The 120,982-nt window shown below is 44.6% G+C and overlaps 1 protein-coding gene across 2 annotated transcripts; it reads right to left on the bottom strand.

Annotated features, from left to right (window-relative positions):
- Nucleotides 1–4,210: 4,210 nt before the first annotated feature.
- LOC143808008 (alkaline phosphatase-like) lies at nucleotides 4,211–120,297 on the bottom strand. Of its 2 annotated transcripts, XM_077290201.1 has the most exons (12): nucleotides 120,146–120,267; nucleotides 119,545–119,609; nucleotides 99,675–99,791; nucleotides 82,453–82,568; nucleotides 74,399–74,573; nucleotides 73,874–74,046; nucleotides 73,537–73,671; nucleotides 51,868–51,937; nucleotides 51,464–51,598; nucleotides 31,802–31,993; nucleotides 4,826–4,942; nucleotides 4,211–4,704 (listed from the first exon to the last, which is right to left on the bottom strand). In XM_077290201.1, the coding sequence occupies exons 2-12, from the start codon at nucleotides 119,564–119,566 to the stop codon at nucleotides 4,448–4,450; spliced, it is 1,509 nt and encodes a 502-aa protein (XP_077146316.1). In that variant the 5' UTR covers nucleotides 119,567–119,609; nucleotides 120,146–120,267; the 3' UTR covers nucleotides 4,211–4,447. The 2 variants fall into 2 exon arrangements, with proteins under 2 accessions (XP_077146316.1, XP_077146315.1); XM_077290200.1 differs by lacking the exon at nucleotides 119,545–119,609 and having other exon boundaries at nucleotides 120,146–120,297.
- Between the last annotated feature and the right edge of the window lie 685 nt (nucleotides 120,298–120,982).

The following is a 120,982-nucleotide window of genomic DNA, read 5'->3' as shown; positions in this document are numbered from 1 at the left end:
AGATGTGTGTATTTGCAGCGCCCCCACGGTCGCAGGGCCGAGGGGTACCCGGTACCGGGCCTCTGAGTCTCTGCTCTGGGGGTTGTCACGGTGGCTAGACCCGGTCCGTGACCCTGCTGAGGGGCGTACAATGAAGGTGGAGGTATGGGATGTCGTTATGGTGCGGTGAAGTGCCGGTCGCGGTAAATAAGGAGGACACCAGGTTGCAGTCTCTTTACCTCTTTACTGAAGGCTTCAGGATCCTCAGTCCGGAATACGGTTAACCGGGCTGCGCAAGTCGGGCCGGTCCGATGGCACCTCCAGAGTTCCCTTTGCAGGTGGAAATCTGTGCCTACCTTCTAGCGCTTGTGTGTTGCGGTCCTCCCCTGCTGTGCTTACGGCATAGTCCCCACAACTGTTGTGTCTGTTTCTTGTGTTCCCTCACAACTGGATTCTGATGTTCTTCTTCGTCCCCCAGATGATATGGCTAGGACGCACCCGTATGATGGGTAGGCTCGGAGCTCTTCCTGGACCCTAGTGTCGCCCTTCTCCTAGTGTGCCCCCCATGTCTTCATAGGTGATTGGTGTGAGACAGCCCGCCTATAGCTGACTGTCCTGCCGTAAGTTTGAAGTATTGCTTGGAGCCTGATACTTCCTCGGCGTTCCGGCCACCGGCTACGCGCCTCAGTAGGATGTTGCCTCGATCTTACAGCACGACTCCCACTGATATTTCTCCTTGTTGCGTTGATCTCGTTTCTCACTCAGCACAATATACCTCTCTTCTTGTCCTTTCTTAGGGTACCGCCGCGATCAGGTGCAGGCGCGGTCCCGTAACGTTCTCTCTGTTCGCTAGGCCTCTGTCAGGATCCCACCCCTGACAGGGACCCCTCTGAATCTTCCCCTACAACACCCTCTGCCACAAGGTGTTGCCTGGTTCCAACCCAGTCAGCTTTCTCGTCTAACTTCCTATCCAACCCCCAGTTTTACCAGACTGTGAGGAGTGGCCTAATGCATAGTGCCCTTAGCTCCCCCTGGAGGCCAGACTGTGAAATGTATTGGTGTCTGTGATACCTGGTCAGATGAACTCCTTCAGTGCCATCAGACGTACCATAGCCCCCCTTAGTGGCGGAGCAACAGTACTGCAACGACCAGGACTCTGGGGCGCTGCATATTTTTATGGAAGAAAACCCCTTTGAAAAGCTAATGAAAACTATGATAGAAGTACCCATCCACAACAATTTATGCATTAAAAGTGCCTTTATAATTCTGATAAACCTGGGTATATAGGATGCATTTTCATTGAAAGGTTGTCTCAGATTTGCTATCTTCAGAAGCACATCTATCCCGGTTCCTGGCTTCCTGCTTTACAGGGGAGTGACACACTCCTGAAAACAAACAGTTCTGCCCAAGAGCATGGCCACGCCGCCGCACCGCTGGTTCGAACTGAGAGTTCTCCAAGTCTGTTAATAGACTTGTTGACCTTTTACTTTATATTGATAGTATAGCTAGCATGGTGTGTGTTTCAAAGAAATAACATGATCTACACAAACAAAATAGAGCTCCCCACATTTGGCTTGTTAAGTCAAAGATGTAGCACACCAAGCCATTCATTTTGATCTTACCCATATTGAAAATGTAACACCTCTTTAGAGAGCTTTTATCTCTAGGCATAATAATATCACAAAGATTTCAAGTGCAAGCCATGGTATGTGTTTATATAGCAAAAAAAATTAAATGCAATTACAACAGCAGTTTTCATGCATTTTTGTAGTATGCCATGTCTTAGGTGTGTATATGCGGTGCTTCAAAGCATTAGCTGCATTTATCAATTGACTTTAGGCATTTTGAGGCTGTTAAATTGAATTACATTTATTTTCAGAATTTTTGCAGCTGTGTTTTACCATGTCCTTCAGTATGCTTTTTAAGATGGAAACCGGGTCACATTTGTATTTTTGCAGCCTGTTACAAGTGGAGCTGTCATTTGGCGATGTCCAGGTAATGGATGTTTAGGATATACTGAGCATGCTTGAAGAAGTGGACGTTCCCCCAAAATGTAGCATCATAGGTATCATAAGTTCACCATACAGCTCCTCAGCACAGCAGAGGAACTGTACCTCTATGTTTGGATGATAGTCAAGTCACTTTCTAGACATTGGAACGCTTCAAGTGAAGATGGTGAAAGATGTTGAACTGTCATGTTTGTAGGGGTGAGCAAAGTTGAAATATTTAATACATTTTTTTAAAGAGCCAAGATTTTGAATGAATGTGCTAACTATGAAAAAAGATCCCAGAGCACAAACTGTGAAAGGTAACTGGTCAGATAGCCAACGACCATATGTGCCTACAGTGGGAGCATGAACATCACAATTGGACCATGGAGCTGTTGAAGAAGGTGCCTGGTCAAATGTATACTATTTTCTTTCAGATCATATGGATTGATGGGTACATGTGTATTGCTTACATGGGAAAAAGATGACACCTAGATACAATGCAAAGAAATAGGTGAAAATACTTTAATAAACAGCACCAAGTAATGTGCCATGCTACACTGCATAATTTATTTAGAAATCATCAGACAAACATAAACAGTTCATGCTGATAAACTGACCCCCAAATTCCCGTAATTTTAAACTTACTGCTCACTATAGAATGTGCTGTTAAACAGGTCCAGTTAAAAATGCTGCAGTCACATCTGGACAACAATTCTGTAGCAGTGTAAGGAGGTGGCGGGAAACTTCAGTTGCCTCCTCTCTCCTATACACTGAGTCCATGTGGCACCCTAATGGTTCTCTCAAGTTTTATGTGTAATGTTTTATGTGTAATGTACTGTGAATGTTATGTGACTACATATGTACATAATTAGTTCAGGGATAGTAGGAGTTAAGTAAGGGGGTCGGTCCACCAGGCTTACAGGAGAAGGATTTCCTGTCCTTGCAGCAGATCCCGGGCAGGCTTGCCCGTGGCAGGACGTGTTTCACTGCCAACAGCAGATGGTACCCCGGTCCAGGGGGGACTTTAGCTGCCAAAGTCTGCCGGACAGTGTGGACGGGACCTGGTTCTGTGGGAGTGACTGCAGATGGACTGTTGGTTCCCAAAATCCGGATGGGAGCCACTGACGCTGTATGCCCCTTGAAGACACAGGGAAAGCACAGGAAACATTATTCTATTTTCCTCATGTCACCTCATGTTCATTAAAAGTTTATAACGTTTGGACAGAATCATGACCTGTGGTGTATCTGAGGACATGTTTCCAGCATGGAGAGCAATCCTGTGATAGAGGTAACTGACTGTGCTGCAGGACCAGAACTTTATCTGTCTTTCTATGTGCATGGGGCTGGGGTTCTCACTGACTGTGCCTTAGTGGACTTGCCTATGACTACCACCCCGTGCCACCTTGTTACAACAGGAAGTACTCAAGTAAGGAAACAGGAAATAGCAGAAAGGATGTGGTGGGATTGAAAGGGGCGATTTAAATGTATGTGGTCACATACCAACTATACTCTTCTCCACTTTGCAATGTTTTAGCAGAGGAGAGTCTAGTTAGCATGTGGCACTAGTATGCATATGGTCACGTGACTGCCCATCCCTGGGGAACATAGGGGAGTCGACAGTGTATGAATTGCACACTGTCACGATTCGACAGTCTGCAGACTATTCTTCTTAGACCAAACAACCCATCCATGTAAGCCTCTTGAGAGAGAGAAGAAAACCACTGCCAGTCATCTCTAGCAAAAGCAACAAATAAACACTGTGCCAACTGTTTATGTATTTTATCCCACTTAAAATTGGTACTGATCGATTCACAATACCCGGTCCAGCAGCCACGTTAGTGATCTAAGAACCACCTTATACCCAATGGCATCACGGTTCCTTTTTTGAGTAGCCAGCCTGGCGGGACATCATAAAGCAGCATGATGTACATGTAAAGTCACTCCAGACTGGCTAAGCAGAAGAAGAACCATAAATGCCACCAGATGAGAGGCAGTTTTTAGGCCTTCCACCCAGTGGCCACAGAATACTTATGTGGCTGATGGAACTGGTCCTATGAACTGATTCTCACCAACTCTAATCATACTATATCACATCAAGCACTAGACTATAACATGAAATCATATAAATAGAAAAGCCATACATTTGCCAAAAATTGTTTTATGTATAAAAAAATCTTACACTACAATTATAAAGTGAATAACTACAAGTGCCTTCAAGTTGCAAGAACAATGACAGGAGATCAAGCTGAGATTCTTACTTTTATTACCACTATAATCATTAACATTGTTACTTAGTGCACAGTGACTCTCCAGCAGCCTTTAAAAATAAATCATGCCTATGTAATATGGTATGAAAAAATAGAGGAGCTAAAATATTACAAAGTATCAAGAAATATATTAATCTCTTTAAACACAAACAACCCTTTAAGAATAATTAGTATATAGTTATATTTAGACATGGGCCACTAGGCCTCTTGTCACCAGATTAGACCAGCCCATACAGAGGTCCATACCAGCATGATAGATGAGGAGATGAGGAAACCTGAATTTAATGGAGGACAGTCTGTATAGGGTTCTAAGCAGGCTGCGTAGGCCATAACATGGGCAATGTAATTCTGCTCATGAATCCCATGGAAGAGATGAGCGAGGGGTCCTTTAGCCATGATGGCCACATCCTCTCCTCCATGTGTCTCTGATGGAATCTGGACAGCAGACTGCTGAATGTAATTTCCTTCTGTGAGATTCAATAGAAAATATGATCAGAGTATGCAGATATTATCCATTGTCAATAAAAACATTGTAAAGCTAAATCACTAAATGATTTATTGATATGTATATCATATTTGTGCCCTTACCAATGTCAATAGTGGTAATATTCTCTCTTACGCCATCAACAACTTTGTAACCAGGACCATTGCCATATAGAAGACTGGTAAATGGCATGCCATCCAAAGCCAAATTTGGTGCTTTCCCTAGAAATGTAAAATAAAGTTTGGACTAAGTCTATGTAGATACAGGTGATAAAAAATATATGCATGCATCAATTGCTTATTAATTCCCTCTCGCACAACACATTTTTTACAGTAATTGAAAGTAGTAGTACACATCCCATTAATGGACAGTGGTTCCTAAAGTTATCATGGCCCCAGGTTGCAATATTTTCAACTTACAATGGCTTTTTCTGGTCAATTATAACTCATGTTCACCTTACTTAAAATATGATTGACAGTGACAATCTGTGACTTGTGATTGGCTGAAAAGACCAAAACAATCAAGTATGTGCATTCTATTGAGAAAATGCCTATGAATCATTAGATCACAACACAGAGGACAATAAAGACAAATAGCAGGTGTGGTACTACTTAAAGGGAACCTGTCACCCCCCTCAGGCGTTTGTAACTAAAAGAGCCACCTTGTGCAGCAGTAATGCTGCATTCTGACAAGGTGGCTCTTTAGTTACAAACGCCTGTACATGCTGAAATAGACACTTATAAAAAAGTGCCCCTACATACCCTGAATCAGTCCCGGAGGTGGGACTTTGCTTTCTAATCAGACGCCGCACAGCCTTCACTCCGGGCCTGTGCGCGCCGGGCGCCACCTCCTCTTGCTGTATTATCATCCCCGGCGCCTGCGCTGTAAGGTTTTTTCTGGGCATGCGCAGTTGCGCTGCCCTTCGTACTTACAGCGCAGGCGCCTGGACGATAATGAAGGAAGAGGAGGCGGCCTTAGTTTGTTTTCTGTTGGTTTCTGCAGCCTTCTCTATGTTTTCTATTAGGAGGTGACCCGTTTTTATACCCAGTCCTTAGTTCTTTTAGGGAACCCCTCCCCTTATCTATAGGTCTTTGCTTGAGATTATCCTAAGATCGTCGGTGGGTCTATTTGCAAGGAATGGGTTGCCCACTCCATCGTAGGGTTTCAGCCTAGTCATAGTGCAGGGTCAGTTTTCCCCCTTCTACCTTAGTCCTGTGTTGCAGATCCGTAACAGTTTGTCCAGCAGAAAGAAGTACTTAATGACAGCCAATACGTTTTTTAACTGACCTGAAATATAAGAGAATAGCCTCCCCATACAGGTGACAGTCCAGCAACTGTCGGCTGTATACTATAGCTGGCAACTTGCTGCATCCACCACGATCAGTGTTGTCACCATCCAAATTTCTTTAACCCCTTATATGCTGCTGTCAATAGTGACTACATTATTATATATGGTTAACAGAGTATGGGGGCTTCCTTTTTATCCAAATTGGTGCCCTCAGATCATGATTGTGTGGTCCTGATGTTTGCCATGGCAATTCATGACCAAATAGTGGCCTAAGAGTCTGATTGCTGTAGTAATCTGTTCAGAAGTTAGAGACATTTAGGTGGTAAAAATACACGTTTTCATTTCTTTCATACCACTTTCCATTAATTCCTGTAAAAAAACCTGAAGGGTTAATAAACTACCTGACTGCAGTTTTCAATATGCCAGGGGGTTCTGTTTTAAAATGGTATCACGTTTGGGGGTTTCCCAACATATGGGACCCCTAAAGTCACTTTAAGTATGGATAAATCCCTAAAAAATAAATTTTGTAAATTTCCTCGAAAAAATGAAAAATTGCTGCTACATTTTTAAACCTCCTAAAATGCTAAACAAGTAAAATAACATTTTACAAATGGTCCTGATGTAAAGCCGACATGTGGGAAATGTTATTTATTAATGGTTTGCTGTGGTATGACCATCTGGAGTAAAGGGATAATCATTCAAATTTAGAAAATTGCAAATTTTTTAACATTTTTCTCAAATTTTTGATATTCTATAGAAATAAACAAAAACATTTTGACCTAAATTTACCATTACCATAAAGTATAATGTGTCATGAAAAAACAATCTCAAAATCACTGGGATTTGTTGAAGCGTTGCAGAGTTATTACTACATAAAGTGACACTGGTCAGATTTCAAAAATTTGGCTCCGTCACTAAGGGGTTAAAAAAAACCTCCCGGATTTCTGCAATATGAACAGCGTTCAAGATCTTGCTCGGTGTCTGCAAACGTTAACGTTGGAAGTTGCCAGCTTACAACAGCACGTGAGTAATTGCTCTGGAATCCACTCTGAAGAACCTAAGGTGGGTTTGCCTGAATGTTTTTCTGGTAAGCGGCAGGAATTTTTTTCGCTTAAAAATGCATGTTTTACTTTATTTTCGGCTTAGACCCAGGTCTTCAGGGGCTGAATTACAGCGTGTGGGGATTATTATGTCGTTATTGCAAGGTGAGCCCCAAGTTTGGGCATTTTCATTGCATCCGGATGACCCTTGTTTGATGTCAGTAGAAGCATTTTTTTGCTATGGGGGTATTATATGATGATCCTGATCGGGTCACTACAACCGAGGCAGAACTCAGGCGACTGAAACAGGGTTCTGGCGACGCTGAGAGATATTGTACCCAGTTCAAACGATGAGTGCTGGATCATTCCAGCTGACCTCTGCAGACCAAGAGTCAGTTTTTAGCAGGTTTGAATGACAGGGTTAAAGATTTGCTCATTGCATATCCTGCACCTGCTACACTTGAGGCTGCTATGCAATTAGCTATCCGGGTGGATAGAAGATTGAGAGGTAGACAGAATGAGGAGAAGGTTTCTATTTTGCTGGAGAGCCCCGTTGACTGTTGGGAGCCGATGCAACTTGGGGTGATGTCCTCTCGTTCCCAGGAAAGGCAGAGAAGATTCTCTGAGGGGCTATGCCTTTATTGTGTTAAGGCTGACCATTTTATTAAGCAATGTGAAGGACGCATAAACAAGGAAAAGAAAAAAACTAAAAGGTCAGAATAACCCTCCCTTTCGCATTGCATTTTTACGGTCGGCAGAAGTTTCTTTTTCTGGTAGTTCTACGTGTCGTGGTCATTTGATTGATTTTCAAGTGATGGTGGACTGTGGTTCTTCACTTAATTTGATTGATCAACAATTTCTAGACAAGTATAAGATTGATTCTGTACCTTTATCAAGCCCTTTTCAAGTAGTAGCGATTGATAACACTCCTCTAGAGCATGGGTGCGTTTCTCGAAGGTCACTGGGTTTCCACTCACTGTGAATATGGAACACCAGGAATCTTTAGATTTGTTTGTACTTGATAAATTGCCTTTTCCAGTTGTCCTGGGGCTACCCTGGTTAAAAATGCACAATCCTGTACTGGACTAGTCGTCAAGTACGATATGGTCCTGGAATAAGGAGTGTTATGGGAAATGTTGCGATGTACACATTGCTGCTGTTATGAAAAATGAGCTACCTGAAGCCATTCAGGAATTCTGGAAAGTATTTTCTGAGGTGGAGTTAAAAGCTCTACCACCTCATAGAGATTACGATTGCACTATTGAGTTCGTCCCAGGTGCTACTCTCTCTAAGAGTCGTTTATGTAAACTGACGATTACCGATAGGGAGGCCTTAAAGGAACACCTACAGACTAGCCTTGCTGCAGGTCATATAAGACCCTCTAAATCCCCTGTGACTGAGGGGTTCTTTTTCGTAAAAAAAAAAGATGGGGGGTCTTAGGCCGTGTCTGGATTTCAGGGAGATTAAGAAGGTCACTGTGCGCAGTCCTTACCCCTTGCTGCTAATTCCGGATTTGTTTAACCAATTAGTTGGAGCCAAGTGGTTCTCTAAGATTGATCTCCGTGGGGCATATAATTTGCTGTGGGTTAAAGAAGGCGATGAATGGAAGACATCTTTTAATACCACGGAAGGTAATTTTGAGTCAAATAAATCCAAGATGGAGGGTATATTGCTCAAAGACACCACCATGCTCCAAAACAAAATGGAATGGAGCACGTGGAGGAGAAATGGGTACCAATAACCTGGACCAGGACACTCCAAGCGATTAATTATAACAGGAGAAAAAACAGAGTAAATGAGAGAGAGAGAGAGAGAGAGAGCCGGGTAGCACAGACCACAACTGGTGTGGAACCAACTAAACGCCTGCCGTATAACGTAAAGTGCATAGTGCAACCATGTATAGGTATATTTCCCTGGGGTATGCTACTAAAGTAGTATATGCGCTCACATGAGCCCTGTACACAGGCTCAGAGATAACGTATGCATCGTAAACAGCCACCAGGTTCTTACCCCAATGCAGGCGTCGGATAAGGGTCCACACCGTCGCCCCAACGCGCGTTTCGCGTCGGCTTCTTCGGGGGGCGGTGCTGCTAGATGTACACAGGCTATATTTATAGGTCCCCCATCAGTGGTAAATGCCTCCATTTGTGGCGGCGCATGTGAGCCGCTCGTCCGGCCAGGTGATGCATCGCAAAAAAGCGCCCAAGATGGCGATGCGGTTCACAGTGACGTCATGGTTGCATAGTGCAACCATGTATATACCTATACATGGTTGCACTATGCACTTTACGTTATACGGCAGGCGTTTAGTTGGTTCCACACCAGTTGTGGTCTGTGCTACCCGGCTCTCTTTAGCTGAATGAATCTGTAAAACTACTTGTGTATATAAATTATTGGGACTAATTCTCTGTGACTTATTGATTTAATAAATATATCATTTAAGTGATTGTTGGACATTTACTCTGTTTTTTCTCCTGTTATAATTAAGGTCATTTTGAGTGTCTAGTTATGCCTTTCGGCCTTACAAATGCTTTGGCTTTCTTTCAAAATTTCATTAACGACATCCTGAGGCTGTTGATCGGCAGGAGTGTGATTGTTTATTTGGATGATATTTTGACCTATTCGCCCGATCTGGAGTCGCATTTGCTGAGAGTCCGTGAGGTTCTGCAGATTCTGAGAAAACACACTCTTTGCTAAACTGGAGAAATGCGAATTTGCGGTAAAGAAAATTAGTTTTCTGGGGGTACTTTGTTTCCAGTGATGGTTTTGAGATGGACCCGGTGAAGGTTCAGGCGGTATTGGAGTGGCCTATACCTGAATGCTTAAAATCGATTCAGAGATTTTTGGGGTTTGCTAATTATTATAGAAAATTCATAAAGAATTTTTCTGTTAACGCAAAACCCCTTACTGATCTTACTAAGAAGGGTTCCAATACTGTCCAATAGTCCCCTGAGGCTGTTAAGGCTTTTGAGCATCTCATTTTTGGAAGGCGCTAGACATTCTATACAAGTCTTTACTGATCATAAGAACCTGATCTACCTGGATGCTGCTAAACGCTTGAATGCCCGTCAAGCTAGGTGGGCACAGTTTTTTGCATTTCTCTGTGACATATATCCCTGGGACAAAAAATTTTAAAGCTGATGCTTTGTCTTGAAGTTTCTCCCTAGCGGTTAATACTGAAAAGGAAGAATCTATTTTGCAGAGAGGGGTGGTGGAGGCAGCATTAGGTTCTGAGTTGGAAAATAGCATTCTTAAAGCCCAGGATGCGGCACCAACTAACACTCCGTATGGGAAATTATTTGTGCTTAAAGCCCTGAGGAGTGCTATGTTTACGGAATGTCATGAGTCTTGTTTGGCGGGTCACCCAGGGATTGCCGAAACAAGAAAGTCGATCAGTCGGAGTTTCTGGTGGCCGGGGTGGCTAAGAGAAATTGTTAAGTGGGTATGTCAGTGTACCGTGTGCGCCAGGTCTAAGGCTTCTCATGCTCCGGCGCCACGGTTGCTTTGCCCGTTAGAGGTTCCTAGTAATCCATGGACGCTTCTTACAATGGATTTTATCACCGACCTGCCGGTCTCTGAGGGTTTTTCTGTCATCTAGGTTGTAGAGGACCAGTTTAGTAAGATGTGTCATCTGGTCCCATTCAATAAATTACCCTGCGCTAAGACACTTGCCAGGGCATTTGTGAAACAGAATGTCAGACTCCATGGTGTTCCCACGGACATTGTCTCCGATAGGGGTCCACAGTTTGTGGCTCGCTTTTGGCGTACCTTTTGTGACAGACTTAAGGTTCATTTGTCATTTTCGTCGGGCTATCATCCGCAGTCCAATGGACAGACCAAGAGGAAGAACCAGGACATTGAGCAGTTTGAGATGTTCTGTAGCGGACAATCAGGAGATTGTTGTGAATTTGGATTCTGGGCTCCCCCGGTGGCTACTGGTGGAATTGAACTGGTGTTTTCATCTTCTCTGTTCACCTGTTCCCATCAAGATGTGGGAGTCGCTATATAACCTTGCTGCTCTGTTAGTTGCTTGCCGGTCAACAATGTTATCAGAAGCCTCTCTGTGCTTGTTCCTGCTCCTAGACAACTACTAGATAAGTTGGACTCTTGTCCATGTTTGTTTTTGCATTTTTGTTCCAGTTCACAGCTGTAGTTTCGTTACTGTGTCTGGAAAGCTCTTGTGAACAGGAATTGCCACTCTGGTGTTATGAGTTAATGCCAGAGTTTTAAAGTAATTCCTGGATGGTGTTTTGATAGGGTTTTCAGCTGACCATGAAAGTGTCCTTTCTGTCTTCTGCTATGTAGTAAGTGGACCTCAAATTTGCTAAACCTATTTTCATACTACGTTTGTTATTTCATCTTAATTCACCGCCAATACTTGTGGGGGGCCTCTGTCTCCTTTCGGGGTATTTCTCTAGAGGTGAGCTAGGACTAATATTTTCCTCTGCTAGTATTATTTAGTCCTCCGGCTGGTGCTGGGCATCTAGAATCAACGTAGGCATGCTACCCGGCCACTGCTAGTTGTGCGTTAGGTTTAGTTCATGGTCAGCTCAGTTCCCATCTTCCAAGAGCTAGTTCCTATATATGCTGATGCTATGTTCTCTTGCCATTGAGAACATGACAGTTTGACCGGCCCACAAAGTGTTAATTGTTTGGGCTGAAGCAGGAGAAAAAGAAGTGTTTAAGGGAATTTTTTTTTTTTTTTTTCCCCTCAGAGTTTTGCTGCCTAGCCCTTAATTGCTGTCTAGCTGCTTCTTACCTCCTCTTAACCCTTGAATGGCTCTGTGTCCACCTGTTTGTAATGGATCTTCAGAGTGTAACTGCAGGTTTGAATAATCTCGCCACGAAGGTACAAAATTTGCAAGACTTTGTTTATCATGCACCTGTATCTGAGCCGAGAATTCCTTGGCCGGAATTTTTCTCGGGGAATAGATCTGGGTTTCAGAATTTTCGAAATAATTGCAAATTATTTTTGTCCCTGAAATTTCGCTCTGCCGGAGACCCTGCACAGCAGGTCAGGATTGTGATTTCCTTGCTCCGGGGCGACCCTCAAGACTGGGCTTTTTCATTGACACCAGGGGATCCTGCGTTGCTCAATGTGGATGCGTTTTTTCTGGCCTTGGGGTTGCTTTATGACGAACCTCATTTGGAGCTTCAGGCAGAAAAAACTTTGATGTCCCTATCTCAGGGGCAAGATGAAGCGGAAATTTACTGTCAAAGATTCCGTAAATGGTCTGTGCTTACTCAGTGGAATGAGTGCGCCCTGGCGGCGACTTTCAGAGAGGGTCTCTCTGATGCCATTAAGGATGTTATGGTGGGGTTCCCTGTGCCTGCGGGTCTGAATGAGTCCATGACAATGGCTATTCAGATCGATAGGCGTTTGCGGGAGCGCAAACCAGTGCACCATCTGGCGGTGTCCACTGAGAAGTCGCCAGAGAGTATGCAGTGTGATAGAATTCTGTCCCGAAGCGAGCGGCAGAATTTTAGACGGAAAAATGGGTTGTGTTTCTATTGTGGTGATTCTACTCATGTTATATCAGCATGCTCTAAGCGCACTAAAAAGCTTGATAAATCTGTTTCCATTTGCACCTTACCGTCTAAGTTTATTCTATCTGTGACCTTGATTTGCTCTTTGTCATCTATTACCACGGACGCCTATGTCGACTCTGGCGCCGCTTTGAGTCTTATGGATTGGTCCTTTGCCAAACGCTGTGGGTATGATTTAGAGCCTTTGGAGACTCTTATTCCTCTGAAGGGGATTGACTCCACCCCATTGGCTAATAATAAACCACAATACTGGACACAAGTAACTATGCGTATTAATCCGGATCACCAGGAGATTGTTCGCTTTCTGGTGCTGTATAATCTACATGATGATTTGGTGCTAGGATTGCCTTGGCTGCAATCTCACAACCCAGTCCTCGACTGGAGAGCTATGTCTGTGTTGAGCTGGGGATGTAAGGGGGCTCATGGGGATGTACCTGTGGTTTCCATTTCATCATCTATTCCCTCTGAAATTCCTGAGTTCCTGTCTGACTATCGTGACGTCTTTGAAGAATCCAAGCTTGGTTCATTACCTCCGCACCGAGAGTGCGATTGTGCCATAGATTTAATCCCGGGTAGTAAATACCCAAAGGGCCGTTTATTTAATCTGTCTGTGCCTGAACATGCTGCTATGCGAGAATATATAAAGGAGTCCTTGGAAAAGGGACATATTCGTCCATCGTCATCTCCCTTAGGAGCCGTTTTTTTCTTTGTGTCAAAAAAAGACGGCTCTTTGAGACCATGTATCGATTATCGGCTTTTGAATAAAATCACTGTAAAATATCAATACCCATTGCCGTTGCTGACTGATTTGTTTGCTCGCATAAAGGGGACCAAGTGGTTCTCTAAGATTGACCTTCGTGGGGCGTATAATTTGGTGCGAATCAGGCAGGGGGATGAGTGGAAAACCGCATTTAATACGCCCGAGGGCCACTTTGAGTATTTAGTGATGCCTTTTGGTCTTTCAAATGCTCCGTCAGTTTTCCAGTCCTTTATGCATGATATTTTTCGCGATTATTTGGATAAATTTATGATTGTGTATCTGGATGATATTCTGATTTTTTCGGATGACTGGGACTCTCATGTCCAGCAAGTCAGGAGGGTTTTCCAGGTTTTGCGGTCTAATTCTTTGTGTGTGAAGGGTTCTAAGTGTGTTTTTGGGGTACAGAGGATTTCCTTTTTGGGATATATTTTTTCTCCCTCTTCCATTGAAATGGATCCTGTCAAGGTTCAAGCTATTTGTGATTGGACGCAGCCCTCTTCTCTTAAGAGTCTTCAGAAATTTTTGGGCTTTGCTAACTTTTATCGTCGATTTATTGCTGGTTTTTCGGATATTGCTAAGCCATTGACCGATTTGACTAAGAAGGGTGCTGATGTTGCTGATTGGTCCCCTGACGCTGTGGAGGCCTTTCGGGAGCTTAAGCGCCGTTTTTCCTCTGCCCCTGTGTTGCGTCAGCCTGATGTTGCTCTACCTTTTCAGGTTGAGGTCGACGCTTCTGAGATCGGAGCTGGGGCAGTGTTGTCGCAGAAAAGTTCTGACTGCTCCGTGATGAGGCCTTGTGCCTTCTTTTCCCGTAAATTTTCGCCCGCTGAGCGGAATTATGATGTTGGGAATCGGGAGCTTTTGGCCATGAAGTGGGCTTTTGAGGAGTGGCGCCATTGGCTTGAGGGGGCCAGACATCAGGTGGTGGTATTGACTGACCACAAAAACTTGATTTATCTTGAGACCGCCAGGCGCCTGAATCCTAGACAGGCGCGCTGGTCATTATTTTTCTCTCGGTTTAATTTTGTGGTGTCATACCTACCGGGTTCTAAGAATGTTAAGGCGGATGCCCTTTCTAGGAGTTTTGAGCCTGACTCGCCTGGTAACTCTGAGCCCACAGGTATCCTTAAGGATGGAGTGGTATTGTCAGCCGTTTCTCCAGACCTGCGGCGGGCCTTGCAGGAGTTTCAGGCGGATAGACCGGATCGTTGCCCACCTGATAAACTGTTTGTTCCTGATGATTGGACCAGTAGAGTCATCTCTGAGGTTCATTCTTCTGCGTTGGCAGGTCATCCTGGCATTTTTGGTACCAGGGATTTGGTGGCAAGGTCCTTCTGGTGGCCTTCCCTGTCACGAGATGTGCGAGGCTTTGTGCAGTCTTGTGACGTTTGTGCTCGGGCCAAGCCTTGTTGCTCTCGGGCTAGTGGATTATTGTTGCCCTTGCCCATTCCTAAGAGGCCTTGGACGCACATCTCGATGGATTTTATTTCAGATCTGCCTGTTTCTCAGAAGATGTCTGTCATCTGGGTGGTGTGTGACCGTTTCTCTAAGATGGTCCATTTGGTTCCTCTGCCCAAGTTGCCTTCTTCTTCCGAGTTGGTTCCTCTGTTTTTTCAAAATGTTGTTCGTTTGCATGGTATTCCTGAGAATATCATTTCTGACAGAGGGACCCAATTCGTGTCTAGATTTTGGCGGGCATTCTGTGCTAGGATGGGCATAGATTTATCTTTTTCGTCCGCTTTCCATCCTCAGACGAATGGCCAGACCGAGCGGACTAATCAGACCCTGGAGACATATCTGAGGTGTTTTGTGTCTGCTGACCAGGATGATTGGGTTGCTTTTTTGCCATTGGCAGAGTTCGCTCTCAATAATCGGGCCAGCTCTGCCACTTTGGTGTCCCCGTTTTTCTGTAATTCGGGGTTTCATCCTCGATTTTCCTCTGGTCAGGTGGAATCTTCGGATTGTCCTGGAGTGGATGCTGTGGTGGAGAGATTGCATCAGATCTGGGGGCAGGTGGTGGACAATTTGAGGTTGTCCCAGGAGAAGACTCAGCTTTTTGCCAACCGCCACCGTCGTGTTGGTCCTCGGCTTTGTGTTGGGGATTTGGTGTGGTTGTCTTCTCGTTTTGTCCCTATGAGGGTCTCTTCTCCTAAGTTTAAGCCTCGGTTCATCGGCCCGTATAAGATATTGGAGATTCTTAACCCTGTTTCCTTCCGTTTGGACCTCCCTGCATCCTTCTCTATTCATAACGTTTTTCATCGGTCATTGTTGCGCAGGTATGAGGTACCGGTTGTGCCTTCCGTTGAGCCTCCTGCTCCGGTGTTGGTTGAGGGTGAGTTGGAGTACGTTGTGGAGAAAATCTTAGACTCTCGTGTTTCCAGACGGAGACTCCAGTATCTGGTCAAGTGGAAGGGATACGGCCAGGAGGATAATTCTTGGGTGAATGCATCTGATGTTCATGCCTCTGATCTGGTTCGTGCCTTTCATAGGGCCCATCCTGATCGCCCTGGTGGTTCTGGTGAGGGTTCGGTGCCCCCTCCTTGAGGGGGGGGTACTGTTGTGAATTTGGATTCTGGGCTCCCCCGGTGGCTACTGGTGGAATTGAACTGGTGTTTTCATCTTCTCTGTTCACCTGTTCCCATCAAGATGTGGGAGTCGCTATATAACCTTGCTGCTCTGTTAGTTGCTTGCCGGTCAACAATGTTATCAGAAGCCTCTCTGTGCTTGTTCCTGCTCCTAGACAACTACTAGATAAGTTGGACTCTTGTCCATGTTTGTTTTTGCATTTTTGTTCCAGTTCACAGCTGTAGTTTCGTTACTGTGTCTGGAAAGCTCTTGTGAACAGGAATTGCCACTCTGGTGTTATGAGTTAATGCCAGAGTTTTAAAGTAATTCCTGGATGGTGTTTTGATAGGGTTTTCAGCTGACCATGAAAGTGTCCTTTCTGTCTTCTGCTATGTAGTAAGTGGACCTCAAATTTGCTAAACCTATTTTCATACTACGTTTGTTATTTCATCTTAATTCACCGCCAATACTTGTGGGGGGCCTCTGTCTCCTTTCGGGGTATTTCTCTAGAGGTGAGCTAGGACTAATATTTTCCTCTGCTAGTATTATTTAGTCCTCCGGCTGGTGCTGGGCATCTAGAATCAACGTAGGCATGCTACCCGGCCACTGCTAGTTGTGCGTTAGGTTTAGTTCATGGTCAGCTCAGTTCCCATCTTCCAAGAGCTAGTTCCTATATATGCTGATGCTATGTTCTCTTGCCATTGAGAACATGACAGGAGATGTGGTCAGAATATCTACCATTAGCTGAGTTTGCACTCAATAATCATATGTCTTCTTCGGCTGGGTGTTCTCCTCTCTTTTGTTGTACTAGGAAGAATCCATCTTTCGGTCCTTTTTCTAGGATTGGGGCGGCGGTGCCTGAGGAGGAAAGTTTTTCTGGAAATTTGGAAAGGGTTTGGACCAGTGTGCGCTATAATCTTAAACAGGCTAATAGGAGGTCTAAGAAATATTTTGACAAGAGAAGAAGGGAGGCGAGGATTGTTGTTGGGGACATGGTTTGGTTGTCCTCTAGAAATCTGCGTTTGAAGATCCCTTCTAAAAAGTTGGGGCTGAAGTTTGTAGGACCTTTCAAAGTGGTTCACATTGTCAACTCGGTAGCGGTGAGATTAGACATTCCTTCGTCCTGGAAAATTAATTCAGTTTTTCATATATCTTTGCTGAAGAAGGTTGACACACCAGATAAGGTGGCTATGCCATCTGCTCCTCCAATTGATGAGGACTGCGAGTTTGAGATTTCACGCATTCTTGATTCCAGGTGGCATAGAGGAGTGTTACAGTATCTTGTATCCTGGAAGGGTTTCGGTCCCGAGGACAACTCCTGGGTGAAAGCTGTGGACATCTCAGCCTCAAGGTAAATTAAGGCTTTTCACAGGAGATTTCCGAATAAGGCCCAGCCTAGAGGATCCGGGGGATCCTCGTTAAATGTTAGAATCTGTTTAGTTTGTGACTATCTGCCATTTTCTTGTGGAGTTCTGGTTGCCGGTGTTTTTCCTCTGGTGCTGGTTTTGTCTTGGGTCAGGTGTTTGTATCACTCTTTATTAACCAGCACCTGCCTCCCAGTCCTTGCTGGACAACAGTGTTAATCTGCTTGAGCTCTAGCTTGGTGCTTTGCTTTGTGTTCTGTGTGTGTTATTTGTGCAGTGCTGGCACCTCTGGTTCTGCTAGCTGTTATGACCCCAATGGCAGAGGGTCTCAGGAATCAATACCAAGTCTGCAAACACAAAAAACCAGCTCATAGGGCAGTGGTAACTGGGCTGACCATATATATCTAATCCTAGCACCACAAATAGAAGTAGCCGGGGAACGTGCCTACGTTGGTTCTAGACGTCTCGCGCCAGCCGGAGAACTAACTAACCCTAGAAGGGAAAAGAAAGACCTTTCTTGCCTCCAGAGAAAAGACCCCAAAAGTTGGATACAAGCCCCCAACAAATAATAACGGTGAGGTAAGAGGAAAAGACAAACATAAGAATGAGCTAGGTATTTAGCAAAGAGAGGCCCACTAGCTAATAGCAGAATATAGTAAGATGACTTATATGGTCAGCAAAAACCCTATTAAAATATCCACGCTGGATATTCAAGAACCCCCGAACCGTCTAACGGCCGGGGGGAGAACACCAGCCCCCTAGAGCTTCCAGCAAGGTCAGAAATCACATTTAGTACAAGCTGGACAAAAATAGTAGCAAAGCAAGTAACTCAAAAAACAAAGAAGCAAGACTTAGCTTAATTTTGCAAGAGCCAGGACCAGCAGACAGGAGCAACAGAAGGATCTGATTACAACGATGCCAGGCACTGGACTAAGGATCCAGGAAGTTAATATAGCGACACCCCTGGACTAACGACCCAGGTGAGTGCCAAACAGAAAAAAGACAATCCCAGAGTCATACCACTAGTGACCACAAGAGGGAGCCAAAAAGTCTAATTCACAACAGCTAGCCTTAGTTTCTGTTTTCTATTGGTTTCTGCAGCCTTCTCTGTGTTTTCTATTAGGAGGTGACCCGTTTTTGTACCCAGTCTCTAGTTCTTTTAGGAAACCCCTTCCCCTTTTCCTTTGGTTCTTTGCTTGAAATTAACCTAGGATCGTCGGTGGGCCTGAATGGGTCGCCCACTCCATCGTAGTGTTTCAGCCTAGTCATAGTGCAGGGTCAGTTTTCCCCCTTCTACCTTAGTCCTGTGTTGCAGATCCGTAACAATGAGTTGTGTTTGTCAGTTGTATAATTTTGGGGTACATGTAACTTACTAACAAACTTTTATTAATTCTGTATCGGAAGGAAAATAAGCAAATCAGCAATTCTGACCTTCTTTTGCGTTTTAAATTTTACACTATTCGCTAAGCTGCACGAATAAACTGTAAACTATATTATGTGTGTTAGCACTATTATGGCAATTCCAAATTTCAATAGATTATTTTTTGTTACTTTCGTACAACTGATACACTCTAAAAGAATAATTTGGTGACATTTTTTTTTACCATTTTTTACATGGTAATTAGAACATAAAAATTGAAATTTAATATTTTGTTTACTTTTTTAAACACCATTCACTGTTACGTTTACAGTAATTGTCATGTTATATTCATTTTTTGGGTCTCTGCGATTACAACAATACATGTTAACCCCTTAAGGACTGAGCCATTTTGTAGGTTAATGACCCAGGCATATTTTTTAAATCTGACCAATGTAATTTCATGAGGTAATAACTCTGGAATGCGTCAAGCGTTTTTGTTTGTTTTTGCAGTATGTTCATATATTCATTATGTAAACTAGGGGGGCAGGTCACTGAGGAATCAGTGACCTGTTAGCAGGCTGCATTATGAATACCTAATCAGAGCACAACATGAAGGCCCGCCTCAAAGCACGAGCAAATCATTAGCTCAAAACTGAAGATAAAGATTAAACAACAATCACAAAACAGATTTCATCAACCAAGGTATAATTTTAATCAGTATAACGGTGCCGACCTGACACTTTGTGTAGGTTACTGTGCAAAATCCTGCTGGCAGGTTCCCTTTAAGCAAACAACAGGGCTAGGAAGAGAAGGAGCACCGTTTGACTTTTTAACTTAAAAATGGCTTAAATCGAGAGAAGACGCCATATCACGTTTGGAGAGCCCCTGATGTGCCCAAATAGTGGAAACCTCCCACAAGTGACCCTATGAATGTATCTAGATGTGTGGTAAGCACCTTGAACCCTCAGGTGCTTGACAGAAGTTTATAACGTAGAACCATGAAAATTTAAAAAAATTGCATCTTTCCCACAAAAATATTTCACCCTAATTTTTTATTTCACAGGGGTAATATGAAAAAGGGCCCCCAAAATGTGTTGTGCAATTTCTCTTGAGTACGCCGATACCACATACAGTGGGGCAAAAAAGTATTTAGTCAGTCAGCAATAGTGCAAGTTCCACCACTTAAAAAGATGAGAGGCATCTGTAATTTACATCATAGGTAGACCTCAACTATGGGAGACAAACTGAGAAAAAAAAATCCAGAAAATCACATTGTCTGTTTTTTTATCATTGTATTTGCATTTTATGGTGGAAAATAAGTATTTGGTCAGAAACAAACAATCAAGATTTCTGGCTCTCACAGACCTGTAACTTCTTCTTTAAGAGTCTCCTCTTTCCTCCACTCATTACCTATAGTAATGGCACCTGTTTAAACTTGTTATCAGTATAAAAAGACACCTGTGCACACCCTCAAACAGTCTGACTCCAAACTCAACTATGGTGAAGACCAAAGAGCTGTCAAAGGACACCAGAAACAAAATTGTAGCCCTGCACCAGGCTGGGAAGACTGAATCTGCAATAGCCAACCAGCTTGCAGTGAAGAAATCAACAGTGGGAGTAATAATTAGAAAATGGAAGACATACAAGACCACTGATAATCTCCCTCGATCTGGGGCTCCACGCAAAATCCCACCCCGTGGGGTCAGAATGATCACAAGAACGGTGAGCAAAAATCCCAGAACCACGCGGGGGGACCTAGTGAATGAACTGCAGAGAGCTGGGACCAATGTAACAAGGCCTACCATAAGTAACACACTACGCCACCAGGGACTCAGATCCTGCAGTGCCAGCCGTGTCCCACTGCTTAAGCCAGTACATGTCCGGGCCCGTCTGAAGTTTGCTAGAGAGCATTTGGATTATCCAGAGGAGTTTTGGGAGAATGTCCTATGGTCTGATGAAACCAAACTGGAACTGTTTGGTAGAAACACAACTTGTCGTTTTTGGAGGAAAAAGAATACTGAGTTGCATCCATCAAACACCATACCTACTGTAAAGCATAGTGGTGGAAACATCATGCTTTGGGGCTGTTTCTCTGCAAAGGGGCCAGGACGACTGATCCGGGTACATGAAAGAATGAATGGGGCCATGTATCGTGAGATTTTGACTGCAAACCTCCTTCCATCAGCAAGGGCATTGAAGATGAAACGTGGCTGGGTCTTTCAAAATGACAATGATCCAAAGCACACCGCCAGGGCAACGAAGGAGTGGCTTCGTAAGAAGCATTTCAAGGTCCTGGAGTGGCCTAGCCAGTCTCCAGATCTCAACCCTATAGAAAACCTTTGGAGGGAGTTGAAAGTCCGTGTTGCCAAGCGAAAAGCCAAAAACATCACTGCTCTAGAGGAGATCTGCATGGAGGAATGGGCCAACATACCAACAACAGTGTGTGGCAACCTTGTGAAGACTTAGGGTACCGTCACACAGTACCATTTTAATCTCTACGATGGCACGATCCGTGACGTCGCAGCGATCGTATGATTATCGCTCCAGCGTCGTAGACTGCGGTCACACGTTGCAATCATGGCGCTGGAGCGATGCCGAAGTCCCCGGTAACCAGGGTAAACATCGGGTAACTAAGCGCAGGGCCGCGCTTAGTAACCCGATGTTTACCGTGGTTACCAGCGTAAACGTAAAAAAACCAAACAGTACATACTTACATTCCGGTGTCTGTCCCCGGCGTTCTGCTTCTCTCCACTGTGTAAGCGCCATAGCCGGAAAGCACAGCGGTGACGTCAGACGTCACCGCTGTGCTCGCTTTCCGGCTGGCAGACGCTCACACAGTGCAGAGAAGCTGAGACGCCGGGGACAGACACCGGAATGTAAGTATGTACTGTTTGGTTTTTTTACGTTTACACTGGTAACCACGGTAAACATCGGGCGCCACATTAACACTACATGTGTTTATTTATACCATTGGGTGGTGAAGATAGAATAATTCAATTTTTACCGCTAAAATGTTGATTTAGCAAAATTTTTTAATTTTTATATGGTCTAATAGGAAAATATTGACATCTCAGTTTATTGTGTAATTTCTCCTGATTGTGCCAATACCTTACATGTAATCGGGAACTACTTTTCATTTAAAGTACAAAGCTAAGAAGGGAAGGAGCGCCATATTACAGTGCAGATTTTAATGTTAGATTGCGGGTGCTGTGACCCACTGGGGGAGCCCCTGATGTGCAGGGCAGAGCAGCAGAATCCCTTATAAGTGACCCCAGTTTACAAACTACACCTCTCAGTGAATTCATCAAGGGGTGCAGTGAGCATGTTAACACCACATGTGCTTCGCAGAAATTTATACCATTGGGTGGTGAAGATAGAATAATTCAATTTTTACCGCTAAAATGTTGATTTAGCAAAAATTTTTCATTTTTATATGGTCTAATAGGAAAATATTGAGAAAGAGAACTGTGCGCACCACTATATGAGGTGCTAGGGTAGGCTCCAACACCATTATCAATAATAAGAAGAAACCCGGCACTCAACTTTGAAGTGATCAATCTGGTAATTTAATATGATTCACTGTAGTAGTCAAAAAGTAGTAGTCAAAAAAACGTTTCGGTCTTACATCAGACCTTCTTCAGTTACTACAAAAATAACACAAATGATATTCAAAGAAAGTATATACAACAAAATTACAAAATTCAAAGTCCCATAATAGAGGCAAAGAACATAAGATGAATGCCAAAACCACAGTAGCTTCTAACATAAACTTAACATAAACATAAACATTAACATAACATAAACCACAGTGCCTCCATCTGCCTCATTATAGGAAATCTTCCGTCGAGGGTTCCATCTGAATTATGTATTTCATAAATTTACACAGAAACCCGGAATAACCACCGAGCGCAGAACGCAGAATAAATGTAAGCCATGCCTTAGTGCAATCTTTGAGGGTAGAATGGACAAATCAACAGCAGGTGAAAAATTGGTTTTATTTGTTTTTTACATCATTCCTCGTGCGGTATAAGTGATTAGATTACTTTATTCTTCGGGTCAGTGTGATTACTGCGATACCAGTTTTTTTGTGTTTGGCTGTTGTCACACACTAAAACACTAAAAGATGCTTTTGCCATATTTTGAGAGCTATCATTTTTCCAGATTTCTGCCAACAAACAAAGTCATGTGACAGCTTGTTTTTCGTGGGATGAGTTGACGTTTTTTATTGGTCCCTTTTTTGGGTATATAACATGTTTTTATCGTTTTCTATTACGATTTTAGGGAAGCAGAATAAACAAGTAAACAAGTAGTAATGTCATTTAAGGGCGGGTTCACATTTGCATCTGTGCACGCAGCAAACGATCCGCATCGATCCGCATGTGTCATGCATACATATCTTTAACATTGTATATGCAGGGACGTTTTTCATGCGTATGCATGCATCATTTCGCGGTGTCCGGCGAACGCAACATGTTGCATTTTTAAGGCTTCAAATATGCATGCGGATAATTGCGGATTATTGCGCCTGCAAAACACATTACTGTCTATGGGAACGCATTGGTACGCAAGAAAATGATGTCACCACCTCCACCATGCGCATAAAAACCGCAAACACATGCCAAATCACTTTTAAACGCATGCACATGCAGCGTTTCTGTTTGCGTCATACGCAAGATGATGCGCAGCCGTAAGCATGCTTTTGTACATGCAGATGATACGCTGCGCACAGAAACGCTAATGTGAACCTAGCCTTACACGTGGTAAAATCGATAAGGCAGCTTTATTCTTTTTGTCAATATGATTATAGCGGTACCCCATTTATGTCATTTTTTTTATGTTTTGGGGCTTTTACGCAATAAAATCTTTTATTAAAAAAATAACTTTTGCATCCCTTTTTTCTGAAAGCTATAACTTTTTCATTTTTCTGCTGATGAAGCTGTATGGATGTTTGTTTTTTTGCAGGACAAGATGATGTTTTCAGCGATACCATTTTATTTACATTGGTCCAGTCCAGTTTTATTTCACTTTTTACCAGCGGTATGATGAAAAACCATAGTTTGTAATTTTTTTTCTTTTTTCAGGGTTTTCACTGAAGGGGATTACTAGAGTTCTATAGATCGTTCCAGAAGAGGCGATACCAAGTATGTGTACTTTTTTGTTTATTTTTCTTTTGACATAAAAATGTGTATTTATTGGTGTAATATATATCTTTTTATTATTTTGTAATTTTTTTAATATTTTTTACAATTTTTTTTAACCTTTTTTACTTAGTCCCTCTGTGAGACTTTCAATTTTTTCACTTTGATCTCAGGTATAATGCATTGCAATGCACCATTATACCTGTAGAGAAAGCTTTCCATAGCATGGTGACCTGGGGGTCACGATGGCAATGATATGGCACCCGCGATGACGGCACGAATCTCTCACTTCGTGTTTTTGCACGTATTGACAGTTTAATGTCACGACGTACACAGCAAGTCATGGTGAGGGAACTGACACCCACTCATGAACTGTTATGTCTGTCATTGGTCGTAAAGGGTTTAAAATAGTTTTGTTATGCTTTGCTACCTTTGCACAAGAAATTATCTAAAAAACAACATGTTTGTATCACCATATTCTAACACTCATAACTTTATTTTTTTCAGTACATGTAGCTACTTTTTGTACCATTTTTGGCTATATGCAATTTTTCACTGTTTACTCCTTATTCTTGGAGGTATGCACGAACCAAAAACATTGAGGTACCATTGACATGTTATCTTTATTTTTCAAGTTAATATTATTATGAAGATATCGATTTTATACCTTTAATCTTTTTTCACAAGAAAAAAATTTTTTAATCGCACTTTTTTGATCATCATATTCTAAGAGCCCTAACTTTTTCTTTTTCTGTCTGCAGAACTGTATGAGGGCTTGTTTTTTTGTTCAGTGGACTGTTGTTTTATTGATACCATTTTGGAATTTGAATCACTTTTACTTGTTTTTTTTAGTTAAGATTATCCAAAACTACAATTATGGCATGGTTTGTCATATTATTTGTTAATGGCATCCTCGTACAGGATGAGAAAAAAAATTGTTTTATAGAATTATTTATTGTGAATGTAGTAATAACAAACATTTTTTTTTTTTTTTTTGAGGGGCACTTGTTTTTGCAAATTGGGGTAGATCAGCTCACTTGGCTGCACATAGTTAGACATACAGTACAGACCAAACGTTTGGACACAACTATGCTCAGCACGCCCCTGTACCAGATTGGATGGCCAGGCTGTCAATCAAAGTACAGACAGCTTCAGCACACCCCTATACCAGTTTGGCTGAGACTCCAGTGGGATCTAATAGACTGAGGAATATTACAGATATGGTGGCCATTTTTAGGACTCTGGATTCCATCGCAATTCATTGGCATCCAGCAATCGCTCTGCAGGGGTACCTATCGGCTGATGAGATCGATTTCCCTCTATCAAAATCCTCCTATCCTGTTGACAGTGGCATGTGAGAGGCTAATGTGCTGGGATCAGAGCTAGCTACAGATACAGAACACAAGCAGTGGCTCAGCTTCCAGTTCTTGTTGCAGATGGCATGCGCACACCTCCTCTGCCCATGCTATACCTGAGATGTAACTATACATTGTGGGAAATCACCTGCAATCTGGAGTGAAATTTCTGGAAATAGCTTAAGAAAAATAATAATTTCATCCTTCTTCTCTGCTAAATTTCAAAAACTTAATATGGATAAAACAGAACTCATCATCTTTCTCCCATCTCACTCAATCCCCCAACGGACCTATCCATTAAAGTAAATGGCTGCCCACTCTCCCCAGTCCCAGAAGATCACTGCCTCGGGGTTATCCTTGACACTGATCTCTCTTTCAAACCACATATACAAGCCCTTGCCACTCAAAAATAATTCACGGATCCATACATTCCTCAACCAAGAATCTGCAAAAACCCTAGGTCCATGCCTTCATCACCTCCCGCCTTGACTACTGCAACCTCCTGCTCTGTGGCCTCCCCTTTAGCACTCTCGCACCCCTCCAATCTACCCTACTCTGCTGCCAGACTAATCCACCTGCCCCCCTGCTATTCCCCGGCCTCTTCCCTCTGTCAATCCCTGCACTGGCTCCCCATTACCAAAAGACTCAAGTTCAAAACCCTAACCATGACATACAAAGCCATCCACAGCCTGTCTCCACCATACATCTGTGACCTCGTCTCCCAGTACTTACCTGCACGCAACCTCCGATCCTCACAAGATCTCCTTCTCTACTCCCCTCTTATTTCCTCTTCCCACAATTGTATACAAGATTTCTCTGTCCCCCATGATGGCACCACGGAGAAAGGGGATCCGCCCACCAAGGACAGGAAACCTACAGATAAAAAGGCGGTACCTCTCTCCCGCATCAGTTTGGTTTCCTGTCCTTGACGGGACCTGCAGCAGATCTTACCTCAGATCGTCGTTGGATTCCGGGGCCAGTCAGACCGGCTCAGGCAGCGGGGGTTCCCTGCCTCGGCTAGGCTGGGCCACCCGAAGCGCCACCATTGGGATCAGTAGGTCTCTAGGGTGAGCGGGAGACCGCAGCAGCAGCGCTGCGGCTCCTAGAGGAATCCTCACTTTGTGGGGATTCCAGATGGCACGCCCGCACGAAATCCACTGTGAGGGGTCCCTCCATAGGTGGAGCACAGCGTGACAATGCGCGCTCGAACGGCGCATCAGGAAACACCAGCGGCGTGTTGCCGGACTTCCTGATTGGAATGCGCATGCGCGGGTGCCGCAATGCCTTCTGGTTGGACAGGGCATTCTGGGCGGCGCAGGGCTTGCTGGGACAACGCGGGGCATGCTGGGATTCGCGCATGCGCACAGCTAAGCGTCAGGGAGCGCGCGAAAATCGGCACGCAGAATATTTAAATGGGGCCTGACTCCCTGGCTAGTTGCTCTAATGGAGTACAGCCAGCATTCCCCAGCAGCTATGAGTGACCCCGAATTACAGGGCTCACCAGCGCAGCAACCGCAGGCACCGCAGCAGCAGCAGCAGAAACGCCGGCAGCAGGGGCAAGGGGCCTCTCATGTTCAGCGGCGTGGAGCCGGAGCGCGGTCTGGATCTCAGCACAGCAAAAATTCTAGTGCTGCATCCGGATCAAAGGAGCACCATACAGTTGATACGGACCATCCACAGCCGGTACTGAGGGTACACCAGGTGGTGAGTGATCTCCGTGAATGCTTCGGCTAATAGAGCCTACCTTTCTCTTGCTTGTTTTAGGGAAGTAAGAGCGCAGGGAAGTCCAAACACAGGATCTGCGCACTTTGTAAAGAAGATTTACCTGCCTCATGGGAAAAAAGATTATGTAAATCCTGTATGGAAGAGACTCTCTGTGAAGGGCTTCCAGGGTTCGCCACTGAACTCAAAACACTAATTAAAACTCAGGTGGAAGATACCTTTAAGTCTCTCCAGGAGGGAAAAAAACGTAAAAAAATTATACAAAAAACCCCTATATCTGACTCTAGTGACTCGGATAGCGGGGAAATTAGTTCAAATTCCTCAGATTCTTCATCATCCTCTTCATCATCCTCTTCTCAGGGAGGTCGTAGTTGCTTCCCATTAGAAGAAACAGACTCCCTAATTAAAGCAGTCAGAAGTACCATGGGTCTTGCTGATTCCCACACTAAAAAATCAGTCCAAGATATCATGTTCGGTGGACTGGAGCAGAAAAAAAGAAGGGTGTTTCCCCTTAATGATAAAATACAAGCCTTAATAAACAAAGAGTGGAAAAAACCTTTAAGAAAGGCCCTGCTTACACCCAAAAGGAAATACCCTTTTGAAGACCCTGCATGCTCCTTTTGGGAAAAAGCACCCAAATTAGACGTAGCAATCGCTAAAGCGTCAAAAAAGTTTGCCCTACCATTTGAAGACATGGGGGTCTTAAAGGATCCCATGGATAAAAAAGCGGATGCTTTCCTAAAAAGCTCCTGGGAAGCAGCAGGAGGGGGCCTAAAACCAGCGGTGGCCGCAGCTTGCACTTCCCGCTCCCTTATGGTGTGGCTTGACCAGCTTGAATCCCAGCTCAAGGATAAAACATCCAGAGACAGTATACTAAACACCCTACCAGTAATGAAAGGGGCAGCCGCTTTTCTGGCCGATGCGTCAGCAGACTCCATCAGGCTTTCGGCCAGATCAGCGGTGTTCTCCAATGCAGCCAGAAGAGCCCTCTGGCTCAAATGTTGGCCCGGAGACCTCCAAACAAAGACAAAACTTTGTAATATTCCTTGTGAGGGAGAATTTCTTTTCGGCTCTACTCTGGATGATATTTTGGAAAAGGCAGGGGACAAAAAGAAGTCCTTTCCCGTCCTGCAATACCCATCTTACAAACGTCCTTTTCGGAGTAAACAATTCTTCCGTAGGAAGCCCCCTAGGCCACAGGACAGATGGGAAGACAAAAAGAATAAGAATAAAGGGTTTATTTTCAACAAAAGCCCCACCGATACCAAAAAACCCTCACAATGAACTTTTGCCCCAGGTGGGAGGAAGATTGTCCCTCTTCCGCTCAGCCTGGGAAAAGATAACCAGCAGTGCCTGGATTCTGGACTTGGTACAATAGGGACTGAAATTCAAATTTCTTACGTTCCCTCAGCCGTCCTTCCTGGTGACATCTCAGAGAGCTTCTCCGCAGGAGCGGATAACTCTGGAACAGGAAGTCACAACATTATTGAACAAAGGGGTTCTTCGGGAGGTCCCCCTCCAGGAAAAAGGGAGAGGGTTCTACTCTCCGATTTTTCTCAGGAAAAAGCCAGACGGGTCTTTCAGGGCAATCATCAATTTAAAAAACTTAAACAAACACCTGATTGTGGAACCTTTCAAAATGGAAACAATAAAGACGGCAGTCAAAATGTTGTTTCCGCATTGTTTCATGGTAGTACTCGACTTAAAGGACGCATACTACCACGTCCCCATTCACAAAGACTTCCAAAAATTCCTCAGGGTGGCAATCGAAATAGGAGGGATGGTAAAGCATTATCAGTTTACAGCCCTAACATTCGGTCTCGCAATAGCCCCAAGGGTATTTACCAAATTGATAGCGGAAGTCATGGCAGACCTGAGAAAACAAAACACCCTAATCGTCCCATATCTGGACGATTTCCTGATAATAGGCAACTCTCCCCAACATTGCAAAAACCAACTAGAGTTAGTTATGGACTCTTTAGAAAGCTTGGGGTGGCTCCTGAATCTGAAGAAGTCCAGACTAATACCGAATCAGATTCAGGAGTACCTGGGAACCACGCTGGATTCCATCTCCCAGGAATGCCGCCTACCCCAAGAAAAGATCCAAAAGATGATAGGGTTAGTGTCCAGGGCAAGAGATCTCCCCTCTATATCGCTCCGAGAAGCAATGTCTCTCCTGGGGTTTATGACAGCCTGCATTTGTGCCGTCCAATGGGCCCAGTCACATACAAGGGAACTGCAATGGCAGATATTAGCGGAAGAAATTTCCCTGAAGGGAAATTTAGAAAGTCAGTTCACCTTCTCGTCAAACACAATTCTCGCTCTAGATTGGTGGACAAAAGACAGCAATTTGGGCCGCGGTTTACCATGGGTGATCCCAGTGTCAAAGGTGGTAACCACAGACGCAAGTCCCATCGGCTGGGGGGCTCACCTACACGATCTAGTGGTTCAGGGGACATGGTCAGACGTCGTAAAAGAAGTATCCTCCAACATGAGGGAATTACTGGCAGTAAAATTCGCTCTTACAGAATTCCAAAAACCCCTTCACTCACATCATGTAAGATTGTTTTCAGACAACAGGGTGGTAGTGGCCTACATAAACCATCAGGGGGGAACACACTCTCAACCACTGATGGAAGTGACACATTCAATCTTACAGATGGCCGAGAAAAATTTGGCATCCTTGACGGCCCTTCACATAAAAGGGGTGGACAATTTCAAGGCAGATTACCTGAGTCGGGTCTGCCTAAAACAGGGGGAATGGGAACTGAACCAGTCCATATTCAATCGGATAACGGAGATGTGGGGATCTCCGACAATAGATCTCTTCGCAAACAACCTAAATCGGAAGGTGACCACCTTTTGTTCCATAAACCCAGCAGGGAACCCGGTGGCGTTGGATGCTTTCATGATTCCTTGGAAGCACAAACTGGCTTATGCATTTCCCCCTATCACACTGATACCAGCGGTTCTGAGGAAAATAAGGGAGGACAGCGCCCGGGTGATATTGATTGCCCCTTTCTGGCCGAAGAGAACTTGGTTTTCCTGGGCCAGAAGGATGTCCATAACAGACCCTTGGATACTCCCAGACCTGCCCAATCTCCTATTCCAGGGTCCAGTATCACACCCGCAGGTAGCGAGGTTACACATGACTGCTTGGAATATGAGAGGGGGTTACTGATAGAGAAAGGCTTTTCTCAAGGTCTAGTGTCAACCCTCTTAAAAAGTAGAAAATTAACAACTACTAAGCAGTATGGTAAAATCTGGAAAAAATTCCTCTCTTCCTCAGGGGCTAAAGTCTCCGAAGGAATCCCTCTCAAATCGGTGTTAGAATTTCTGCAAAATGGGCTGGAAAAAGGCCTAGCCACTAATACACTGAAGGCTCATATTGCCGCACTTGGGGCACTGTTTAATTACAATCTAGCAAAGAATCGATGGGTTTCCAGATTCGTTAAGGCGGCAGAAAGATCTAGGCCTCTACCCTCACGTAGAGCCCCACAGTGGGATTTAAATCTAGTTCTCACAGCCCTTACCAAAGCCCCCTTTGAGCCCTTAAAAGAACTTCCCTTAAAGATTCTATCCTTTAAAACCTCCCTTTTGGTAGCCCTCACTTCAGCCCGAAGAATTAGCGACATACAAGCCTTGTCAGCCGGGCCACCCTGCACACTAATATTGGAGGACAGGGTGGTATTAAAAACTGATCCAGCATACTTACCAAAAGTGGCCTCCCGGTTCCATAGGTCCCAAGAGATCTCTCTTCCCTCCTTTTGTCCTAACCCTAAGAACGAGGGGGAAAAATCACTACACACATTGGATGTTAGAAGGTGTCTCATCCATTACCTGGAGGCTACTAGGGAGTGTAGAGAGGAAGGATCTCTTTTTGTGTGTTTTCAGGGCCCTCGGAAAGGCAAAAAGGCCTCCAAGGGTACATTGGCAAGATGGATCAGAGATGCCATCAACCTCGCGTATACCTCAAGCGGGATGCCAGCTCCAGGGGAAGTTAAAGCTCATTCAACTAGGGCGATGGCGGCCTCCTGGGCAGAGAGAGCCGGAGCAACAATAGACCAGATATGTAGAGCTGCTACTTGGTCTTCACCCTCGACTTTCTTTAAGCACTATCAGTTGGACTTAACTTCTTCTTCAGACCTTACTTTTGGTAGAAGGGTTCTGGAAGCGGTAGTCCCTCCCTAATGTACAGTCTCTGCAATTCTCTCCGTGGTGCCGTCATGGGGGACAGAGAAAATAGTAGTTACTCACCGATAACGGTGTTTCTCTGAGCCCATGACGGCACCCGTACATTCCCTCCCTCACGCGTGGGTGTGCACACTTTTATTATGTTTAGTTATGTATATAAGCAATAAACACGCGGTATCTTTATTAAGGTTTAGTAATGTTGAAACATTTGTAATCATTAACCTGATGTTCACTTTATGCTCTGTAAACAAACTGATGCGGGAGAGAGGTACCGCCTTTTTATCTGTAGGTTTCCTGTCCTTGGTGGGCGGATCCCCTCTCTCCGTGGTGCCGTCATGGGCTCAGAGAAACACCGTTATCGGTGAGTAACTACTATTTTCTCCCGCGCATCCCCCCTACTCTGGAACTCTCCACCACAACATATTAGACTCTCGCCTACCATCGAAACCTTCAAAAAGAACCTGAAGACCCACCTCTTCCGACAAGCCTACAATCTGCAGTAACCACTGCTTGACCAAGCCACTGCATGACTAGCTCTACCCTCGCCCATTATATCCTCACCCAACCCTTGTTGATTGTGAGCCCTCACGGGCAGGATCCTCTCTCCTCCTGTACCATTGTGACTTGTATTGTACTGTACTTGTTTTTATTATGTATACCCCTCCTTACATGTAAAGCGACATGGAATAAATGGCGCTATAATAATAAATAATAATAACAATAATTACAGTGTAAGAAGGCTCTTACCCAAAATACTGTCACCACGATTTGTATATCCTCCAAAAGTAAAGACATGAGAGTGATCAGCAGTCACAACGGTCAGAGTTTCAGATTCTGATGTTAACTTCCTAGCAACCTGGATAGCCTTGTCAAACTCAACAGCCTCAGTCAATGAATTTCGTGCATTAGAATCATGGTGGCCATGGTCAATTCTACCACGTAAACAAATAAATAAAACGTTACCTTAAAAATGTCTGGTTTGTAAACATATCTTTTATTTAAGGAATAAAGATTATTACATAAGACTTCTAACAGCAAATGCTTGTTTTGAGGTTAAGTAAAATCTCAAATCTCAAATTTGAGCATTAACTCTGCTTTCTTTCTCTCTGTACGCCATCTATTAATCCAAAGGAAAGTTTTAAGTAGATCTTAGTATGATATTCAACCCCAAGATTTTAAATGATTATTTTCAAAATTACAAAATGGTCTTCTGATTATGGAAATACTATATATATACTGCCCAAAAATAAAGGGAACACTAAAATCCCACATCCTAGATATCACTGAATTAAATATTCCAGTTGTAAATCTTTATTCATTACATAGTGGAATGTGTTGAGAAAAATGAAATCTGAAAATTATCAACGTAAATCACAACTAATATCCCACGGAGGTCTGGAGTTGTAACGATGCTCAAAATCAAAGTGGAAAATGAAGTTACAGGCTGATCCAACTTCAGTGGAAATGATGCTCAGCAGTGTGAGTGGCCTCCATGTGCCTCTATGACCTCCCTACAATGCCTGGGCATGCTCTTGATGAGGCGGCGGATGAGGCATCTCCTCCCAGACCTGGACTAAAGCATCCGCCAACTCCTGGACAGTCTGTGGTGCAACGTGACATTGGTGGATGGTGTGAGACATGATGTCCCAGATGTGTTCAATCGGATTCTGGTCTGGGTAATGGGCAGGCCAGTCCATAGCTTCAATGCCTTCATCTTGCAGGAACTGCTGACACACTCCAGTCACATGAGGTCTGGCATGTCCTGCATTAGGAGGAACCCAGGGCCATCTGCACCAGCATATGGTCTCACAAGGGGTCTGAGGATCTCATCTCGGCACCTAATGGCAGTCAGGCTACCTCTGGCGAGCACATGGAGGGCTGTGCGGTCCTCCAAAGAAATGCCACCCCACACCATTACTGACCCACTGCCAAACCGGTCATGCTGAAGGATGCTGCAGGCAGCAGATCGCTCTCCACGGTGTCTCCAGACTCTGTCATGTCTGTCACATGTGCTCAGTGTGAACCTGCTTTCATGTGTGAAGAGCACATGGTTCCAGTGGCGAATTTGCCAATCCTGGGGTTCTGTGGCAAATGCCAAGCACTCTGCATGGTGTTGGGCTGTGAGCACAACCTCCATCTGTGGACGACCATCCTCATGGACTCGGTTTATAACCGCTTGTGCAGACACATGCACATTTGTGGCCTGCTGAAGGTCATTTTGCAGAGCTCTGGCAGTGCAGTGATCCTCCTGTTCCTCCTTGCACAAAGGCAGGGGTGGCGGTCCTGCTGCTGGGTTGCGACCCTCCTAGGGCCCCTCCATGCCTCCTGGTGTACTGGCCTGTCTCCTGGTAGCACCTCCAGCCTCTGGACACTACGCTGACAGACACAGCAAACTTTCTTGCCACAGCTCGCATTGGTGTGCCATCCTGGATGAGCTGCACTACCTTAGGCACTTGTGTGGGTTGTAGAGTCTGTCTCATGCTACCACGAGTGTGAAAGTACAACCAACATTCAAAAGTGACCAAAACATCAGCCAGAAAGCATTGGTACTGAGATGTGGTCTGTGGTCCCCACCTGCAGAACCACTCCATTATTGAGTGTGTCTTGATAATTGCCAATAATTTCCATCTTTTGTCTATTCCATTTGCACAACAGCATGTGAAATTGATTGTCAAACAGTGTTGCTTCCTTAAGGTACCGTCACACTCAGCGACGCTGCAGCTATATAGACAACGAGCCGATCGCTGCAGCGTCGCTGTTTAGGTGGCTGGGGAGCTGTCACACAGACAGCTCTCTCCAGCGACCAACGATCAGGGGAACGACTTCGGCATCGTTGAAACTGTCTTCAACGATGCCGAAGTCCCCCTGCAGCACCCGGGTAACCAGGGTAAATATCGGGTTACTAAGCGCAGGGCCGCGCTTAGTAACCCGATATTTACCCTGGTTACCATTGTAAAAGTAAAAAAAACCCACTACATACTCACCTTCTGATGTCTGTCACGTCCCCCGGCGTCCTCAGGGTTACGCGCTGCTGCTCAGAGCTTCCTGCACTGAATGTGTCAGCGCCGGCAGTAGCAGAGCACAGCGGTGACATCACCGCTGTGCTCTGCTTTACTGCTGGCGCTGACACATTCAGTGCAGGGAAGCTCTCGGCAGCAGCGTGTAACCCTGTGGACGCCGGGGGACGTGACAGACATCAGAAGGTGAGTATGTAGTGTTTTTTTTTTACTTTTACAATGGTAACCAGGGTAAATATCGGGTTACTAAGCGTGGCCCTGCACTTAGTAACCCAATGTTTACCCTGGTTACAAGTGAACACATCGCTGTATCGGCGTCACACACGCCGATACAGCGATGACAGCGGGTGATCAAGCGACGAAATAAAGTTCTGGACTTCTAGCTCCGACCAGCGATATCACAGCGGGATCCAGATCGCTGCTTCGTGTCAAACACAACGAGATCGCTATCCAGGACGCTGCAACGTCACGGATCATCATCGTTCTCGCTGCAAAGTCGCTTAGTGTGAAGGTACCTTAAGTGGACAGTTTGATTTCACAGAGGTCTGATTTACTTGGAGTTATATTCTGTTGTTTAAGTGTTCCCTTTACTTTTTTGAGCAGTGTATATTTATTAACTTGTGTCAATATTAGCTGTCAATACTTTTTAAATCTGCTCCATTTTGCACATACTTCCTCAATAATGATACACATCGAGGCTCTATTATCCCCCAGGCTACTGGATCCATCCTGATGTAGTTCCATTGCGCTTGGTCGAGCGTGTGCAGTGCAGTCTTTCTATGATTTTACAAACTTACAAACTTCAGTTGGCTTCCAGAACAGCTCAGCTGCTCCTACACCAGGGATTTTTGGCACATTATTTGGCTCTGTTCTACCTTCAAATTGGAGCTTGAAACATTGTGGATGTAAAGCAGAGCTGACCATTGCACAGCATCACTGTACTGGAAGCAGACTAACAAATCAAAGATTTCTGCAAACGACACTCAATTGATATAAATGGCAGAAAATAAAATCACCATTAGAACTGCTGCCATACTCTAACCCTCTGCCATATGTGCTGCCATTTGAGCTGCATTTGCAGTTTTACAACACTGATCTTAAAGGGAACCTGTCAAACAGTTTTTCCCATATAAAGTACACCCTCATATACAGCATTCTAGCATAACATAAAAAATAGCTTTTACTATACTTACATATGGCATGGTCCGGTCTGATGGGCGTTTAACCTCTTGGACACCTCCTCTCTTCTTACGATCGCCGTCCTCCTTCCCTGGTTCATGTGGAAAATGCATCCTATGTCATCCTACATTATCCCCATGGTGTCCTCCATTGTGCTCCTGCCCAGGCATACTTCTATCTGCCCTGCGGAGGGAATTTAATACTTGATATGCTCTTGGCACGGCAAAGAGAAGTACGCCTGGGCAGGAGCGCAATGGAGGACAATGTGTGGATGACATACAACGCATTATCCATAGCAAGAAGGAGGACGGTGATCTCAAAGTAGAGAGCAGGCGCCAGATAAAAACCCATGACGCCCATGGGATTGAACCGCACTGAGTATAATAAAAGCTTTTTTTGTGTGTTATTCAGAGCGAATTGGGCACATGTATACACTATTCTAGTATGCCGTAACTGCCGTTGGGTGCTGGCCCAACTTTGTATAGGAAAAACCTGAAGGCAGGTTCCCTTTAACAGTAGACATTAAGCACAGCTCAACTGTGTTACAGTTAGCTCTTCTGTGCTTAAACATTTTTTCATATATAGTATTGACCAAATCTTTGGACATACCTGTTCATATAATGCATTTTCTTGCTCTTACTGGAATGCACACTGTACATTCATACAGAAAACAGACAAACCATAAAAAGGAGACGAATGGAAATAAACAGTAAAGATTTGAAGCATGAGTGAAACAAACCAGAATGTGAGTTAAACCTTAGATTCCTAAACGTTGTCTCATTTTACTCTGATGACAGTTTTACATGCCCTTGGCATTTTATATAGCAGCCAGGGACGCTGCTACCATGAGGCGAATTGATCTCTTTGCTTCAGGCGGCAGAAGAGAGGGGGCGGCAGATTCTGTTACTGGATTTGCGCTGCTAGGTTTTTTTTTTTGTTTTTTTTAAACTCCGGGGTCAAGTGCCCGCCCCCCCTCCTCCCTCCTGCCCCCCTCCTCCCTCCTGCCCCCCTCCCTGAAGACGTAATACTCACCTTCCTCCAGCGGTGGCTGCAACTGTGTCTCTGTCTTGTCTCAGCGCCGGCAGTGCGTCCTGTCTTCAGCGGTCACATGGTACCGTCATTAAGGTCATGAATATGCGCATATTCATCACCTTAATGAACACTACCATGTGACTGCTGAAGACAGGAAGGAAGACGCTGCAGAGATGCCGGGAAGTTCTGCGCCGCCCGGTGAGAGGTGAGTATGACAGGGAAAAAGTATGGGGGAGCCACGGACGCAGGGGAGAAGGATGGGGGAGCCATGAAAGCAGGGGAGAAGAATGGGGGAGCCATGAATGCAGGGGAGAAGAATGGGGGAGCCATGAACGCAGGGGAGAAGAATGGGGGAGCCATGAACGCAGGGGAGAAGGATGGGGAGCCATGAACGCAGGGGAGAAGGATGGGGAGCCATGAACGCAGGGGAGAAGGATGGGGAGCCAAGAACGCAGGGGAGAAGAATGGGGGAGCCATGAACGCAGGGTAGAAGGATGGGGAGCCATGAACGCAGGGGAGAAGGATGGGGAGCCATGAACGCAGGGGAGAAGGATTGGGGAGCCATGAATGCAGGGGAGAAGAATGGGGGAGCCATGAACGCAGGGGAGAAGGATGGGGAGCCATGAACGCAGGGGAGAAGGATGGGGGAGCCATGAACGCAGGGGAGAAGAATGGGGGAGCCATGAATGCAGGGGAGAAGGATGGGGAGCCAAGAACCCAGGGGAGAAGGATGGGGGAGCCACGCACGCAGGGGAGAAGGATGGGGGAGCCACGCACACAGGGGAGAAGGATGGGGGAGCCACGCATGCAGGGGAGAAGGATGGGGGAGCCACGCACGCAGGGGAGAAGGATGGGGGAGCCACGCACGCAGGGGAGAAGGATGGGGGAGCCACGCATGCAGGGGAGGAGGATGGGGGAGCCACGCACGCAGGGTGGGAGGATGGGGGAGCCACGCACACAGGGTGGGAGGATGGAGTATAAATATGGAGTATAAATACTAGGCCCTATAGGGGGGACACAGTGTGTATAGAAAGGAGAGGTCAGTGTATAGAGCATGTACCATAAGAGGGACAGTGTGGGGGTCATATTTTGTGCAGACAATATAGTGAGGGGCAATTTTTCATTCAGGAGCATTATAATGACACTTGTATCTTTAAGGGCGTCATGTGGAGACTTTCTGCAAAAGAGCGGAGAAGATGGAAGTCTGCAGAGACGGCTGTGGATGAGAAAACGCATCATGGGGTCTGGATGAGATGAAGAAATGGAGAACGGCTCTAGAGACGACGTCATCTATAAGGTACCTGGATGTAAATGTTATTTGTGATACTGACTAACTCTCATGTTTTTATTTGTTAGGAGCATTAAAGGGGATGTCCAGGTTTGTAATGAGTCTGCAGTCATTCTTTGTGACTGCAGACTTCTGAGTTCTCACAGTGCGCCCTGCAAGCTGTCAGGATTCTTTCGTGCCGGCGATTTACATACATGCAGTCACGTGCTGACTAGACATGTGTGGCCCCACTCTATGAAAATGAACTGAGTGAGGCTGGGCACGTCTAGTCGGAATGTGGTCAGAAGTATACAAATCGCATGCTTGTGCTGACATGACCATCCAGCGGCCAGGGAGAATCCTAAAAGTGTGCAGTGCATGAGTTGTGAGAATTCAGAAGCTGCGATGTCAGGATTCAGCTCTGCAGGTACCAGTAGTCGTCACATGGACACTTCACTCACATGCGATTTTCATACTCATGGTCCTGTGACAACAAGCTTCTCTTCCGCTTCTCTCAGTTTTTCACTGAACATTGAGAGCATTAGGGAGAGGAGCTCGTGGGTACATGACTGAGTGTGCAAATCGCATATGTCCTTGGTGGAGGGGGGGTGGGAGGGGGCCAAAATGAATTCTTGCCCCTGGTGCCAGAAACCCTAGATACACCTCTGCTGGTATGCTACTGTGAGCGGCGATTACCGGGTTCGGTGGAGGGAGGTGTGTGCACAGGCAGTGAGGCAGGGACTGTGTGTGTGTGGGGGGAGGGGCACCATTTTTTCTTTCGCCTCAGGCAGCATAGAGGCTAGGTTCACCCCTGATAGCAGCTTTACCAAGATGTTACCTAGAATGACTTTCAATGAACAGTTTGCCTAGTCAAGAGTTCATTCCAGGGATCACCTACACTTTGAAAGTAATTGTGACTATCAGGTATGTTTTGCAGAGTCAGTGTTGGCACACAGTTGCACTGCAGTGCTGAGCCCTATTCCACAACTGTTCTAAGCTAGAATATGACAATAACTACTTAACTAAGTAAAGAGAATCAACAGTCCATAATTATTTTAAAACGTGAAGGTCAGTCCAGAAAATTTCTAGAGCCTTGAAGATATCATAAAGTGCACTCATGAAAACCATTAATCCCTATAATGAAATTGGCTTTCATGAGGACCGCCACAGGAAATGAAGACCAAGAATTACCTCTCCTGCAGAAGATATGTTCACCAGACATCACAAATTTACAGCACCTAAGATAACAGCCCTCATATAGGTTGCATAGACATCAAGTAGCAGACATATCTAAACATCAGGTGTCCAAAGAAAACTGTGAGAAATGGCATTTATGGTTGAATTGCTGCAAAGAAGCCCATAATGAGGACTGCAAACAAGTAGAAGATTCATGTTTGGGCCAAGCAACATAAGAACTGGACATTAAATCTGCGGAAGTATGTAATGTTGTCTGATAATTCAATTTGTTATATTTGGTACAAACTGCCATGTTATTGTAAGATCCATAAAGGTTGAGTGGATGGTTTCTACATGTGTGGTGCCAACTGTGAAGCATGGAGGGTGAGGTGTGATGTTGTGGGATGTTTCACTTGCAAAGCATGGCTAACATAGCATTCTGCTACAATATGTGATCACATATGCTTTATGCATAGTGGGACTATCATTTGTGTTACAATAGAACAATGACTCAAAACACATCTCTAAAGGTACCGTCACACTCAGCGACGCTGCAGCGATATAGACAACGAGCCGATCGCTGGAGCGTCGCTGTTTAGGTCGCTGTAGAGATGTCAAACACAGCAGCTCCAGAACGATGCAGGAGCGATCCTGTGACGTCACACAGGTCGTTAGCTCCATGTAAATCATTGCTGGCATCGTTGCTTTTGCTGTCAAACATGACGATTCACGCCGATCTAACGACCAAATAAAGTTCTGAACTTTCAGCTACGACCAACGATATCGCAGCGGGATCCGGATCGCTGCTGCGTGTCAAACACAACGAGATCGCTATCCAGGACGCTGCAACGTCACAGATCGTTGTCGTTCTCGTTGTTAAGTCGCTCAGTGTGAAGGTACCTTAAGTTACGTAAGAGCTATGTGACCATGAAGAAGAGAAATAAAGTGCGGCATCAGATTACTTCAATCCAATTAAAATGGCTATGGATGAGTTGGACCACAGAGTAAATCAACAAACTTAGAATCACTGGGAACTCCTCCACGATTATTGGAAATTCATTCCAGGTGACCACTTGATGAAGCTGCTTGAGAGAATGCCAAGGGTGCGAAAAGCTGTCATCAGAGTAAATGTATTATTATTTATTTTAATCACTTATATAGTGCCATTAATTACACAGGGCTTCACACACATTTGTGGCTCTGTCCCCAATGGGGCTCACAATCTAAATTCCCTATCAGTATGTCTTTGGAATGTAAGAGGAAACCGGAGTACCCGGAGAAAACCCTCGCAAACATGGGGAGAACATACAAACTTCTTGCAGATGTTGTCTTTGGTGGGATTGACCCCAGTGCTACAGTGCTAACCACTGTGCTGCCTCTAAATGGGGGCTACTTTAACCCCTTTCTGACATCCGACATACTATCCCATCCATGTAGGCAGGGCCCATATGAGCATGGACGGGATAGTACTTCGAAGTCAATCGGCCACGCACATGTGAGAATCAGCTGACACCCAGCACTAAGTGCCAGGAGCGGTCACGGACTGCTCCAGGCACTTTAACCTCCGGAACATTGCGATCAAACAAGATCGCAGCGTTCCCGTGGCATAGAGAAGCATGGCGCAGGAAGGGGGCTGCCTGTGTGCTTCCCTCAGACCCTCAGAACAACACGATGTGATCGTGTTGTTCTGAGGTTCTCCCTGCCTGCAGACCTCCGGATCCAAGATGGCTATGGGGTCCTTCCGGGTCCTGCAGGGAGGTGGCTTCTGAGTGCTTGCTGAGAGCAGGACCTGAGAAGCCTCCTTCACTGCCTGTCAGATCGCTGATCTGACACAGTGCTGTGCAAAGTGTCAGATCAACGATCTGACTTTATACAGTGATGTTCCACCCTGGGACAATGTAAAAAAGTAAAAAGAAAATATTATACTGCGTAAGAATATTTTTTTTAAAATTCCTAAATAAAGAAAAAAAATTAAAAATATTGTTCCAATAAATACATTTCTTTATGTAAATTTAGAAAAAACAATAAAAGTACACATATGTAGCATCGCCGCGTCCGTAACGACCTGACCAATAAAACTGCTCTCTAGTTAACCCCTTCAGTTAACACCGTAAAAAAAATAAATAGAAATGAGGCAAAAAGCAATGCTTTATCATCATACTGCAGAACAAAAGTGGAATAACACGCGATCAAAAAGACGGATATAAATAAACATGGTACCGCTGAAAATGTCATCTTGTCCCGCAAAAAACAAGTTGCGATGCAGCATCATCAGCGAAAAAATAAAAAAATTATAGTTCTCAGAATAAAGCGATGCAAAAACAATTATTTTTTTATATAAAATAGTTTTTATTGTGTAAAAGCGCCAAAACATTAAAATATGATATAAATGAGGTATCGCTGTCATCATACTGACCCAAAGAATAAAACTGCTTTATCAATTTTACCATATGCGGAGCGGTATAAATGCCCCACCCAAAAGAAATTCATGAATTGCTGGTTTTTGTTCATTCTTCCTCCCAAAAATTGCAATAAAAAGCGATTAAAAAATGTCATGTGACTGAAAATGATACCAATAAAAACATCAACTCTTCCCGCAAAAAACAAGACCTCACATGACTCTATGGGCCAAAATATGGAAAAATTATAGCTCTCAAAATGTGGTGATGCAAAAACTATATTTTGCAGTAAAAAGCGTCTTTTAGCATGTGACAGCTGCCAAACATAAAAACCAAATATAAAAACCAGCTATAAATAGTAAATTAAACCCCTCTTTATCATCCCCTTAGTTAGGGACAAATAATAAAATTTAAAAAAGGTATTTATTTCCATTTTCCCGTTAGGGTTAGGGCTAAAGTTAGGGTTATAGTTGGGTCTAAAGTTAGGGTTAGGCTTGGGGCTAAAGTTACAGTTAGGGTTAAAGATAGGGTTAGGGTTGGGGCTAAAGTCAGGGTTAAAGTTAGAGTTGGGGCTAAAGCTAGGGTTAGGATTACGTTTACGGTTGGGATTAGGGTTAGGGTTGGGATTAGGGTTAGGGCTGTGACAGGGTTAGGGGTGTGGTTAGGGTTATGGTTAGGGTGGGGGCTAGGGTTAGGGGTGTGTTGGGGTTATGGTTGTGTTGGACTTAGGGTTGTGGTTAGGGTTGTGATTAGGGTTAGGGGTGTGTTCGGGTTAGGGGTGTGGTTAGGGTTATGGTTAGAGTTGGGGTTAGGGGTGTGTTGGGGTTAGGGTTGGAGTTAGAATTGGAGGGTTTCCACTGTTTAGGCACATCACTGGCTCTCCAAATGCGACATGGCGTCCGATCTCAATTCCAACCAATTCTGTCTTGAAAAAGTCAAACGGTACTCCTTCTCTTCCGAGCTCTGCCATGCGTCCAAACAGTGGTTTACCCCCAGATATGGGGTATCAGCATACTCAGGACAAATTGGACAACTTTTGCAGTCCAATTTCTCCTGTTACTCTTGTGAAAATAAAAATTTGAGGGCTAAAAAATCATTTTTGTGGGAATAAAATGACTTTTTATTTTCACAGCTCTGTGTTATAAACTTTAGTGAAACACTTGGGGGTTTAAAGTTCTCACAACACATCTAGATAAGTCCCTTGGGGGTCTAGTTTCCAATATGAGGTCACTTGTGGGGGGTTTCTACTGTTTAGGTACATCAGGGGCTCTGCAAACGCAATGTGACGTCGGCAGACTATTCCATCTAAGTTTGCATTCCAAAACGGCGTTCCTTCCCTTCCGAGCTATGCCATGCACCCAAATGGTGGTTCCCCCCGCATATGGGGTATCAGCATACTCAGGGCAAATTGCACTGGAACTTTTGGAGTCCAATTTCTCCCGATACCCTTGTGGAAAAAAAATGATTTTTTATTTTCACAGCTCTACATTATCTACTTCTGTGAAACAATAGGGGGTTCAAAGTGCTCACCACACAAGTTCCTCTAGTGGTCTAGTTTCCAAAATGGGGTCACTTGTGGGGGGTTTCCACTGTTTAGGCATATCAGGGGTTCTCCAAACGCGACATGGCATCTGATCTCAATTCCAGCCAATTCTGCGTTAAAAAGTCAAACGGTGCTCCTTCCCTTCCGAACTCTGCCATGTGCCCAAACAGTGGTTTACTCCCACATATGGGGTATCAGAATTCTCAGAACAAATTGCACAACAACTTTTTGTCACGGGAAGACTAGGTGGGCAAGAGCAAATAAACCGGGCCCCTGCAATTTCCCTCAGACTAGGGAAATCCTGACTGACCCTCTACCTACAGTTTACACTGATGGTGTGCATGTCTAGGCCTCAAACCTCACCCTGTCTCCTGTTTCAACCCTAGGCTGAAACCGCAACCCGCCACCCAGTGAAACGATTATACACCAATACCCACAGTTAGCACAGACAAGGATAACGGAAAAAATATACACCACGCCGCAGTCACTCAGGAATACAGAATAAGTGCACAGGGCAAAATAAATACAAATATAGGAAGGAGTAAATAAGACAAAGGGAAATACACCACCAGCAACGATACTCCAACTACTAGCTCACCACTCTAGACCGAGATAACAATGCACAAGACAGAAGCTATAATCGGCGACGCCCAATGTTCAGGAGAACTATTTAAAGGCAGTGGGCATGGCCCAGCTTCCAATCCAAGCACCAAGTAAATTAACCCTGGACCAGCTAGATAAAATCTAGCCGACGCCAATGAGCAAATAGTGGTCAAAAGCGGAATTACCGCTGTCTGTCGAACGACCTGGTCTGAACAGCGTCCGACATGACAGTACCCTGCCTTCTACGAGGGACCCCAGGGCCCTCACGGCTTATAGGACCCGGCTTGTCCGGATGGCGGCGGTGAAAAAACCTGACCAGCCGATCCACATGAATGTCCGAGGCTGGTACCCAGGACCTCTCCTCAGGCCCATAACCACGCCAGTGTACCAAGTACTGTAAAGTGCGGCGCACTACACGAGAGTCAACCACCTTGGAGACTTCAAATTCCAAATTACCATCCACCAAGACTGGAGGTGGCATAGGCGCCGCGTCCACGGAACCCACCACCTCCTTCAAAAGAGACCTGTGGAACACGTTGTGTATCTTATACACCGTAGGAAGCTCCAATCGGTACGCTACTGGGTTAATGACGGCGGTGACCCTAAATGGACCAATAAACCGTGGACCCAATTTAAGGGATGGTATTTTGAGTCTTATGTTTTTTGTGGATAACCACACCCAGTCATCCACACTCAGGTCCGGACCTGGCACACGCCTACTGTCAGCCACACGTTTGTACCTAGCACCCACATTCAACAGGCGCTGTTTAACTCTCCTCCAGACTGATGATAATTGTGCTCCTAACTGGTCTTCCTCCAGGACGCCGGAAGAGCCCCCCTGACTCAAAGTACAAAATTGAGGATGAAGTCCGTAAACAAAAAAAACGGAGACTCCCCAGACGACTCCTGGCGGTGATTATTGATGGCAAACTCAGCCAAAGGAAGAAACTTTGACCACTCCTCTTGGTTATCCGAAACAAAGCAGCATAAGTACTGTTCCAAATTTTGGTTCATACGCTCGGTCTGACCATTAGACTGAGGGTGAAACGCCGAAGAATGAGACAACTTGATCCCCAGCCGTGAACAAAATGTTTTCCAAAATTTTGCCACAAACTGAGACCCCCTATCAGAAACGATGTCAGACGGAACCCCATGAAGTCTGACCACCTCCTGCACAAATACCTGAGCCAGAGTCTTAGTGTTAGGCAATGAAGGCAAAGACACAAAGTGCGACATTTTTGAGAACCGATCAACAATCACCAAGATGACCGTGTTCCCAGCTGAGGAGGGCAAGTCAGTGATAAAATCCATGGAGATTTCCGACCATGGCTTACTAGGTACCTCGAGAGGAAGTAGTGTGCCAACAGGACGGGAGCGAGGCGTCTTAGTCCTGGCGCACGTGGTGCAAGCTGACACGTATGAGACCACGTCCTGTCGGATCTTGGGCCACCAAAACCGACGTGACACCAACTCCAAGGTACCCCTCACACCTGGATGGCCAGCCAGGACAGCATCATGATGCTCCGCCAAAACCTTTAAGCGGAGATGAAGTGGTACAAACGTTTTGTTGACGGGAAGCTCAGATGGTACCTCCTCCTGGGCCTTGGCAAACTCAGCCTCAACCTCGGTAGTGAGAGCCGAAACCACAACACCCTTTTGGAGGATGGGTACTGGATCTTCCCGAGGCTCTCCCCCCGGAAAACACCTGGACAAAGCATCCGCCTTAGTGTTTTTAGAACCAGGTCTGTAAGTGACAACAAAGTTGAACAGCGTGAAAAACAATGCCCAGCGAGCCTGCCTGGGAGGCTGACGCTTGGCAGACTCCAAATAAAGCAAATTCTTATGGTCGGTAATAACAGTAACCTGATGAACCGACCCCTCCAAGAAGTGTCGCCATTCCTCAAAGGCCAATTTGATTGCCAACAACTCTCTGTTGCCGATATCGTAGTTACGTTCGGCGGGTGACAGTTTCTTGGAAAAATAGGCGCATGGACGCAAACCGCTCAAGGATGAGCCTTGTGACAACACCGCCCCCACACCAACCTCAGACACATCCACTTCTACAACAAAAGGTTTCGATACATCTGGCTGCACAAGAATGGGAGCCGAAACAAACCTGTTTTTAAGAGATTCAAATGCGCACACAGCAGCCTCAGGCCAAACGGAGAAATTGGTACCCTTTTTAGTCATTCATGTCAGTTAGCGGTTTAGCAATGATAGAAAAATCCTTGATAAACTTCCCATAGTAGTTAGAAAACCCAAGGAACCGCTGAAGTGCTTTTAGGTTATCAGGCCGTTCCCAATGCAACACCGCTTGCACCTTAGCGGCGTCCATTTTAAACCCTGAAGCAGACACAATATAGCCCAAGAAAGGCAACTCCTGTACCGAAAATACACATTTCTCCAGTTTCGCATATAGCTTATTCTCTCTGAGAAGCTGTAACACCTGCCTGACATGATCTAAATGAGTATCACGGTTGCAAGAATATATGAGGATGTCATCTAGGTACACAATAACGAATTTCCCCTAAACATGCGAGAACACATCATTTATGAAATGTTGAAACACTGCAGGTGCGTTAGTCAACCCAAATGGCATCACCAAATTTTCAAAATGACCCTCAGGGGTATTAAAAGCCGTCTTCCACTCATCACCTTGACGGACTCTTATGAGGTTGTACGCCCCCCTGAGGTCAAGCTTGGTAAACCACTTAGTACCTGCCACCTGGTTGAACAAATCCGGTATCAGTGGCATAGGATATGGATCACGAACCGTAATCTGGTTCAACTCCCTGAAATCCAAACACAGACGTAATCCGCCATCTTTCTTCTTCACGAAGAAGAACCCTGCTGCCACAGGCGAGGATGAAGGCCTGATGTGCCCTTTGCTCAAACTTTCAGCAATGTAATCCTTTAACGCTTGTCTCTCCGGACCGGAGATGTTAAACATCCTTGCTTTAGGCAATTTGGCCCCTGGTTTAAACCTGATAGTACAGTCATAGGGACGATGTGGCGGCAACTCTGAACAACCCTTCTCAGAGAACACATCCACAAAATCCAGAAGTGACTCCGGAACGCTTGAAGTCACAGCAGACACACATGTGGCCAGGCAATTCTCCTGGCAGAACTCGCTCCACTGAACTATGTCCTGAGTTTTCCAGTCAATTACCGGGTTGTGCATAGACAACCATGGAAAACCCAAAACCACCTGAGCAGGAAGATTCCTGAGCACCTTACATGTAACCTGCTCGGAATGTAAAACCCCAATGTGGAGTTTCACCTCAGCCACAAATTCAGTAATCTCCCCCTGTGAGAGAGGAGCAGCATTGATGGTGACCACGCGGATAGGATGAGGCAGTTTTTCAATCCTAAAACCTGCTGTGCGCGCAAACTCCTCATCAATGAGATTTGTGGCTGAACCACTATCCACAAAAACAGTAATTGGCAGCTCACTGCCAGCGATAATAACCTTAGCAGGGAGCATGCATTGAGAAACCACCATGGAGGATATACATAAGCTCAGATTGGTCTCCTCCACACCCTCTGTGCTTAGAAGTTTTCCGCCGTTGCGTTTTTCTTAGACAGCATAGGACAGATGTTAATAAAATGACCAGTTTTACCACAGTAAAAACAGGCTCCCTGCTTCCTGAGCTCAGGGGCTCGACGCTTCACATGTGACACCCCTGTGATTTGCATAGACTCCGTGGGCTCACCTGCAGCAACCTCACGTGAACCTAAACCCTCTCCCATAGGCGATGTCTCATGCTCCCCCTGACGCAAACGGCGATCAATGCGGACAACGAGACTCATAGCGGAGTCTAGAGAAGTAGGAGTCTCGTACATCAGAAGGGCTTTTTTAACCCTTCCAGAAACCCCATGAATAAACTGACTCCGCAGCGCTGGATCATTCCACTGTGTATCGATCGCCCAGCGACGAAATTCAGAACAGTAATCCTCTGCAACTCGCTCCCCCTGGCGAATAGTGTGTATCTTAGATTCTGCTAGAGCCATTCTGTCAGGCTCATCGTAAATATTTCCAAGAAAGGAAAAAAAACTCTCCACAGAGTCAAATGCAGCAGAATCAGATGGCAAAGAAAACGCCCATGCTTGGGGATCCCCGCTTAACAATGACAACACCAGGCCCACACGCTGAGCCTCATTACCCGAGGAGATCGGGCGCATACGGAAATATGGTTTGCAAGCTTCACGAAAAGAAACAAATTTACTGCGTTCCCCAGCAAATTTTTCAGGCAAAGGAAACTTAGACTCAGCAACTCTACCTGTTGCTCCAGCTTGCACATTAGATACTGCTAGTCCTTGTTGCTGCACTGCCCCCCTCAACTCAGTGACCTGTAGGGACAGCGCCTCCAACTGGCGGGTTATGGAAGTCATGGGATCCATGACAAAACTACAAAAAAAAAAGGAAACCCCCTTTTTTTTTTTCTTTTTTTTTAAAGGCCGATTATAATGTCACAGGAAGACTAGGTGGGTAAGAGCAAATAACCCGGGCCCCTGCAATTTCCCTCAGACTAGGGAAATCCTGACTGACCATCTACCTAGAGTTTACACTGTTGGTGTGCATGTCTAGGCCTCGAACCTCACGATGTCTCCTGTTTCAACCCTAGGCTGAAACCACCGCCCGCCACCCAGTGAAACGATTATACACCAATACCCACAGTTAGCACAGACAAGGATAACGGAAAAAATATACACCACGCCGCAGTCACTCAGGAATACACAATAAGTGCACAGGGCAAAATAAATACAAATATAGGATGGAGTAAATAAGACAAAGGGAAATACACCACCAGCAATGATACTCCAACTACTAGCTCACCACTCCAGACCGAGATAACAACGCACAAGACAGAAGCTATAATCGGCGACGCCCAATGTTCAGGAGAACTATTTAAAGGCAGTGGGCATGGCCCAGCTTCCAATCCGAGCACCAGGTAAATTAACCCCGGACCAGCTAGATAAAATCTAGCCGACGCCAATGAGCAAATAGTGGTCAAAAGCGGAATTACCACTGTCTGTCGAACGACCTGGTCTGAACAGCATCCGACGTGACACTTTTGCAGTCCAATTTCTCCTGTTACTTTTGGGAAAATTTAAAATTGGGGGTGAATTTTTGTGAAAAAAAATATGATTTTTTATTTTTATAGCTCTACATTATATACTTCCGTGAAGCACTTGGGTGTTCAAAGAGCTCACCACACATCAAGATAAGTTCCTTAGGGGTCTTCTTTCCAATATGGTGTCACTTGTGGGGGGGTTTCCACTGTTTAGGCACATCAGGAGCTCTCCAAATGCGATATGGCATCTGATCTCAATTCCAGCCAATTTTGCATTGAAAAGTCAAACAACGCTCCTTCCCTTCCGAGCTCTGCCATGCGCCCAAACAGTGGTTTACCCCCACATATGAGGTATCAGCGTACTGAGGAAAATTTGCACAACAACTTTTGGGGTTAAATTTCTCCTGTTACTCTTGGGAAAATAAAAAATTTGGGGCGAAAAGATCATTTTTGTGAAGAAAATATGATTTTTTATTTTTACGTCTCTACATTGTAAACATCTTTGAAGCACTTGGGGGTTCAAAGTCCTCACCACACATCTAGATAAGTTCCTTAGGAGGTATCATCATGCTCAGGACAAATTTCACAACAAATTTTGGTGTCCAATTTCTCCTGTTACCCTTGTAAAATAAAACTAATTGGATCTGAATCAATTTTTTGTGAAAAAAAGTTAAATGTTCTTTTTTTTAAAAAAACATTCCATAAATTCTTGTGAAGCACCTGAAGGGTTAATAAACATCCTGAATGCGGTTTTGAGCACCTTGAGTGGCGTAGTTTTTAGAATGGTGTCACTTTTGGGTATTTTTTATCATATAGACCCCTCAAAGTGACTTGAAATGTGATGTGGTCCTTAAAAAAAATGGTGTTGTAAGAATGAGAAATCGTTGACAAACTGTTAACTCTTATAACTCCCTAAAAAAAAAAAATTTTGATCCAAAATTGTGCTGATGTAAAGTAGACATGTAGGAAATGTTACTTGTTAAGTATTTTGTGTGACATATCTGTGTGATTTAAGGGCATGAAAACTCAAAGTTGGAAAATTGCAAAATTTTCTAAATTTTTGCAAAATTTACATTTTTTTCACAACTAAACACTAGTAATATCAAAGAAATGTTACTACTATCATGAAGTACAATATGTCACGAGAAAACATTGTCAGAATCACCGGGATCCGTTGAAGCGTTCCAAAGTTATAACCTTATAAAGGGACAGTGGTCACAATTGTAAAAATTGGCCTGGTCATTAACATGCAAACCACCCTTGGGGGTAAAGGGGTTAAGGAATCTAAAGTTTAAATTAAATCTGTCAGCAGATTTTGCTATGTAATATGACAGCAGCATGATGTAGGGACAGAGAACCTTATCCCAGCAATGTATCAGTTAATTTACTGAATGCAGCAGTTGTGATATAATCACAGTTTTATCTGCTGCAGAGTCAGCAGAGTTCAGAAAATTGAGCCCTGCATAACTCCACCCACACCACTGATTAGCTTCTTTCTGTGTACATCATATAGTGACAGATAACTGCTAATTAATGTTGGGGGCGTGGTTTGATTACAAAGCATGTGACACATATTCCTTTAGTGATAATCTCCTGCTGATAAAACATTGATTGTATTGAAACATTACAACACAGCATAGCAAGTGACACAATTGCGGAATCAGAATCTCTGTTCCTACATCATGGTGCTCTCAGATTACACAGGAAAACCCTCATGACATATTCCCTTTAACATATTATATTTTGGTTTGTTTCACATGTACTTCCTTATTCCTTGTTTCCATGTGTGTTCTTTCATGGTTTTACTACTTTCAGTCTGAATCTGTAATGTGCAATTTCGAATAAGAAAAAGAAAAACCATTGCATGAACAGGAGCATTCCAACTTTTGACTAATACCTTAAAAGTTGGCTACTTTTACAAAATTAAATCTAAGATAAAAACAAAATGAGCAAATTCCCTGTAGTAACTAATAAATAAACAGTAATAATACAGGTAAATACTAAGTTAACATTATTTTGATCAAAGAGCATAAAAGCCATCCCGCCATGACAAGGTGTACCCAATCGTACTGTCATGGTTTGCCTAGCTTGTGTGAAAAGGTAGATCTAGGGTTAATCTTGATGGCCTTGCTCTGGCATTCTGAGAGGCTTCTTATAGCCTCATTGCGGGTCCGCTCCTTGTCGCTTATACTCTGACCCTTGGCTGAGTGTGTCTGACCTTCTTGCGCCTGTGCCAGTGCTTTGTGCCTGTGCTCCATTTCGTCTATCTGGTTCTGATTTGGCTGTGTCCCTGTTGTGAGTTTTGCCTGCCCCTTTTGTACTACGCTGACCTTTCTGTGTATGACCTCTTGGCTACGTCCTGTCTACCCTCTGCCTGCTTTACTTGTACTGCGCTGCCCTCTCTGTGTGTGAACCCTTGGCTACGTTCTGACTATCCGTTCTGTCTTTGCCCCTTGTCGACTTTGTACCATGGTTATCCTTCTAGGAGTTTTGCTTCTCCTCCTAGCTCTCCAGAGTTAGGCTACGCCCCCAGAAGTCATGTGCTTCAGGTCCTGTTGTCCATATGTCAACAGACTTCAAAATACTTTGAACAAACAGGGTTGTGTCTCCCCCTTTTTTGAGCTGGGCATTTTGTTCATAGAGCTTTCCATGAGTAGGTGCCTGAACAGTCGGGCCTGGATCCTGCCCTGCCCATATCTATTTTGAGGTCTGCTGACACAGAGAGATTTAATAGAAGAGATAGGACCATCCCATTTGGGTACACCTTGTTGTGGTGGCTCTTAAGGTTTTTTGATCAAAATAGTGTTAACTAAGTACCATTTGTTATTTGCATGTACTATTGATTTTATTACTACAGGGTATTTGCTCATTTTGTTTTAGTGTCAGATTTTGTTTGCTAAATGGCGAAAGTGTGAACATGCACTTACACACTGCACTCATACCAACACATGTACTGGCTCATTTCTCTGATGTTACTTTTACAAAATAAATAGGTTTAGAGGTATATTTATTTTACAATTTGTATTTATTTGAAAAGTGTTAAAAATGCTCTGAAACCCCCAAATCTGTTACTCATGTCATCCAATATTTGAAATGCTGCAAAGTAGAATATACTTATCTTCCACAAATAGGAAAAACCCTTTTGGATTCTTGCTTAGAATCTTAATGGCCTTCTCTGTCATTTCTGCAAGGGTTGGGTCCATGGTTTCGTCTCGGTTTAACTCATACTTCATGTCTTTTGGTTCAAAAAGACCTAAACAGTTAAAACAAACACGATAATAAATACGTTTGTAATGATCAGTTGGTATCTCAATTTCAAGTAATGAGAGAATGCTATCATTTTTTGCTTGAAATCTGAATAAGATAAAGACTGAAACTAAAAATGAACTTGGCATGTAAAGAAGGCTGTAAATTCACATAGACAAGGATGCTAGGATAGCTGTTATATACCGATTAATACTATATACCATAGATATTACAGAGTCCCACTTAAATATTATAGTTGTTAAAAAAGAGCCTTACCCATAAGATAATCAGTGTCACTTTCAATAACAGCTTCAAACTGCTCTTTGTTCCAGACATATTTGGAACCCTGAAAAAAGAAAACAAGAAATACATGCATTTCAAAATGATTGGAAAACGTATTAAATACAGGATGATTCCCATGCTACTTTACCTGGAAAAATTGCTGTAACTTCTAAAAGAGACAATCTATTGTACTGAAATTTGGACTGTGCATACTTTGGTTCATGAGAAATGAGAGCGCAAAGAATCTCGGCAACAGCGACATGAAACATCCTGGTGCCGAGTGGTCGAGCCGACCTGTCGCCCTACCGTTGGTCTCCACTACGAGATTCCCTTGTTGGACGCCTTTCTATGCTTCGGTATTTTATGTGCTTGCATTTTACTCCTGCCGAATTCCTTCTTCATTTGTTAGCAATGTACAGATATAGTTTTGGAGGAGCGTGTTTCTTTGTGAAAACTTATTGGAAAGCGGAGTCCTTAAACAGGTACCAAAGTGAGTTTCTAAAGAAATTTGGAGGTCGAAATTCGTCATCCAAACCGTATATTCTCTCATTGGAGAATAAGCTAGAACGCAAAGGAACATTACTGGATAGGCATGATGGGGGATGTTTCTTTTGGAGCCATTTTAAAGTTCTGGTGTACAGTAACAAGAAATTAATATTATAGGCATTTCGTGAGAACATACAGCAATAAATTCAGGCTATGACCCCAGACATCTTGTAGAATACATTTAACAATATGGAACGGCGTGTGCAGGAGAGCTTGGATGCAAATGGTGGACATTTTCAACACCTGCTTTAAAACATCAATTTCTCATGAACCAAAGTACATGCCATCCAGATTTCAGTACAATAGATCATCTCTTTTAGAAGTTATGGCAATTTTTCCAGGAAAATTAGTGAGTGAATCACCCTGTATAATTCAGGAAAAAGGCCAGCACTGGTGTAAGATAAAACTCCTAGGCTTTATTTAGGACATATTGTAAGATACGAGGTACGAGAAGAATTTTTTCATACGAGAAAAATCTCCAATGAAATACTAATTGTTAAAAACTGACAAACTGACCAAGCACTGATGAAAATCTGACCCAAAACACTGATGAAACTGAGAAAAATCACAGATGTCTTACTAAAATCGCAAACATTCAATGGACTTTGTAATACAGACTACCAAATATATTTTTAGTTCGCCATATTTTATGACCTATAATATTTTTGCTTTATCATTGATGATGTTTTTTTTTATCTAGAACTTTTTATTCTACTTTTAAGAGGAAGGTTGAGCAAAAACAGCTATTTTGACAAAATTTTTCTTTTTTTCTTCATAAGCTGCATCATAATTTTAGAGTGCAGGTTGTTAAAAAAAAAAAAAAAAGGTAGCAAATTCAATGTTGTACAGTATAGTCTCTTTTGTAAATTATTTTGTATTGTAATAAAAGCACATAATCTAAGGGGTTTGTGACTCAGATTAAATCACAAACGTTGTGACTGGAATTAGCTTCAATCCCAGCAGTTTAATTGCTTAGGTGAAGTTACAAGTAGAGTAACTTAGGCTACGCTCACATTAGCGTTGTGCGACGCAGCGTCGGGCGCCGCTGCGTCGCCGCATGCGTCATGCACCCCTATATTTAACATGGGGGCGCATGGACATGCGTCGCACTTGTGTTTTGTGACGCATGCGTCCCTGCGGCGCACGCATCCGGGCGCACAGGACGCAGCAAGTTGCATTTTTGGTGCGTCCAAAATCAAGCAAAAAAAGGACGCATGCATCACAAAACGCTGCGTTGTGCATGCGTTCACATTTGCGTTGTGCGTTGCGTCGCCGACACTGCGGCGCACAACGCAAATGTGAACGTAGCCTTAGAAGGCTGAGAGGATGCTTTGTGAAGATTTATTCATCATGCAGCTGAAGATCAGGGTGAACAGCATGCTTTAATCAAGTAACTGTACAGAGAATGCTAATGCGTTACACGACAATTACACTTTTACTAAAAGGGGTTGCCTGCTGTATCTTAATCAAGTATGTTCTCCAATTCTTAAAATGGCATTTGATGGATGAGCATGTGATCAGACTCGTGTATCAGCCTCTTCCAATTGAAAAACATTGTTCGTGGGAAAGCTGTCTAATGGACAGGTCTGGTCACATGCTCAGGGCGACCATCAGGGCATTACTGCCCTTACTGGTGTATGGGGCCCGATGAGCAGAAGTACAGAGGGGGGTCTGGACTGGGCCCTCCTCTGCTCACCGGGCCCCAGGGGCAGGAGGATCCTGCCGGTGCAGTAACTAAACATGCATCCTTGAATGCACGCTCAGTTAAAATCTATTGCCATGCAGACCCACACGGCAATAGTTAAAAGCTGCCAGCCAATCACAGGCTGACAGCTGACGTCAGTGTACACGTCACCGGCGTGTGAAGTCACTGTCAGGCACTGGTGAGTCCGTGCTTCAAATAGATAGAGGAGACGATGCTGGACCATGGCAAGGTAAGGAGAAAGTGTAATATGGGTGCAGATTAGGCAGGATCATGGGACACATGAGGTAGCAGGGAGACAGATAGGGCAGGATGGAGACAGATGGGGCAGGATGGAGACAGATGAAACAGAATCATGGGGCAGGATGGAGACACATGGAGCAGGATCATGAGGCAGAATGGAGATGATGGAGACACATGGGGCAGGATCATGAGACAGATGGGGCTAGATAATGAGACAGATGAGGCAGAATCATGGGACACATGGAGCAGGATGAACAAAGATGAGGCAGGATCATGAGGCAGGATCCTGTGTCACATAAGGTAGGATGGAGAAAGATGAGGAAGGATCATGGGACAGATGGGGCAGGATAATGGGACAGAAGGAGCAGGATCATTGGACACATGGGGCAGGATCATGGAACACATGAGGCAGGATAAAGAAAGATGAGGCAGGATCATGAGACAGATGAGGCAAGATCATGTGTCACATGAGGTAAGAAGGAGAAAGATGAGGCAGGATCATGGGACAGATGAGGCAGGATCATGGGATACATAATGCAGGATGGAGACAGAAGGGGCAGGATGAAGAGATCACATGGGGCAGGATGGGGAGATCATATGGGGCAAGATGGGAACTCATATCGGGTAGAATGGGACACCATATGGGGCAGAATGGACACACATGAGGGCAGGATGGGAGAACATATGGTTGGAGCCAGGAATGAAACACAAGGGGGCCATGATGGGGGATATTATTACTGTAGGGGCTAATTAAGGGATAATACTGCAGTGATGTATTTTAATTTTGAGGATATGGTTTTCAATGGGGGGTGTTTGTACTGTGCAGGGCGGCACTATGTTGCCTTGTATTCTTCATCTGGTGTAGTGTAGAAGTTTGGAAAAAATTAAGTAATGTGCTCTGCAAGCATTGCTCTAGATAACTGTGTCATTTTCTGCTGAGATAAGACCTGGTTGATAGAAGTGATGGCATTCTGCACTGGATGAAGACAAAAAGCCAAGATGAAAGACTTCAACAACAGATGTCACTGTTGAGTCAGTGTATTACCTGTACACTTGCACTATGCACTGTGTATTATATACAGAGCTCTTTTGTACAATGTCACCTGTGATTACTGTATTACCTGTACACTGACACGATATACAGAGCTCCTGTGTATAATGTCACTGGTGATCAATGTATTTCCTGCACACTGACACTGTATAATACGTATAGAGCTCCTGTGTATAATGGCACTTATGGTAATATTAGTATTGTCTTTTTTTTCTTAATGATCAGTATTGTAGTATTCAGTCACTATGTGGTCGTAATATGTGTTTTGGTCAAGGTCTGGCATTTCTTGTTCCATGTATGTGGTATTATTTGTTCACGGTGGTGGTATATGTGGTCTGGTCTTGGTCTGGCAGTATTTGTCCCTTGTATGTGGCATTATTGGACACTATGTGGTCCGGCCACGGTGTAGTAGTATTTGTTCCTTGTCTGTGGTATTATTCGATCATTATATGGTGGTAATATACAGGTCCTTCTCAAAAAATTAGCATATAGTGTTAAATTTCATTATTTACCATAATGTAATGATTACAATTAAACTTTCATATACTATAGATTCATTATCCACCAACTGAAATTTGTCAGGTCTTTTATTGTTTTAATACTGATGATTTTGGCATACAACTCCTGATAACCCAAAAAACCTGTCTCAATAAATTAGCATATTTCACCCGACCAATCAAATAAAAGTGTTTTTTAATACCAAACAAAAAAACCATCAAATAATAATGTTCAGTTATGCACTCAATACTTGGTCGGGAATCCTTTGGCAGAAATGACTGCTTCAATGCGGCGTGGCATGGAGGCAATCAGCCTGTGACACTGCTGAGATGTTATGGAGGCCCAGGATGCTTCAATAGCGGCCTTAAGCTCATCCAGAGTGTTGGGTCTTGCGTCTCTCAACTTTCTCTTCACAATATTCCACAGATTCTCTATGGGGTTCAGGTCAGGAGAGTTGGCAGGCCAATTGAGCACAGTAATACCATGGTCAGTAAACCATTTACCAGTGGTTTTGGCACTGTAAGCAGGTGCCAGGTCGTGCTGAAAAATGAAATCTTCATCTCCATAAAGCATTTCAGCTGATGGAAGCATGAAGTGCTCCAAAATCTCCTGATAGCTAGCTGCATTGACCCTGCCCTTGATGAAACACAGTGGACCAACATCAGCAGCTGACATGGAACCCCACACCATCACTGACTGTGGGTACTTGACACTGGACTTCAGGCATTTTGGCATTTCCTTCTCCCCAGTCTTCCTCCAGACTCTGGCACCTTGATTTCCGAATGACATGCAAAATTTGCTTTCATCAGAAAAAAGTACTTGGGACCACTTAGCAACAGTCCAGTGCTGCTTCTCTGTAGCCCAGGTCAGGCGCTTCTGCCGCTGTTTATGGTTCAAAAGTGGCTTTACCTGGGGAATGCGGCACCTGTAGCCCATTTCCTGCACACGCCTGTGCACGGTGGCTCTGGATGTTTCCACACCAGACTCAGTCCACTGCTTCCTCAGGTTCCGGTCACCTCTTCTCGTTGTACAGCGTTTTCTGCCACATTGTTTCCTTCCAACAGACTTACCATTGAGGTGCCTTGATACAGCACTCTGGGAACAGCCTATTTGTTGAGAAATTTCTTTCTGGGTCTTACCCTCTTGCTTGAGGGTGTCAATGATGGCCTTCTTGACATCTGTCAGGTCGCTAGTCTTACCCATGATGGGGGTTTTGAGTAATGAACCAGGCAGGGAGTTTTTAAAAGCCTCCGGTATCTTTTGCATGTGTTTAGAGTTAATTAGTTGATTCAGAAGATTAGGGTAATAGGTCATTTAGAGAACCTTTTCTTGATATGCTAATTTATTGAGACAGGTTTTTTGGGTTATCAGGAGTTGTATGCCAAAATCATCAGTATTAAAACAATAAAAGACCTGACAAATTTCAGTTGGTGGATAATGAATCTATAGTATATGAAAGTTTAATTGTAATCATTACATTATGGTAAATAATGAAATTTAACACTATATGCTAATTTTTTGAGAAGGACCTGTATGATCCAACCATGGTGTGATGGTATTTGTCCCTTATATGTGGTATTAGTGGTTATTTTAAAAATTAATAAATAAATAAAAATATACCTAAAAAGAGTTTTGGCCATTTGTCCCTGCTTCTCACATGGTCTCGGCGCCCGCAGCTCTTCCTGTGTTCAGCAGTCACGTGGCACCACTTATTAAAGTAATAAATATGGATGCGACTCCGCTCCCATAGGGGTGGAGCACATATTCATTACTTTAATGAGCGGTACCACGTGATCGCTGAACACAGGAACAAGGTGGCGGCATGCACCGGAGACCATCGGAGAAACAGGGACCGAGCCAGGAGAGCGAGTGTGATGGGGGAGGGTGAGCCATGCAATATTCACCTGTCCCTGTTCCACTGCCGGGCTGTGTCTTCAGCGTCCTCTGGCTGTGACATTCAGGTCAAAGGGTGCGATGACGTGGTTAGTGCGCACCCTCTGCCTGAACAGTCACTGCAGAGACCCGGAAGACACAGCGGCGTGCGGCAGTGGAACGGGGACAGGTGAATATCGCAAGTGCCGGGGCCTGAGCCAGCGGCGACTCCGGCACCTGGCCCCCATAGCGCGCCAGTGTCCCCACCTGCTCAGGACATCAGCACCTCTCCCCCAGCAACGAGAGGTGAGTATGTCATTTTTTTATTTTTAATCGCAGCAGCAGCATATGGGGCATGTTATTCTATGGAGCATCTTATGGGGCCATCAAACTTTATGGGGCATATTATTCTATGGAGCATCTTATGGGGCCATCAACCTTTATGAGGCATATTATTCTATGGAGCATCTTATGGGGCCATCAACCTTTATGGAGCAGTATATGCGGCATATTATTCTATGGAGCATCTTATAGGGCCATAAACCTTTATGGGGCATATTATTCTATGGAGCATCTTATGGGGCCATCAACCTTTATGGAGCAGCATATGTGGCATATTATTCTTTGGAGCATCTTATGGGGCCATCAACCTTTATGGGGCATATTATTCTATGGAGCATCTTATGGGGCCATCAACCTTTATGGAGCAGCATATGCTGCATATTATTCTATGGAGCATCTTATGGGGCCATAAACCTTTTATAGGGCATATTATTCTATGGAGCATCTTATGGGGCCATCAACCTTTATGGAGCAGCATATGCAGCTTATTATTCTATGGAGCATCTTTTGGGCCCATCATTAGCCTTCGTGCAGCATTCTATGGGGCATATTTTTGTATGGAGCATCTTATGGGGCCCATCATGAACTTTATGGATCATTATAGGGGGCGTATTTTGCATGGAGCATCATATGGGGCCCATTATGAACTGCATGGAGCATTATATGAGTCTCATGATTCAATATGGATATTCCAAAACACTTAACCTACTGATGTCTCAATTAATTTTACTTTTAGTGGTATCTATTTTTATTTTTGACATTTACCGGTAGCTGCTGCATTTTCCACCCTAGGCTTATACTCGAGTCAATAAGTTTTCCCAGTTTTTTGTTGCAAAATTAGGGGTGTCGGCTTATACTCGGGTCGGCTTATACTCGAGTATATACGGTATTTTTTCTAATATTTCATTAAACATTCTTTGTTCATTCATCAAGTGTCTTGAAATTACATTTATGGAAGCATATTTATAGGGACAAACTTTGATTATACAGTACAATCATTGGTTTATTCGGGCATATTGTTTTTCCCTGATATGGGGGGTTATTCTTTTTGCAGTGGACATATCCCTCCCTCCTCATGCACTATTTTTTATTTGTATACATTGGTTGTATTCTAATATGTCCTTGTCTTGTGTCAGTTTTACTTAGTTTCAATTTAATAAAAATACATTTATACAGATTGATTTTGTCCTTGTTTGATACCATTTATTTGGGAATTTCTGTGTTTTTTCTTGATATTTTTTGGACTCATTATTTTTAGTGTTTTCTTCTGTTTTTGTAGGATCTATTCTATATGTGCAGTGGTATGTATCATAATCTTTATGAAATCGGGAAAACACTTTTGCATGTAAGGCAGCTTTGAGATATTAGCTCCTCAAAACCCTTTTTTCTCAGTCGCCCATGACAGCACTACCAGAGAGAGGGGATCCTGTTGTGAATTTGGATTCTGGGCTCCCCCGGTGGCTACTGGTGGAATTGAACTGGTGTTTTCATCTTCTCTGTTCACCTGTTCCCATCAAGATGTGGGAGTCGCTATATAACCTTGCTGCTCTGTTAGTTGCTTGCCGGTCAACAATGTTATCAGAAGCCTCTCTGTGCTTGTTCCTGCTCCTAGACAACTACTAGATAAGTTGGACTCTTGTCCATGTTTGTTTTTGCATTTTTGTTCCAGTTCACAGCTGTAGTTTCGTTACTGTGTCTGGAAAGCTCTTGTGAACAGGAATTGCCACTCTGGTGTTATGAGTTAATGCCAGAGTTTTAAAGTAATTTCTGGATGGTGTTTTGATAGGGTTTTCAGCTGACCATGAAAGTGTCCTTTCTGTCTTCTGCTATGTAGTAAGTGGACCTCAAATTTGCTAAACCTATTTTCATACTACGTTTGTTATTTCATCTTAATTCACCGCCAATACATGTGGGGGGCCTCTGTCTCCTTTCGGGGTATTTCTCTAGAGGTGAGCTAGGACTAATATTTTCCTCAGCTAGCATTATTTAGTCCTCCGGCTGGTGCTGGGCATCTAGAATCAACGTAGGCATGCTACCCGGCCACTGCTAGTTGTGCGTTAGGTTTAGTTCATGGTCAGCTCAGTTCCCATCTTCCAAGAGCTAGTTCCTATATATGCTGATGCTATGTTCTCTTGCCATTGAGAACATGACAGTTTGACCGGCCCACTAAAGGGTTAAAATCCTTGGCTGAGAAAGGAGAGAAATAAGAAGTCTGCTGAAAATTTTTTTTTTTTTTTTTTCTCCTTCTAATCTTTGAATGGCTCTGTGTCCACCTGTTTGTAATGGATCTTCAGAGTGTAACTGCAGGTTTGAATAATCTCGCCACGAAGGTAAAAAATTTGCAAGACTTTGTTTGTCATGCACCTGTATCTGAGCCGAGAATTCCTTTGCCGGAATTTTTCTCGGGGAATAGATCTGGGTTTCAGAATTTTCGAAATAATTGCAAATTATTTTTGTCCCTGAAATTTCGCTCTGCCGGAGACCCTGCACAGCAGGTCAGGATTGTGATTTCCTTGCTCCGGGGCGACCCTCAAGACTGGGCTTTTTCATTGACACCAGGGGATCCTGCGTTGCTCAATGTGGATGCGTTTTTTCTGGCCTTGGGGTTGCTTTATGACGAACCTCATTTGGAGCTTCAGGCAGAAAAAACTTTGATGTCCCTATCTCAGGGGCAAGATGAAGCGGAAATTTACTGTCAAAGATTCCATAAATGGTCTGTGCTTACTCAGTGGAATGAGTGCGCCCTGGCGGCGACTTTCAGAGAGGGTCTCTCTGATGCCATTAAGGATGTTATGGTGGGGTTCCCTGTGCCTGCGGGTCTGAATGAGTCCATGACAATGGCTATTCAGATCGATAGGCGTTTGCGGGAGCGCAAACCAGTGCACCATCTGGCGGTGTCCACTGAGAAGTCGCCAGAGAGTATGCAGTGTGATAGAATTCTGTCCCGAAGCGAGCGGCAGAATTTTAGACGGAAAAATGGGTTGTGTTTCTATTGTGGTGATTCTACTCATGTTATATCAGCATGCTCTAAGCGCACTAAAAAGCTTGATAAATCTGTTTCCATTTGCACCTTACCGTCTAAGTTTATTCTATCTGTGACCCTGATTTGCTCTTTGTCATCTATTACCACGGACGCCTATGTCGACTCTGGCGCCGCTTTGAGTCTTATGGATTGGTCCTTTGCCAAACGCTGTGGGTATGATTTAGAGCCTTTGGAGACTCTTATTCCTCTGAAGGGGATTGACTCCACCCCATTGGCTAATAATAAACCACAATACTGGACACAAGTAACTATGCGTATTAATCCGGATCACCAGGAGATTATTCGCTTTCTGGTGCTGTATAATCTACATGATGATTTGGTGCTAGGATTGCCTTGGCTGCAATCTCACAACCCAGTCCTCGACTGGAGAGCTATGTCTGTGTTGAGCTGGGGATGTAAGGGGGCTCATGGGGATGTACCTGTGGTTTCCATTTCATCATCTATTCCCTCTGAAATTCCTGAGTTCCTGTCTGACTATCGTGACGTCTTTGAAGAATCCAAGCTTGGTTCGTTACCTCCGCACCGAGAGTGCGATTGTGCCATAGATTTAATCCCGGGTAGTAAATACCCAAAGGGTCGTTTATTTAATCTGTCTGTGCCTGAACATGCTGCTATGCGAGAATATATAAAGGAGTCCTTGGAAAAGGGACATATTCGTCCATCGTCATCTCCCTTAGGAGCCGGTTTTTTCTTTGTGTCAAAAAAAGACGGCTCTTTGAGACCATGTATCGATTATCGGCTTTTGAATAAAATCACTGTAAAATATCAATACCCATTGCCGTTGCTGACTGATTTGTTTGCTCGCATAAAGGGGGCCAAGTGGTTCTCTAAGATTGACCTTCGTGGGGCGTATAATTTGGTGCGAATCAGGCAGGGGGATGAGTGGAAAACCGCATTTAATACGCCCGAGGGCCACTTTGAGTATTTAGTGATGCCTTTTGGTCTTTCAAATGCTCCGTCAGTTTTCCAATCCTTTATGCATGATATTTTTCGCGATTATTTGGATAAATTTATGATTGTGTATCTGGATGATATTCTGATTTTTTCGGATGACTGGGACTCTCATGTCCAGCAAGTCAGGAGGGTTTTCCAGGTTTTGCGGTCTAATTCTTTGTGTGTGAAGGGTTCTAAGTGTGTTTTTGGGGTACAGAGGATTTCCTTTTTGGGATATATTTTTTCTCCCTCTTCCATTGAAATGGATCCTGTCAAGGTTCAAGCTATTTGTGATTGGACGCAGCCCTCTTCTCTTAAGAGTCTTCAGAAATTTTTGGGCTTTGCTAACTTTTATCGTCGATTTATTGCTGGTTTTTCGGATATTGCTAAGCCATTGACCGATTTGACTAAGAAGGGTGCTGATGTTGCTGATTGGTCCCCTGACGCTGTGGAGGCCTTTCGGGAGCTTAAGCGCCGTTTTTCCTCTGCCCCTGTGTTGCGTCAGCCTGATGTTGCTCTACCTTTTCAGGTTGAGGTCGACGCTTCTGAGATCGGAGCTGGGGCAGTGTTGTCGCAGAAAAGTTCTGACTGCTCCGTGATGAGGCCTTGTGCCTTCTTTTCCCGTAAATTTTCGCCCGCTGAGCGGAATTATGATGTTGGGAATCGGGAGCTTTTGGCCATGAAGTGGGCTTTTGAGGAGTGGCGCCATTGGCTTGAGGGGGCCAGACATCAGGTGGTGGTATTGACTGACCACAAAAATTTGATTTATCTTGAGACCGCCAGGCGCCTGAATCCTAGACAGGCGCGCTGGTCATTATTTTTCTCTCGGTTTAATTTTGTGGTGTCATACCTACCGGGTTCTAAGAATGTTAAGGCGGATGCCCTTTCTAGGAGTTTTGAGCCTGACTCGCCTGGTAACTCTGAGCCCACAGGTATCCTTAAGGATGGAGTGGTATTGTCAGCCGTTTCTCCAGACCTGCGGCGGGCCTTGCAGGAGTTTAAGGCGGATAGACCGGATCGTTGCCCACCTGATAAACTGTTTGTTCCTGATGATTGGACCAGTAGAGTCATCTCTGAGGTTCATTCTTCTGTGTTGGCAGGTCATCCTGGCATTTTTGGTACCAGGGATTTGGTGGCAAGGTCCTTCTGGTGGCCTTCCCTGTCACGAGATGTGCGAGGCTTTGTGCAGTCTTGTGACGTTTGTGCTCGGGCCAAGCCTTGTTGCTCTCGGGCTAGTGGATTATTGTTGCCCTTGCCTATTCCTAAGAGGCCTTGGACGCACATCTCGATGGATTTTATTTCAGATCTGCCTGTTTCTCAGAAGATGTCTGTCATCTGGGTGGTGTGTGACCGTTTCTCTAAGATGGTCCATTTGGTTCCTCTGCCCAAGTTGCCTTCTTCTTCCGAGTTGGTTCCTCTGTTTTTTCAAAATGTTGTTCGTTTGCATGGTATTCCTGAGAATATCATTTCTGACAGAGGGACCCAATTCGTGTCTAGATTTTGGCGGGCATTCTGTGCTAGGATGGGCATAGATTTATCTTTTTCGTCCGCTTTCCATCCTCAGACGAATGGCCAGACCGAGCGGACTAATCAGACCCTGGAGACATATCTGAGGTGTTTTGTGTCTGCTGACCAGGATGATTGGGTTGCTTTTTTGCCATTGGCAGAGTTCGCTCTCAATAATCGGGCCAGCTCTGCCACTTTGGTGTCCCCGTTTTTCTGTAATTCGGGGTTTCATCCTCGATTTTCCTCTGGTCAGGTGGAATCTTCGGATTGTCCTGGAGTGGATGCTGTGGTGGAGAGATTGCATCGGATCTGGGGGCAGGTGGTGGACAATTTGAGGTTGTCCCAGGAGAAGACTCAGCTTTTTGCCAACCGCCACCGTCGTGTTGGTCCTCGGCTTTGTGTTGGGGATTTGGTGTGGTTGTCTTCTCGTTTTGTCCCTATGAGGGTCTCTTCTCCTAAGTTTAAGCCTCGGTTCATCGGCCCGTATAAGATATTGGAGATTCTTAACCCTGTTTCCTTCCGTTTGGACCTCCCTGCATCCTTTTCTATTCATAACGTTTTTCATCGGTCATTATTGCGCAGGTATGAGGTACCGGTTGTGCCTTCCGTTGAGCCTCCTGCTCCGGTGTTGGTTGAGGGTGAGTTGGAGTACGTTGTGGAGAAAATCTTAGACTCTCGTGTTTCCAGACGGAAACTCCAGTATCTGGTCAAGTGGAAGGGATACGGCCAGGAGGATAATTCTTGGGTGAATGCATCTGATGTTCATGCCTCTGATCTGGTTCGTGCCTTTCATAGGGCCCATCCTGATCGCCCTGGTGGTTCTGGTGAGGGTTCGGTGCCCCCTCCTTGAGGGGGGGGTACTGTTGTGAATTTGGATTCTGGGCTCCCCCGGTGGCTACTGGTGGAATTGAACTGGTGTTTTCATCTTCTCTGTTCACCTGTTCCCATCAAGATGTGGGAGTCGCTATATAACCTTGCTGCTCTGTTAGTTGCTTGCCGGTCAACAATGTTATCAGAAGCCTCTCTGTGCTTGTTCCTGCTCCTAGACAACTACTAGATAAGTTGGACTCTTGTCCATGTTTGTTTTTGCATTTTTGTTCCAGTTCACAGCTGTAGTTTCGTTACTGTGTCTGGAAAGCTCTTGTGAACAGGAATTGCCACTCTGGTGTTATGAGTTAATGCCAGAGTTTTAAAGTAATTTCTGGATGGTGTTTTGATAGGGTTTTCAGCTGACCATGAAAGTGTCCTTTCTGTCTTCTGCTATGTAGTAAGTGGACCTCAAATTTGCTAAACCTATTTTCATACTACGTTTGTTATTTCATCTTAATTCACCGCCAATACATGTGGGGGGCCTCTGTCTCCTTTCGGGGTATTTCTCTAGAGGTGAGCTAGGACTAATATTTTCCTCTGCTAGCATTATTTAGTCCTCCGGCTGGTGCTGGGCATCTAGAATCAACGTAGGCATGCTACCCGGCCACTGCTAGTTGTGCGTTAGGTTTAGTTCATGGTCAGCTCAGTTCCCATCTTCCAAGAGCTAGTTCCTATATATGCTGATGCTATGTTCTCTTGCCATTGAGAACATGACAGGATCCGCCCTTCAGGGACAGGAAACCTATAGGATAAAAGGGTGGTACCTCTCCCCTGCATCAGTTTGGTTTCCTGTCCCTGACGGGGAACCTTCTAGGAGTCGGTACCTGAGAAGAACCCGGAGCCGGCCAGTCGGGTTATGGCAGCGGGGAGGCCCCTGTTCCGGCTGGTGCGGTGTCCGATGCCGCCACTGCTGGGACCGACGGGTCAGCAGAGTGTGCAGGGGGAAGCGCAGCTGCCACTCCGGATAGGAGGTAGGGGCTTCAGGGACTCAGACGCCAGGAAGACAGCGCGCAGAGTGGGCACTTCCGGTTTCGGGGCGGTGCATGCACATGGTGTGCTTAGGGTACATCAAGATGGCCGCCTCCCCGGATATAGTGCTTTTCCATTTCCGGGTCCCGGGCAGTGCGCGCATGCGCAGAAGGAGGAAAAGGAAAAAAAAAATGAAGATCAGCGCTTTCCCGTTGACGCAGCCTTGGAGGAGGGGGCTGGTATTGGCGCCATGTTTAAAATGAGGTGAGATGCGTAATTCATTGCTGCATGCCGTCCAAAGCCACGGAGGACAGCGATCAGCAGCTCCAGCCGCCGCAGCCACTACAGCCGCAGCAGCAGCGCCACCACCAGCGTAAGCCGAATATGCAAAGGAAGAGGTCCTCTGCTGACACTCGCAATACCCGGACCAGCAGCCATTCTACACAGCGTAGCAAAGGCTCCAGTGTTGTGAACCAGCCGACACCACCACCTACGGATCTGATACAGGATCCTACACCTCCTCCAGAACCGGTACCTGTGGCTGCGCAAGATGGGTGAGTGATCTTCGTGAAAGTTCGCTAGTGTAATGGGATCCCCTCTTCTCCGTTTACTTTAGGCAAGGAAAAGAACGGGGTAAACTAAACACAGAACCTGCCAACTGTGTGAAAAACCCTTACCGCAGTCCTGGGATAAGAAGTTGTGTAATTCCTGTATAGGACGAGTCCTCTGTGAGGAAACCCTAAACTTTGCCTCTGAGTTACGTTCAGTAATAAAATCAGAGGTAGAGACAGCGTTTAAATCCCTTAAAGGAGAAAGGGTTAAGGAAAAAACACCCATATCCTATTCCCACTCCGATTCCTCTAGTTCTGACATGGGAGACTCAGATAGACGGGATTCCTCCACCTCTTCTTCGGATAACGAGAGCGGAGGTCGCCACTGCTTTCCCTTAGATAAAGTCGATGCACTTGTGTAAGCAGTAAGATCGACCATGGGAGTCCTAGATCCCCGGGCTGACAAGACAGTACAGGACATAATGTTTGAAAGATTAGGTCAAAAAAAGCGCAGGGTATTTCCTATTAATGAAAACATCCAAGCCTTAATTAAAAGGGAGTGGGAAAAGCCAGAGAGAAAAACTCGTCGGTACCATCCCTTAAAAGGAAATATCCCTTCGACGAAGAGGCTTCTACTTCATGGGATAAGGCCCCTAAACTTGACGTAGCAGTAGCCAAGGCCTCAAAAAAATTTGCTTTGCCCTTTGAGGATATGGGAACTCTGAAGGATCCTCTTGACAAAAGAGTGGATACCTTCCTTAAAGGGGCATGGGAGTCGGCAGGCGGATGTTTAAGACCAGCAATAGCAGCCGCATGCACTTCCAGATCCTTAATGATTTGGATTGATAATTTGGAAAAACAACTAAGGGATGGCGTATCGAGAAATAAAGTAATAGAATCTATTCCAATGATTAGAGGGGTGGCAGCCTTTCTGGAAGACTCATCAGCTGACTCCGTTAAACTAACTTCCAAATCAGCAGCCCTATCAAATGCAGCCCGTAGGACTTTATGGTTAAAAAGCTGGTCAGGCGACCTACAAACCAAACAAAAACTTTGCTAAATCCCATGTGAAGGAAAATTTTTGTTTGGGGAGACCCTGGATGATATTTTACAAAAAGCAGGAGACAAGAAAAAAGGGTTCCCCATCCCACGATTTGCTAAACGGCCCTTTCAGAACAGAAAATTTTTCCAGAGACGGCCACCAATAGAGCAGAACAGATGAGATGATGGGAGAAGGAGAGATAGTGGCTTCCTTTTCGGTAACTCCCCAAGAGATAAAAAGACCACTAAGTGACACCTCCCCCAGGGTGGGAGGGAGGTTATCTCAATTCCTCCCGGCCTGGGAAAAAATCTCAACCAGTGTCTGGATATTGAAATTAATAAAATCAGGATTTCAAATAGACTTTACTTCCCTTCCTCCCCAAAATTATGTGGTCACCCCGCTAAAATCCTCACCTCAACAACAGGCGTTAAAACAGGAGATTATGAAGGTCATAAACAAAGCCGTCATCCAGGAAGTTCCCACAGGGGAAAAAGGAACAGGTTTTTATTCCCCGTTGTTCCTAGTTCCAAAACCGGACAGATCCTTCCGCACGATAATAAACTTTAGGAAGTTGAACAGCTATGTAAAGAACCAAAGGTTCAAAATGGAGTCAATAAAATCAACAATAAAAAACCTGTTTCTAGACTGTTTCATGATAGTGTTGGATCTCAGCGACGCGTATTATCACGTCCCCATCCACAAGAACTCCCAGAAATATCTCAGACTAGCAGTAGTCATGGGAGGGGAAGTGAGGGAATATCAATGCAAAGCTCTTCCCTTTGGCATATCAGTGGCACCCCGCATATTTACCAAATTAATTGCGGAAATTATGGCCCACCTGAGAGAAAAAGACATTTTGATAGTTCCATACTTGGACGAATTTCTGATTGTAAGCAATTTAGTCAACAATGCGACAGAGTGATAGAAACTCTAACGGAGTTAGGTTGGCTGATAAATTTTCAGAAATCAAAACTAGAACTGACCAGAGTTCAAGAGTTTTTGGGCCTAACCTTGGACTCAATAACAGAGGAATGTCGCCTTCCAGACCAGAAAAAAAAAAAATATTAAATCTTGCCTCAAAAGCTCGCTCAAACCCTTATATGACCCTAAGAAGGGCGATGTCATTGCTGGGGTCCCTTTCTGCCTGCCTCCCAGCAGTCCAGTGGGCACAACTCCACACAAGAAACCTCCAGTGGGACATTCTGAAAAATCAGAATACACTAAGGGGACGTCTAGAAGACTACATCACTCTAAATTCAACCACTATTCATTCCCTAGTTTGGTGGTTGGATCCCAACAACCTGTCAAAAGGGGTCCCTTGGGTAATAGAGGTATCTTGAATAGTTACCACAGATGTGAGTCCCACAGGGTGGGGAGCTCACCTGGGCAACAGTGTCACTCAGGGAATCTGGAGAGGTCAGGAATACAAAGCCTCCTCAAATCAAAAAGAAATCTGGGTGGTGGGCTGCGCTCTATTATCCTTTCATCACAACCTACAGGGGCATCATGTCCGGGTGTTTTCGGACAATCAGGTAGTGGTAGCCTACCTGAATCACCAGGGGGGACCAGATCTCACACCCTTATGAAGGCCACTTCCGAAATATTCAGTTTAGCGGAGAACAGCTTCCTATCCCTTTCTGCACTACACATAAGAGGAGTAGAAAATCAGAAGGCAGACTTCTTAAGCCGTACCCATTTAAGACAGGGAGAATGAACTCTAAATCAAAGCATCTTCAATCAGATTACAAAGCTTTGGGGAGTCCCTGAAATAGACCTTTTTGCCGATGTAAAGAACAGAAAAGTAAAAGAATTTTGCTCTCTAGACCCCAGGGGGGCCCTCAGGCGCTGGATGCATTCACGATTCCTTGGACTCAGGGTCTCGCATATGCTTTCCCCCCTCCCATACTTATCCCTGCAGTTCTGCGGAAAATCAGACAGGACAGGGTGAGACTCATTCTAATAGCCTCCTTTTGGCCCAAAAGGACCTGGTTTTCCTGGCTGAGGATGCTATCAATCACCGATCCATGGGTCCTTCCGGATCTTCCGGACCTACTATCACAGGGACAAGTGTTCCACCCTCAGTCAGAGAATCTCCACTTGACAGCATGGAACTTGAGAGGTCACTACTAAAAGTAAGGGGCTTTTCGGATAAATTAGTTTCCACACTATTAAAAAGTAGGAAAACGGTAACCACCAAAATATACGGCAAAACTTGGAAAAAGTTTCTGTCCAGCTCTGGGGCGAAATTACAAGATGGGGTCCAAATTCCTAAGTTGTTAGAATTTCTACAAAAAGGTTTAGACCTGGGCCTCTCAGTAAGTTGGAGCGGCCCCCAAACGCAGGGCAGCGGGGTACTCGGTACCGGGTCTCTTGGTTCTGGGGGATGTCACGGTGGCCTGACTCGGTACGTGGCCTTGCTAAGGGGCGCCCAATTAAAGATGTAGGTGATGGTGTAGGTCGCAGTAAATAACGAGGACACAGGGTTGCAGTCTCTTTACCTTTTTACTGAATGCTTCGCCATCCGCAATCCAGAGCACTGCTAACAGGGCTGGCTGAGACCGGCCAGTCCGAAGGCACATCCAGAGTTCCCTTTACAGGTGGAAATCAGTGGCCTTCCTACCAGCGCCTGTGTGTTGTAGTACCTCCCTACTGAGCACCACGGGATAGTCCTCATAACTGTTGTGTATGTTTCTGTTCTTTCTCTCTCCGTCCCCCAGATGATATGGATAGGACGCACCCGTATGACGGGGTAGGCCTGGAGTTATTTTATAGGGACCCTAGAGACGCCCCTCTCCCACAATTGCCTCCGTTGTCTTCGTTAGGTGTAAAGGTGAGACAGCCAACCTAAAGTTAACTGCCCTGCCATAGTTCAAAGTAATGCGTAGAGTCTATTACTTCCTCGGCGTTCCGGCCGCCGGCTACACGCCTCAGAAGGATGTTGCCGATCTTGAGGCACGACTCCTTCTGGTTCTATCTCCTTTGTGCTGTGATCCCGTTTCTCTCTTCTCCACAATATGCTTTGCTTCCTGTCCTTTCTTAGGATGCCGCCATAATGAGGTGCAGGCACGGCTCCGTAACGATCTGTCTGTGCTAGGCCTCTGTCAGGATCCCACCCCTGACCGGTCCTCTCTCGAACTCTCCTCAGCTACTTTCTGCCTAACTTCCTATCCAACCCCCAGTTTTACCCATGTGTGAGGAGTGGCCTAGTAGATAGGACCTTTTGCTCCCCCTGGCGGCCGGAGTGTGAAGTGTAATGTGTGTCTGTGATACCTGCAAGGTGAACTCTTTTAGTGCAATCAGACGTACCATCACTCCCCCTGGTGGAAGAGCGATGTTACTGCAACGACCAGACTCTGGGGGGCTGCACTAGCACCCTGAAAGTGCAAATAGCAGCCTTGGGGGCATTATACAGTGAAAACATAGCTGCTAATCCTTGGGTAACACGATTTATCAAAGCTGCTATAAGGTCAAAACCCATAAACATAAAAAGACTACCAACTTGGGACTTAAAACCCTAGTCTTGTCAGCTCTAACAGAACCCCCGTTTGAGCCTATAGATTCATTATCCCTTAAAACTTTATCACTTAAAATGGCCCTTCTAACACTTAACATCTGCCCGTAGAATAAGTGATCTCCAGGCTCTATCTGCAAAACCTCCCTTTACACAAATCCTGAATGATTGGGTTATCCTGAGAACAGACCCTGCCTATCTACCCAAGGTTGCGTCCAAATTTCATAGGTCCCAGGAGGTAATCCTTCCTTCTGCCCAAATCCAAAAAATAAGAAAGAGGAAAAATTCCACACATTAGATGTGAGAAGGTTTCTAGCTCAATACTTAGAACTACCCAGCGGCATAGGAAGGAAGGGTCTCTCTTTGTCTGTTTTCAGGGACCCAGGAAAGGACTTAAAGCCTCCAAGGACACTATAGAACACTGGATAACAGATGTGATAGCCTTGGCATACTCGTCCACTGGAAACACAGTTCCTGAAGGGCTGAAAGCGCACTCTACAAGAGCTATGGCGACCTCCTGGGCCGAAAGGTCGGAGGTATCAATAGACCAAATCTGTAAGGCGGCCACCTGGTCATCACCTTCAACCTTTTTTAGACACTACCGTTTAGACCTAGCCTCTTCATCTGACTTAACCTTCGGAAGAAGGGTTCTACACGCTGTGGTCCCTCCCTAACCAATAATCTCTGCAATTCTCTCTGGTAGTGCTGTCATGGGTGTCGTAGCTGTTTTCATTCTGACCCAAATGTCAGCTGACAGATCACCAATGAGACCTAATTGTGGATTTACGCCCTTAGTTGACAAGCGCTTGGAGACAAAAGACACCTCACACGTATCCCGTGAGCAAGTCACTTTTATCTGATATATAAAAAGCCAAAGCAATGTTTTATACCATTTACATCCAATGCATTTCAATGTAACTCATGTAGCCCCCACCAGCACCCAGGGTCATATTCTATTTACCATAGCTCAGAACATATTGTAACTGACTATTGAGAACATACATGATAAGAAGTGTAGTCTCCTTGGAGAGGAGACCATCAGACTACTGAGTCAACAGATTCTAATAATTCTAACACTTAAAGGTAAAAGGCACTTAAAGGCAAGGCAGTTAAAGGCAAACTATTAACCCTTCTATAACGACTGAGAAAAGCATAGTTACTTACCGATAATGGTATTTCTCAGAGCCATGACAGCACCTGCTTATTTCCCCCCCTCATGACGTGTGCGGTGAGCACTTTTATTTAAACGAAGTGTATTTTCTAATATAGACACTGTGTATACCTGATAAGTAATATGTTAAAAGTGTATATTTTTCTTGTTGTCACTAACCTGGATGACCTCCAATGCTCTGTAAACCAAACTGATGCAGGGGAGAGGTACCGCCCTTTTATCCTATAGGTTTCCTGTCCCTTTTATCTTAGGTGTTGTTTGAAATGTGATGACCTATATGTGATATCCTTCTGTTCTGTAACATTTACACCTGCCTACCTGTGGATAATAGTCAGATTTCTGTTTGTGTGTCTTAATTTGAAATATTGATATTTTATTTAGTGAATTAAATGTTCTGTTTAAAATTCCCATTTCTTGCTTTACTTATGTTACATAATATTGGGAAAGCACTTTTCTTCTATTGTTAAAAATTGATTACACTATTGCGGTAAGGGTCACATACTCATCATATTTATCACATAGTGTTTAATTTATAAGCCACATATGGTGGTTGTTCAAAAAAGGCCAGTTACAATGGATCTTTTAGCACAAGTCTTGTCAGATCACCCACTGAAGTCCCTATCATCTTTGGTTACCTATGAAGTCCACTTGCTATAAACGACAATACTTATATATTGACAGTATGTAGTACAAACAGTCGCAGGCTCAAGCCCCCTGATCTACTAAAATAATGTTTTCAAAAATATTAACAAAACAAAATATTTACGGTAATACCTTTTCGTAAACTAAAAATAAAGTAAAAAAAATACATATATTTGGTATCACCAGATACGCATCTGCAAAAGTCCAATCAATTTAACTCATATGGTAAAGAGCATAAAGCAATAAAAAGTGAAATTCCACAACTGCCATTTTTTGATCCCCAGACTTCTCCCCAAAAAATGCAATAAAAAGCAGCCAAAACATTTATGTGACACCAATAAAAACTGCACCTCACCATCACAAAATCAAACCCTCAAACAATTCAATTAATGGAAAAATTAAGAAGTTAGCGGTCTCAAAAAGTGGACACCAACAACAAATTTTTTAATTGGAATTTTTGCCAGGTCATTTTTACAGCACGCTGAATATCGTAAAAACAAAACCCCCAAAAAATTGGCGGAATTGCTTTTTTTCACCATTTCATAACAATTGGAATTTTGGTTTCTGCAAATTATATTGTAAAATGTCAAATATAGAGAAACGAATGGCACTCACCAGGCTAGTTTTTAAGACTTTATTGCAGCATCTTCTGTGGGAGAATGGGAACAGGGGTGCATGAATGACACCGATCGCTTCGCGCTAATCTGTTTCAACGAGGCACACCCGTTGAAGCGCACTTGTGCAAAATGATTGTCGTCATTCACACACCCCTGTTCCCATTCTCCGGCAGAAGATGCTGCCATAAAGTCTGAAAAACTAGCCTGGTGAGTGCCATTCGTTTCTCTATATTTGATATTGGAGGACTGTTGTGGCTCTGGATGAGCACCCAAAGGCTTCAGGTCGTCTGCCAGCTGCGGCTCACATAGGGATATGGATGGCAGCACTGCAGGTGTTTAAGTGGTGCAGACTCTTTTGGTTCTCTCATGAGATATTGTAAAATGTATCGTGTCATTCAAAACTACAAATCATCCCACAAAAAAAAAGCTTTGTATGAGCTTATGTTTGGACAGAAAAGTAAGAAAGTCATCATGACTCTTGGAAAAATGGGAGGAGTAAGCAAAAATGCCCTGTTGATAAGGGATTAATATTCCATAGAGGAGTTGCACAATACCGGTCTCTGGTCCAGCCACATTTTTGTTAGAGTAAGATTATCTTTTCGAAGGCCATCACTCGATGAATCGGTTGGGTATTCTGGATCTGGCGTCCCATTGGGAAACATATAGGCTCTTCCTCCCCCAAGAATTACCTGCATGGAAGAAATTATGAGCCAAAAAATAGTTGAATCAGTCGTAAATGTTATAAGAGCAATACAATAAAAAGATATATATATATCTAAATATGGAAAAATATAGCAGGTTCTGTTTATAAATATAATGGTAACTATATGCTCTGACTATGTGCTACAGTGGTCATTACGCTAATCCCACCCATCGACGCTATATATTTACATTGATATCAGTATTTGTAACCAGCTGGTACGCAATGTCCTTGCAGCCTTTTTGGATCATATTACTAGTCATCTCATAGTCAGAGTACCAGCCCCGATAGGCACTATGTGCATAGGCAGCTGCTGGAGAGGCATGTTGGACACGGGTCGTTGTTACAATGCCTACAGATTTTCCTGCAGTAAAGAAATACAATTGAAATTTCTTAAAAAGTTCCTAAGAGGCTAAAATAACAGGTAAATACATGAACACAAACATTAGAACCTCTAGTTTGCTAATTTGTCCCCAAACCACTTTACTTCAATAGTTGAATGTGTACTAAGTCTTTATAAACATTTCTACAAAGTATTTTGCCCCAAACTTCTTCATTATAAATAACCTGCTGAAATATAAAAATTTGGCATATAGAAACAACCTGTAAGTATTAGTGACAGAGTGATTCTTTTTGTGTACTATACGTTATGTTCTATGAACTTCTGCTTGTTTTCTACAAAAAAATATTTTTAAACAGCCACGATGTCTTTGTACCTGCTATCTTTGCTCGATGAAGTATGGATTTGACCTCATTCCCTTTAGCAGTCTCACAGAGGCCATACGTTGTAGCTGCACTCACTCCCAGGGTCCCAGAATTAGCTTTTACACCGCACAAGTAGGCTGTACCTGTACCCGCACTGTCAGGGACTTGTGCATCCACGTTGTACACCTGCAGTATAAGCAAGACAGAATATGGCCATCATTTTTATTCTGTATTCCATTTCCACTATTAGGCTACGTTCACATAACCTTACAAAAAACAATTCAATTTTCATTAAAAAAGATAGTTGACTTTTTTATCTATATTATGGTCGATCTTCCAAATGTATGGCAGTCTTATGTCATTCAGTTCTATGTATCAGAAGAGAATAAAATTTACAATACCAAAAACAATTTCCTATCTTAAGAATTTCAATGTTTCAGTAAAAATCAGATGTTGGGCAGTTGATTTGTATGGGATTCGATTTTTTTTTTTTAGCACCCGTAGACTTGTAAAGGTGAGTTTCATCCAAAATATGGAATATACTAGTGCATGTTACAATTTTTTCATGTAGACGTTTGGTCTGTATGAAAAAAAAACTGTATGTGTAAGGTCAGGGTTTTTTTACCGACAGCACTCCTACTGAAAATATGTTTTTTGTGAACATAGTTTTCCAAAGGAACAAAGATTTAACATAATTTATGCTCTAAGATCTATTTTTCTCAGGTCTTTTGTAATGTCCTTTGCTACCTCTCCTGCCTCATGGGGTAAAGGGATGGAGAAGTAATTGTTCTTAAAGAGGACCTGTCATATAAAATTATGCTATTAACCTGCAGATATGGGATTAATCTGCAGGTAAATGACATTCTGAAACTGAGAACCCCGCTGCCCGAAGGAAATGAGCTTTAATCTCCCCAGCAGGTTCACTCATTCAGTTATAGGGGTGGCGATGCCCCTGCTCTGTGTATAGAGAGCGGCGGCTGTAACCGTGCCCCCGGCACTGACTGACAGCCAACCCTAATGCTGTGCCTGTGTATAACAGAATAAGCTGCAATGTGTTGCTGTATTGGACAACCTACATCTTGCTGTATGTAATGCTTCTGTGCTTACTTACCCTATGACTGTAGCCTGCCATAGTCTCTTGAATGAGTAATGAAAACTGGGTTGAATACTGCTCCTCTTCTCTGCTGTTACCACAGATCTATGTATCCATAATTATGGCTGGGGGATGCTTTCATCTTCTCCCACTGCAAGGTGCTGGGTTCAACATTCCCTCCCAGCCATTCACATTTTAAAGGGAAGCTATCATCAAATATTGCTCAAATCAAGTTTTTGTGTTATACATTTTTTTAAATGTTTTGAAAGTGTTTTATTAACACCACATTTCAGCATATCAATATTTTGTGTTAATTGTGTGTTACAGCTTTAGGGTGCTAGCAGGTGCGTAGGATGCAGTGACACACAGGAGGCAGAGCAAGGGTTAACAGGTTCTTTCTATATAGGAACAGTAATGGTAGAATGGTAGAAGAAGGGGGGTAAAGGCTGTGATTGGAGGATGCAGGAAAGTCAAATGCAATAGAATACAACAGGTTTAACTTATCAGTCTCTGCGCACTGGAGGAAGGTGGCTGGAAGATCACTCGGCGGCGCTGCAGGTGGCGCAAGATGTCTCCAATGCGGTCCCGCAGGTGAGTGATGCACTTTCTCCTTGTGATGACGAATCCTCCGGGTTCTTCGGCACGTGATCTCCTGATCCATGAACACGGTGGAGTAAAGGCGATGGTTGGCGGCACAGAAGAAGCAGAAAGTTCAGTAGGCAAGGCCGCAGTAGAAGCACACAGTCCAGCGGACACAGCCACAGGCACAGGCTGGTCCTTAGCAGGCACCGCAAGGATGGGACTAAGCGGTTCCTCCAAGGTGGTGAGCAGAGCCAAAGTACGTACTCTATCCTGGTCACTACCTGGTGCGGAAGTCTCTCTGGGCTAAGGGTAGGATGTGTCAGCAGTCTGGCTAGCTGGGGGTATAGGCACAGCTAGCGGGTGTGGGTCCGTGGAGAGGGAGCTAACCGTCTCACTACTCACAAGCTCATTCCCCGCCAAGTGTCTCATCTTCCCGCTCAAACTGCTATTTATGTCGGACCCACCCCTATCAGTCAGGTGCCCTGAACTGCTCCAGTCACAGTCAATCTCTTCCCCCTGAAACACTGGTGACAGCTCGACAGTTCCGGCCCAGACACGCAAGAGAGACCGTTAGCTTGGCTCTCCTCCCTACACTCCCCTGCTCTTTTTCCTCGCCATTCCACGAGCGAGACTCTTCAAGAAGTGTATGACCGTCTTCTCTTTTTCTGTGTGAATTGTTGCCCGATGAAATTCTCTTGGTCATAGCGATTGGGAGCTTGCCAGCTGTGGTTCGTTCGGAGCGTCTCAGATCAGGAAAAGTAGTAGAGCTCTCTTGTGGGGCCGACTCCGGCTGTGGGGGAAAAGCCATGGGGAGCTTGTATCCTCTGGTTCTAACCTCTCTGAGCTTAATCTCTCACCCCCTTCTTCGTCCTCTGCTTCTACCGGCGTATGGACCATCTCAGGTGCCTCGGCTTCCTCTTCTACTCAAACAGGGTTCTTAGACAAGCAGAGTCGGCGCATATTCCGATGAAGAATTAGAGTGGGGACATCTTCTTTTCCATCAGGATGGACTTCGTAGACAGGTCCCTCTGGACTAACTCTTCACCCCATACGGGTCTTTCTCTCAATGATTTCCCAGCTTGTGTCGAGGGTGCTTCTCCCGCGCTAAGACTCGGTCTCCAGCTTGAAACTCTATTTCTCCGGATGAGGTCCTCTCTGCATGTTCTAGCTCCTGTAATCTGGTCTGGACCAACCGGTGTAAGGTCTGCAGGCGGTGTCAATGTTTTTGAACCCAGGAGGACACCCCAATGCCAACTCGGTAATTCCTTTTCCTTCTTGGTCGAACAGAAGAGAGTAAGGTGTATATCCCATGGTTTGGTGTATTCGATTATTATATAGCCACACCAGTTCAGAAACGTACTCTGGCCACTGGGCCTTCCAATCTTCCTCTAGAGTTCTTAACATATGAATCAGTGTACAGTTGAATCATTCACATGCACCATTACCTTGAGGGTGGTACGGTGTGGTGCGAGACTTGCCAATCTGGTACAGACGGTGTAATTCATCCATTACTTTTCCCAAGAATCAAGCTCCCTGATCGGAGTGAATTCTCTTCGGACACCCATACGGTTCTTACATATTGCATACGCAGCGGACTCTGCAGTCTGATCCCATGTCGGAGTCACCATGGCAAATTTTGTGAAATGATCCACCATTACCAGGCAACGTTCGTAGCCCTGATGGGCCGGGCAAATGGTTAGATAGTCTATTGTCAAGACTTCCAGAGGAGCAGAAGTTATAATGGACTGAACAGGAGCCTTCTGCTCTGGCAGCTTAGCCAGCTCACATGTTTGGCACTTCCTACAGGTCTCATCCACTTTCGCCTTCAACTGGAGATGGAAGATAAACCGTTGTAGCCATTGGAAGGTCTTTTCTGAACCAAAGTGGGCTTCTTGCTCGTGTGCAGCGACAGCAATTTCAGATAATGACATTGTTGGAACGAGGACTTGCCAAGTCACATTCAGCTCAGTCCACAGTTGCACTTTCCGATATAGTAAGCCGTTCTTCATCCGTAGTTGTTCTGACTGTCATAGGATCCACAACACCTTCGGGGACAATGTACCCCTTTCTGATGAGCTTGGAAGTCTCTGAGAATCTACACATCATCATCGTTACGGGCTGGTCCTTAGGAGCCACCGCAAGGATGGAACTACAGTAAGCGGTGCCTCTACGGTGGTGAGTGAAGCCAAGGTACGTACTCTATCATGGTCAGTACCCAATGCGGAAGTCTCTCTGGGCTGAGGGTAGGATGTGTCAGCAGTCTGGCTAGCTGGGGTATAGGCACAGCTAGCGGGTGTGGGTTCATGGAGAGGGAGTTAACCGTCTCACTACTCACAAGGTCGATCCCCGCCAAGTGTCCCGTCTTCTCGCTCAAACTGCTATTTATGTCAGACCCGCCCCCATCAGTCAGGTTCCCTGAACAGCTCCGGTTAGCAATCGCTTCCCCTTGAAACACTGGTGACAGCCCTGATGGTTCCAGTCCAGACACGCAGGAGACACCATTAGCTTGGCTCTCCCCCTCACAGCCACCAGTCCACATTTCAGCATTGAAATCCCTTGTGCTAATTCTGTGGTCCAGCCATTGTATCTCAGCAAATAAATACTGATTGTTAATTTAGTGACAGGTGAGTAACAGGTCTAGGCTTAGGGCTGTGAAACAGCTTTTTAAAAGAGGTGAAGTTGGCATATTTTTTGTCTTACCCATGCACATTGGTGTGACTTTTATGTATCATTTTCAATAAAGACTTCTATTTTTAATACGCTGGATTTTTCTCCATTTTCTCCAAAAGAGGGGAAGGGTACATCCAACATAACTGGGAAAAAGACAAGGTCATGGTGGAAGAGGGAACAGGCGTGGTGTTCAAGGTGTATGTAGGGGTAGGTGGTAATGTTACTGAAAGGTCTACTGAACAAACAACTGTTCATCCTATCCAAACACAACTGACACCTTCTGTTTCTGGGCAGGCTACTTGACTTCCTTTTTTTGGCAGCCGCACAGCGGTATGCCTTCTACATATTTTTGGGAAATGTGAAGACTCCAACTTGGGTCTCCATCTAGTGGGTTGCCTGTAGTGGAAGGGGTGTCAGAGCCCCATTATACCATTTCTACTCTGGGGAAATCGATGCCACTTTAGTGTTATGTGCCAATAATTTTTTGAAATATGGAGACTCAAAGTTGGGTCTCCATCTTTTGGATTGCCTGTAGTGGAAGGGGTCTCAGAGCACCGTTATAATATTTCTACTCTAGGGAAATTGCCACTTCAGTGGTGAATGACAATATTTTTTTAAAATGTGATGACTACAAGTTGGGTCTCCATCTGGTGGGTTGCCTGTAGTGGAAAGGTTCTCCGAGCACCAGACCTACACCTGTCACTCATCCACCTATTACTGATCAATTTGTAAGCTAGACATGCTGGGCCAGGCTCTTTCCCATCCATCCATCCATGCTGCACCATTATAAAATATCAACTGTAGGTCAATTTATGAATTTAGCAGGGGCTCCCGGCACAGCAGGCCTACACCAGTCCCTCACCCACCTCTTCATTTCAACTTCATTTCAAAGCTGTAAATGCTGGCCCAAACTCTTTCTTATGCATGGCCCAAGCCTGACTGCTGTGCCATTAAAAATTTCCACTGTAGGTCAATTGATGCCACTTTTCATGACCCTGATTTTTGGAAATATTTGGACTCCAAGTTAGGTCTAATTCATGTGTGTTGCCTGAATTTGGCAGAGCTCTCAGAGCACCAGGTCTGCACCTGTCACTCATCCACCTGTTACTGATCAATGTTTAAGCTAGAAATGCTGGTCCAAGACCTGTTCCAGGCTCTGTCCCATGCATCCATGCTGTGCAATTATACAGAATCAATTGATTCCACTTTTCCTTGTGTCAACCAATAAGTTGAGCTGTTTTGGCGGCTTTTGGGCTCCTTTGAAGGTATTGTGTATGCATTTGGTTTTGCCTCCCTTCGATTTCAATGGGGTTTGGATAAGTTCAGCAAACTGTCCCGCGAACTTTTCAGGGAACATCAGGAAGTTTGCTAAGCCTTTTATCTCTAATGCTAACATCCTAAGCTATAAGAAATGCCATTTGCAAGCTGTGTTATCTTTGTTTCTGAAAAAATACACTGCTAAAAAAGTAAAGGGAACACTTAACTCAATGTAACGCCAAGTCAATCACACTTCTGTGAAATCAACCTGTCCAGTTATGAAGCAACACTGATTTTGAATCAATTTCTCCTGCTGTTGTGCAAATGGAACAGACAACAGGTAGAAATAACTGGCGATTAGCAAGACAACTCCTATAAAGGAGTGGTTTTGCCTAAATGCAAATGGTGTAAGATCATGATGCTCTCCTCCCTTTTCCCCTTTCCTTATCTCTTCTTCCTCTCTGATTATCTTTACTTTCCTTTACCCCCTACTGCTATTACTATACTTTTATTCTTTATTTAAAAATTAATAAACCTTACTATATTGCTAAGGTGCAGCATTGTGCCCTTTTGCGTTGTTATATTATATTGTTGTATCTAGCTCAAGTTTATATGACTTTATCGTTGAAAAATCGACAAGTTGAAAGCTCGATACACTTTGTCATAACTATTGAAGACAACGTACTCATTCTTTTTGAGCTTATGTTCATGTTTGTTTGCTAAAATACATTAAAATCCAATAAAAAGCCCATTGAAAAAAAAAAAGGAGTGGTTTTGCAAGGGGGTGACCAGAGACCATTTCTCTGTTCTCATCCTTTTTGGCTGTTGTTTCGGACATTTTTGCATTTTGTCATTGCTCTCACCCCTAGAGGTACAGTAGCATGAGGCAATGTCTACAACCCACAGAAGTTGCTCAGGTAATGCAACTCATCCAGGATGGCGCATCAATGCGAGCTGTGGCAAGAAAGGTAGCTGTGTCTGTCAACACAATGTCCAGAGGATGGAGCAGATACGAGGAGACAGGCCAGTACATCAGGAGATGTGGAGGGGGCCATAGGAGGGCAACAACCCAGCAGCAGGACCGCTACCTCCTCCTTTGTGCAAGGAGGAACAGAAGTGCCAGAGGCCTGCAAAATTACATCCAGCAGGCCACTTAGATGCATGTGTCTGCTCAAACTGTCAGAAACAGACTCCATGAGGGTGGTATGATGACCCATTATCTACAAGTGGATAGGGGGCTTATAGCCCAACACTGTGCAGAGCAATTGGCATTTGCCACAGAACATCAAGATTAGCAGATTTGACATTGGCGCCCTGTGCTTTTCACAGATGAAAGCAGGTTCACAGTGAGCATATGTGATAGATGTGACATAGTCTGGAGATGCCATGGAGAACATTCTGCTGCCTGCAACATCCTACAGCAGGACCGGTTTTGCACTTGGTCAGTAATGGTGTGGGGAGACATTGTTTTTAGGACCGCCCAGCCCTCCATGTGCTTGCCAGAGGCGCCCTGACTTCTGTTAGCTACCAGGATGAGATCCTCAGATCCATTGTGAGACCATATGCAACTGCAGTGGGCCCTGGGTTCCTTCTGATGCATGACAATACTAGGCCTCATGTGGCTGAAGTGTGTCAGCAAATACTGAATGATGAAGACATGGATCCTAAGGACTGGCCTGCCCATTCCCCCAAATTGAATACACTCGAGCACGTCAGAGACATCATGCTTCGTTCCATCTATCAGCACCACATTGCACCACAGACTGTCTAGGAGTTGACTGATGTTTTAATCCAGGCCTGGGAGGAGATCCCTCAGGAGAACATCTGCTGCCTCATAAGGAGCATGCCCAGGCATTGTAGGGAGGTCATACAGGCACGTAGAGGCTACATACGTTATTATAATAATACCTATTTCCTGTTTTTTATTTCTATGGCTACAACCGTAAAAGTGACTTAAAATACAGAAAACTTCAACTTGAAATACATGGTGAGTTATTTACTAATTAACATTTTTCCACCACAAATCTAATATTTCACCATATCATCTAACCCTCATTGTTGAGTCATCAAGCACTGGGCACATACAATTTTAAAGCAGAAACAATCTATTTCTTAGGATCACAAGGCTGATCAAAATGTATGAATCAACCACTGCTCATTATTATTTTTTTAAATGGTCAACCTCAGCTATTCTGTAATACTAATGTTGGTAGAAAGAAATTCTCTGCTGGATCTATCAATCTCTCTTTAATTTTTACACATGTAGTAGCACAGAAAGGTATTTTAAGTTGCTTCCCATTTTCCTGCAATTTCCACATAGGATTTAGCTAGTGGGTGGATTTCCTAGAACCCGCTATAACCCCATCTTGACCAAAATTTCCGGGAAAAAAATGTGGTGTGTGGATTTGTTTAAACCTTGATACATATAAATCTTTATTGAGTGGGAACATAGGTCTACACTACCTTTGAAAGCGCAACATAGGGAAATGATTCCATCTCTAATATATTTTCTTCTCCAGTTTCTTTTCTTAGCTGGCCTTGGTATATTCGTGCTGCAGATATTGTGGTTACTCCCATTCCTGGAACGAAACAGCAGTAAATTATCACTATAAGGCTGGAGTCACGCTAGAGAGGAATATGGACGAATGCTATGTGAGAAAAAAAAATCGCATAGCACTCGGACCACTGTTAATCTATGGGGCAGCACCCATCAATCGCCAATGCAAGTCTATGGGTGCGAGAAAAAAAACGCACACCACATGGACCATCAGTGTGACTTGTGAAAAATACACACCAGTGTCCTTTGCAAAGCCGGAAATTCATGTATGGTTTACGGTACAGTCACACTGACAGGTTAGAATAGAATAGATAGAATAGGTACAGTATATAGACATAGAATTTTCAGTTTTGTCTGGTTTTTCTCTTTATAGGTATATTTGAGTAAAATGTAAATTGTTCTTTTATTCTATAAACTACTGACAACATGTCTCCGAAGTTCCAAGCAATAGATTTTGTATTTATTTTCTGAAAATGAGAAATGGTCAAAATAACAAAATAATGCATTGCTTGCACATCTCAAATAATGCAAAAAAAAAAAGTTCATAATCATTTAGAAATGACAATACTAATGTTTTAACTCAGGAAGAGTTCAGAAATCAATATTTTGTGGAATAACCATGATTTTTAATCACAGCTTTCATGCGTCTTGGCATGCTTTCCACCAGTCTTTCACACCGCTTTTGGGTGACCTTATGCCACTTCTTTGCTTGAAGACTTGTGACTATCCATCTTCCTGCATGGATTTACTGTATGTGAACCATGTTTCCTATCATGTCGGCTCCTGCATTGATTTTACAGATGCTGACAAATGAATTAACAGCTAGTCTTCTATCTATATCTCTATGCAATATATATATATATATATATATATATATATATATATATATATATATATATATATATATGTATATATATATATATATATATATAAATATATATATACATATATATATATGTGTGTGTGTGTCACTGACATATATACACTGCTCAAAAAATAAATAGAACACTAAAATCCCACATCCTAGATATCACTGAATGAAATATTCCAGTTGTAAATCTTTATTCATTACATAATGGAATGTGTTGAGAAAAATAAAACCTAAAAATTATCAATGTAAATCACAACTAATATCCCACGGAGGTCTGGAGTTGGAATGAGGCTCAAAATCAAAGTGGAAAATCAAGTTACAGCCTGATCCAACTTCAGTGGTAATGCCTCAAGTCAAGGAAATGATGCTCAGTAGTGTGTGTGGCCTCCACGTGCCTGTATAATCTCCCTACAATGCCTGGGCATGCTCCTGATGAGGCGGTGGATGGTCTCCTGAGGGATCTCCTCCCAGACCTGGACTAAAGCATCTGCCAACTCCTGGACAGTTTGTGGTGCAACGTGCTGTTGGTGGATGGGGTGAGACATGATGTTCCAGATGTGATAAATCGGATTCAGGTCTGGGGAACAAGCAGGCCAGTCCATAGCTTCAATGCCTTCATCTTACAGGAACTGCTAACACACTCCAGCCACTTGAGGTCTGGCATTGTCCTGCATTAGGAGGAACCCAGGGCCAACCGCACCAGCATATGGTCTCACAAAGGGTCTGAGGATCTCATGTTGGTACCTTGGTACCTAATGGCAGTCAGGCTACCTCCTGGCAAGCACATGGAGGGCTGTGCGGTCCTCCAAAGATATGCCACCCCACACCATTACTGACCCACTGCCAAACCAGTCATGCTGAAGGATGTTGCAGGTTAGCAGATCGCTCTCCACGGCATCTCCAGACTCTTTCATGTCTGTCACATGTGCTCAGTGTTAACCTGCTTTCATCTGTGAAGAGCAGAGGGCGCCAGTGGCGAATTTGCCAATCCTGGTGTTCTGTGGCAAATGCCAAGCGTCCTGCACGGTGTTGGGCTGTGAGGACAACCCCCATCTGTGGATGTCGGGCACTCAGACCATCCTTGTGGAGTCGGTTTCCAACCTTTTGTGCAGAGACATGCACATTTGTGGCCTGCTGTAGGTCATTTTGCAGGGCTCTGACAGTGCTCCTCCTGCTCCTCCTTGCACAAAGGCTGAGGTAGCAGTCCTGGGTTGTTGCCCTCCTACGGCCCCCTACACGTCTCTTGTTGTACTGGCTGGTCTCTTGGTAGTGCCTCCAGCCTCTGGACACTACGCTGACAGACACAGCAAACCTTCTTACCACAGCTCGCATTGATGTGCCATCCTGCATAAGCTGCACTACCTGAGCCACTTGTGTGGGTTGTAGAGTCCGTCTCATGCTACCACGAGTGTGAAAGCACAACCAACATTCAAACGTGACCAAGACATCAGCCAGAAAGCATTGGTACTGAGATGTGGTCTGTGGTCCCCACCTGCAGAACCACTCCTTTATTGAGTGTGTCTTGATAATTGCCAATAATTTCCATCTGTTGTCTATTCCATTTGCACAACAGCATGTAAAATTGATTGTCAAACAGTGTTGCTTCCTAAGTGGGCAGTTTGATGTCACAAAAGTTTCATTTACTTGGAGTTATATTCTGTTGTTTAAGTGTTCCCTTTATTTTGTTTGAGCAGTGTATATACACCTATTCTAGGTGTATATATCTATTCTATCTATTCTATTAAAACCTATTCTATTCTATACTGTAGCGGCAGATCATTTGCCGGCTTTTAAGCTAACTATATATATATATATATATATATATATATATATATATATATATGTATATATATACTGTGTTCCAAATTATTATGCACAAAGAGTTTAGGAGTGAAGGTTAGAATTTTTTGTTTATCATTTAAACTCATTGATGGTGATGTGTGTCAGGGCTCTTTATATCACTGAAAGCAATTGCAGATACCTGTGCAAATTAGTTTGGCAGGTGTGTCCAAATAAAGGCAAGACTACTTAAGAAGACTGTTCCACATTATTAAGCAGCCTACATTTTTTGCCACAATGGGAAAGAAAAAGGATGTGTCGGCTGCTGAGAAGCAACAAATTGTGGAGTATTTAGGTCAAGGCTAGTGTTGAGCATTCCGATACCGCAAGTATCGGGTATCGGCCGATACTTGCGGGTATCGGAATTCCGATACCGAGATCCGATACTTTTGTGATATCGGGAATCGGTATCGGGATTAATAGCAATGTGTAAAATAAAGAATTAAAATAAAAAATATTGCTATACTCACCTCTCCGACGCAGCCTGCACCTCACCGAGGGAACCGGCAGCCTTCTTTGCTTAAAATGCGCGCGTTTACTGCCTTCTGTGACGTCACGGCTTGTGATTGGTCGCGTGCCGCCCATGTGACGGCGACGCGACCAATCACAACAAGCCGTGACGTAATTTCAGGTCCTGAATGCCTAATTCTAGGCATTCAGGATTTGAAAATTACATCACGGCTTGTGATTGGTCGCGTGCCCCCATGTGACCGCGAAGCGACCAATCACAAGCCGTGACGTAATTTTCAAATCCTGAATGCCTAGAATTAGGCATTCATGACCTGAAATTACGTCACGGCTTGTTGTGATTGGTCGCGTCGCGGTCACATGGGCGGCACGCGACCAATCACAAGCCGTGACGTAATTTTCAAATCCTGAATGCCTAGAATTAGGCATTCAGGACCTGAAATTACGTCACGGCTTGTTGTGATTGGTCGCGTCGCGGTCACATAGGTGGCACGCGACCAATCACAAGCCGTGACGTAATTTTCAAATCCTGAATGCCTAGAATTAGGCATTCAGGACCTGAAATTACGTCACGGCTTGTTGTGATTGGTCGCGTCGCGGTCACATGGGCGGCACGCGACCAATCACAAGCCGTGACGTAATTTTCAAATCCTGAATGCCTAGAATTAGGCATACAGGACCTGAAATTACGTCACGGCTTGTTGTGATTGGTCGCGTCGCCGTCACATGGGCGGCACGCGACCAATCAGAAGCCGTGACGTCACGGAAGGCAGTAAACGCGCGTATTTTAAGCAAAGAAGGCTGCCGGTTCCCTCGGTAAGGTGCAGGCTGCATCGGAGAGGTGAGTATAGCAATATTTTTTATTTTAATTCTTTATTTTACACAGTAATATGGATCCCAGGGCCTGAAGGAGAGTTTCCTCTTTTTTTAACGACCCCACCTATAAAACTATATCACTAGTTAACCCCTTCAGTGAACACCGTAAAAAAAAAAAAAAAACCGAGGCAAAAAACAACGCTTTATTCTCATACCGCCAAACAAAAAGTGGAATAACATGCGATCAAAAAGACGGATATAAAAAAGCATGGTACCACTGAAAACGTCATCTTGTCCCGCAAAAAAAAAGCCGCCATACAGCATCATCAGCAGAAAAATAAAAAAGTTATAGCTCTCAGAATAAAGTGATGCAAAAACAATTATTTTTTTATATAAAATAGTTTTTATTGTGTAAAAGCGCCAAAACATAAAAAAATTACATAAATGAGGTATCGCTGTAATCGTACTGACCCGAAAAATAAAACTGCTTTATCCTTTTTACCAAATGCGGAACGGTATAAACGCCCCCCCTAAAAGTTTCAGGAATTGCTGATTTTTGTTCATTCCGCCTCCCAAAAGTCGGAATAAAAAGCGATCAAAAAATGTCATGTACCCGAAAATGGTACCAATAAAAACGTCAACTCGTCCCGCAAAAAACAAGATCTCACATGACTCTGTGGACCAAAATATGGAAAAATTATAGCTCTCAAAATGTGGTGATGCAAAAACTATTTTTTGCAATAAAAAGCGTCTTTTAGTGTGTGATGGCTGCCAACCATAAAAATCCACCCAAAAAACGCTATAAAAGTAAATCAAATCCCCCTTCATCACCCCCTTAGTTAGGGAAAAATAATACAATTTAAAAAAATATATTTATTTCCATTTTCCCGTTAGGCTACTTTCACACTAGCGTCGGTACGGGGCCGTCGCGCTGCGTCGGCCCAACATACTGACGCATACTGTGCAAGCGCCGCACAACGGGGGCAGCGGATGCTGTTTTTCCACGCATCCGCTGCCCCATTGTGAGGTGCGGGGAGGTGCGGGCGGAGTTCCAGCCGCGCATGCGCGGTCGGAAATGGTGGACCGTCGGCACAAAAAAAGTTACATGTAACGTTTTTTGCTGCCGGCGGTCCGCCACAACACGACGCAACCGTCGCATGACGCTTGCGACGTGTGTCAATATGTCACTAATGTTAGTCTATGGGGAAAAAACGCATCCTGCAGATGACTTTGCAGGATGCGTTTTTTCGCCAAAACGACGCATTGCGACGTATGCAAAAAAACGCTAGTGTGAAAGTAGCACTAGGGTTAGGACTAGGGTTAGGGCTAGGGTTAGGGTTGGGGTTAGGGCTAGGGTTAGGGCTGGGGTTAGGGTTGGGGTTAGGGTTTCAGTTAGAAGTGGGGAGTTTTCACTGTTTAGGCACATCAGGGGCTCTCCAAACGCGACATGGCGTCCGATCTCAACGTGTTTGTTTGCGTTAAAAACGCATGCGTTTTTATAGAAAAAAAAACAGAACACACACTGAAAAGTCACCCACCACCATCAAGGTGATAAAGGGATCCAAACCCTAACCCTACCCCTAAACTCACCCCTAACCGTTTAATGAACATTTTCTGACAGTCATAGTGCCACGTATTTCAGTGCCATGATATTTCAGTGCCACGTATTTCAGTGCCACGATATTTCAGTGCCACGATATTTCAGTGCCACGTATTTCAGTGCCATGATATTTCAGTGCCACGTATTTCAGTGCCACGTCTTTCAGTGCCACAATATTTCAGTGCCACGTATTTAAGTGCCACGATATTTCAGTGAAATACGTGGCACTGAAATATCGTGGCATTTACATGAAATACGTGGCACTTATATACGTGGCACTTATATATGTGGCACTTATATACGTGGCACTTATATACGTGGCACTTAAATACGTGGCCCACTGAAATATCGTGGCACTTATATACGTATATACGTATATACGTATATAAACGTATTTCAGTGCCACGTATTTCAGTGCCACGTATTTCAGTGCCACGTATTTCAGTGCCACGTATTTCAGGTTAGGGTTAGGGGTAGGGTTAGGGTTTTTTGGTTTTTTCTCGTTTTCTTGTGTTTTTCTATAAAAACGCATGCGTCTAAAAAACGCATGCGTTTTACCGCGTTTACATGCGTTTTTTCACACATGCGTTTTTTTAAAAAACGCATGCAGATAAAAACGCAAGTGTGAAACCAGCCTTACCCTTGGGAAAATAAAAACGTGGGGGCTAAAATATAATTTTCGTGGAAAAAAATATATTTTTTATTTTCACGGCTCTGCGTGATAAACTGTAGTGAAACACTTGTTGGTTCAAAGTTCTCACAACACATCTAGATAAGTTCCGTGGGGGGTCTAGTTTCCAATATGGGGTCACTTGTGGGGGGTTTCTACTGTTTAGGTACATCAGGGGCTCTGCAAATGCAACATGACACCTGCAGACCAATCCATCTAAGTCTGCATTTCAAACGGCGCTCCTTCCCTTCTGAGCTCTGCCGTGCGCCCAAACAGTGGTTCCCCCCAATGTATGGGGTATCAGCGTACTCAGGACAAATTGGACAATAACTTTTGTGGTCCAATTTCTCCTGTTACCCTTTGGGAAAAAAAATTGCAGGCTAAAACATCATTTAGTGGAAAGAAAAAATGATTTTTTAATTTTCATAGCGCTACATTCTAAACTTTAGTGAAACAATTGGGGGTTAAAAGTGCTCACCACACATCTAGATAAGTTCCTTAGGGGGTCTTCTTTCCAAAATGGTGTCACTTGTGGGGGTTTCCACTGTTTAGGCACGTCAGGGGCTCTCCAAACATGACATGGGTTCCGATCTCAATTCCAGCCAATTTTGCATTGAAAAGTCAAATGGCGCTCCTTCCCTTCCGAGCTCTGCCATGCGCCCAAACAGTGGTTTATCCCCATATATGAAGTATCAGCGTACTCAGGACAAATTGCACAACAACTTTTGGGGTCCAATTTATCCTGCTACCCTTGGGAAAATAAAAAATTTGGGGCAAAAAGATCATTTTTTGTGAAAATTAATATGAATTTTTTTTTACGGCTCTACATTATAAACTTCTGTGAAGCACTTGGAGGTTCAAAGTGCTCACCACACATCTAGATTAGTTCCTTAGAGGGTCTACTTTCCAAAATGGTGTCACTTGTGGGGGTTTCCACCTTTTAGGCACGTCAGGGGCTCTCCAAACACGACATGGGTTCCGATCTCAATTCCAGCCAATTTTGCATTGAAAAGTCAAATGGCGCTCCTTCCCTTCCGAGCTCTGCCATGTGCCCAATCAATGGTTTACCCCAACATGTGGGGTATCGGCGTACTCAGGACAAATTGTACAATGACTTTTTTGGTCCAATTTCTCCTGTTACCCTTGGTAAAATAAAACAAATTGGATCTGAAGTAAAAATTTTGTGAAAAAAAAGTTAAATGTTCAATTTTTTTTAAACATTCCAAAAATTCCTGTGAAGCACCTGAAGGGTTAATAAACTTTTTGAATGTGGTTTTGAGTACCTTGAGGGGTGCAGTTTTTAGAATGGTGTCACTTTTGGGCATTTTCTGTCATATAGACCCCTCAAAGTCACTTCAAGTGTGAGGTGGTCCGTAAAAAAAATGGTTTTGCAAATTTTGTTGCAAAAATGAGAAATCGCTTTTCAACTTTTAACCCTTATAACTCCCTAACAAAAAAAAATTATGTTTCCAAAATTGTGCTGATGTAAAGCAGACATGTGGGAAATGTTGTTTATTAACTATATTATGTGATATAACTCTCTAATTTAAGGGCATAAAAACGAAAAATTTGAAAATTGCAAAATTTTCATAATTTTCGACAAATTTCTGTTTTTTTCACAAATAAATGCAAGTCATATCGAAGAAGTTTTACCACTATCATAAAGTACAATATGTCACTAGAAAACAATCTCAGAATCACCAGGATCCGTTGAAGCGTTTCAGAGTTATGACCTCATAAAGTGACAGTGGTCAGAATTGTAAAAATTGGCCGTGTCAGTTAGGTGAAAACAGGCTTCGGGGTGAAGGGGTTAAAGATATTGTTTTCATAGGCAGTTTGTTCCAAAACATTGCAATTATACTAGAATAGTAGATGACTGGAAAATAACAATGACTGCAATTCAGATAGGTAATTTTGAGAAAATATGAGGAAATATTATTTGCATAATAATTTGGAACACAGTATATATATATATATATATATATATATATATATATATATATATATATATATATATATATATATATATATATATATATATATATATACACTCACCGGCCACTTTATTAGGTACACCTGTCCAACTTCTTGTTAACACTTAATTTCTAATCAGCCAATCACATGGCGGCAACTCAGTGCATTTAGGCATGTAGACATGGTCAAGACAATCTCCTGCAGTTCAAACCGAGCATCAGTATGGGGAAGAAAGGTGATTTTAGTGCCTTTGAACGTGGCATGGTTGTTGGTGCCAGAAGGGCTGGTCTGAGTATTTCAGAAACTGCTGATCTACTGGGATTTTCACGCACAACCATCTCTAGGGTTTACAGAGAATGGTCCGAAAAAGAAAAAAAATCCAGTGAGCGGCAGTTCTGTGGGCGGAAATGCCTTGTTGATGCCAGAGGTCAGAGGAGAATGGGCAGACTGGTTCGAGCTGATAGAAAGGCAACAGTGACTCAAATCGCCACCCGTTACAACCAAGGTAGGCCTAAGAGCATCTCTGAACGCACAGTGCGTCGAACTTTGAGGCAGATGGGCTACAGCAGCAGAAGACCACACCGGGTACCACTCCTTTCAGCTAAGAACAGGAAACTGAGGCTACAATTTGTACAAGCTCATCGAAATTGGACAGTAGAAGATTGGAAAAACGTTGCTTGGTCTGATGAGTCTCGATTTCTGCTGCGACATTCGGATGGTAGGGTCAGAATTTGGCGTAAACAACATGAAAGCATGGATCCATCCTGCCTTGTATGGAGCATCTTTGGGATGTGCAGCCGACAAATCTGCGGCAACTGTGTGATGCCATCATGTCAATATGGACCAAAATCTCTGAGGAATGCTTCCAGCACCTTGTTGAATCTATGCCACGAAGAATTGAGGCAGTTCTGAAGGCAAAAGGGGGTCCAACCCGTTACTAGCATGGTGTACCTAATAAAGTGGCCGGTGAGTGTATATTGTGATGGTGTGATATATTATGTGACTATCATTTTGTGTATATTTCTATTTTACTGATTATCATGTGTTCTCTTGTAGTATGAGTTATTTGCCAATTGATGAATTGCTGTTATTTGCCATCTGATATCAGCCCCCACATTCCTCTACTGTTATCTCTCCACAGGGTCAGTGAATAAACCTGTTTGCTAATATGCTAATGACATATTGAACTAGCTGGTTGAAACAATGACCCCCTGTAGTGCCTTAATCCACCAGGCACCTTTGTCAGGTTTGGGAGGCCTGAAAACCACCCCAACCTGTCTGACAACTTCTGGACATAAGGAGAGGACAGGAGCTGGGGGGGAAGTCAGTCTTGTTTTGGAATTATGAAGTGAACACAGCACGTCAGAGAGAGAAATAAGGGAATATGGACTGTTATCCTCTGTGCTGGATTGTTGAACTTTTATTCTGTAACTGAACTGGATTTGTGTTCTGGAATATTTTATCCTTTGTGTGGTGGACCGTATATGCGTATATGGACCTTTCGTACTTTTGCCTAAATAAAGGTCTTGGAATTGTTCACTCTTCACTGGCTCTGTTGATTGTGTGATACCGGAGAAGGAACCTGTGACAACTGGTGGCAAGCAGCGGGATCAACAGAGCGTAACCTAATGGAGAACCACACACAGAGTGAGTACAGAAATTGGACTGTATCCATTTTAAAGGAGAGAGCCAGAGACTTGGGCCTGAACTACCAGGGACTGACTAAAGAGGCCTTAATTGATCTACTGGTGGGTGTTAGCCAGACCACCTACTCCCATATGTCTGAAGGATGAGCACTGGAGACGAGGACCCCCACCCCAAAAAGCCAGTGGGTGGTGTGGTACGAAGAAGAGATGGCAGTTCTGGGCCCAGGCATCTCTCAGGAGTACAAGGAGGAGGCTGCCTGCCGGGCACAGCAGAGACAAGAAGCAAAGAAGAAAGAGGGAGTAACGCAATGTGGAATGTAAACCCAACGATCCGGGAGCCTGTACGGATCACCCGGACAGACTTTAAGCCATTTGATGAGGCTTCTGGAGATGTGGAGGGGTTCTTCAAGGACTTTGAGCAGCAGTGTGCTGTGATGGAGGTGCCTCACTCTGGCTGGATGCGTTTGTTAGTGGGACTCCTGAACGGTAGCCTGGCGGAGGCTTACCGAACCATTGACTCATAGCGGAATCGGGATTATAACATTGTAAAGCAGACTATCCTGGATTACCATGCTATCACCCCAGACTCATATAGGGCCAAGTTCCGAGACCTCCCATGCACCAAGGGGGGATCGTTTAGGATGTATGCACATAAGATGTCCCAGGCATGTCGGAGATGGCTGGAAGCAGAAAACGCCTTTACTGTGGAAGATGTTATACAGGCGTTCCTTATAGAGCAATTTCTTGCCAAGTGCCTCGCAGAGGTACGGGAATGGGTCCGGGAGCGCACGCCGTGCACCGTGGATAGAGCTGCAGCCCTGGCCGATGAAGCCCTTACTATCCGACCGCAATGGAGGAGGCTTCTGGACAATGAACCACGGCCTTCTCCTGCGCCCCGTCCCCCTCCAATTATATCCGCCCCTCCACCCAGCCGCAGGCCGATGACAATCACAGCTCACAATCCTGGGCCCCAACAGTTCCGACCATGACCTGGGGGTATCACAGAGAGGAGATGTTACCGGTGTGGGCAACCTGGACCTCAAGGATTCGGAGGGAGCCCCACGCAGCCCCACCTCGTCCAGTGCATCTTGTGCACTCCATCCCACCTGAGGAAGAGCTACCTGCAGGATGTCTTAATTGATGGATACAAAGTGTCGGGATTTAGAGACACGGGGGCATTCCTGACTATCGCTGACCTCCGTGTGGTTCGACCCGAGGCAATTCACCAGGGCCCGGGAATTCCCATTGTCCTGGCGGGGGGTGTCCGCAAATATACACAGAGAGCTTTGGTACATTTGGATTTTGGTTTTGGCGAAAAACTGTGTTGGATTGAAGTTATGGGAGGACTTCCTGCAGATATCCTCCTTGGAAATGACATTGGGGAGTTGCAAAGTCATTTTGTGGGAGCAGAAGGTCCGTGGGTCTCTCCTTCTGAAAGAACAATTGGAGGGAGATATCGCAGATACCGGAACGCCCATCATTCCCTACGTTCTAGAGTTCAGAGACTGTCTCGTCCAGCTAGCTACCTTGGCTAATGAACTTCAGCGAACGGCCCAGTCCAGACAAAAAACCTGGTATGACCATAAAGCCAGGACCCGGGAATTTATGGACAAGTGCTCATGATTATTGCAACCCCTGCCACTGTACAAGGAACTATAAACTATTGAGCATTGTGGACTAAAGTGAGCAGGCCAGTGGTCTGTGTAGACCTAATGGCGTGCTCACTTATTATGAGGGGGGAGAGGTTGTGATGGTGTGATATATTATGTTACTATCATTTTGTGTATATTTCTATTTTACTGATTATCATGTGTTCTCTTGTAGTATGAGTTATTTGCCAATTGATGAATTGCTGTTATTTGCCATCTGATATCAGCCCCCACATTCCTCTACTGTTATCTCTCCACAGGGTCAGTGAATAAACCTGTTTGCTAATATGCTAATGACATATTGAACTAGCTGGTTGAAACAATGACCCCCTGTAGTGCCTTAATCCACCAGGGACCTTTGTCAGGTGTGGGAGGCCTGAATACCACCCCAACCTGTCTGAGGACTTCTGGACATAAGGAGAGGACAGGAGCTGGGGGGAAGTCAGTCTTGTTTTGGAACTATGAAGTGAACACAGCACATCAGAGAGAGAAAGAAGGGAATATGGACTGTTATCCTTTGTGCTGGATTGTTGGACTTTTATTCTGTAACTGAACTGGATTTGTGTTCTGGAACATTTTATCCTTTGTGTGGTGGACCGTATATGCGTATATGGACCTCTCGTACTTTTGCCTAAATAAAGGTCTAGGAATTGTTCACTCTTCACTGGCTCTGTTGATTGTGTGATACCGGAGAAGGAACCTGTGACATATATATAATTTTTTTTTGTCTGTTTTGAAGAATATTTGCTTTTAAAAGGATGTGTACAGTTGTGTATTACAATGCGATTTTACCATGAGCTTTTACATACAGAGAACTGCCGTATGTGAAAGCTCATATTAAGTTCGCATTGAACGCGGATGCCATACAGATGTCACATGGTTACTTGATGCGAGGAAATCGCATCATCGCATAGCAAACGAAATCACACACAGATCACTGTTCAGAGAACACTGGCGCGATTCTCGTCCGTCCAAATTGGACCGCTTTTTTTTATACGTTAAGTGTGACTCCAGCCTAATACCAAATAATCTTCAAAACATATATATATATATATATATATATATATACACCTATTCTATGTGGATATATCTATTCTATCTATTCTATTGTAAGCTGTCAGTGTGATTTTACTGTACACCGCGCATGAATTGCTGACTTTTCAAAGGACACCAGTGCGTATTTCTCGCAAGTCACACTGATGGTCTGTGTGGTGTGCGAGTTTTTCTTGCACCAATAGATGTCACGGCTGCCTCTCCTGCTGCCGTGTCTGCTGCCGGGTCCACCGCCACCTCCTCCGCTCATACTTACCCGCTGCGGCGCGCTCCTCCTGCAGGTGTGCGTTCTCTCCATCATTCTTCTCCACTTCCTGGTTCTCGTCAGGTGTGCGTGTGCACCTCTCTCCCCAGTGCTCCTCTGCGCACACGCACTTCTCCTTTCTGAATCACCGGCGCTCCATACCTCTTCTCGGTGTCCCTGGAGAATCTTGACCCGGAAGTCCTTCAGCACGCCATGTATTTAAGGTGATTCCTTCCTCTGCTCCAAGCCTGTCTGTCATTTGTGCTTCTGTGACTCGGGTCCTCTAGTCTCTGCGCTGTCTGCACTGAGACTCCGCTCTGTTCTGCCAGCCTTGCCTCTCTGCCTTTCTCAGGCTCCCATTTCTCCTCATCCCTTCCAGTCTTCCCAGTGTCCCCTCTGTTCTCCATCAGTCTGGTGTCTCTGTCCAGTCCAGCTTCCTTTGTGTTCTCCTCTTCCCAGTGTTCCCTTTATTTCGTCCGTACTCAGCTCATACCTTACCATACTTCATGTTTCCCCGCTCTGTCCTCCCTACACTCAGCCTCTCTATTTTGTACCTCTTACTACCTGTTTTCGGGTTACAGCTTCTGCGGCAATAGTCTCCCTTGGGCCTGCCCCTAACGCTCCCTGTATAGGGGGTGGTCTACCTGGTCAGGTCATCCTTGGGAGGTTCGTTGTCGTGGAACTGTGGGTCCACTCTAGAAGTTCCGAAAGATCTCACAGTACAGACAGGCCATGGACCCCGCTGGTACCCCGACTCCTACCCAGAAGGAATTATTGTTCCTTCGGGAGAATTAGTCAAGGATTATGTCTTTTTTGAAATTCTTGGAAACTCGTCTCTCGTCCCTGCAGGACTCCGATCCCAGGAGTGCTTCGCAGTTAGCAAGTCTCCAACAGGAGCTGGCTCAACAGCGGGACACTCAAGCTCATATTCTTAATTTTATGGCTTCTGTGGATGATCGTCTTCGTGCCCTCCAGTCTTCTGCTCCCGTCTCCCTTCAGGCCCAGGCTCCTCACCCACCTCCCTGTCTGGCTAAGCCTCCTCGCTATAGTGGGGATCCTAAACTGTTTAGAGGGTTTTTAAATCAATACCCGCTTCATTTTGAGTTACTTCCTATGCAGTATCCTACTGATCGTTCTAAAGTGGCCTTTGTCATCTCTCATTTAGATGGTGAGGCTTTAGCATGGGTTAATCCCCTCTGGGAATGGGATGATCCCCTTATTTCTCAACTCTCCATCTTTTTTTATACTTTTGGCAAATTATTTGATGAACCGGGTCGTTTGGCCTCAAGACACGCTTTCGGTGGGTCAATACGCCATCCGGTTTCGCACCCTTTCATCCGAATTAGGATGGAATAATGAGGCTTTGGTGGGTGCCTTCTGGCGGGGGCTCTCTCCTCAGATTAAGGATGAGTTGGCAGGTCGTGATACTCCGACTTCCTTGGAGGATCTTATCTTGTTGGCAAACCGCATTGACTTATGTTTTCAAGAACGTTCTCGAGAGTCCGCTAGAGAGAGGAGATTTCCTCGACTCCCTCCGGTTATCCCTGGTTCTTCCCGTCCTCGGTCTGAGTTGTCTTCTGTCCCAGAACCCATACAGGTGGATCATTTTAAGCCTATGGAGCAGCGTTAGAAAGAGAGACTTACTCAAGGTCTCTGTTTCTATTGTGGTAGTGCGTCTCATCTCTTGCGTTCTTGTCCTTTGAGGCCGGGAAACGCCTGCACCTAGGACAGCTAAGAGAGGTCTCCCTAGGTATCCCTGAACCCTCTCAACCCCTCACTCTTTCTGTTCTTTTACATCTGGGTAATAAATGTTTTCTGACTTGGCTTATATAGATTCCGGGGCAGCCGGGAATTTTATTCAACTCGAGGTGGTTAGGAGATTGTGGATTCCAGTCAGATCCCTGGAGACTCCTCGACAGATTGCATCGGTTGACGGCCAACCTCTGCAGGAGTCTGTTACGTTGGTAACCAAAGAATTGGAACTCCAAATTGGTATCCTGCACCGGGAGAGGATCGTCTTCTATGTGCTGCCTTCAATATCCCACACGTTTCTACTTGGACTTCCTTGGTTGAGGACTCACGAGCCTTGTATTGACTGGCGGTCAGGTGAAATCCTGCTCTGGGGACTCTTCTGCCAGAGTAACTGCCTCCTGTTTTGCCAAGAAAATCTTCTCATCCAACTTCGGTGTCCTCTGATTTACCTTCCTCGTATTTGTCTTTCCTGGATGTCTTCAATAAGAAAGAAGCAGAGACCCTACCTCTGCATCGACCATACGACTGCCCAATAGATTTTGCTCCAGGCTCTACTCCGCCCCGAGGTCGAATCTACCCGTTGTCTCCTACGTTGACTCACGCCATGACTGAATACATCCGGGAGAATTTAACCAAGGGTTTTATTCGCAAGTCCTCCTCCCCTGCAGGTGCGGGTTTTTTCTTCATTAAGAAGAAGGATGGGACTCTTCGTCCTTGTATAGACTACCGTGGCCTCAACAATCTCACGATCAAGAACAAGTACCCGCTACCACTTATTCCTGAGTTGTTTGATCGTCTGAGGGGAGCTCGAATTTTCAGGAAAATTAGATCTTGGCGGAGCTTACAATCTAATCTGTATTCGGTCTGGGGACGAATGGAAAAACGCTTTTAACGCCTGAGATGGTCACTATGAGTATTTAGTCATGCCTTTCGGCTTGTGTAATGCTCCAGCGGTGTTCCAGGAGTTTGTGAATGATGTTTTCCGTGATCTACTCTACTCATGTGTGGTGGTATATTTAGACGACATTCTGGTGTTTTCTCCTGATCTAGCTTCCCACAGAAGGGATGTGCGTCAAGTTCTGTCTCGTCTTAGAGAGAATCGTCTTTATGCCAAACTCGAGAAGTGTGTTTTTGAACAGTCTTTATTGCCATTTCTTGGCTATATCATTTCTGACTCTGGCTTGCAAATGGACCCGGAAAAAGTGTCTGCCGTGCTTAATTGGCCTCGTCCTCAGGGAGTGAAGGCTATTCAACGCTTCCTCGGGTTCGCTAATTACTACCGCCAATTTATCCCACATTTTTCTACTCTGGTTGCTTCAATTTCTGCTCTGACTCGAAAAGGGTCCAACCCCTACTGCTGGTCTTCCGAAGCTGAAGAAGCTTTTTGGTAATTGAAACAGGCTTTTGCCTTGGCACCTGTACTCCGTCGGCTTGAGATCAACAAGCCCTTCATTCTTGAGGTAGATGCTTCTGCCATTGGTGCTGGTGCGGTACTTTCCCAGAGGTCTTCTTCCGGACAACTAGCTACCTGTGCTTTCTTTTCCAAAATCTTCTCCGCCTCAGAGAGGAATTACGCCATTGGCGACAAGGAACTATTGGCCATAAAGTTGGCGCTGGAAGAGTGGCGTTATCTGTTGGAGGGAGCTGTTCACCCTTTCAAGATCTATACAGACCACAAGAATCTTGAATATATCCGCTCTGCGCAAAGATTGAATCCCCAACAAGCCTGATGGTCATTATTCTTTGCTCGCTTTGACTTTGAACTACATTTTCGTCCTGCAACCAGAACTTTAAAGCTGATGCTTTGTCCAGGTCATTTCTCGCATCCGATGTTGAAGAGGAACCTGCACACATTGTGGACCCAGGCAAAGTTATTCTTGTGGCTCCGGTCATACTGTCTTCCTTACTGCTAGGTAAAACCTTTGTCCAGGTGAATGAAAGGTCTCGAGTTCTACGTTGGGGCCATGCCTCTAGACTGGCAGGTCATGTTGGGTACAAGAAGACGCTCGCTCTCATCACGCGACTCACAATAGTCTTGCATTGGTGAGTCTCGGCCGATATACGGTGCAAATAGTAGCATGCTGCGATTTCACTCACACATATAATACAGCCAAGAAAAAAAACAGTGATGGGAGCTGCCCCTTAGATTAAGATTGGTCCGAGTGCATTGCAAATTTTTTCTCGCATAGCACTCGTCCGTATTCCTCTCTAGTGTGACTCCGGCCTAAAGGTAATTATAGACTAGTATAGTTAGTAAAAGAAGTAGTATAGATGGTAAAGAAGTATAATCAATAAAGGGAATCACATTTATATTTGTTGTGGTGAAAGGAGATGTACGTCCACCAGATGCACCAGAGAGGGTCCACCAAGAGGTCACAAGAATCACAGGTATCCACTGTAGAATTAAAGCCTATGGCATAGTTTGAGTACCATATGCCTTATGATATGAACACAATTATTATTAACACATTTGCAGTATCACTATGTAATCTAGCCATTTTAAATGTCTTCATTATGTTACACATTTTAACGATAAAGATGCTCACCGTCTCCGAGAAACATGATTAGATTTTTGGCTCTGTGGTTGATGGGTTTTAAGTCCAAAGCTCTTTTCAGAGTCTGTAAAGCCTGATCGTTCCAGAATTTAGGAGTCTTTTCTTGCTCTGAATGCAAAAAAATACAATTATGCAAGGTTGCAAAACTGTCAATCCAATAGTCATTCCAATGTCTTTATTAATAATTATAGGTTCCATGCTTATCAAACATCTATATGGGCCGCATGAGCAATTTTAGAGGTTTTGTGAAAAAATGTTATCTATTTTTTTGGAGCTAGGTTTTAATCTGGTCCCAGTAATGGAAAATAATTACATAATGTGTTTCATATTCTAGATTCTAAATATTTCTCAGCTTGACAGAGAAAGATTCTTAAAGGATAAATGTATTGGGGGATATCACAGGAATTGCATGTGCAAAAAGTGGACATTCACAATTCTAGAGTAACAGTTGTCACTACTCATTGGCATAACTTGAAGCTTGTAGGCCCTGCTGCAAAATTTGGGTGCAGCTACAACCCCTGCACCCTTTATAGTTACTCCCCTGGCAATAATTCATCCTTCAAAGTGCAGCATGGAACTCCTTTGTGGTTGTATAAAAGGGGAAGAGAAATGATGAGGAATGGTCTCCATATATAGCGTAGATTGTAGAAGAACCCTATTTTGAGTAATTGGCACATGTCCCTGACTTTGAGGTTTGGCCCTAAAAATCTATGAAGTACCTTTTACAACTATACTAAGCAGGCCATTACAAAATATTTATAGCCCTACCACTGGAAATTAGGCAACCCCAGACCGGCTTATTCAAAACTGCTATATTTCCAGATATCACATGCCTGTGTAGCAGTGGTCAGGGCTGATGGATTGCTCCTTGACACTCCATGGGTTAAATACATTTGATGTTCATGTATGTGATAAAGGGATGATACCCACTGGGGCTGCAGTTAGCTGAGACAGGGTTAAGTGTAGCGGCCGGCCCAGTTTGGGAGGGGGAACTGAGTTGGTAGCAGGTCCAGGAAGTGACAAGGCTAGTCAATGTGTGTGTACTGCAGTGAGTAAAGTAGTGGGCCTAGGACAAGAGGCTGTTATGGACAGCATGGGCCTAATACTCGGGGCAGTGGATTGCCGAAAATACCCTTCTGTGTGATTCTGTCTAAATGGCCTGGGGCATCCTCGAGTTGGATGTCTGGGACCTGGGGCACACTCAGCTTGTGTAGCTACAGGGAAAGATAGACTCAGACTACATGGGGTGAAAGGTATTGGAATCTGAAAAAAGGGCCAACAAGTGCTAAGCATCTCTGGGAACTCCTTCAAGATTGTTGGAAGACCATTCCCGGTGACTACCTCTTGCAGCTCATCAAGAGAATGCCAAGAGTGTGCAAATCAGTCATCAAAGCAAAAGGTGGCTACTCTGAAGAACCTAGAATATAAGACATAATTTCAACTGTATCACACTTTTTTGTTAAGTATATAATTCCACATGTGTTAATTCATAATTTTGATGCCTTCAATGTGAATGTACAATTTTCATAGTCCTGAAAATACAGAAAAATCTTTAAATGAGAGGGTGTGTCCAAACTTTTGGTCTGTACTGTGTGTATGTATATATATATATATATATATATATATATATATATATATATATATATATATATATATATATACAGTATATATATATATATATATATATATATACACATTTGTGCTCAAAGGTTTACATACTGTGATGCTGTAAGAATCAGGCTGCACTCAGATGTCATCCGAGTGCAGTCCCATTTGAGAGAGTAGATTCAAACAGGGGCAACGGAGAGTGGACCCACTGGACCGCGACGACGAACCCCTCTCGGACGAGCTGACCAGGTGGACCGCCCCCTATACAGGGAGCGTTAGGGGCAGGCCCGTGAGGGACTATCGCCACGGAAGCTGGAGGGTCGACTGAGATAAGAAGGGTACACTGCAGGAACACAGGGACTGAAGGAAACAGCGGAGGAAACAGAGGGAATGGCAAGGAACTACTGAGACGAGGGAGAAGATGGGAATACTACAGAGACACGGAGGCTGACGAGACAATATGGAGACACAGAGGCTGACGGGAGCAAGGTGTGGTAAAGGAGCCGGGCAGGTACCGCAGAGAAACAGGAACTGAAGGAACAAATCAGGAACACAGGAAAATCAGGCAGGTACTTGCAGAGGAAGGAGGAGTCCCAAGGTCAGAAAGCTAGGAACGCACAGAGACCAGGTGACCAGAAGCACTTGTAAACACAAATGATCATCAGGCACAGAGGAGCAGCAGGAAGCAGCTTATATACCAGCGTGAGAGCTACTTCCGGGTTACAGTCCTCCAGGATGACGGAGAGGACAGGAAGGAGTGCCAACAGAGAAATCAGATGTGCGCACGCGCAGAGCTGAATGCGCCGCGCGCGCGCACCCGGCGAGCTGCAGAAGCCGGGGGCGAGCGCTGCATGACAGTACCCCCGTCTTTACGCCCCTCCTTTTTAAGACTTGAAAGAAACCGGGACAAAATGCGAGGGGCCTGAATGTTCTCACGAGGCTCCCAGGACCTCTCCTCAGGACCAAAACCTTTCCAGTCAACCAAAAACAAAGTTCTCCCTCTAAGTTTTTTCATGGCTAAAATGTCCCTAACTTCAAAGACATCATCCTCGGAAACAGGCGAAGGAGAACAAAGGTTAGAAGAATGAAACTGATTAAAAACTACGGGTTTAAGGAGAGACACATGAAAGGAATTAGAAATACGCAGAGAGGCAGGCAACTTAAGTTTGTAAGAAACGTCATTAATACGAGACAAAACTTCGAATGGACCGATATAGCGAGGACCCAGCTTATGTGAAGGAATTTTGAGACGGATAAATTTAGAAGAAACCCAAACCTTGTCCCCAGGATGGAATATAGGAGAATCGAGGCGTCTTTTGTCCGCATGTCTCTTCATCCTGACTTGAGCCAACTCAAGGGCAGACTTGGTCTCCTGCCAGACCCTGGAGAACTCTCTAGACAGAAGATCAGCCGCTGGTACAGTAGAGACAGGAGGAACCGGAAGAGGAAGGCCAGGATGTTGACCGTAGACGATAAAAAATGGAGATTTGTTAGTAGCTTCGCTGGAATGGTTATTGTAAGAAAACTCAGCCCATGGCAGCAAGTCAGACCAATCATTCTGATGGGAATTGGAAAAATGACGGAGATAAGTTACCAAGGTCTGATTAGTACGTTCCACCTGGCCATTGGACTGCGGATGGTAGGCCGAAGAAAAGTCAAGCGAAATGTTCATAGATTTGCAGAGGGATTTCCAGAAGCGGGCGGTGAATTGAACACCTCGGTCAGAAACAATATGTAAAGGAAGACCATGAAGACGAAAAATATGGTGAACAAAAATCTTTGCCAATTCGGGAGCAGAAGGCAAACCAGGTAGTGCAATGAAATGAGCCATCTTGGAGAAACGATCCATGACCACGAAGATGACGGTACAACCAGATGAAGAAGGCAGGTCAGTGATGAAGTCCATCGATAAATGTTGCCACGGAGTGGAGGGTACCGGTAAAGGATGCAAAAGCCCGGAAGGTAGTTGCCTGGGAATTTTATTCTTGGCACAGGAGGGACAAGAGGCGACAAAACTTTGGACGTCCTTGGACAACGTAGGCCACCAGTAATAGCGAGAGATCAGACGGAGGGTTTTTTTGAGACCAACATGTCCAGCTAATTTGGAGGCATGACCCCAAAGTAAGACGCGTTCTCTGTTCTCTTCAGCAACTAAGGTCTTACCCGGAGGCAACGAGGAAAGAGAGAGAGGAGCAACTGTGATGACTCTTGCAGGATCGATGATGTGCGCAGGTTCTTCCTCCATATCCACCGCCTGGAATGACCTAGACAGAGCGTCAGCTCTGGAGTTTTTATCTCCTGGCAGGAAACGAAGTTCGAAGTCAAACCTGGCGAAAAACAAGGCCCACCTGGCCTGCCGAGGATTTAGTCTTTGCGCAGAGCGGATATATGCCAGATTCTTGTGATCTGTGTAAATTACAAAACGATGTAAAGCCCCCTCCAAGAGGTACCGCCACTCCTCCAATGCCAACCTGATTGCCAAAAGTTCTTTATCACCGATAGAATAATTCTTTTCAGAGGAGGAGAAGATCTTAGAGAAAAAACCACAGGGCACAAGACGACCAGAAGAGGATTTCTGCGAGAGCACAGCTCCAGCTCCAATTGCAGAAGCATCTACTTCAAGGATGAAGGGTTTATTGGCCACAGGACGATGAAGAATAGGAGCGGAGGCGAAGGCCTGCTTGATGGACCGGAAAGCCTCTTCGGCCTCAGACGACCATAGATGAGGATTGGCACCCTTCCGAATCATGGAGGAAATTGGAGCAGAAAGAGAGGAAAAGTGAGGGATAAACTGACGATAGTAGTTAGCAAATCCAAGAAATCGCTGAATTGCTTTCACTCCAAGAGGACGTGGCCAGTTGAGCACGGCAGAAACTTTTCCTGGATCCATACACAAACCAGCGTCGGAAATGATGAAACCCAAGAAGGGAAGAGATGACTGTTCGAAGACACATTTTTCCAGTTTTGCGTACAGCCGATTCTCTCTCAAACGCTGAAGTACTTGCCGTACATCTCTTCTGTGAGTAGACAGATCTGGAGAGAACACAAGGATATCGTCCAAGTACACTACAACACAGGTGTAAAGTAGATCCCGAAAAACATCATTTACAAACTCCTGGAAGACTGCGGGTGCGTTGCATAAACCGAATGGCATAACCAAATATTCATAATGACCATCTCTGGTATTAAACGCAGTCTTCCACTCGTCACCGGAACGGATACGGACCAAATTATAAGCTCCTCTGAGATCCAATTTGGTAAAGATTCGTGCTCCACGTAGACGATCAAAGAGTTCTGGTATGAGAGGAAGTGGGTACTTGTTCTTGATCGTGATAGTGTTGAGACCCCGATAGTCTATACATGGGCGAAGAGAACCGTCCTTCTTCTTGACGAAGAAGAACCCAGCTCCTGCAGGTGAGGAAGACTTTCGAATGAAGCCTCTGGCCAGATTCTCTTGGATATATTCGGACATGGCTTGAGTTTCGGTAGGAGACAATGGGTAAATACGTCCTCGAGGTGGAGTAGAACCAGGAACAAGGTCTATCGGGCAGTCATAAGAGCGGTGCGGCGGCAAGATCTCCGCCTCCTTCTTGTTAAAGACATCCGAGAAGGCGCAATAGGCTGGAGGAATTCCCGTGGATTCCAAAGCAGACCGAAAGGAGGACGCAGGCTTGACAGGAAGCAGGCACCTGTTCAGACAAGACTGTCCCCACCGTAGAACATCTCCAGAGCGCCAGTCCAGAGTGGGTTCGTGATCTCTCAGCCAAGGAAGACCCAAAAGGAAAGAATGAGACAATGAAGGTAAAACATAAAAGGCCAGTTTCTCACGATGAAGAGCTCCAATCTGAAGTTCAACTTCCTCCGTAACTAAGTTGACGGTCTCCCGCAAAGGCTGACCATCGACGGAAGCTATTTGTCTAGGAGTCTCCAAGGGTCTAACAGGTATCCCAAGCCTGTTAACAACCTCGAGCTGAACAAAGTTCCCAGCCGCTCCTGAATCAACATAAGCCTCCAGAGAAAAGTGACGGGAACCTAAATGTAGAATAACAGACAAAACCAGAGGTGGAGAGGAGTCATAACCACCTAGGAAGGCCTCTCTTACCTGTCCTAGGCGGAGGCGTTTCCCGACCTCTGAGGACAGGCGCGTAAGAGATGAGAGGCACTACCGCAGTAAAAACAGAGACCTTGTGCGAGTCTCTCCTTGCGGCGCTGCTCGGAAGACTCAAAGCGATCGACCTGCATGGGTTCAGGAGAAGATGAAGAAACCACCGGGGCTGTTTGAGAAAAAGAAGTCCCTCGAGCAATAGTGGTCTGGCGAAGAGGTCTCTTTTCTCTGGCAAGCTCGCGAGTGCGCTCCTGAAATCGCAGATCAATGCGTATGGCCAAGGAGATAAGATCATCCAAAGAGGTGGGAGTGTCCCGTCCTGCCAGCTCATCCTTAATCCGTGAAGACAAACCACGCCAAAACGCTCCAACCAAAGCCTCATTATTCCACCCAAGGTCTGAAGACAGAGTCCGGAAACGGATGGCGTACTGAGCTACGGAGAGAGTAGCCTGGCTAAGGTTAAAGAGGGACTCTGTGGTAGAGACCAGACGTCCAGGTTCATCAAAAACCTTGCGGAAGGTATCCAGGAACGGATTGAGTTGGGAGACCAAAGGATCATTACGCTCCCAGAGGGGATTAACCCACGCCAAAGCCTCACCCTCCAAATGGGATACTATAAAAACAACCTTAGCTCGATCGGTGGGATAAAGTAGCGGAGACAATTCAAAATGCAACTGGCATTGATTAAGAAAGCCGCGGCACGCTTTAGGATCCCCACCATACCGAGGAGGTCTAGCAAGTCGGGGCGAGGGTTGTGGCGCAGAGACAGGAGCGGAGACAGAGGCCACATTCTGGAGGGCGAGAAGCCGATCATTAATAGAGGCCAAAAAATTCGAAATATGGGACTGAGTGTCCCATTGTAGACCTAGCTCCAGCTGAAGGGCAACCAACTGCGGAGCAATACCAGGATCAGAAGGCTGTAAAGCCGCTAGGCGAGACTCCATGTTTTTTTTAAAAACGACATGATCCTAGTCTGGTTTTCACGCAAAAAGAGTAAGTCTTTTTGAGTAGCGGAAGCTCCAGCGGGGTCCATGGCCTGATGATACTGTGATGCTGTAAGAATCAGGCTGCACTCAGATGTCATCCGAGTGCAGTCCCATTTGAGAGAGTAGATTCAAACAGGGGCAACGGAGAGTGGACCCACTGGACCGCGACGACGAACCCCTCTCGGACGAGCTGACCAGGTGGACCGCCCCCTATACAGGGAGCGTTAGGGGCAGGCCCGTGAGGGACTATCGCCACGGAAGCTGGAGGGTCGACTGAGATAAGAAGGGTACACTGCAGGAACACAGGGACTGAAGGAAACAGCGGAGGAAACAGAGGGAATGGCAAGGAACTACTGAGACGAGGGAGAAGATGGGAATACTACAGAGACACGGAGGCTGACGAGACAATATGGAGACACAGAGGCTGACGGGAGCAAGGTGTGGTAAAGGAGCCGGGCAGGTACCGCAGAGAAACAGGAACTGAAGGAACAAATCAGGAACACAGGAAAATCAGGCAGGTACTTGCAGAGGAAGGAGGAGTCCCAAGGTCAGAAAGCTAGGAACGCACAGAGACCAGGTGACCAGAAGCACTTGTAAACACAAATGATCATCAGGCACAGAGGAGCAGCAGGAAGCAGCTTATATACCAGCGTGAGAGCTACTTCCGGGTTACAGTCCTCCAGGATGACGGAGAGGACAGGAAGGAGTGCCAACAGAGAAATCAGATGTGCGCACGCGCAGAGCTGAATGCGCCGCGCGCGCGCACCCGGCGAGCTGCAGAAGCCGGGGGCGAGCGCTGCATGACACATACCCCAGCAGAGTTTTTGCTTTCTTGGCCTTTTTTCATAGAGTATGGATGATAGCACTAAAACCTTTTCTCCACTCATGGTTAGTGGTTGGGTGAAGCCATTTATTGTCAAACTAATGTGTTTTCTCTTTTTAAATCATAATGTCAACCCAAAACATCCAAATAACCCTGATCAAAAGTTTACATACCCTGGTGATTTTGGCCAGATAACATGCACAGAAGTTGACACCAATGGGTTTGACTTGCTACTAAAGGCAACTTCCTCAACCTGTGACCTGTTTGTTCGTATCAGTTTGTGTGCATAAAAGCTAAGTGAGTTTCTGGGATCCAGACAGACTCCTGCAACTTTCATCCAGCCACTGAAGTTTCTGGATTGTGAGTCATGGGGAAAGCAAAATAATTGTCAATGGAAAAGGTAGTTGAACTGTATAAAACAGGAAAGGGATACAAAAAGATATTCAAGAAATTGATAATGCCAATCAGCAGCATACAAACTGTGATTAATAAATGGAAAATCAAGGGCTCTGTAAAAACAAAACCACAGTCAGGTAGACCAACAAGAATTTCATCCACAACCGCCAGGAAAGTTGTTCGGGATGTAAAGAAAAACCCACAAATAACATTAGCTGAATTACTGAACTCTGAAAGTAAGCGGTGTGGCTGTTTCAAGAGACACAATAAGGAGGAACTTGACGAAAAATGGACTGCATGATCGAGTCGCCAAAAGAAAGCTATTACTGGGCAAATGCCACAAAGTATCTCGCTTACAATACACAAAACAGCACAGAGACAAGCCTGAAAACTTCTGAGACAAGGTAATTTGGAGTGACGAGACCAAAATTTAACTTTTTGGCCACAACCATAAACATTACATTTGGAGAGAGGTCAACAAGGCCTATGATGAAAGGAACATCATTCCTACTGTAAAGCACAGAGGTGGATCGCTAATGTTTTGGGGATGTGTGAGCTACAAAGGCACAGGAAACTTGGTAAAAGTTGAAGGAAAGATTAATGCAGCATGTTATCAGCAAATACTGCTGCGCATGGGACATACTTGGACGTTCCAACATGACAATGATTCAAAACACAAGGCTAAGTCGACCTATCATTGGCAACAGCAGAACAAAGTGAAGGTTCTGGAGTGGCATTCTGAATCTCCAGACCTCAATATCATTGAGCCACTCTGGGGAGATCTCAAGCATGCTGTTCATGCTAGACAGCCCAGGAATTTACCGGAACTGGAGGCTTTTTGCCAAGAAGAGTGGGCAGCTTTACTATCTGAGAAAATAAAGAACTTCATTCACAACTACCACAAAAGATTTCAAGCTGTCATTGATGTTAGAGGGGGCAATACACGGTATTAAGAAATGGGGTATGTAAACTTTTGATCAGGGTTATTTCGATGTTTTGGGCTGTCATTATGATTTAAAAAAAAAAAACACAGTAGTTTAACAATAAATGGCTTCACCCAACCACTAACCATGAGTGGAGAAAAAATGCTGGTGTTATCATTCGTATTCTCTGAAAAAAGGCAAAGAAAGCAAAAATTCTGTCGGGGTGTGTAAACTTTTGAGCACAACTGTGTGTGTGTGTGTGTGTGTATATATATATATATATATATATATATATATATGTATATATATATATATATATATATATATATATATATATATATATATTGTAGCGTTTCGACCGCTACGGGTCTAGGGGACACTCGCTTAGGTGCGGCGGATGACACTCAGGAGACACGTTTCCTTAAAAGTTCACAGGGTTTATTGCTCCATAAACCACTTTGCAACAGGAACAACAGGTAAACAGTCTTACGTCAGACAGATGATTCCCCAATGTCCATAGTAGAGCTCCGCTCTCTCACGTCTGTGGGCTCACAGACCGTGCTGTGTCCAGCACGTAGGCTCTCCAGCCTAAAGATGGTCTCTGTGTGTTGTTCAGGACGTCTGTCCCCACGTGGAACCGTCCAACACACAGGCCACCGTCCAACACACAGGCCACTCTGCAGTGTCCAGCCAGGACACCTGGAAGTGTGTCCACCCTGACACACACCCACACACTCTCTCCATGTGCTACACACACCTCCTTTACATAGGTGTAACCACACCCAGGTACCTGTCACATGGCTAGTCAGGTGAGCGTGACATCACCACAGGTCCTTACACACAAAACCATCTTACGTGTTCAAACACGCATCTTTTGGTGGGTTTTTAGGTGACTGAACCCACCCATCTCACCAATCACCTGGAAGCCTCCCAACGTAAACAAATCCCTCAGCAGTAGATCTGCTTGAGCAAAACATACCCAGGCCTCCATCACAGGGCCCCCCCACCTGTGCGATACCTACCGTCCATCAATCACATGACCAGTCGCTATGCCACTATATATATATATATATATATATATATATATATATATATATATATACTTGAGAAAGACAGAGAAATCTACCGAAACGTTGCTGCTAATGGATCAGTAAAGTCATGTTTTTATTTTGATTTTTGGAGTGCTGCCTGTTTTTTTCTGATTTTCTACTTTGTGGGTTTGGACATCATCTCTACAGGTTTTATTGCACCGTTTTTGTTTTTTTTTTTTGTTTTTTTGGTAGTGCTGTCAAATTTTCTTTTGTTATATATGTAACACCCCAGGTAACCGGTTGTTACAGTAATGTTGCCTTCCTTTTGGGTAGGGGGATATCATGCTTGGAAGCAAGGAGGATTCCTTTTACCAGGTAACACACCCACATTCTACACATTCTGAGTCCAGGCCAGAAGGGGGAGCTCAGGACCCGGATTCAGGGGAGCTTCCCCAGCTTTAAGTGTTCTGGTCTGGAGGAGGAGTGAGGTTAGATGGTGAAAGACAGTGGACAGAGAAGGAAGTCTGGAACAGAGAGCAGACAGTGGAGCCATGCAGCCAGGACTGCGCTGCATCTCTGGGGAAGGACATGAACCTGAGGGGTTGAGAGTGGTGGAGCAACTGAGGAAAGGAGAACAGTGGAGGAAGCAAGGGGCTCAGAGGGGAATTGTGACCGGTCACCCTCAGAGCCGAAGCGCAGGAACCGGGCACCGTGAGCCCAAGGCTGTGTTGTACTCTAAAACACATAGCAGAAACAGAGGGCATAGGACTGTATGTTATTTGCCCACAACGCGCCTGGAGGCGAAGCAGCACCTGAAGAGCCCGGGTCATGATAGAGACCCTATAAAACAGCTCAAGCTGCCCTCCATACAGGTACCTGTCTCAGGACAGGAGGAAGAGGACTTTACCAGCAAGCTACAGGCAGCAGGGACCTTGCATACTAGCCTGAGTAGGAAGGCTTATGGACCTCACCTGGGAGAGGGATCCACTATTGCCTCCAGGCCAGCCGGACCACATCACCACCTGTGATGTGATTTACAACTCTTTTTCATCCGTTATTTGCCGGCATACACCATCCTTGCTATACACCTTGGGAGCCCTGGGGACCCGCTTCACCTGTGGGAAGCGTCACCATCTTGCTGCAACAACATCACCCCAGAGGACCCCTTTAAGCAGTGTCGGTCCCTCTAACTGAGAACCACAGGTGGCGTCACAAATAGACTTTATTACCAAAATCCCCTTAAAGACTTTTCCCCTTTAAGTGAGCGCTCAGGGCCATGGATCAGGTTGCAGCCACGTGACATCCCCTTTAAGTACGACTGGACCCAGTACGGAGTATCCCTATCGCCCTGGTGGGTGACATATATATATATATATATTGTGACGGGGTCACCAGTGTCATGCATAAGGGGAGATACGTGTTACAAAGGTTGCTGTCTTGCATGATGCAAAAGCAATAAGTATTTTTTCCAGCATATGTGCTGTGAGAAATCCAGTCGCTTTATGGGCATGGCTTTTATGGTCGGTAGGTCAGAGATGGGCGGGACCCCTACCCACCATAACTCCACCTCCAGGGTGTGGCTGGAGGGAGTTAAATGTCCAGCCAGTTTTTTTTCCTCTGTCTATGTGTGTGGAGGAAAGCAAGCCTCCTGATTGCTAGCTCCTGCGAGAGCTGCCTTATGTGTTGTCCCAGGTGGTACATCTCCATACTGGGATACCCAGTGGGAGCCCGAGTCCCAAAAGAGGGGTACCAGAGCCACCACTGGGGGGAGTTCTAGGTCCCAAGGAGCCACTGGGGCTACCAAAGGCTGCTGTTAAAGACCTGATCTGCTAGTGGTGTCAAGGTCCTGGACACATAGCGGCCTGTTGTCCTATGTCTGCCAAGCAGATGGATGGCAGCCTGGGCAGGCACTGCTCGCATTATGCCTACCAAGCCTGCAGTGTGGACTATCAGCCTGGAGAGGGGCCGCAGTCATGTGTCAGGACTCTTGGACTCCGAGAGTTTGGTGACCCTGATAAGGGCCACGCTTCCCCATCACTGAAACGTGCGCATCTGCTGTATCCACGAGGATGCCAAAGACTACCCTGTTGCCAGAGTGTTGATTAAAATGAGCCGTGGAATGGAGTTTCATGAGGCCGGGGTAGTCAGAGACTTGCTGTACCCCGTGATAATCGTGTGGGACTTCAGCTTGTTCTGGGACTTGTGGAGAAAAGCAGGGGTACCCAGTGTCGCAGGCAAGAGCCAGTGCAACCCTGATGAATGCCCATTTCAGTCGAAGATGGAGGAGTTTCCCTTGTGTGTCCTAGCTGGTGATGAGGACGAATCAGTGACCAGGGAGGGCGAGGTTCCTGAGTTGGAGGTTTCTGATTAAAATTTCGGGACTGCTCAAATGCGGGATCTTACCCTAAAAGGGGCCTTTGAAAATGAGTCTGTGATTGATGGGGTTGCTCAAGAGCCGGGGGCTGACACCAGGTACCCACACTTTGCAGTCAATAGCGAATTGTTTCATCGAGTGACTACACTGAGGGGAGGTGAAATAGTGGAGCAGCTGTTGGTTCCAGGGCCATGCCAGAGGAGGGTTCTAGACATGGCCCATTCACATGTTTTGGGGGGACATCTGGGAGTGGTGAAAACGCAGGAGAAAATATTGCAGAGGTTCTATTGGCCGGGATGTTATTGGGAGATTCTGAATTACTGGTAATAGAGATCCCGTTTGAGCAAATTGCCATGGACCTAGTAGGTCCTTTAGTTAAGTCTGCACAAGGGCACCAATATTTCCTAGTGGTAATGGACTAGGCAGTACACCTAAGAAACTCTTCGGCTAAGAGTATTGCCTGGGAACTTGTCCATATTTTTTCTAAGACAGGCCTGCCAAAGGAGATTTTGACAGACCAGGGAACTCCCTTCATGAGTTTTACCTTACTCATGAAAGAACTGTGTAGGGTCCTCCAGATTCCCCAGCTGCGAACCTCAGTGTACCATCCACAGACTGATGGCCTAGTAGAACTCTTCAATAAAACCTTGAAAGCGATAATCAAAAAGGTAATTGAGAAGGACAGTTGAGACTGGGACTACCTGCTTCCGTTTTTGCTCTTTTACATCAGGGAAGTTCCCCAGGCCTCTACTGGCTTCTCGCCATTTGAGCTCTTGTATGGTCGACATCCACTAGGGCTCCTGGACATCGCCAAGGACACATAGGAAGCTGAGGTCATGCCACACAGGATCATCATAGAGCATGTTGCCCAGCTGCAGGAAAGAATGGCAAAAGTCATAACTATCGTGAAGGATTATCTTCTCCAAGCACAAGAGCCACAGGCAAGGGTGTATAACTAATTAGCGAGGCTGAGGCAGTTCCTACCTGGGGACCGCGTGCTAGTACATATCCCCACTGTGGAGAGCAAGTTCCTAGCCAAGTGGCAATGCCCATACAAGATGGTGGAAAAACTGGGTGAAGTTAATTACAAAGTACACCAACAGGAAGCTGAACCATGTCTATCATGTGAACCTGCTCAAACTCGGTCGAGACCGAGAATCGCTGGACACTCCTTGCCTGGGAGCCAGTCTCAAAGTCACTGTGGATGATGTCACCTTTGCAGAGACTCTGACGTCAGCCCAGAGGCAACAGTGTCGGGAGTTGTTTCAGTGGAACAGGGACCTATTCTCAGAGTTGCCGGGGCATATACAGGTGGTCGAGCATGACATTTTGACGAAACCCCATGTTAGGGTGAACCTCAAGCCCAATAGAATTCTGGAAGCATGGAGAGAGGTGATGTCTAATGAGGTAAAGAAGAAGCTAGACCTCAGGGTGATAGAAGAGTCGAAAAGTGGATGGACGAGTCACATCATCCTCGTACTGAAGCCTGACAGTGAGTGGCAGTTTTGCACTGATTACCGCAAGCTGAATGAAGTCTCTAGTTTTGACGCTTACCCGATGACTCGTGTGGACGAACTCATTGAGAGACTTGGAACCACGAGATACATTGCAACCCTGGACCTGGCAAAGGGCTATTGACAGATCCTCATGTCCCAGAGTGCCTGATGGGTGTTTTCAATACACCAGTATTCTCTTCAGTCTGTAGGGCCCCCAGCCATGTCCCAGAGGGCGATGGATCGGATCCTAACTCCGCATAAGTAATATGCCGCAGTGTAACTCAATTCTTTGTTGGGTAAAGAGAATGGGGCATCAGACTGCGCTGCTTACCTGTCAGAATGATTTACCAGTGGAGTCCAAGTAGATGCAATAGAGAAATAGACTTTATTTTTACTCGTTTCGTGGTGATCACACTACTTCCTCAGGACTGTCCTGAGCAAGTGAGGGCCTTTCTTGGAATTGTGGGCTATTACCGGCAGTTCATCCCAGTTTTCCTATAATCGCTACACCATTGACAGATCTTCTTAAAGATACCGAGTCGACCATAGTTAAAGGGACTGCTGACACAGAGATTGCATTCCAGGAGATGAAACAGGCTCTGTGTAAACATCTGGTTCTGGTCAGACCAGACTTCAGCAAGGAGTTCATGATCCAGACAGATGCCTCAGAAGATGGGTTGGGAGCCATGCTGTCTCAGGAGATAAATGGGGAAGAGCATCCCATCCTATAAGTGAGCCAGAAGCTCTTGTCATGCAAGAAAAATTACGTCATTGTGGAGAAAGAATATATGGCCATAAAATGGGCAGTGGACATATAGAGGTACAGTGCCTTGTGAAAGTATTCAGCTCCTTGGAACTTTTCAACCTTTTCCCACATATCATGCTTCAAACATAAAGATACTAAATGTAAATTTTTGGTGAAGAATCAACAAGTGGAACACAATTGTGAAGTTGAACTAAATTTATTGGTTATTTTAAATTTTTGTGGAAATTCAAAAACTGAAAAGTGGGACGTGCAATATTATTCGGCCCCTTTACTTTCAGTGCAGCAAACTCACTCCAGAAGTTCATTGTGGATCTCTGAATGATCCAATGTTGTCCTAAATGCCTATTGATGATAAATATAATCCACATGTGTGTAATCAAGTCTCCGTATAAATGCACCTGCTCTGTGATAGTCTCAGGGTTCTGTTTGAAGCACAGAGAGCATCCTGAAGACCAAGGAACACAACAGGCAGGTCCGTAATATTGTTGTGGAGAAGTTTAAAGCCGGATTTGGATACAAAATGATTTCCAAAACTTTAAACATCCCAAGGAGCACTGTGCAAGCGATCATATTGAAATGGAAGGAGTATCATACCACTGTAAATCTACCAAGACATGGCCTTCCTCTAAACTTTCATCTCAAACAAGGAGAAGACTGATCAGAGATGCAGCCAAGAGGCCCATGATCACTCTGGATGAACTGCAGACATCTTCAGCTGAGGTGGGACAGTCTGTCCATAGGACAACAATTAGTCGTACACTGCACAAATCTGGCCTTTATGGAAGAATGGCAAGAAGAAAGCCATTTTTCAAAGATATTCATAAAAAGTGTCATTTAAAGTTTGCAACAAGCCACCTGGGAGACACACCAAACATGTGGAAGAAGGTGCTCTGGTCAGATTAAACCAAAATCGAACTTTTTGGCAACAATGCCAAACAATATGTTTGGCGTAAAGGCAACACAGCTCATCACCCTGAACACACCATCACCACTGTCAAACATGGTGGTGGCAGCATCATGGTTTGGGCCTGCTTTTCTTCAGCAGGGACAGGGAAGATGGTTAAAATTGATGGGAAGATGGATGGATCCAAAAACAGGACCATTCTTGAAGAAAACCTGTTGAAGTCTGCAAAAGACCTGAGACTGGGACGGAGATTTGTCTTCCAACAAGACAATGATACCAAACATAAAGCACAATATACAATGGAATGGTTCACAAATAAATGTATCCAAGTGTTAGAATGGCCAAGTCAAAGTCCAGACCTCAATCCAATTGAGAATCTGTGGAAAGAGCTGAAAACTGCTGTTCACAAATGATCTCCATCAAACCTCACTGAGCTTGAGCTGTTTGCCAAGTTAGAATGGGCAAGAATTTCAGTCTCTCGATGTACAAAACTGATAGAGACATACCCCAAGCGACTTGCAGCTGTAATCGCAGCAAAAGGTGGCGCAACAAAGTATTAGCTTAAAGGGCCTGAATAATATTGCACACCCCACTTTTCAGTTTTTCAATTTCAACAAAAATTTAAATTAACCAATAAATTTGGTTCAACTTCACAACTGTGTTCCACTTGTTGTTGTTTCTTCACCAAAAATTTACATTTGGTATCTTTATGTTTGAAGCATGATATGTGGGAAATGTCCCATGGAGCCGAATACTTTCGCAAGGCACTGTATTATCTACTTCAAGGTTCAAACTCGTGCCCAATCATGCCTGTCTGAGATGGCTAAGGGAGAAACAGGGTAAGAATGCCCGGGTGATGAGATGGTTCTTAGGCCTCCAGGATTTCAGGTTGCACGTAGTACATAGGCCCTGGAAGATACACGTGAATGCAGATGCCCTCTTCCAAATTCCCTGTTTGGTGTCCGATGGTGCCAAAGGACCTGGCTTTTGGCAGAGGGGGGGAATATGTGACAGGGTCACTGGTGTCGTACATAAGTGGAGATATGTGTCACAAAGGTTGCTTTCCTGCGTGATGAAAAAGCAATAAGTGTTTTCTCCAGAATGATATGTGCTGAGAGCAATCCAGTCGCTATATGGGCATGGCTTTTATGGTGTGTAGGTCAGACATGAGCGGGACACCTATGCAACGCCCACCAGGACCGTGGGGTACTCTGAACCGGGTCGGACAGCTCTTTAGGGAAGTTACGGGGCCGTGACCTGACTCTGCGGCCCTGGACGTGCAATAAAAATGCAAGGGGGAAAATTATATCGGATTGATTCGTGACGCCACCCGTGGTGTTCGGCAAGGGATGGCCGATGCTGCTGTTCAGGTCCTCTGGTGCCAATGGTCATGCAGCAAAGATGTTTCAGCTCTCCACGGGTAGAGCGGGGCCCCAGGGAAGATATAGGGTGTAAATTGAAATTGGGTACTGTTGTAGTACAGGGCAGGTGATGCAGTAAATAATTCTGAGGACACAGCGAAGTGCAGTCTTCACACTTTACTCACAGTTTTGGGTTACAAACACCAGCTGCATGCTGTGTCCTCCGGGTCGGTGGTCCAGCCAGCTCTCAGGTAATTTAGGGTGCACTTTTCTGCTACCTCCTTCTTGTGTATCTTTCCAGGTCATCTCTCTCTATGCTGGCTCACCCTCTCCTGCCCCTGTGCCTTACACACAGTGTCCCAAGCCAGCAGCCTCAGATCCTGTTGGGTGACGTCCTCCAGTCCTCTTGTTCCTATATGGCTGCCTTTTCAGCGATTATGTGTAGATTTGGATGTGGCCTACAGTCACCACAGTCTCTGATTTGCTAGCTGAGTCCTACGGTCTCTCCACTAGTCTGGGGCCGGTCCCTCCACCCGACTACAGTCGGCGTGGATTCGGGCGCTAAGGGTGGATTCTTCACTTCCCTGGCCCCTAGGACCTCTTTCTCTCTCAGGAGCTCTTCTCTGTCCCATTTCTACACACACTCCTCTCACTCCAACTGACTAACTTCCTTTCCAGAATCTTCCTGACTGCTCCTACTAACTCCACCTCACTCCCGTCTCCATGGCACTCCTCTCACTCTCAACTGTCATTCTAAGGACAGGTCTCGTTCTCTTATCTGCCTCCTCCACCCACACCCTCTACCTAGTACCCCCTCCAGCCTGAGATGGGGCCCTTCCTAAATAGGGTCCACCCAGATCCCCTGGCCTGGAGTGGTGTGGTGTTGGATGCTAGTGTGTGAGTACCAGATAGTGCCCCCTCCTTACCCGAGAGCTGGGGCAACACACCTCTGGCTGAGGTGCAGTGCCTCTGTGGCAACTGGACCCTCAGGGGCGCCACACCTACCCACCATATCTCCACCTCCAGGGAGTGGCTGGAGGGAGTTAAATGTCCAGCCAGGTTTTTTCCTCTGTCTATGTGTGTGGAGGAAAGCAAGCCTCCTGATTGCTAGCTCCTGCAAGAGCTGCCTTATGTGTTGTTCCAGAGGATCTGGGCAGGGCTGTGTATGAACTGTTTATTTTCATTTGACCTGGACAGGCTGTTTTTCTGTTACCATTTTGGGTTTTTGGTTTATGATGCAATAAACCACCCAGAGACTTTAACCACACGTGTGCCTGCGTCTACCTCGAGGAGCAGCTAAGCGTGTCACTGCTAACTGCACAATAAAAAAGGAACTACTGCCTACAGCAATCGTGTATACAGGCCAATTGGACACCTGTTACAGGTGGCATATGGTTTCAGGGGTGCGGTTTTCAGAGCAAAAGGATCAGAGCTATTGCATTTTATATATTTAATCTGGAAAGATAGGCAGTGTTTAAAAAAATATACAAAGATATTACAAAATGAGAACAAAACAATACGGTATATACAATCGCATGGAGTAAAAGGGATAACAAAAGAAAAAATTGATTAAACTTGTGTCATGAAAATGGCTTAAAGATTAGCAGAGGGAGGTTCTCCTTAGCAAATGGAACAGAACTGGAACATGCTGTACATTCCAGGACTGATAAGTGACAGAAAGCCAAACTCCAATTTTTATTAGATCATAGTTACGCCCACATTCCTCCCCTTGGTGAGCTTATATGGGGGCTGGATATGGACTTTCTAGGTCTTTTAGAAGATTATGAGATCACCAATTTTCAGGATATTTTCAGCCCTAGAGGTCCCAAGCCGGAGCTTTCATTGTCATGCTTCATATCACAATTTTACCTTTCCATAGAGTTGAAACATGGCATGGATTGCATCATCACTCTGACCAATATTAAGTTGGAGGTCTTCGGCTTAATTTAGCTACAACGCCAAAAATATATCTCCCATAAATATTGAATCAATGCAAACCTCAATATTCATCACTGACCACTGGCTCCAGAGGGTCCAAGACAATACTTTGATCAGAGGAAATTGATTCCTTTGAACAGAGCAAGCCCCTTTACTTTTCTACCTCTTTGTGCTTATGAATCCTAGACTTAGTGACTTGCTCTCAGAGCAGATCTCTGCTGTAATTACCTGTTCACGGCAGGAGGCCCTACATAAATGGAAGTTGAAGTGTCAGCTCTTTCCCACTTCTGAAATTATATGTAATCCCATTTGCTCAATGTGAGTTTGATATCCTCTCTCTCCGAAGATGTCTGTATGGATTTTATATTTTTTTCTCTTCGATACTGGGCATCTGTTCTCAATAAATGGGGTGGAATACACAATAGGGTGGAGTTCTTTACAGATTTTTACTGTTTTTCACCAGGATATTCAGGTGGAAGCTTCTCAAAAGCTTCAATTTATAAACTTCCTTATTCATATAGGGTAGCTCGTGACAGATTCCTCCAAATTTGGAACCTGTGGCTTAGTGTTCGTAGTCATTGCTTTGTTACTGGTCTTAGAAATTTTATTCTAAAAGCATTAATCAAGTATGTGAGTGTGATTTTAGGTAAACCTACAGTACCTAACAAAGTATTGTATAATATCAGTACAATTTTAAACTATGCTATGTTATGTTCTGTTGTGCACTGGTATACTCTTTAGGATAGAGTGATCAAGTGCTATTGTATGTATTTGTTTTGTTAATTTTGAAAATGCAAAATAAAAATTATTTAAATAAATTCAGAAGACAATGGACCTTATAAAGAATATACCTTTTATTGGTATTGTCTTTAGAGATGCAGGATTAGGTAATGCTTGGTTATGATTCTGTGAAAAGTTTGATTCTGCCCCCCCCCCCAATTGTGTATGTGGTAATTCATGTAATCTAGTATATACCTTCAAGCATACAATATTGTTTTAAGGCACAGGTCCCATATGTAGTGATGTTAAACTGTCAAGCTAAGCGATCAATATGAGGTTTGCCAGCGTACTTTTCCCTTATAGTAGCACCAGCCTGAACACATAAGTTAAAGCACTCTGTAGACATTAGATGAAAGTTGCCAGAATTTACTTATTTCAGGGGGACGATCCATCTGATATGCAAAGAGGGCTCCTCATTCTCTCCAGAAAGATGATCTAAAAGGACAGAACGATGGAATTTCAGTGCCCAATTCTTTTGTTTGAGTGGAGATAAGCTGCTACCAGTTACCTTTCCTTTTTGCTATTTTCTCTTTTTCCTCTCTTCCCATTGAAAACACATGAACACTCGATCGTTCGAATTGCCCATGTGTATGGGGTAGTAAGGAGAGATAACTCGTGTGTGGCCTTACTGACTCATGTATGTGAACAGTATAATATAACTTCTTACTAGTAATAATGTTATTGATTTGTTTTACTACTTGATATGATTTCTGAATTCTGATGGATTAGTAGTCAGATGAATAACAAGTAGTTAAGATTTAAGAGAGTATTGAGAGTATTGTATCATGAGGAGTGGTGGTTTTGTAATAGCCAATTAAACAGTACTTTAATAAATTATTTCAATATTTGGTAAGATACATTTGAAAATTGTAACGTAACATATGTACAACATAGGGTAGAGTGGGAATAAAGATTAGTTAAATCTATTGATTTAGTCTGTGACATTAAACAACAAAAAAAGATTCTCTTACCAATGGAAGCGACAGCTGCTCCATTGCAGAACTGAACACTAAAAGATCCCAGGACCCAAAGAGTGTAGATGACTGCAAGGGTTCCCATCATTGTTTTACTTAATGGCTCTGTGGTCTACTCTAAACTGATATTATATTGATATGTATGACTATAGCCATTATTACAGAGACAGTCAGTTTAACCTTTGGACAGTAATATATACATTTATCTACATGAGTGTGTAGATGTCTTTTTCTCTAACTCCTCCCAAGCCGGGTTCACAGTATTATACTCAAACCCACAAACACGTAATAGACTCATATGATAACTTCAATATATTCTAGGTGATGACCTCAGGAGTGTACTTTATAGTAGCAAAAACAACATCAGTTATTAAAAAAAAATTCTCAACACAGGAGCAGCGCAGCATGCTAAAAACTTGTTATTGTAATGCAGAACAATATACTTAAAGGCAATGTATCACTGGGTTTATAATAGTGCTACATACCTGTCTTGGCTCCAGAGCTAGGTTCTGCTCCCTTCCATTATGGCTATCGCTCATTGCTGTTTTACAAGTTTCAGGGTACATTCCTTTGACATCATCACCCAAGGCCTTTTATTGCTGACTCGGACACCAATGTGTGTCTGAAAATTTGGTAAACCTTGTGTCAGATATTGTGAACTATACTTTTTGGCTCCCTCTTGTGGCCACTAGCGGTATGGCACTTGGATTGTCTTTCCCCAGGTTGGTACCCACCTGGTTCGTTAGGCCTTGGGTGTTCCTATTTAAACTTCCTGGATACTCAGTCTAGTGCCTGGAATCGATGTAATCAGTCTATGTCTGTTTTCTCCTGACT

This window comes from Ranitomeya variabilis, chromosome 2, assembly GCF_051348905.1.
Source record: "Ranitomeya variabilis isolate aRanVar5 chromosome 2, aRanVar5.hap1, whole genome shotgun sequence".
NCBI classification, from domain to species: Eukaryota; Metazoa; Chordata; class Amphibia; order Anura; family Dendrobatidae; genus Ranitomeya; species Ranitomeya variabilis.
Note: the sequence above shows the minus strand (reverse complement) of the source record. Positions and strands in the feature narration are given on the sequence as shown.

Bases quoted from the DNA above. Each gene is read 5' to 3' on its own strand.
- LOC143808008 (XM_077290200.1), bottom strand. From the start codon at position 120,236: ATGATGGGAACCCTTGCAGTCATCTACACTCTTTGGGTCCTGGGATCT. The intron at 51,599-51,867 runs GTAAGGCTCTTT...TTAACTGTTTAG, and splicing joins TGACACTGATTATCTTATGG to GTCTTTTTGAACCAAAAGAC. The intron at 31,994-51,463 runs ATAAGTATATTC...TTATTTGTTTAC, and splicing joins GTTTTTCCTATTTGTGGAAG to GTGGTAGAATTGACCATGGC.